Source organism: Rhinoraja longicauda, chromosome 40 (genome assembly GCF_053455715.1).
Source record: "Rhinoraja longicauda isolate Sanriku21f chromosome 40, sRhiLon1.1, whole genome shotgun sequence".
NCBI classification, from domain to species: Eukaryota; Metazoa; Chordata; class Chondrichthyes; order Rajiformes; family Arhynchobatidae; genus Rhinoraja; species Rhinoraja longicauda.
Genome location: NC_135992.1, coordinates 3,154,141 through 3,259,697, shown reverse-complemented (window position 1 = coordinate 3,259,697; position 105,557 = coordinate 3,154,141). Strand labels below are relative to the sequence as shown.

Below are 105,557 nucleotides of genomic sequence, written 5' to 3'. Positions count from 1 at the left end.
TGCATCTAGCTTGACCAGTCCTTTCATAATTTAATACGTCTCCATAAGATCTCCTCTCGTCCTTCTAAACTCCAGTTCCTCATCTGAACTGGAAAAGAACGTTTGAGGATGAAGACCTCAAACCTGGTATAAAGTACATGGCCCACTGGACAAATAGTGATGGACCTCTAACCTCTGGACTATCTGCAGCACCAGTTTCTTCCCAGCTGTTATCAGGCAACTGTATCATCCTACCACAAGCAGAGAGCAGTCCCACACTACTATCTGCCTCATTGGTGACCCCCGGACTATCTTTGATCAGACTTTACCTTGCACTAAACGTTATTCCCTTATCATGTATCAATACACTGTAAATGGCTCAATTGTAATCAAGTATTGTCTTTCCGCTGACTGGTTAGCATGCAACAAAAGCTTTTCACTGTACCTCAGTACACACGACAGTAAACTAACTCAAACTGCAACATGTGAGTTGCCACCAATCTTACTCCTGCAAGATTTTCCTGGAGATTACTATAACTAGAAACCGCAGGATAAGGGCTTAGGCATTACAATGGATTGGAGATCAGTCAACAGTCAAAACATACTATTTTCATTCTGGGAGACCATGACTACTGGGTGCAGGGATTGATGTTGGGCACTTGCCTATTCCCAATCTGCATCAATGATTTGGATGAAACGACCAAAAAATACACCGATCAGCCAAAACATTATGACCCGATGAGCCAAAACATTACGCCCACCTGCCTAATATGCTGTTGGTCCTCCGTGTGCAGCCCCATAAGCAGCAGGGTGCGATGCACTGTGTGTTGTGACACATTCCTCCCGTGACCACCGTTAAAATCTTCTGTGACTTGTGCCACAGTAGACCTTCTGTCGTTTCGGACCAGACGGGATAGCCTTCGTTGCCCTCGCACATCGATGAGCCTTGGGCACCCAACACCCTGTCTGTCGCCGGTTTGTGGTTTGTCCCTCCTCGGACCACTGTCGGTCGGTACTCACCACTGCTGACCGGGAGCACCCCACAAGCCTTGCCGTTTCAGAGATGCTCTGGCCCAGTCGTCTGGCCATAACAATTTGGCCCTTGTCAAAGTCGCTCAGGTCTTTACTCCTTTACTGCCCATTTCTCCTGCATCCAACACATCAACTACAAAAACTGACTGTTCACTTGCTGCCTAATATATCCCACCCCTTGACAGGTGCCATTGTAACAAGGTAATCAATGTTATTCACTTCACCTGTCAGTGGTCATAATGTTTTGGCTGATCGGGGTATATGCAAAGACAGACACAAATCAGGCAGCGTCTCCCACATGGAATATATTCACGTTTGATGATAACACACAGCTAGGTGGTGGTGAGTGGAACGGTGGAGAGAGAGCTTCTAAAGGATCTGAAGATAGAGACAAAGTGCTGGAGTAAGTCAGTGGGTCGGGCAGCATCTCTGGGGAAAAAAGGATGGATTTCTCAAGCTAAAATTCAGATAACTTGCTTTTCCTGTTCGTTTGAGTAGTGGGCGGCTCTACTGTAGATTATCCATCTGTAATATTACCTCAGCCTTTCTCTCCAAACACTGCCTGGTCTGCTAGACTGTTCCAACGTCTCCTCGCTGCCTCACCACGGACTTGTACCCTTCAGTCTTTACACATTCCTGTTTGCTGTCTCTCTCTTTAACTGTCCTCGTTAAAGTATCAAGTGAAGGGCTTTGTGGAATCACCTCACCTCGCCCTGTGGCACAGCGGGCAAAGCCGCTTCATCACAACACCAGAGACCCGGGTTCGGTCCGGACCTCGGGTGCTGTCTGTGTGGAGTTTGCACGTTGCATGTGATCGCGTGGGTTTTCTCCGGGTGATCCGGTTTCCTGCCACATCCGAAAGACGTGCGGGTTTGTAGGTTAATTGGCTTCTGTAAATTGCCCCTTGTTTCTCATTTCGACACAAGGAACTCCAGACGTTGATTTACAAAACAAAGTGCTGTAGTAACTCTGGGTCGGGCAGCACCCCTGAAGAATGTGTAAAGTGAGCCTTATCCATGTTTTCCAAAGATGCTGCCTAACCCACTGAGTTACTACAGCTCTTTGTGCCTTTTGCTCCCTCGTTTTTCCAGTTCGTCAAGCTGAAACAAAACTCCCTTTGTCTTTCCACAGAAGCATTGCAACCTTCTGAACATTATCAGCATTTTCTGCTCCTGTTTTATATTGATGGTTTCCAAATAAACTGGTGTGCCAAATGGAAATCTCTGACTCCATTACAATCTTCCACCATTTTAAAGATTTATATTAAGTGACCACTTAGACTTCTTGAGAAAAGAGAACCAGTCTATTTATTTCCCATTTCCTGGAAGGTACACCCTTTATTCACTCTAATTCTATTTCCTGTTTTTCTGACGAGCAGATAATCCTCATTCTGTGTGGGAAGGAACTGCAGATGCTGGTTTAAACCGAAGACAAGACACAAAATGCTGGAGTAACTCGGCGGGTCAAACAGCATCTCCGGAGAAAAGGAATAGGTAACGTATCTACGGGTCCCTTCAGTTTTGAAGAAGGGTCTCGACCCGAAACGTCACCTATGTCAGAATGTTAACATAACTCCCAACATCTAGCCTCTTTTCACCTTAAAAGTAAAACCTGCTCGTTGCATTCCGTATGGCATTGCTAACAATGGCACTAGCTCGCAGTGGTTCGTCTATTTTATGGTTTGAAATCTCCCAAGTCTGTCCAGGCACTAAGACCAACCATATAACCAACAGGTTGGCCCAGTAATTCAGCGTGGCAGAGTCCCACAGTTCACGTAGAGCCACAGGGGTTAGGACCGAAGGTACAGTGGTAACATGGAGTTTCACGACTGCAACACACACACACACACATTCTGTTACAGTCTGAAGAAGTGGGTTTCAACCCAAAACGCCTCCCATTCCTTCTCTCGAGATGCTGTCTGTCCTCACACTCCAGCATCTTGTGTCCATCTTCTGTTACAGTCACCTCTCCAGAGGATTTGAGGGGATTTATTTTTACACACACACACACACAGAGTGCCTGGTATTTGAAACACTGTCAGAATAGGCAGGGGTCAGACACAATCGCTATCTTTAAGAACCATTTAGACAGGCATGTGAACGATAGGCACGGAACGGTGGGCCGAAGAGCCTGTTTCCACGCTGTATCTTTCCATGAAACAACGAGGGTGGGGGTTGCATTGAAACTTGTTTCAGGGATGACGTACTCCAAAGACGTACGGGTATGTAGGTTAATTTGACTGGGTAAATGTAAACAATTGTCCCTAGTGTGTGTAGGATAGTGTTAATGTGCGGGGATCGCTGGGCGGCGCGGACTTGGTGGGCCGAAAAGGCCTGTTTCCGCGCTGTGTATATATATATATGATATGATGAAGAAGCAGGCTGGAGGGAGAACATCATCCCCTCATTGCCCCAGAGGAGCGAGACATTTACGATAGAGAGGAGAAATGAGCTCCTGTAGATTTGGGATGGCAGAGTGTTGCAGAAGTAGAGTTGCTGCCTTACAGCGCCAGAGACGCACCCGAATGGAATAGGTAACGTTTCGGCTCCCTTCAGTTTTGAAGAAGGGTCTCCACCCGAAACGTCACCTATGTCAGAATGTTAACATAACTCAAGAGATGTTCCCGATGTTGGGGAAGTCCAGAACAAGGGGTCACAGTTTAAGGATAAGGGGAGGAAGTCTTTTAGGACCGAGATGAGAACTTTTTTTTCACAGAGTGGTGAATCTGTGGAATTCTCTGCCACAGAGGGTAGTTGAGGCCAGTTCATTGGCTATATTTAAGAGGGAGTTAGATGTGGCCCTTGTGGCTAAAGGGATCAGGGGGTATGGAGAGAAGGCCGGTACAGGATACTGAGTTGCATGATCAGCCATGATCATATTGAATGGCGGTGCGGGCTCGAAGGGCCGAATGGCCTACTCCTGCACCTATTTTCTATGAGACCTGGGTTCAATCTTGACCGCCCCCTCCCCTGACATCAGTCTGAAGAATGGTCTCGACCCGAGAAGTCACCCATTCCTTCTCTCCCTAGATGCTGCCTGACCCGTTGAGTTACTCCAGCATTGTGTGTCTGCCCTTGATGAAGGGTGGGCAGGTGAGAAGGGCTGAATGGCCTCACCCCGAGGGGTGACACCTGCGCCCCTTCACCTCCCCTCTCTCCATCCGGAGACATATCTGCGACAAATAAAAGTGGGACACGCCATTCATTACATACAATTTAAATTTAATGTTCTGGGTAAGTACTGAACGCAAACGTTGTTCCCAGAGGTCGCGTTGGCGAGGGGCCCCTTGAGTAGCGGGGGAGCCCGCAGGCCCTTGCTGACAGAGGGGGGTGGGGGCGCTGGACGGGGGCTGTGTGGGGCAGGGTGGCCTTTTGGCTTCACACCCTCCGGCCCAGTCCCACCCCGGCTGCCCCCACACCAAGTCCCAGCAGCGATGGCCAGTCGCCCTTCCCGGGGGTCACATGTAACAAACTCCGACCGAGGAATGAGATGGATCACTCCCCTGAGCCACCAGTGCCGCCTCTCCCTCCTCCCGACGACCCCCCAGCAGCCACACAACCTGCCGGCGTCCAGTGGGCATTGTGGTGGGAGATGAAGGGGGGTCGGGGCAGGGCCGGTGTTGGGTGGAGGGGGGAGCGAGTAGGGCAGCGTGAGGGGAGTTTGTGCCAGGCAGCCGGTCGTGAGGGTGGGTGGGCAGGTCCACCCTTGGGCGGGCAGGGCCACCCTTGGGGCAAGTTGTGCCACCAGGGGCGAGCAGGTAGGTTCACCTGTGGCAGGCAATGGCACCTGGGGCGAGTAATGCCACCATGTGCTGCCTCCTGACCGTCACTCTCCGCCTCAGTGCTTGGCAGTGGCAGTGTCCATGTCCGTGTCCGCCGGAGGGGAGAGCCCAGGCTATTGCCCGGCTCCGGCTTGGTCAGTGGTTTGGCCCTTCAGTGCAAGCCCACCACGGCGGCAGCCACCCAGGGGCTCCAGGATCTACCGCCTCACCCTCACCCCCACCCCAACACAGTTTCACAGAAACCTCAGGCTGGAAGACATCTCACGGGCAAAAACAGACGCGCACAGCCAGAAACATTTTCAAGTAGTCCTTCAACGATCAGTGTCCAGTGTGTGCAGCAGGCAGGCAGGACGAGAGGCCGGGGGCACCAGATCCTCGTTAGTTCATCTCGGTTTACCTGGACCAAGGCCCGGGGTTTGTGCAGCCCGGCGATGCTCTGTGACCCAGACATCACCACCAGCAGCAGAGTCCCGGCCCAGTGGCGAGTGTGTCCGTGCTGCCTGTCCCCAGTCCACCACTCCCCCTACATGCAAGCGTCTCCTCTCCCCACACACACAACTCCCCACCTCTCCCAAAACGCCCCACCTCTTCTCTCCTCGCGTCTCCGCCACCTATCCTCTCCCCATTCATCTCCATCATCTCTCCCAGGTCTTCTCCACCTCTCTCTTCTCCTCTCCCCTCCCGCAACTCCTACCTCTCTCCCCACATATAACCCCCCCTCTACCCTCAGGCCGCCACTCCACGGTACAGACGAGGCTGAGACCGTTGAAAGGTCTAAGTTGGAGTGGAGTTCCAACGTCCAGTTGGAGTGAGTGAACCGAGGCAAGCTGCCTGACTGATGCCCAGTTGCTCCAGGGACGGCTGGACGGGGGTGGCCGCAGCGGGCCGGGGGTGGGACTGCTCTGCTGGGTGAAGGGGGTCCCAGGGTTAGGCCACATGCCGCGGGCATGCCAGGCTCACACTCGCACCCTCTCGTTGTGCCCGAGGTGGGCACACAATGATGGAGTAACTCAGCGGGCCAGGCAGCGTCTCAGGAGAGAAGGAATGGGTGGCGTTTCGGGTCGAGACCCTTCTCCAGACTGATTCAACAGACATCATTCCCTGACATCAGTCTGAAGAAGGGTCTCGACCCGAAACGTCACCCATTCCTTCTCTCCAGAGATGCTGCCTGACCCGCTGAGTTACTCCAGCATTTTGTGGCCGCAGCGGGCCGGGGGTGGGACTGCTCTGCTGGGTGAAGGGGGGTGACCTCCACTCTCTTATTGTGCTCAATCACACCCACTTCCCACACTTCTCCCCCCCCCCCCCAGAATTCCCACCTCGTCCCATGCACTCCTTGTCTCTCCCCGCTCTCACGACCCCCAACACCTGCCTCTGCATGCCCCTCGACCACTCGGCAGCGGGAAGGAGCAGCGTTCAAGTGTGGACGTTCATCGTACCTGTCCCTGAGTTGCTGACCCAAACCCATCTCCTGCCCCCGCCCCCCCCCCCTATCTTCTACCATCCTCACCGCCCACTGGCCTTAAGGACGACCTTGGCTGAATCACATTTTGTACAGAAAGTGCTTGGGCCAAAGAATGCTACATTCAGACTGGGTCCGAGTTCCCTGCATCTCCCCCCCCTCCTCTCCCTCCCCACCGCTCTCCAGTAGAGACCCCCTCACTGACAACGCGGAGGGAACCACACACACACACACACCTCACTCACAGGACCATGTGGACGAAGAATGAACTTCGAACGTGGAAGTCAACCTGAAGCGGAACCGAGAGAGATGGAGGGAGAGAGAGAGACAGAGGGAGGGAGGGAGGGGAGAGAAGGGGAGAGAGATAAAGAGAGAGGGGAGAGAAGGAGCGAAAGGGAGAGAGAGAGAAAGAGGGAGAGAGTGAGGGCGAGGGAGTGGGAGAGAGGGATATATATATATATAGAGAGAGGGGGAGAGAGGGATATATATATATAGAGAGAGGGAGGGGGAGAGAGAGGGCGAGGGAGACAGAAGGAGGGGGAGAGAGAGGGATATATATATAGAGATAGAGAAAGAGAGAGGGAGGGGGAGAGAGGGATATATATATATATATATATATAGAGAGAGAGAGAGGAGAGACAGAGGGAGGGGGAGAGAGAGGGATATATATATAGAGATAGAGAAAGAGAGAGGGAGGGGGAGAGAGGGATATATATATATATATATATATATAGAGAGAGAGAGAGAGAGAGAGGAGAGACAGAGGGAGGGGGAGAGAGAGAGGGAAAAAACAAGAGAGAAAACAGCTTGGCCCAAACGGGAGGCCGGGAATGTGAAGGTTGGTGAGAAAGTGCGGGTGCAGGGTGCCCTACAGGGTACAGGGGAGCAGGTGGAAGTGCCCAGCCTCCCCAGGCCCCAGGTAGTGGCGAGGTGCGGGCCAGTAGACGATGCACAGTGGCCCTGAGGCTGAGCCTGCAGTGTTGCGTTGGCTGGTGGCGGCTCTATGTGATGCCGCCGGTCTGGTTGTACGTGTCCACAGCCTCCAGCCCCAGCCCTTCCTTGCCCTCCAGGTAGGGGTTCTCCAGCAGGTACCTGTACCTGTCGTAGTTCTGCAGCAGGTACCTGGGGGCGTACATGTGCTCCTTGGGGTCTGCGGGGGGGTACTCCTGCTCCGTGCCGTCGAACCAGCCCCCAGTCTGGATCAGCTGTCGGATGTAGCGGAGGTCCCTCTTCTCCTGGTAGTTGCCCCAGCGGGGGAAGTCCCCGTTCTGTGCGGACAGCAGCTTGAAGCGGATGCCCTCTGGTTGGAAACACCAGGAGCAGTGCCAGCCGGCCAGGTGTAGTGGGCTGCCCAGGGACCAGGGCACTAGGATGTGCCCAGTGGTGTTCTCGTACTGTCTGAAGTTGGGCATCAGGTAGTACTCTCTACGCCTGAGCTTGATGCCGTCCCCACGGTACACAGCGAACAGCATGGCCACTGTGCAGCCCGACACCACCTCCAGGCTGCCCGGCTGCTTCCAGAAGAAGCCGTACAGGGACTTGCGGAGGTGGAAGGCGAGGGGCTCGGTCCAGCCGTCGAACAGCTTGAGGAACAGCACCCCGTCCCGGGCCGGGATCTCGTCGGCGTCGCCGATCAGGAAGACGTCGTCGTCCCTCAGGTTGGAGATGCGGCCCATGCCGTCCCGGGTCAGGAAGGTGCGGAGGTAGTCGTCGGCGATCCATCCGTCCTGCCTCCCCCCGCTGGGGAAGTGGTCGAGGAAGACGTACAGCACGGTGGAGGCCAGGCGGCGGTCGAACGTCCCGTTCAGCAACATCTCGGCGAACAGCAGAGGCTTGGGGTCCCCATAGGCGGTGAAGTTGGACTCGCACACGATGAACACGTCCACCACCCCTCGCAGCTCGGCGAAGCGGACCGACAGCAGGTCGAACTCGTGGTTGACGTTGATGGCGTTGATCACACGGCGGGGCACGGCCCGGGGACTCAGGCGCTCCTTGGTCGGCAGGTTGGAGTGCTGCACCATGGCGGGCACCCCACAGTGTGGGCCGTGCCAACCCGGTAGGCATGGACAACCAACCCACCTGCGCCTCTGCCGCCCCTCCCCACCTGCACCCATCCCTACCCCTACACCTGCACCCATCCCCATACCCCCACCCACAACCTCACCCACCCTGTGTGTCAGCGGCTTATCCCGGCCGCCTCGCACCCCCCCCTCCACCCCCCCCGCACCCACCCCCCTGGTCCCCTGCTTGAAGCAGACTGCCCCGGCCTTGGTGCGGATGAAGTACTCCGTCTCGTCGTCCTTCAGCTCGAACTGTGCCCGGTGCAGGTGGGGCCAGCCCCCGGCTTGGTGGCCGCCCGGAGACGCCCGGCCGGCGCTCGCACCATCGTCCCCATCCTGCTCCTCCTGCCCCGGCTTCCAGAAGAGGTGCGAGTCGACGAAGATGGACCTGAGCGACGGGCTGAAGGCCGACAGCTCCCGGGAGAAGGTGATGTACGACAGCGCCTTGAGGAAGTGCAGGAAGGAGATCAGGCACAGTCCCGCCATGCACAACATCAGGACCACACGGTGTCTCCGCATCTTCATCCTGCAGGGAGGCAAGCACAAAACAGCAGTGAATTCACCAGGTTAATTCCCAGAATGGCAGGACTGACATATGTTGAAAGACTGGAGCGACTAGGCTTGTATACACTGGAATTTAGAAGGATGAGAGGGGATCTTATCGAAACGTATAAGATAATTAAGGGGTTGGACACGTTAGAGGCAGGAAACATGTTCCCAATGTTGGGGGAGTCCAGAACCAGGGGCCACAGTTGAAGAATAAGTGGTAGGCCATTTAGGACTGAGATGAGGAAAAACTTTTTCAGCCAGAGAGTTGTGAATCTGTGGAATTCTCTGCCTCAGAAGGCAGTGGAGGCCAATTCTCTGAATGCATTCAAGAGAGAGCTAGATAGAGCTCTTAAGGATAGCGGAGTCAGGGGGTATGGGGAGAAGGTAGGAACGGGGTACTGATTGAGAATGATCAGCCATGATCACATTGAATGGCGGTGCTGGCTCGAAGGGCCGAATGGCCTCCTCCTGCACCTATTGTCTCTTGCCTATTGAAATCAATACACGCCTCAAGATACACGTCTACCTACGCGGTGTACTTCACAAGGCCCTGTGCCATCTACTAACTTCCAACAGTACGAGAGTCTAGGACTAGAGGCCACAGCCTCAGAATTAAAGGACATCCTCTTAGGAAGGAGATGAGGTGACATTTCTTTAGTCAGTGTAAGAAAACAACTGCAGATGCTGGTACAAATCGAAGGTATTTGTTTCACAAAATGCTGGAGTAACTCAGCGGGTCAGGTAGCATCTCAGGAGAGAAGGAATGGGTGATGTTACGGGTCTTCAGTCTGAAGAAGGGTCTCGACCCGAAACGTCACCCATTCCTTCTCTCCTGAGATGCTGCCTGACCCGCTGAGTTACTCCAGCATTTTGTGAAATAAAAGGCATAAATAGAATTGCAGAGCATGGAGGAGTGGGCCCCACGAGGGCGATGCAAACTTTTAAAACATGGAAGGGTACTTAGGAAAAATACAAAGTGATGGAGGAACACAAAGTGCAGATAAGGCAGCATCTCTGGAAGAGATGGGTAGGTCATGTTTTGGGTTGGGACCCTTCTTTAGAAATCAAACCATTCTGTAGATGGGTCCTGACCCAAAACATCACCCGTCACTCCTTCACTGGGAGTCACTCCTCATGTTTAGTGGCTGGCCCGTCGCTCAACTGAAACTGAAACGGAACTGAACTGAAACTTCCACGGATGCTGCCAGATCTGCTGGGTTCCTCCAACACTGTGTTTTCACTCAAGATTTCGGTGTCTGCTGTTCTTTGTTCCTCCAGAGCACTTAAGAAAGTGGTTGCGATTGCTCACATTATTCTGGGCTTTATCAACAGAGGACTAGAAAGGAGGGGAGTCATTCTGAACGCACTGATCTCACCTCCACGCTTAATTCAGGTCACCACATTGCAGGCAAAATGTGCAGGGAGGATAGGGTTGCCAACTTCCTCACTCCCAAATACGGGACAAGGTGACGTCACCGCCCCCGCGCCCCACGTGACCTCACTCAGCCAGCGGCCACGTGCTCCCGCTCCACCAATGGTGGCCGCCATTGGTGGAGCGGGAGCACGTGGCCGCTGGCTGGGTGAGGTCACGTGGGGCGGTGACGTCACCCTTTGTCCCTTATTTGGGAGCGAGGAAGTTGGCAACCCTACTAATACGGGCCAAGGGGGGGGGCGGTCCCGTACGGGACAACCCAATTTAGCCCAAAATACGGGATGTCACGGCTGATACGGGACAGCTGGCAATCCTAAGGAAGGACCTGCAGATGCCGGTTTATAGTAGTAGCTCAGCGGGTCGGGCAGCATCTCTGGAGAAAGGGAATAGGTGATGTTATGGGTCTTCAGACTGAAAGATAGAGAAGGCCAGAACAATACAGGGCCGACAACAGATGTCCTCAGGAAGGGAGTTCACAATGGCCCACTCGTTAGCTGGGGGATATGTGCTAAAGACAGAGTCACAAGGATGGGACTCTACCCTTCCTGAGGTCAGCTGCTGCCAGACCAGCATACCCTCGCCCCTGCCCCATCACTGCTGGGGTCTTGAAGAAGCACGCGGACAAGACCGCCGTGTCCCAGCAACATGGAGCGTTTACCAGTCAGAGAGGTGTGAATCTGTGGAATTCTCTGCCTCAGAAGGCAGTGGAGGCCAATTCTCTGAATGCATTCAAGAGAGAGCTAGATAGAGCTCTTAAGGATAGCGGAGTCAGGGGGGTATGGGGAGAAGGCAGGAACGGGGTACTGATTGAGAATGATCAGCCATGATCACATTGAATGGCGGTGCTGGCTCGAAGGGCCGAATGGCTTCTTCCTGCACCTATTGTCTATTGTGAATGGAGTGATGGAATTGTAGTGTGCAGAAAGTTTAATGGGGCTCTGCAGGGCAACCCCAAGGTCTTCCACCCATCAGTATTCCTTGGCACCATCCCAATCTCTGTTTACGCCCGTACCTCCGTTTGCCTTCCCAAAACGCATGGAAGGAGAACTGAAACGTTGGGGAGATGTTGGAGATGGGTCCAAGTGAATTTGAGTGCAGGATGGAAATTAGTCGTGAAGTTAATGAAGTCCCTGAGTTCTGCACGGGTGCAAGACTGCCTCGATGCAGTCGTCAATGCAGCAGGGATAGAGTTTGGGGACAGGGCCAGTATACGCCGGGAACAGGGATTGTTCGACGTACCCTACAAAGAGGCAGGCATAGCTGGGGCCCATTGAAATGCTGGGGAGATGTTCCAAGTGAAGAGGTCTGAAGAAGGGTCTCGACCCGAAACGTCACCCATTCCTTCTCTCCCGAGATGCTGCCTGACCCGCTGAGTGACTACAGCATTTTGCGTCTGTGGTCCAAGTAAATTTGAGTGCAGGATGGAAATTAGTAGTGAATTTAATGAAGTTAATTCATCTCAAAATCAATCACCTTGCAATTGTCAGGATTAAATTCCTCATCCTCCCAATACTCTTCCCAAGTTTCCACTTGATGTATATCGTGCTTAACCTCAGACAGCTTTCCTTGCCTTCTAGTTTAAAGATACAGTTTAGAGATACAGCGCGGAAACACGCCCTTCGGCCCACCGGGTCCGCGCCGACCAGCGATCCCCGCATATTAACACTATCCTACACCCTCTAGGGACAATTTTTACATTTACCAAGCCAATTTACCTACAAACCTGCACGTCTTTGGAGTGTGGGAGGAAACCGAAGATCTCGGAGAAAACCCACGCAGGTCACGGGGAGAACGTACAAACTCCGTACAGACGGCGCCCGTAGTCAGGATCAAACCTGAGTGTCCGGCGCTGCATTCGCTGCAAGGCAGCAACTCTACCGCTGCGCCACCGTGATCTACAACACAGCCAACTTTCATATCACCAAAAGACTTACTAGTCATGCCTTCTATGTTCACATCCAAGTTATTAATATACATCACAAGTTAAACTTTGAAATTTAATCCTGGTAAATGGAAAGTAAATACAATTCAAAGCTGTGAAGTGCAAGGTGAAGAAGCACTTTTGAGAACTAACAAGGGAAGGACACACACAATCAGTGATAGGGTTCTGGATAGAATTGAGGAGACTCAGTGTACACATCCATTGATCTCCAAAGGATAAGATGATGATGGCAGTATTTAAAATATTAGTTCAGTTTACAGCGTGCAAACAGGCCCTTCGGCCCACCGAGGCCGCGCCGACCAGCGATCCCCGCACACTAACACTATCCAACACACACTAGGAGCAATGTACAAGTACACCAAGCCAATTAGGCTACAATAGATAGACACAAAATGCTGGAGAAACTCAGCGGGACAATCAGCATCTATGGAGAGAAGGAATGGGTGACGTTTCAGGTCAAGATTCTCCTTTGAAGAACTGAAACGTCACCCATTCCTTCTCTCCAGAGATGCTGCCTGTCCGGTTGAGTTACTCCAGCATTTTGTGTCCAACTTCGGGCATAGGTGGTGGTAGAAGTACAACTAATAAAGGAGGAGATCAGTGCAATGATGAGGAACAATCTTCGTGTTGAAATCTAAGGCACAATGGGAATCACGGGTTGAGTTTACTGCAGTTCCTTCCTACACAATTCGCCTTTACCTGTACGCCTTTGAAGTGTAGGAGGAAACCCATGTAGGTCATGGGGAGAACATATAAACTCCATACAGACAAGCACCCACTGTAGGTAGGATCAAACTCGGGTCTCTGGCACAGCAACTTAGTTTAGTTTAGATTAATTTAGTTTAGAGATACAGCGCAGAAACAGGCCCTTCGGCCCACCGGGTCCACGCCGACCAGCGATTCCCACACATTAACACTATCCTACACACACTAGGGACAATTTTTTTACATTTATACCAAGCCATTTAACCTACAAACCCTGTACGTTTTTGGAGTGTGGGAGGAAACCGAAGATCTCGGAGAAAACCCACGCAGGTCACGGGGAGAACGTACAAACTCCGTACAGACGGCACCCGTAGTCGGGATGGAACCCGGGTCTCCGGCGCTGCATTCGCTGTAAGGCAGCAACTCTACCGCTGCACCACCGTGCCGCCAACTTACTTACTACTTCCATAAACAGCGCCATCGAATATAAAAGTACAACTTCTTAAATACTTCAACTAACCATTTCATGATAATGAACATGTTTTGAGTGACATTCTCTTGAACTTCCCCATTTCATGAAGAACGATCCCAGTTTATCTGTTTCACAAAATGCTGGAGTAACTCAGCAGGTTAGGCAGCATCTCAGGAAGGAATGGGTGACTTTCAGGTCGAGACCCTTCTTCAGACTGTTTATCTGTTGATACCTTTCACATAATTCTATTCCGTAACCTCTCTAAAGGGAAGTAGTCTGAACGCTGAAATCTACCTGGAGCTGAGCTTCTATTAAATAAAGCGCAGAGGAAGGGCTGGAGAATAACCCATGGAAAGTAAACTTGCACATAACTTGTCTATCCTGACTCTGGTTTCTGCTATTTCACCAATCCTCTATCCATACCAATACATAATTTCAATACATGTTGAAAGGAACAAGGTGGTGCAGTGATAGAGCAACTGCCTCACAGCGCCAGAGACCCAGAGACCCAGATTCGATCCAGACTACGGGTGGTGTCTATACAGAGTTCGTAAGTTCTCACTGTGACCTACGTGGGTTTTCTCCGAGATATTCAGTTTCCTCACATACTCCAAAGATGTGCAGGTTTGTAGGCTGATTGACTTGGTATAAATGTAAAATTGTCCCTAGTGTGTGTAGGATAGTGTTAATATAAGAAAATAACTGCAGATGCTGGTACAAATCGATTTATTCACAAAATGCTGGAGTAACTCAGCAGGTTAGAACGGAGATGAGGAAGAACTTTTTCAGTCAGAGAGTGGTGAAGGTGTGGAATTCTCTGCCTCAGAAGGCAGTGGAGGCCAGTTCGTTGGATGCTTTCAAGAGAGAGCTGGATAGAGCTCTTAAGGATAGCAGAGTGAGGGGGTATGGGGAGAAGGCAGGAACGGGGTACTGATTGAGAGTGATCAGCCATGGTCGCATTGAATGGCGGGTGCTGGCTCGAAGGGCTGAATGGCCTACTCCTGCACCTATTGTCTATTGTCTATTGTCAGGCAGCATCTCAGGAGAGAAGGAATGGGTGAAGAAGGGTCTCGACCCGAAACGTCACCCATTCCTTCTCTCCCGAGATGCTGCCTGACCTGCTAGGGCGGCACGGTAGCGCAGCGGTAGAGTTGCTGCTTTACAGCGAATTGCAGCGCCGGAGACTCAGGTTCGATCCTGACTACGGGCGCTGTACTGTAAGGAGTTTGTACGTTCTCCCCGTGACCTGCGTGGGTTTTCTCCGAGATCTTTGGTTTCCTCCCACACTCCAAAGACGTACAGGTATGTAGGTAAATTGGCTGGGTAAATGTAAAAATTGTCCCTAGTGGGTGTAGGATAGTGTTAATGTGCGGGGATCACTGGGCGGCACGGACTTGGTGGGCCGAAAAGGCCTGTTTCCGGCTGTATATATATGATATGATATGATATGATAGTGTTAATGTGCGGGGATCGCTGGTTGGTTCGGACTCGGTGGGCCGAAGGGCCTGTTTCCGCGCTGTATCTCTAAACTAGATTAAACTAAACTGCAGATGCTGGTTTACACCAAAGATGGACACAAAACGCTGGAGTTACTCTAAGGGGTCAGGCAGCATCTCTGGAGAAAAGGAATAGGTGACGTTTCGGGTCGAAACCCTTCTTCAGACTGAGAGTCAGGGGAGAGGGAAACTTTCTGTCCTGGGTCTCCCACTGTCAGTGTGAGGCCACACGCAAATTGGAGGAACAGCACCTCATAATTCACTTTGGCAGCTTACAACGCAGCGGTATAAATAGACTCACTCTGACAGTGGAGGAGGCCCACTCACGCACTCACTCACTCCACCCACTGACACACAGGGGCACCATCAGCTACAACAACTCATCGTCACCTTAGATGGCACCTTCCAAACCCCTTGACCTTTAACAGCCAGAAGGACAAGGACGACGACTGCTTGGGAACACTACCACTTGGAAGATGCCCTCTGGAGATACATTGCCGTTCCTTCACCATCACAGGGTCAAAGTCCTGGCTGTCCCTCCCTAACAGCATTGCGGATGTCAGAGACTGCAGCCGTTAATAATCCACTTCATTGTTGCCTTCTCAAGAGCAATTAGAGACGGCGTATTAAATATTGGCGCGACCTGCAAAGCCGTTCCACTTGAACGACCAGTAGAAAAAGGGCAATCTTTAATACCATTTCCTTGTTCCTTTTAAACACTCCACCTCCATTCACAGCCTCTTGCACTTGTGCGATTAACACCATAAGACACGGGCACAGAATTAGGCCATTTGGCCCATCAACCCTGCTCCACCATTCAATCATGGCTGATCTATTTTCCCTCGACCCCATTCCCCTGCCTCTTCCCTTAACATTCGACGCCCTTACTAACCACGAACTTAACAATATCTACTTTAAAAATAACAAATGGCAGCCTCCACAGCTGTCTGTGGCAATGAATTCCAGATTCACCACCCTTTAGCTAACGAAATTCCTCTTCATCCTCATTCTAAATGTATTCCTTTTATTCTGAGGCTGTGCCCTCTGGTTCTAGACTTTCACATGACTGGAAGCATTCTCTCCACAACCACTATATCTTGGCTTTTCATTGTTTCTGTAAGTTTCAATGAGGTCCCCTTCATCTTTCTAAACTCCAGGCCCAGAGCCATCAGGCATTCTCATACTTTAAAGAAGATAGTCATAAAAAGATGGAGTAACTCAGAGGGTCAGCCAGCATCTCTGGAGAAAAGCAATAGGTGACGTTTGAAGGGTCTCGACCCGAAACGTCACCCATTCCTTCTATCCAGAGATGTTGCCTGTCCCACTGAGTTACTCCAACATTTTGTGTCTATCTTCGGTGTAAATCAGCATCTGAAGTTCCTTGGCAGACACAAAATGCTGGAGTAACTCAGCGGGACAGGCAGCATCTCTGGAGAGAGGAATGGGTGACGTTTCGGGTCGAGACCCTTCTTCAGAATGAAGTGTTTGAAGGCTATCACGCGAAGCTTAGCACAATGCCTGTGGTTGACCAAGCAACAGTAAACCATGTCTTCCTGTATGCATCTGAGACAAGGACCGCTGTCAGACCCACACTGTCCCTACGAGATGCACCGTAGAAAGCATTCTATCAGAATGCAGCACAGCCTGGAACAGCAACTTCCCTGCCCAGGAACACAAGAAATTGCAGTGAGCTGTGACTGGAGCCCAGTTCATCATGCACATCAGCCTGCACCCAATCAAAAGGGCGGCACGGTGGCGCAGCGGTAGAGTTGCTGCCTTACAGCGATTGCAGCGCCGGAGACCCAGGTTCGATCCCGGCTACGGGTGCTATCTGTATGGAGTTTGTACGTTCTCCCCGTGACCTGCGTGGGTTTTCTCCGAGATCTACGGTTTCCTCCCACACTCCAAAGACGTACTGATTTGTAGGTTAATTGGCTTGGTGTACGTGTAAATTGTCCGTAGTGTGTGTGGGATAGTGGTAATGTGTGGGGATCGCTGGTCGGTGCGGACTCTGTGGGCCAAAGGGCCTGTTTCCGCGCTGTATCTCAGTGGGCAGGCAACTTCTCTGGAGAAAGGGTCGAGACCCTTCTTCCGCACTACCTGTCGTGCTCAGCTCTGGTAAGACTTGCCTAGGCAGCTCTAGGTAAAACAGTTTTTCATTGTTTCAAGTCAAGAGTGTTTAATTGTTACAAGCTCAAGTGTCCCAACCCGAAACGTCGCCTGTCCATTCCTTCCCCACAGATGCTGCCTGGCCTGCCGAGTTCTTCCAGCACTTTGTGTTGTGCTCAGGGTTCCAGCATCTGCAGTTCCTTGTATCTCCATCTACACTTCATGCTGTCTCCGGCAAACATCTGAGAACAAAGGAAGGGGGGACCCAGCATGGGGGGGCCACCGAGAACTAAGGGGGACCTGGGTCGAGAACTAAGGGGGAAGAGGGGGGGGGGGGGACCATTGGGGATGAAAAGGGGGTACCTTGTAACTTTGTGGGCGCCCTTTCTGTGGCGACTCATTGTATGCCTCGCTATGTAAAACAAAGTACAGATAGATAGTCATAGAGTGATACAGTGTGGAAACAGGCCCTTCACAGAGTGATACCATGTGGAAACAGGCCCTTCATAGAGTGATACAGTGTGGAAACAGGCCCTTCAGCCCAACGCCCACACCGGCCAACAATTTCCCAGCCACGCTAGTCCCACTTGCCTGCGCTTGGTCCATATTCCTCCAAACCTGTCCTATCCATGTACCTGTCCAACTGTTTCTTAAACGATGGGATAGTCCCAGCCTTAACTACCTCCTCTGGCTGCATGTTCCATACACCCACCACCCTCTGTGTGAAAAAGTTACCCCTCCGATTTCTATTAAATCTTTTCCCCTTCACCTTGAACCTATGGTCCTCGATTCACCTACTCTGGGTAAAAGACTCTGTGCATCTACCCGATCTATTCCTCTCATGATTTTGTACACCTCTATAAGATCTCCCCTCATCTTCCTGCGCTCCATGGAATAGAGACCCAGCCTACTCAACCTCTCCCTGTAGCTTACACCCTCTAGTCCTGGTAATATCCTCGTAAATCTTTTCTAAACCCTTTCAAGCTTGACAATATCTTTCCTATAACATGGTGCCCCAGAACTGAACACAATATTCTAAATGCAGTCTCACCAATCAATGTCTTGTACAACTGCAACATGACCTCCCAACGTCTACACTCAATACTCTGACTGAATACACCGCATCTCACTGTGACTTGTAACACGTGACGATAAAAGTAGCTCATTTAATCTCAATAGACAATAGACAATAGGTGCAGGAGGATTCCACAGATTCACAACTCTCTGACTGAAAAAGTTTTTCCTCATCTCAGTTCTAAATGGCCTACCCCTTATTCTTAAACTGTGGCCCCTTGTTCTGGACTCCCCCAACATTGGGAACATGTTTCCTGCCTCTAAAGTGTCCAACCCCTTAATAATCTTATACGTTTCGATAAGATCTCCTCTCATTCTTCTAAATTCCAGTGTATACAAGCCTAGTCGCTCCAGTCCTTCAACATATGACAGTCCCGCTATTCCGGGAATTAACCTAGTAAACCTACGCTGCTCGCCCTCAATAGCAAGAATATCCTTCCTCAAATTTGGAGACCGAAACTGCACACAGTACTCCAGGTGCGGTCTCACTGGGGCCCTGTACAACTGCAGAAAATCTCATCTAGTTTTGTTCTTTCTTTTTGACAGCATTCTTTCTTTTCCCCTCTCCTGTCGGGAGGAAGATTCAAGAGCTTGAAAGTGCACAACACCAGACTCAGGAACAGCTTCTCCCCGCAGTTATCAGTCTTTTGACTGATCTCTCACAAGCTCGGGACGAATCTCTACTTTAACCTGCATTTTCTCTGCAGCGGAAACACTAATATTATGTGTAGGTAGGAACAGCAGAAGCTGGTTCACACCAAAGATAGACACAAAATGCCGGAGTAACTCAGCGGGTCAGGCAGCATCTCCGGAGAAAAGGAACAGGCGACGTTTCGGGTCGAGACCCTTCTTCAGTCTGAGACCCAGGGGAGAGGAAAATGAGAGATATGAAAAGGTACAGGTCAAAGAGCCGGCAGCGATGACCAAGGAATAAGATGTGATCGTAGAGCTGGAGGGCAGGACGAACCACAGTGGAGAAGCAGTGAGAGAGGGTGTCGCAGAACACCTGTCGGAGAGAGGAGGAGAACCGGTGGCGCAGCGATAGAGTTACTGCCTCACAGCCCCAGAGACCCGGGTTCGATCCTGACCATGGGTGACATACAATAGACAATGGGTGCAGGAGGAGGCCATTCAGCCCTTCGAGCCACCACCACCGTTCAATGTGATCATGGCTGATCATTCTCAATCAGTACCCCGTTCCTGCCTTCTCCCCATACCCTGACTCCGCTATCCTTAAGAGCTCTATCTCGCTCTCTCTTGAATGCATTCAGAGAATTGGCCTCCACTGCCTTCTGAGGCAGAGAATTCCACAGATCTGCTGTCAGTCTGTACGGAGTTTGTACGTTCTCCCCGTGACCTGCGAGGATTTTCTCCGAGATCTTCGGTTTCCTCCCACAATCTAAAGACATACGGGTTTGTAGGTTAATCGGCTTGGTATATTAATTATATTGGTATAAATGCAAATTGTCCCTGGTGTGTGTAGGATCGTGTTCATGTGGGGGGATCGCTGGTCGGTGCGGACTCGAAGGGCCTGTTTCCGTGCTGTATCTCTAACCAAAAAACGAAACTTCTTCATGCAGGAAGAATCTATACTGCTTATTCAGTACTGTTTATTTTTCTATTTTGCACTACCTGCTGTACTCATTGGTGATACAACTTCCCTGGATTGCACAAAAAATAAAAGTGTTTTACTGCATCAAAAGTGTTTAATTGTCAACATTAGACGCAAAAAATGCTGGAGAAACTCAGCGGGGCAGGCAGCATCTCGGGAGAGAAGGATTTCTGCATCCAGCATTTTGCGTCTACCTTGGATTTAAACCGGCATCCGCAGTTCCTCCCTGCACATGTGGTTAATTGTCATATGTACCAACGAGGAAACAGCGTGCAGCTGTGCTTAATAACAGGCCCGTAAACGCAAAACACAAAGATAACATAATCATTGAAACATGACAATAATAAGCCATGACCAATATTAAACCCACTTACAGGATAAGCAATCCAACCCAACATCCTTTTCCTGATCAATATCCCCTACAAACGCACTGGTTCCACCCAATGGAGTGACCGGCCACATTTGCATGCGTATGTATACCACATTCACAATACAAACAGAAGGTAGACACAAAATGCTGGAGTAACTCAGCGGGTCGGGCAGCATCGCGGGAGAGAAGGAATTGGGACGTTTCGGGTCTCGCATCCCTTCTCTCCAGAGATGCTGCCTGACCCGCTGAGTTACCCCAGCATTTTGTGTCTACCTTCAATTGTAAACCAGCATCTGCAGTTTTTTCCCTTCACAATATAAACACACTGGTCTATTTTGGGAGTCGGATTTCTGCCACGCAAATTACGTGGCCAGCATACACACGGAAAGTGTTTTTTAGAGACTCTTCCCCCCGACTTTTGGGAGAAAGCGGCATTGAGGATGATCCTCTGCTTCAGAAGCACACAAAAGCCTGCAGTAAACGTTGGAAGGAGTGGAGCAGCTGGTGTGCCACCCGCTGTGGTAGCAACTGCAGGTCCCACACTGCCCTGATCAACCAGCTCAGGGGACAGACACAAAATGCTGGAGCAACTCAGCGTCTCAGGGCAGCGTCTCTGTAGAGAAGGAACGGGTGACTTTTCGGGTCGAGACCCTTCTTCTGTCTCAACCTGAAACGTCGCCCATTCCTTCTCTCCAGAGATGTTGCCCGTCCCACTGAGTTACTCCAGCATTTTGTCTCTATCTTCGGGGTAAACCAGCATCTGCAGTTTCTTCTGACTCAACCACCATAGAATAGCTCTGTGTTTAGTTTAGTTTAGAGATACAGGGTGGAGAGAGGCTCTTCGGCACACCGAGTCCGCGCCGACCACCAATCCCCGTACATAAACACTACCCTGGGGTCAATACGAGAGACAATTTTATATTTATACCAAGCTAATTAACCTCTTTGGAGTGTGGGAGGAAACCGAAGATCGCGGGGGGAAAACCCACTCCGGTCACGGGGAGAACAAACTCACAAACTCCGTACAGACAGCACCCGTAGTCAGGATCAAACCCGGGTCTCTGGCGCTGTGAGGCAGTAGCTCTACCGCTGCGCCACTGTGCCGCCCAAGTTTCTATGCCTCTGTCGTGCAGAGCATTTGAACGAATGGGCACAGGAACAGGCCTTCAAGCCACGATGCCTGTGCCACACATGGTGCCAAGCTAAACTAATCTCCTCTACCCATACAAGATCCATGCCCTTGTAGAGGTAGCCACATGCCTATCTAAAAGTCTCTAAAACACCACCACTCCTGGCAGCACATTCCAGGCACCCACCACTTTCGGTGTAAAAATCTTACCCCACAAATCTCCTTTAGACTTTGCCCCTTTCACCTTAAGACTATGCCCTCTAGTCTTCGACATTTCCATCCTGGGAAGCTTCTGACTGTTTACCCCATTTACGACTCTCATAATTTTATGCACTTCTATCACATGTCCCGTCAACCTCCAGCATTCCAGTGAAAACATGCCGAGCCTGTCCAGTTCATTTTAATTTATTGTCAGGTTTACCGAGGTACAGTGAAATGTAGGAAAATAAACTGCAGATGCTGGTACAAATCGAGGGTATTTATTTCACAAAATGCTGGAGTAACTCAGCAGGTCAGACTGAAGAAGGGTCTCGAACCGAAACGTCACCCATTCCTTCTCTCCTGAGATGCTGCCTGACCTGCTGAGTTACTCCAGCATTTTGTGAGGTACAATGAAAAGCGTTTGTACAGGAAGAAGGGTCTCGAACCGAAACGTCACCCATTCCTTCTCTCCCGAGATGCTGCCTGACCTGCTGAGTTACCCCCAGCATTTTGTGTCTGTCTTCAGTAAAAAAAAGCTTCTGTTGCGTGCTATCCAGCCAGCGGAAAGACAATAAGTAATCACAATCCAGCCATTGGCAGTGTGCAGATACATGATAAGGGAATAACGCGCAACTTCTCGGTGTATCTGACACCCTCTCATCCAGGCATCTGGTAAACCTTCTCTGCACCTTCCTGGAATGTCACAACCAGGATGGCACACAACACTCCAATTGCAGCCAAACCCAAAGTCCAATAAAGCCGCAACATGATGTCCTTATTCTTGTACTCAATGCCCCACCAATGAAGGCAAGCACACCACGTGCCTACTTTCGCACTCCATCTACCGGTGTTGCCACTTTTAACGAGCTGCAGACTTGGAGCCCAACATCCATCTGTACATTAACGTTGTTAAGGGTCTTGCCATAAACCTCATACTTCCCCCTTCGACTAGCACCCTAGTTTTACGCCCCGCTGAGGGCGGTCACGGTGGCGCAGCGGTAGAATTGCTGCCTTACAGCGAATGCAGCGCCGGAGACTCAGGTTCGATCCTGACTACGAGCGCTGTACTGTACGGAGTTTGTACGTTCTCCCCGTGACCCGCGTGGGTTTTCTCCGAGATCTTCGGTTTCCTCCCACACTCCAAAGACGTGCAGGTTTGTAGGTTAATTGGCTGGGCAAATGTAAAAATTGTCCCTAGTGGGTGTAGGATAGTGTTGATGTGCGGGGATCGCTGGGCGGCATGGACCCGGTGGGCCGAAGGGCCTGTTTCTGCGCTGTATCTCTAAAACTAAATGTCTTTCACAGCACAAAGCCTCCCCTCAAACTATGCTTCAATACGATCTCATTTTTCTAACCTTCAACATGTATAATCTTTTAGAAAGCACAGGACTCGAGTGGAATCAGAGCACCCATATCAGCAGAGACCTTTTAGTGGGAATAGTTTGGCATGGGTGTGCTGTTTGATCGCATTGCAGTAGACACAAGTTTCAACATTCGATGGGGTGGGCACTGGAGTCCGTTACTGCTGATTATTCACTATAACTGAGTAAGGTATTAGAAACATAGAAAGTAGGTGCAGGAGGAGGCCATTTGGCCCTTCGACCCAGCACCACCATTCATTGTGATCATGGCTGATCATACACAATCAGTAACCCGTGCCTGCCTTCTCCCCATATCCCTTGATTCCCCTAGCCCCTAGAGCTCTATCTAACTACATATTATCATGGTATGTGGTAGAAAAAGGACTGCAGATGCTGGTTAACACACAAAAGGACACAAAATGCTGGGGTAATTCAGCGGGTCAGGTAGCATCTCTGGAGAACATGGATAGGTGACGTTTCAGGTCAGGATCCTCCATCAGACTGATTCGGACTGCTGAGTTGCCCCAGCTCTTTGCGTGGTTTCACCTTATAGACAACAGACAATAGATGCAGGAGGAGGCCATTCGGCCCTTCGAGCCAGCACCGCCATTCAATGTGATCAGTTATTTTCTTATATCCAGCATTTTATGAATAAATACCTTCGATTTGTACCAGCATCTGCAGTTATTTTCTTATACTACCTGTTGCTCCACTTTGAAGTTCTCCTCCTCTCCACCTATATCCTTCCTTTGTCCCGCCCCCCTGACATCAGTCTGAAGAAGGGTCTCGACCCGAAACGTCACCCATTCCTTCTCTCCTGAGATGCTGCCTGACCTGCTGAGTTACAGCAGCATTTTGTGAATAAATACCTTCGATTTGTACCAGCATCTGCAGTTATTTTCTTATACTACAATGTGATCATGGCTGATCATTCTCAAAACTGGGGGCTGATGCTGTTGGCCTGCGCCAGAGAAATCTTCCTCCCCAGCTGCCTCAATGTGCCGTTGACGTGGCCATTGTTGTGGCTCACGTTGTAGCCCCGACAAGATGCGCTTTCTTCAGGTCGCCGCCACCGACAGGACGCGCTCGGTCACCGTGGAGCCCGCTCACTGGTCCGCCACCTCCTCCTCCTCACGTCAAAGGTGGAGTATGTCGGCGACACCAGGGGAGGAGGAGGAGGCGGTGGTGGTGGAGAGGGGGTGAGGAGAGGCCGAGTGGACAAAGCAGGAGGCTGGGCGGAGAGACCAAGTAGACAAACGGAGAGCTGTCAAGAAGAAGCGGCAACCGGCGAGTGGGGAGGGAGCTCCACTGTGACCGAGCGGGCTTTGTTTAGTTTAGATACAGCGCGGAAACAGGCCCTTCGGCCCATCGGGTCCGCACCGACCAGCGATCCCCGCACACTAACGCTATCCTACACACACTAAGGACAATGGGGCGGGGCCCTATCCCCTGACATCAGGCTGAAGAAGGGTCTCGACCCGAAACGTCGCCCATTCCTTCTCTCCAGAGATGCTGCCTGACCCGCTGAGTTACTCCAGCATTTTGTGTCTGCCTAAAAATTAGAACTGTTTCTCCGGCAGATGGAACTTGTTTGGGGGAAAAATAAACCATTGGTTAGTTTGTACCTCAGCAGGGCCAGGAACTAATGCCCTGCGGGGATTTGCTGGTGATATTGGGAACGTTTAAACGAGCTTGGCAGAGGGATGGAAACAGTAAGGAAACTAAGAAAGGAGAGAAAAGCAGTGAGCAAAACAGCAGACGGCAAAAACAGAGTCGAGCAGCAGGGGAGGTTAACATACAGAAAAAGGTTAAACTGGTAAGATTACCAGTCGTATGTCCCACTGCGTTTGCAAGTAAGTTAATCTCACAAGCAGAAGTGAACGGATATGGTGTAACTATGTTGGTCGGGTGAGCAAAGTTGGGAAGTGAAGGCTCCAGGGTATTCGACATTTAGAAAGGACCGGCGTACTGTAGGTGGGATGTGTCGGAAGGAACAGCAGATGCACGTTTGCAACTTTCTTCAGAAGATGAGTCTCAACCCGAAATGTCACCCATTCCTTCTCTCCAGAGATGCTGCCTGTCCCCGCTGAGTTACTGTGGCAATTTGTGTCTATCTTCAGGCATTAGGTGGTGGGTTGAAGAAGTATAACTAATAAAGGGGGAGCGATTGGGCTTGTATACACTGGAATTTAGAAGGATGAGGGGGGATCTTATTGAAACATATAAGATAATTAGGGGATTGGACACATTAGAGGCAGATAACATGTTCCCAATGTTGGGGGAGTCCAGAACAAGGGGCCACAGTTTAAGAATAAGGGGTAGGCCATTTAGAACGGAGATGAGGAAGAACTTTTTCAGTCAGAGGGTGGTGAAGGTGTGGAATTCTCTGCCTCAGAAGGCAGTGGAGGCCAGTTCGTTGGATGCTTTCAAGAGAGAGCTGGATAGAGCTCTTAAGGATAGCGGAGTGAGGGGGTATGGGGAGAAGGCAGGAACGGGGTACTGATTGAGAGTGATCAGCCATGATCGCATTGAATGGCGGTGCTGGCTCGAAGGGCTGAATGGCCTACTCCTGCACCTATTGTCTATTGTCTATCAGTGCAATGATGAGGAACAATCTTCGTGCTGAAATCCAAGGCACAATGGGAATCACGGGGTTGAGTTTACAAATAGCAAAGAGGCAGAAAACATTGGCGGTTGTAAAATGTAATATTGGCCAAGCATAAATCAGGAAAGGAAGGAGATAGTGACATGAGTGTCATCATGGGTGCAAACGAAGACTGGATAAATCAAGATTACTCTAATAAAATTAATGACTGAAATTTATACTAATCTTTAATGTCTTTTATTCCAGATTCCAGAATCTGCAGTTTTGCATCTGCACTGAAATTGAATTCAAAAATCATATTTAATATAGTCCTATTTAAGTGGGTATGTGCCAACTCACATTTCGGAGGATCTAACATGGTCCAATAACACCGCTGCGCTGGTCAAGAAGGCACAGCAACGACTGTTCTACCTAAGAACGCTGAAAAAGTCTGGTCTACCCCAACAGCTGCTGACGACATTCTACCGCTGCACCATAGAGAGCATCCTAACACATGGCATCCCTGTGTGGTACCTCAGCTGCACGGAGGCAGAAAGGAAAGCTCTTCAGCGGGAAGTCCATAGAGCTCAGAGGACCATCGGAACACAGCTACCAGACTTGGAGGGCATCTACAACACACGATGCCTCAGAAAAGCCACCAGCATCCACAAAGACTCTTCACACCCCTGCAACAGTCTGTTCGAACTCCTTCCATCGGGCAGACGATACAAGGCCTTCTACGCCCGCACATCCAGACTCAGGAACAGCTTCATCCCCAGGGCCATAGCTGCTATGAACCGGTCCTGCTAAGCCGGATGGTCACATCGCACAGTGATCCGGCACAGATCTACTTGCAATTTATTTTGTCTTAAAACTGTTACAATTTGTTTCGTTGGGTTGCTGTTGTTTAAATTAACTAATTTATTGCATCGTATGGGAGGCGCATTCCCAATCTCGTTGCACCCCTGTACAATGACAATAAAGATATATTGTATTGTATTGATTTGTATTGTATGCACAATGTGAAAATATACAGGTCTACCACCGATTTTCCGTTATCCTTGGTTCCAGACCCTTTCTGGATTAAAGGTAGACACAAAATGCCGGAGTAACTCAGCGGGTCAGGCAGCATCTCGGGAGAGAAAGAATGGGTGATGTTTCGGGTCGAGACCCTTCTTCAGGCTGTATAAGAAAATAACTGCAGATGCTGGTACAAATCGAAGGCATTTATTCACAAAATGCTGGAGTAACTCAGCAGGTCAGGCAGCATCTCAGGAGCGAAGGAATGGGTGACGTTTCGGGTCGAGACCCTTCTTCAGGCTGATGCACGTGCTTCCCTTTCTGGATTATCCATATTGCCGGAACAACTGAGGCCACGGCCTCTGATAGGAGTCTGACGGTACGGGAACGGTCCGCCTAGGCAGCCGAGGGGCGGAGATACCAGCCCACAGAGTCGGCCTCGGAACGTCGGCGTGGGAAGGGATCTGCCATCCCCGGCTGGAGTTCCAGAACACTGGCTGCAGGAGGCCGATTTGACCCACTGGTCAGCACGGAAATCCTAATGAGGTAGAGGTGTCCCGCCTCACCCGGCCTAGGTGCAATAATTTCGCTGGGGCCCAGTGGATTTCAAGTGCGCTCTGGTGATTTTGTCTGGATTACAGGCGGTGCTGCACCACCTGTTGCCAGAAAATCGGTGGTGGACCTGTAATTTATTTCAATATTGAAGTGCCTCATAAAAGATTATATTTATTTCTTTTGAAACAGTGCCAAAAAAGCAGAGATTATTTCTTTTTCCTCCAACATATATACAGCTGATCAAAAGTTTCAAGATTAAAGCCAACAACTTTTGGTGGTTGTACTTCTGCCTTGGTGATACATGTAGTAAAAATAAAAGAACTGAAGTACCACCGCGTTTTGTGTTCCATGCACGATTCCAGCATCTGTAGTTCCTTGTGTCTACAGGGAACCAAAGTCACCAGAATTGGACAAAAGGTGGGTCAGTGAGCGTTTGTCGGCACTGGGCCTGTGCTCGCTGGAGTTTAGAAGGATGAGGGGGGACCTCATTGAAACTTACCAAATAGTGAATGGTCTGGATAGAGTGGAATGTGGAGAGGATGTTTCCACTAGTGGGAGAGTCTAGGACCAGAGGACACAGCCTCAGAATGAAAGGACGTCCCTTTAGAAAGATGAGGAGGAATTTCTTTAGTCAGAGGGTAGTGAGTCTGTGTAATTCATAGCCACTGATGGCTGCAGAGGACAAGTCAATGGATATTTTTAAGGCGGAGATTGACAGATTCACAGAAGATTGGCAGAAGGCAAGAGAAAGGGGTTGAGAGGGAAAGACAGATCAGCCATGATTGAATGGTGGACTAGTCTTGATGGGCTGAATGGCCCAATTCTGCTCCTAGAACTTATGAACTATGAAGAAGAGATAACTGGTATCCAAGGGATGAAAACGCTTCCCACAACAGCATTACTAGTTATTACTGCGAGCTCGATAACATATGGTAGTAAATTTTCTAACTGATAATTTTGAGCTGTTATGAAATATTGGTGGGTCCAAATTCCTGAGTCGCCTGAGTGGAACCATAAAAGGTTTAAGATAATGTGATGGCGGGGAGTGTTTAAAACTTCAACAGGCGCATATCTGAATAAAAACACAAAATGCTGGAATAACTCAGCAGGTCAGGCAACATGTCTAGAGAAAATGGATCGGCAATATTTTGGGTCGGGACCCTTCTTCAAACTGAAGAAGAGTCCCGATCCGAAGCATCTTCTCTCCATATCCTCGATAGATGATGCCTGACCTGCTGAGTTACTCCAACACTTTGTGTTTCTCCCCGGTAAGCCAGCATTTGCAGTTCCTTGTCACCAGGAAGTGCACCTGTCTGAAATATCTGTCGCATGGTCGATAGACGTACATGGTACAGGTTGTACACAAAAGATTTTGCAGATGTCATTAATCATAACCTGCGCGGTGAATTTTTGGCACCTAAAATTACTTTAGCACGCAACCTTTGGCCATTCAAAGAGCATTGAGTGACATTTGGGTAAACAGCTTGCCTGAAGTGTTGTTAACAATTTGGCCCAGGTCTTTGTCAACATCATTCTTGTTCTGCCTCAGAAGGCAGTGGAGGCCAATTCTCTGAATGCATTCAAGAGAGAGCTGGATAGAGCTCTTAAGGATAGCGGAGTCAGGGGGTATGGGGAGAAGGCAGGAATGGGGTACTAATTGAGAATGATCAGCCATGATCACATTGAATGGCGGTGCTGGCTCGAAGGGCCGAATGGCCTCCTCCTGCACCTATTGTCTATTGTTGAGCCATCTCATTTAATTTTCTCATTTCCGAATTTGAACAAATTCAAAGCAAACCCTCCTGCAGATGGATTGCCGATCAAATGCACTTGTAAAGTGGTTTTCAAGCGCGATTGCGTAACATTTTCCTAAATATATGATGCTTTCATACAGGCATTCATATCATCTGAATTCCCGGCAGAGTTTGAGGAAAATCTCCAGCTAGCACTAAAGTAAGACCTATAGTTTCCCTCTCCCCCGACCCTCGATCTGAAGATCTCGACCCAAAACATCACCTATCTCTTTTTTTCCAGAGATGCTGCCTGAACGGCTGAGTTTGTATCTATCTTTGGTGTAAACAAGCAAAGATTAGAGGATTGGGAAGCTTTTAAAGAACAAAAGGTAACTGAAAAGGCCAAATGGGGAGAAAAGATGAAATATGAAGGTAAACTAGCCAATAATATAAAAGAGGATGGCAAGAGTTTGTATCTGTGGAATTCTCTGCCTCAGAAGGCAGTGGAGGCCAATTCTCTGAATGCATTCAAGAGAGAGCTAGATAGAGCTCTTAAGGAGTATCAGGGGGTATGGGGAGAAGGCAGGAACGGGGTACTGATTGAGAATGATCAGCCATGATCACATTGAATGGCGGTGCTGGCTCGAAGGGCCGAATGGCCTCCTCCTGCACCTATTGTCTATTGCCTATTGTTTCTTCAGTTATATAAAGAGTAAGAAAGAGGTAAGAGTGGACGTTGGACCGTTGGAGAATGATGCATCAGTCTTCACTGTAAGGGGTTAAACATTCTAGCATTTGGCCATATGGGTTTTATTGCAGGGGTGTAAAAAAGGTGTAAAAGCTCCAGCTCGATTATGTTGTCAGGACATCCTGTTGACAGCACAGAGGCACGGTTTATGGCTAAGTGCATCCTTTGATATGGGCAACTGGCTTTAAGGCTTTGATGGTTGACCATCCTTTGATGGTTAAGGGGAACATTTGGTCATATCGACTGTTCTTTGGTCCTGGGAATACCGAGGACATGTAGGTCACACAGGACACGGAGGACATGGGGGGTCCTAAAGGGGACATAAAGATTTATAGGACATTGTAAAACTTGCCATATATGGTAGCAACAGGAAATGTATTTTGGGTATAAATATGTGTAATTGTTAGCATTCGGGGAGAGAGACAACACTAGCTTCCTGAGTGTTTCTAAACGCTCCGGTTTCTAGACTCTCTCCCACCTGGGTGAGTAGAATAAAGAGGTTATACGAATTCGGTTGTCTGACTATTCTGTTCATAGGGCACGAACTACAACATCACAGTGGAAGACACCAGCTACGTGCCTGAAATTCAACAGAGTAAGGGGTTGGAAGTTAGTGGAGTGGCGATCACTAGGGAGAAGGGGCCTGGGAAGCTGAAAGGGCTGACGGTGAATAAGTCACCTGGACCGGATGGACTGCACCCTAGGGTTCTGAAAGAGGGAGCTTTAGAGCTTGTGGAGGCATTGATAGTGATATTTCAGAAATCACTAGAGACACGAGTGGTCCCAGATGATTGGAAAATTGCCAATATTACCTCACTGCACAAGAAGGGAACAAAGCAGAATGGTGAGAACTACAGGCCGGTCAGGCTAACTTCAGGTGGTTGGTAAGATTTTAGAGTCCTTTATAAAAAGGATGAAGTTAGGGTGTACTTAGAGGTTTACGATAAAATAGGCCGAAGTCAGCATTGGCTTTGTGAAGGGTAGGGCTTGTTTGACAAATTTGCCAGAATTCTTTGAAGAAGTAAATAGCAGGACAGACAAAGGAGAGCCAGTAGATGTTGTTTACTTAGGTTTTCAGAAGGCCTTTCATAAGGTGCCGCACGTGAGGCTGCTAAGGAAGATGGGAGCCCATGGTATCAAAGGGCAGATACTAGCATGAATAGTCTGAAGAAGGGTCTCGACCTGAAACGTCACCCATTCCTTCTCTCCTGAGATGCTGCCTGACATGCTGAGTTACTCCAGCATTTTGTGAAATAAATACCTTCGATTTGTACCAGCATCTGCAGTTATTTTCTTACACTTGCATGGATAGCAGTTGGCTAGATGACAGAAGGCAAAGAGTGGCAATAAAGGGGGCTTTTTTTGGTCGGCTGCCAGTGACTAGCGGAGTTCCGCAGGGCTCGGTGCTGGGGCCGCAACTCTTCACGGTGTATACTGATGATTTGGACGAGGGGATTGAAGGCTCTTTGGCCAGTTTGCGAATGATACGGAAATAGATGGAGGGGCAGGTAGTGCAGGGAAAGCAAGGGACTCTGCAGAAGGACTTGGACAGGTTGGGAGAGTGGGCAGAGAAGTGGCAGATGGAAAAAGGTGTAGCAAAGTGTGGAGTCATGCATTTTGGTAGTAGGAATAAAGGCGCAGACTATTTTCTAAATGGAGAGAGAATCCAGAAATCGGAGGTGCAAAGGGACTTGGGAGTGCTGGTGCAGGATTCCCAAAAAGTTAATTTGCAAGTTGAATTGGTCATAAAGAAAGCAAACTCAATGCTAACATTTATTTCAAGAGGGCTTGTATACAAAAACGGGGATGTAATTCTGAGGCTCTAGAAGGCGTTGGTAAGGCCACATTTTGAATATTGTGAGCAATTCTGGGCCCCATATCTGAGGAAAGATGTGCTGGCTCTGGAGAGGATCCAGAGGAGGTTTACAAGAATGATCCCAGGAATGAGTAGGTAAACCTATGATAAGCATTTGTCAGCACTGGGCCTGTACTCGCTGGAGTTTAGAGGAATGAGGGGGGACCTCATTGAAACATACAGAATAGTGAAAGGCTTGGATAGAGTGGATGTGGAGTGGATGTTTCCACTAGTGGGAGAGTCTAGGACTAGAGGTCATAGCCTCAGAATGAAAGGATGTTCTTTTAGGAAGGAGATGAGAAGAAATTTCTTTAGTCAGAGAGTGGTGAATCTGTGGAATTCTTTGCCACAGAAGGCTGTGGAGGCCAAGTCAGTGGATATTTTTAAGGCAGAGATAGATAGATTCTTGATTAATACAGGTGTCAGAGGTTAGGGGGAGAAGGCAGGAGAATGGGGTTAGGAGGGAGAGATAGATCAGCCATGATTGAATGGCGGAGTGGACTTGATGGGTCGAATGGCCTAATCGACTACTATTACTTATAACCTTCTGAGCATCTGCATTTCCTTCCTACACATCCCCCCCCCCATGGATTGTTGTGTTCAAGATCTTGCCTCGCTCAATCGAATGCTTCAATGGCTGCATTGTGAGCCTTTGTACATTCATCCTCGACAATAAGAAATTATAATTTCACAAGCTTTTTCCCTTTTCAGTCCCCCCGGCCAATATTACATGTTGCAGTCTCCACGTTTGTTAAATTTAAAGGGAAGTTTGAAAGGCAAATCTGCAGTTCCCCTACCCCGTCCCCCACCCCCATCAATGGTTTTGAAACAATACAACATTTTTTCTCTTTGAACTCCTGCCAAATGTAGATTAATAAGGACATTTATTTCCAGTTTCACCAGAAGCATCCAAAGAAAACAAAAATCCCTCTGTCACTCTAACCAAACTTTGTAATAGCATCCAAGGCATTGTTTGATACTTCGCTAAGATTAGTTCTTACACTCTGATATATTTGTCTAACTGATCCTGCAGAAACTCAGTGCACAAATCTCCAGTTTTCCATTACGGTTCATATAGATTAAAAAGGCCCACTCAAATACTTAATACCCCATAAACATATCTGAAAAAAGAAATTCAAGTGGGAAAATTTAGAAATTTAGACTCAGAAACAAGGTGGCGCCAGAGTTGCTGCCTTATAGCGCCAGAGACCCGGGTTCGATCCCGACTACGGGTGCTGTCTGTACGGAGTTTGTACGTTCTCCCCGTGACCTGCGGGGGTTTTCTCCGAGATCTTCGGTTTCCTCCCACACTCCGAAGACGTGCAGGTTTGTAGGTTAATTGGCTTGGTATAAATGTAAATTGTCCCTAGTGTGCGGGGATCGCTGGTCGGAGCAGACTTGGTGGCCCGAAGAACCTGTTCCTGCCCTGTATCTCTAAATGAAACAAAAAATAAAAACACTTTTGGCAATGGGGGCCCTTCTAAGGGGGTTTTTAGAAAAAATAAAGGGTAGTGCATATCCACATCCAAGCATATCCTTGTGCTAAATCCCATTTCTATTGCTGCTTCACCTCTGTTATTAGGCTTCTGAACGGCCCTTCCAGAAGTTCGGGTACTGTCTAATGCACCTCCACTGCATTGTGGACATTGGACTTTGTCTCTGGAACTGGTGCGCTATAATGCTGAGAACTTGATTCTGCACTGCATCTTTCCCTTTGCTCTATCTACTGTACTTGAGTGCAGCTGGAGCTAGTAATAGTAAGGTCGACACAAAATGCTGGAGTAATTCAGCGGGTCAGGCAGCATCTCTGGAGAGAAGGAATGGGGGACATTTCGGGTCGAGACCCATCTTCAGACTGGAGTCAGGGGAAAGGGAGACGAGAGGTATAGACGGTGATGAAGAGAGGTATAGAACAAATGAATGAAAGATATATAATGATAAAGGAAACAGGCTATTGTTAGATGTTTGCTAGGTGAGAACAAGAAGCTGGTGCGATTTGGGTGAGGGAGGGATGGAGGGAGAGGGAATGCACGGATTATTTGAAGTTAGAGAAATCAATATTCATATCTTGATTGTATAGACATATATATCTGTGTGTATATATATGTAATTGTGAGTATGTGTATTTATACACACACTGAACTTTTTTTCTCGTTTATGATATTGTTTACAGTGTACTATGTTTACATAGACAATAGGTGCAGGAGGAGGCCATTTGGCCCTACGAACCAGCACCACCATTCAATGTGATCATGGCTGATCATTCTCAATCAGTACCCCATTCCTGCCTTCTCCCCATAACCCCTGACTCCGCTATCATTAAGAGCTCTATCTAGCTCTCTCTTGAAAGCATTCAGAGAACTGGCCTCCACTGCCTTCTGAGGCAGTGAATTCCACAGATTTACAACTCTCTCACTGAAAAAGTTTTTCCTCATCTCTGTTCTAAATGGCCTACCCCTTATTCTTAAACTGTGGCCCTTGGTTCTGGACTCCCCCAACATTGGGAACATGTTTCCTGCCTCTAACGTGTCCAACTCCTTAATAATCTTATATGTTTCAATAAAATCCCCTCTCATCCTTCTAAATTCCAGTGGAAACAAGCCTAGTCGCTCCAGTCTGGTCGCATATTGTGTTGTGCTGCTGCAAGTGAGAATTTCATTTTTCTATCTGGGACATGTGACAATAAGACACGCTTTACTTCAGGTTAGCTCTCATTATACCCTTCAAAATGCATGCTCTTTCTCTGCGTTAAACCTCACCTGCCACACCAGGAGGTAACGATGATCCACTGGGACGATGATGAATCTTTGCAGCTTCCGAGCCCAGGGAGCCGCAGAGTCTCAATCACCAAATCCATTCAAAACATCCGCCAGGCACGAAGATCTGTCTCCACCGCTCCCCCGGCCACTGCATTCCAGATTTAAACTACCCTCTGAAAAAAATTTCCTCAGATTCCTTCTATAAACCTCACCCTAACCCGGTCACTTCTGCTTTTAGACAGACACAAAGCGCTGGACTCTACTTTTAGACTATCGCCATGGGGAACTTTCCCACTAAACATCCTCTCTGTGCATCACACAGCTGTACAGCATAGAAGCAGGCCCTTCAGCCCAGCTTTTCCATGCCAACCATGAGGTTGGTCTATACAAACCCCATTTGCCCACATTAGGTCCATATCTCTCAGTTCCTTTCCATTCCAAGTTGCTGTAAATGCCTATTAAACTTTGTAATTTAACAGCCTCTGAGATGCCTCTCATAATTTTGATAATCTCTACCTTGTCCCCGTTCAGTTTCCTCCAGTTTTATAAAGTTGCACCACATACATCCCCCTGCTCATATTCTGGACCCCAGCTGCCAGATGTGTCTCCTTTGTGCCTTAAGTGTTGCCAGCTTCCAGAATCCCAGGTCTTGTACATGCCAACGTCTCTCTGTCCCACGATACTCCCGAGGTCCCAACTATTCATTGTGCTCATGCTAACCTTATCAATTCTCCGAATGCATCTTGCACTTGTCAGGATTCAATTCAATCAGTTGTCGCCCTGTCCATTTTACCAACTGATCAATATCATCTTGGAGTCCATACCCATCCTCCTCACTATGAATGCAAAGATGGGGAGGAATGCAAAAATGGTGCCCAAGGGCGGCACGGTGGCGCAGCGGTAGAGATGCTGCATTACAGCGAATGCAGCGCCGGAGACTCAGGTTCGATCCTGACTATGGGCGCCGTCTGTACGGAGTTTGTACGTTCTCCCCGTGACCTGTGTCGGGGTTTTCTCCGAGATCTTCGGTTTCCAAAGACGTACAGGTTTGTCTGTTAATTGAATGGGTAAAATGTAAAAATTGTCCCTATTGCGTGTAGGATAGTGTTAATGTGCGGGGATCGCTGGGCGGCGTGGACTCGGTGGGCTGAAGGGCCTGTTTCCGCGCTGTATCTCTAATTTTAAAATCTAAATCTAAAAAGCCAGGCGTTTCAGTTCCAGAAGCAGATCTGCCATCACTCATTCCAATCACTCCTCTTTTTTAAGCCTTTACTTCCAACAGCAGCATTTGTGCTGTATTTCCTTTACCCTGTGTCTATACAGAATCGACAGCTCGATTGTAAATCTCTAATGCTCCCGCTCACAGGATAGCACACAATAAAATGTTTTTCACTGTACCTCGGTACACGTGACAATAAATTAAATTAACTACCAGTTTTTTGTGTGATCTTACCAATCATGCTGCCCCACATTGATATCCAAATCATTAATATATACTACAAACACCAAGAGTCCAAGAACTTGTTGGCACGATAGAGCTACTGCCTTATCGTGCCAGAGACCCGGGTTCAATCCCAACTACGGGTGCTGTCTGTATGGAGTTTGTACGTTCTCCCCGTGACCTGCATGGATTTTCTCCGAGATCTTCAGTTTCCTCTCACACTCCAAAGATGTATAGGTTTGTAGGTTAATTGGCTTGGTATAAATGTAAAAATGTAGCTAGTGTGTGGGTAGGGTAGTGTTTATGTGCGGGGATCGTTGGTCGGTAAGGATTTGGTGGGCCGAAGGGCCTATTTCCGCGCTGTATCTCTAAACTAAACTAAACTGCTCCCCCTGGTACGTCACTGGACATAAGCATCCAATCGTAAAACCATCCCTCCACCGCCTACCCTCTTTCTCCTAAAAGCCACCCAATTTGGAAAGCTAAAGGGTCTGAACATCTAGGGCAAGCCTCCGAGCGAGATCTTACAATAGACAATAGGTGCAGGAGTAGGCCATTCGGCCCTTCGAGCCAGCACCGCCATTCAATGTGATCATGGCTGATCATTCTCAATCAGTACCCCGTTCCTGCCTTCTCCCCATAGCCCCTGACTCCGCTATCCTTAAGAGCTCTATCTAGCTCTCTCTTGAATGCATTCAGAGAATTGGCCTCCACTGCCCTCTGAGGCAGAGAATTCCACAGATTCAAAACTCTCTGACTGAAAAGGTTTTTCCTCATCTCCGTTCTAAATGGCCTACCCCTTATTCTTAAACTGTGGCCCCTGGTTCTGGACTCCCCCAACATTGGGTACATGTTTCCTGCCTCTAATGTGTCCAACCCCTTAATAATCGTATATGTTTCGGTAAGATCCCCTCTCATCCTTCTAAATTCCAGTGTATATAAGCCTATTCGCTCCAGTCTTTCAACATACGACAGTCCCGCCATTCCAGGAATTAACCTAGTAAACCTACGCTGCACGCCCTCAATAGCAAGAATATCCTTCCTCAAATTTGGAGACCAAAACTGCACACAGTACTCCAGGTGCGGTTTCACTAGGGCCCTGTACAACTGACTCCAGGTGCGGTCTCACTAGGGCCCTGTATAATCTTGTCAATGACCCTTACTGGTGCATGTAGACCATGTGAACCACACTGAATTCAACAAAACATTCTGTCACCACTTCAATGGTACTTTATTGTCACATATATCTAGGTACAGTGACATTCCTAAGAGAGACACAAAATGTTGGGATAACTCAGTGGAACTGGCAGCTTCTCTGGAGTAACATGGATTGGTGACATTTCTGGTTGAGATCCTTCATCAGACTGATTGCAGGGGGAGCAGGAGAAGAGGAAGGGCAGGACAGAGCATGGCCGGTGATAGGTGAACACTGGCGAGGGTTTTTTTTCCCCCAGAGGCAAATTATTGGACAAAGACCAGAGGTGAAAAGAGAGGTGTGAGCCCAGAAAGGACAAAGAGTTGAGAATTAGTGTAGGAAAATAACTGCAGATGCCGGTACAAATCGAAGGTATCACAAAATGCTGGAGTAACTAAGCGGGTCAGGCAGCATCTCAGGAGAGAAGGAATGGGTGACATTTCGGGTCTCGAACCGAAACGTCACCTGTTCCTTCTCTCCTGAGATGCTGCCTGACCCGCTGAGTTACTCCAGCATTTTGTGATACCTACAAGAGTTGAGAATTGGTTAGCTCAGGGATAGAAAAGTTGCATTGAAAGGGACATTGAAAGGGATGCAGGTGGAGGGGGGGGAGGAGAGATAACCAATACAAGGTCAATCAGAGTTCAGGGGAGGGGAGTAGGGGGAAAGAAAGGAGGGGGTCTTGGGGGAAGAAAGTGGAGGAGGAAGTGAGTTAGTTTGTGGGTTACTTCCCTAAGATTGGAGACTTCAAAGTTCACACCGTTGGGTTGTAGGCTACCCAAGCGGAATATGAGGCGCTGTTCCTCCAGTTTGCCCGTGGCCTCACTGGCGATGGAGGAGGCCAAGGAAAGAAAGTTCAGTATGGGAATGGGAGGGGGAGCTAAAATGGTTGGCAACCGGGAAATCCAGTAGGCCTTTGCAGACCAAGCGCAAGTGTTCGACAAAGCGGTAAATTTGTTCTTCAACTATATTGGCTGGAAAGGGTTTTTGCCTTGCAAAGGCCATACTGACCATCTTTGATTAATCCCTTCCTTTCCAAATATCGAACATTCCTGCCCCTCAGACTTTTTCCCCCCCAATAACCAACGGCCAAGAAAGCACACCAACGCTTCACTTCCTTGGAAGACTTAGGAAGTTCGGCATGTCCCAACAACGTACACAAACTTCTTCAGATGTGCCGCGGAGAGCATATTGTTGGGATGCATCACAGCATAGTTTTGGCAACAGCTCCAACCACAATCGCAAGAAATTGCAGAGAGTCGTGGACACAGCCCAGAACATCACACAAACCAACCTCCCTTCCATTGACTCCATTTATACCTTGTGCTGCCTTGGCAAGGCCAGCAGCAAAATCAAAGAGGAGTCACACACAAAACACTCCCCTCTTCTCCCCTCTCCCAGAAGGGAAGAAGTACAGAAATGTACTGATATCGCACAGCTCCAGATTCAGTTTCTACCCAGCTGTAATCAGGCAACTGAACCATCTTACCAACAACTAGAGATCTGCCTCATTGGAGACCCTTGGACTATGTTTGAACTGACTTTATTGGACTTTATTTTGCACTAAACGTTATTCCCTTTATCATGTATCTGCACACTGTGGACGGCTCGATTGTAATCACGTCTTTCCGCTGACTGGTTAGCATGCAACAAGAGCTTTTCACTGTAACCCTGTATTTGTGAGAATAAACTAAACTCAAGTCAGATGCCTGTAATTATCTTGCTTATCCCTACTGCTTTTATGAAGGAAAAGTGCTGCTACACAGGATGAGGTACCTCTGTGTGGACCACAAGCCACCTCCTCCCTCGTGTCCCGTGCCTTCCCTTTGCCCTCCTAATTCCGATAACCACCCTTTGTACTGATTTTTACATCGTGCATAGTTTTAGTTTCGGAGATCCAGCACGGAAACATGTCCTTTGGCCCAGCGAGTCAGCACCGACAAACAATCACCCCATACTCTAGCACTATCCTATGCACGCGGGACAATTGTACAATTTTTACTGAAGCAAACTAGCCCGCACAGGCTCGCACGTCTTTGGAGTGTGGGAGGAAACCGGGACACCCGGGGAAACCCTACGCGGGTCACGGGGAGCACGCACAAACTCCGTACAGACAGCACCCGTAGTCAGGATTGAACCCGTGTCTCTAGTGCCGCAAGGCAACAACTCTACCACTGCGCCACCGTGTCGTTTCATGATTTGGAATGCCCCGCCTAAGAGGGCGGCAGTTAGAAATTCACTTGCAATCTTCCAAAGCAAACAGGACGCTGGGGCGGTCACGGTGGCGCAGCGGTAGAGTTGCTGCCTTTCAGCGAATGCAGTGCCGGAGACCCGGGTTCCATCCCGACTACGGCTGCTGTCTGTACGTTCTCCCCGTGGGTTTTCTCCGAGATCGCCGGTTTCCTCCCGCACTCCAAAGACGTGCAGGTTTATAGGTTAATTGGCTTGGTTAAATGTAAACATTTCCCCGAGTGGGTGCAAGATAGTGTTAAATATGCAGGGATCGCTGGTCGGTGCTGACCTGGTGGCCCTGTTTCTGCGCTATATCTCTAAACAAAACTAAACTAAACTAAACTAAATGTGAATACAAAATGGAAAAGATTTAGGAATAAAGAGCAAGGATGTGATATCTAGAAAGGGTTTAGGCGGGCTTGAGGAACTTAATGGTTTGCTGTGCTACAAAGCACTGGCCGATGAAAGACTATGAAGGCTTCCGTACTCTTGAGTTGCTGTAAATCTATTCATGGGCTCATGGATTTCACCAGCACCTTGGTTTACCCTGATAGTTTAAGTTCACCTCTGGAATTTAGAAGGATGAGAGGAGATCTTATCGAAACGTATAAGATTATTAAGGGGTTGGATACGTTAGAGGCAGAAAACATGTTCCCAATGTTGGGGGAGTCCAGAACGAGGGGCCACAATTTAAGAATAAGGGGTAGGCCATTTAGAACTGAGATGAGGAAAAACTTTTTCAGTCAGAGAGTTGTGAATCTGTGGAATTCTCTGCCTCAGAAGGCAGTGGAGGCCAATTCTCTGAATGCATTCAAGAGAGCTAGATAGAGCTCTTAAGGATAGCCGAGTCAGGGGGTATGGGGAGAAGGCAGGAACGGGGTACTGATTGAGAATGATCAGCCATGATCACATTGAATGGCGGTGCTGGCTCGAAGGTCCGAATGGCCTCCTCCTGCACCTATTGTCTATTGTCTATAAATACATCCTACTGAGCAACCAAGCACATTTAATCCCTGCTTCCTAAACAATGCTCTCCATTACAAAAAGCACCCTGCCAATGCCGGTATAAGAAAATAACTGCAGATGCTGGTACAAATCGACGGTATTTATTTCACAAAATGCTGGAGTAACTCAACAGGTCAGGCAGCATCTCAGGAGAGAAGGAATGGGAACCCAGCCAATGTGAACAACTCGTTGGGCAATGAATTGGAAGATTACCAGAGAACCTCAGTTAGGGTTGCCAACTTCCTCACTCCCCAAATACGGAACAGAGGGTGACGTCACCGCCCCACGCCCCACGTGACCTCACCCAGCCAGCGGCCACGAGCTCCCGCTCCGCCAATGGCGGCCGCCATTGGTGGAGCGGGAGCACATGGCCGCTGGCTGGGAGAGGTCACGTGGGGCGCGGGGCGGTGACGTCACCCGTTGTCCCTTATTTGGGGAGTGAGGAAGTTGGCAACCCTACTAATACGGGACAAGGGTGGTCCTGTACGGGACAAACTAATTTAGCCCAAAATACAGGATGTCCTGACTAATACGGGACAGTTGGCACTCCATCCCTCTTATCCTCCCTCCTCCCCCTCCTTCCCTCCCCACCCCTCCCCCCTCCCTCCCTGCCTAGGAGACAGATTTAAACTTTAAAATGTGAATAACTTAAAAAATATAACACCGATTTCAATGAAACCTCTTCCATTAGCACCAAAGGGATGACGGTGAGTTGGGTGGGCCTAAAATTGTCGCGCTATCGTGTACCATTTTGGCTGTAGTTCAGGAACAAACAAACAAACAAATGAGAGTTTTAGTGTATAGATGGTTCAAGTAGATGAGTTTATCAGAGCCCGTCATTCCCCAGAACTGCAAAAGGAAATTCACATTTTGTGCTATCTTATTTAAGATCGGTGTGATAGCGTGATCGAACTGCAGTCTACAATGGCTTGGTTTCAGCCCTTATCCATGTCAACATCAACAATGAGCAGCTACCCAGTTTAAATCAACAGAAACCATTTAATCAAACAACGAACAAAGATCTCAGTGATTTCTAACGTACAATCATCCCACTTCATCTTGCGTCAATAAACAAACAGCAAGCAGGCCTATTATACTATTATGGGCTACATTTACTTGCAAGGTAGACGCATAGAAAAATGGAAAGCACTTGCACTCTTAAAGCATTGACAGCAAGGTCCACATGAGAGTCAGTGTCCGAGAATCATAGGTCAGAGAAACAGGCCTTTCGGCCCACCACATCAGTGCAATCGTGCAGCACGGTGGCGCAGTGGTAGAGTTGCTGCCTTACAGCGAATGCAGCGCCGGAGACTCGGGTTCGATCCTGACTACGGGTGCTGTACTGTACGGAGTTTGTACGTTCTCCCCGTGACCTGCGTGGGTTTTCTCCGAGAACTTCGATCTCCTCCCACACTCCAAAGACGTACAGGTTTGTAGGTTAATTGGCTGGGCAAATGTAAAAATTGTCCTTAGTGGGTGTAGGATAGTGTTAATGTGTGTGGGGATCGCTGGGCGGCACGGACCCGGCGGGCCGAAGGGCCTATTTCTGCGCTGTATCTCTAAATCTAAAAAAATCTACCCATCCATGTCCATACAAGGAACTGCAGACGCTAGTCGCTAAATGCACACAAATTGCTGGTGTAAATCAAGTGGGTCAGACAGGATCTTCGGAGGACATGGAAAGGTGATGTTTGGGGTTGGGATCTTTCTTGTTCTGACGGATTGTGGGAGTTCACAGGTTGAAGAGGGGTTTTGATGGGCAGATGGTGGAAATAAAAAGCCAGAGATGAAAAGGCAGAAGGTTTGAGTCAAAAGGATTGAAGAGATGCAAATCCCCCCCACCCCCACCCACCTCGACAATCTTTTTCAATTTCCTCAGTGCCACTATGCCGTAAGTAAGTGAGCTCTAACATTTTGCAACGCTTTACAGAGATCTACTCAGTTTTTCCGAAGTCAAGATCACCATCCCTGTAAAGTGTCTCGTGAACTTCTGCTACACTCCCTCTTTCTGTCGAAGGGTCTCGACCCGAAATGTCACCCGACAATCCTTCGCTCCGGAGATGCTGCCTGTCCCACTGAGTTACTCCAGCTTTTTGTGTCTATCTTCGGTTTGAGATCTGCGCATCTGCAGTTCCTTCCTACACTCTTGGCATTTTTATTCCTGGTTTACGGAAACCAACATTGTATACAGCACTCTAGTGCAGGCTGGCCAAGGTCCCATGCATTTGCAGCAAGACATCTTTACTTCTGTGCTCAAATCCTTTCATCTCAAAGGCCAGTGTTCCTGCAGGCTCCATAGGCCAACTTTAGGTTGTCAACCAGCGATCTCCCGACCACAAAACATTTACAGAATAATCTGTTCTTAAAATAAACTTGTCCACAGCCCAAATATCAAGTGAAAAGCCACAAAACCACCTGAACAATGCCACTGAAGAAACTGAAGACGGTAGCAGCAGAGGTTGCCCAGTGCCACATCGACAATGGGCGAGTGATAGAGTTGCTGCCTCACAGCGCCAGAGACCCGGGTTCAATCCTGTCTTCGGGTGCTTGTCTGGACGGAGTTTGTACGTTCTCCCCGTGACCTGCGTGGGTTTTCTCCGAGATCTTTGGTTGCCTCCCACACTTCACAGACGCACAGGTTACTTGTCTTGGTATAAAGTGTAAATTATCCCTAGTTTAGTTTCCATTCACAAAATACTGGAGTAACTCAGCAGGTCAGGCAGCATCTCGGGAGAGAAGGAATGGGCGACGTTTCGGGTCGAGACCCTTCTTCAGACTGACGTCAGGGGGGCGGGACAAAGGAAGGATATAGGTGAAGACAGGAAGATAGAGGGAGATCTGGGAAGGGGGAGGGGAAGAGAGGGACAGAGGAACTATCTAAAGTTGGAGAAGTCGATGTTCATACCGCTGGGCTGCAAGCTGCCCAGGCGAAATATGAGGTGCTGTTCCTCCAATTTCCGGTGGGCTTCACTATGGCACTGGAGGAGGCCCATGACAGAAAAGTCAGACTAGGAATGGGAGGGGGAGTTAAAGTGCTCGGCCACCGGGAGATCAGATTGGTTAACAAGGACCGAGCGCAGGTGTTGAGTGAAGTGATCGCCGAGCCTGCGTTTGGTTTCACCGATGTAAGTAAGTTGACATCTAGTTTAGTTTAGTTTAGAGATACAGCGCGGACACAGGCCCTTCGGCCCACCGGGTCCGCGCCGACCAGCGATCCCCGCACATTAACACTATCCTACACCCACTAGGGACAGTTTTCTGTTTACATTTACCAAGCCAATTAACCTACAAACCTGTACGTCTGTGGAGTGTGGGAGGAAACTGAAGATCTCGGAGAAAACACGCGCAGATCACGGGGAGAACGTACAAACGCCGTACAGGCACCACCCGTAGTCGGGATGGAACCCGGGTCTCTGGCGCAGCATTCGCTGTAAGGCAGCAACTCTACCGCTGCGCCACCGTGCTGCCCTAGATTGTGTAGGATAGTGTTAAAGTGCGGGGATCGCTGGTCGATGCGGACTCGATGGGCCAAGTGGCCTGTTTCCGCGCTGTATCTCTAAACTAAATGAAACTAAAGACAATATGGCTCGGCCATTTCATAGCGCAATTAAAACTCTGACCTCCCTCTGAAGGACATTAGTAAACCAGACAGCTTCTTACAAAAATCTGCAGCTCAGGGCCACCAATATAATGTTAATGCAAACAAAATCCATATAAACAGAATTTGCATAGCTGTCGTTGTAGGATTTGAATGTGTAGCTGTGGAATGTTAGCTCCAGTCTCCACCGCCCCACAACTTAACCACTTCTCCATCAGTGTTTCTCCTGCTTGCTTGTGCAGTTTCAATTTGTATGCAATATCTGTTTTCCTTGCAAACCGACGATAGTCATCCTGGTTGAGTTTAGAGATGCAGCGTGGAAACAGGCCCTTCGGCCTACTGAGTCAATGCCTACCAGAAGACTCGTTCTATCCTACACACTCAGGACAATTTACAATGAACCTACAAACCTGCACGTCTTCGACATGTGGGAGGAACACCCGGGGAAAACCCACGCGGTCACGGGGAGAACGCACAAACTCCACACAGGCAGCACCCGCAGGCAGGATGGAACCCGGGTCCCTGGCACTGTGAGGCAGCAACTCTACCGCTGCGCCACCGTGCCGCACTGTTCCGTCCGTACCATTCATGAATATTTTTTAAATAATTCACTCAGAATGTGTGCATTATTGGCACACCATACCTTTATTTGCCCCACGGTGATACCTTCAGCTTCTTAGTGTGCAGTTTTTTTTTAATTAAAAAAAAAATTTTTTTTAGAGATACAGTGCGGAAACAGGCCGTTCGGCCCACCGAGTCCGCGCCGACCAGCGATCCCCGCACACTAACACTATCCTACACCCACTAGGGACAATTTTTTAATTTTTTTTACATTTACCCAGTCAATTAACCTACATACCTGTACGTCTTTGGAGTGTGGGATGAAACCGAAGATCTCGGAGTAAACCCATGCAGGTCACGGGGAGAACGTACAAACTCCGTACAGACGGCGCCCATAGTCAGGATCGAACCTGAGTCTCCGGCGCTGCATTCGCTGTAAGGCAGCAACTCTACCGCTGCGCCACCGTGCCGCCTTACTCATGTTAAGAGTAAACATGTAGGTTAAATCAAGTAGAGAAGATAATTTGTTTTTTTAAGGGGGGGGGGGGGAGAAGAGGGCAGGAAAACATATTTTAGCTTAGATTAGCAAATGTGACTTAATTTTGAAAATTACAAAAGTGAATTTGAGCTCAAAACCTTCTTCATTTTTAGCCAACTATCAATCATTACGGTAGGCACAAGGAACTGCAGATGCTGGAATCTTGGGCGGAACACAAAGTGCTGGCGTAACTCAGCAGGTGAGGCAGTATCTCTGGAGGTCATGGATGGGCAATATTTTTGGTCAGGAGACTTCTACAAACTCAAACAAAAAAGTCTCAGAGTCTGAAGAAGTGCCCCAACCTGAAACGTTGCCTCTTCATGTCCTCCAGAGATGTTGCCTGATTTGCTGAGTTACTCCAGCGCCTTGCGTTCTAAACAAGGCACCAATTCAAGAAGGCGAGGTGGTGTGGAAAGAGCTGTCCCTCAATCCTGGATAACTACTCAGCCAATATGAGTAACTTTGATTAACTGGTCTTTCATCTCCATGTTGTTTCTGGGACCTGACGTTGTACAACTGCATTATAGACAATAGACAATAGGTGCAGGAGTAGGCCAGTCGGCCCTTCGAGCCCTTCACCGTGATCATGGCTGATTATTCTCAATCAGTACCCCGTTCCTGCCTTCTCCCCATACCCCCTGACTCCGCTACCATTAAGAGCTCTATCTAACTCTCTCTTGAAAGCATCCAGAGAATTGGCCTCCACTGCCTTCCAAGGCAGAGAATTCTACAGCTTCACAACTCTCTGAGTGAAAAAGTTCTTCCTCATCTCCGTTCTAAATGGCCTACCCCTTATTCTTAAACTGTGGCCCCTGGTTCGGGACTCCCCCAACATTGGGAACATGTTACCTGCCTCTAGCGTGTCCAATCCCTTAATAATTTTATATGTTTCTATAAGATCCCCTCTCATCCTTCTAAATTCCAGTGTATACAATCTACTACGTTCTGCCTTCTACTACAAGAGAAGATGGAGTAACTCAGAGGGTCAGGCAGCATCTCTGGAGAAAAGGAATTGGTGACGTTTCAGGCAGAGCCCCTTCTTCAGACCCTACCACATGCACCTACCTCACTACTTGCTTCTTATTACAGTTCCACACTCTATGGGCAATGGCGATGGAATTCACCGTCTACAACTCCAGGCCGCTGCAAGCGCCTGCCAGATGGTTGGAAGAGTTTAAAGTTCCCATTTTGGCCTCAGAAGCCACCTCAAAGCCTAGGTACTGATATTGTGCATGATCAGCCATGATCACGGTGAATGGCGGTGCTGGCTCAAAGGGCCGAATGGCCTACTCCTGCTCCTATTGTCTACAAAACTGGAATGGGTGCAAGTCAGCCTTGATCCTGACGGACTGCGTAAGAAGCTGTCACTGTGGAGCGAGAGATGGACTGGACTGCTTTTCGCTCATCAGTCTGAAGAAGGGTCTCGACCCGAAACGTCACCCATTCCTTCTCTCCTGAGATGCTGCCTGACCCGCTGAGTTACTCCAGCATTTTGTGAAATAAATACTTTAGCTCACAGTCTGTCCATCGTCCATAGCTCAACCTGTAACCGAGCTTTCTGACATTTAATGGGTCAATAAGGATCCCAGTAAATGAGCAGGCAATGAATAATTAAGTAGCTGAGCACAGGAAGCTTTCATTTTCAAGCAAAACAAAATGACCATTGTTTCTTCACAGCCTCCAATGACTATTGGCTTTCCAACCGTACCCAGTGCCTCCGCGTGCACAATGCCCTCTTTCACATGGTCTCTCTCACCATCCTTGAGTTACACCTCTCGCCGCTGCTCCAATTCATTCAGTGCGACCAGACACCCCGGGGAAAGTCAACCCCAAACAAGAGCACAGTGTGCATGGAGTGACTCACTCACTCACTCGCTCACTCACACAAGAGACTGTGGCTGAATGGAAGGGGAGCGATGTCTCCGAATGGAGGGCGTGCACAGCAGGAGGGGCAGGCCCTGGCCCACGGCTGGCAGCCGCCATTTGAGTGAGGAAAATTATTCTTCTCGGGCGCCGGCAAAACACAAGTTAAAGTCGTGTTAAGATTTGAGGGGCTACAAGTGAAGAAACACCGGCAGAAAGAAACTTGCTTTTAAACGAAAAACGAGCAGATAAAAGATGGAAATTGCAGAGTCCAGATGCCGTGAAGTAAATTGCCTTTAAATCCTTCTTGTCCAGTTACAGACCTTGCTAGTGCAACTGAATTGATGCCGGTATAAGAAAATAACTGCAGATGCTGGTACAAATTGATTTATTCACAACATGCTGGAGTAACTCAGCGGGTCAGGCAGCATCTCGGGAGAGAAGGAATGGGTGACATTTCGGGTCGAGACCCTTCCTCAGACTGAATTGATGCCGGGCTGTGATGCTGGTCTCGACAGGGCATGGCCTGAGAGCCAGCTCCACATCGCACAGCCCCTGTTGACAGCTGTCCATGCTGCCTCCCTCGGAGCTCCTTTATAGTTCAGCGGCCCCACCTGTTGCAGCCTGCTTCACGGCGAGCTTCAGCCTGTTCCTCCTCCAGCCTCCGTTATCACATCGGCCGCCCCGCACTCCTCAGCACCTGCACCCGCGCACCTGCCGGCACGACAGAAAGAGCTTCAAACTGCACCTCCACCATACCTGTGCTCCAATCCAACACGCTATTCAAACTCACTTGCTGCTCCCGTGATCCGCGCACATTTCCTGGATCCCCCCTCGCTCTCCACAAGGCACTGGACGGTGTAGAGACTTGGCGACCTCTAAACAAACCGCAGTTTTTCAAAAGAAATCGATTTCTTTCCACACCAAGGGAATCACGCTTAACTCCTCCACTGTGGCTTCCCCGTCCCTGTTCAGAACCATAATCAGTCTCTACCGAGCTCTGCCACACCCACTGTATGCAGCCACACAATTCCTCTCCAGTTCTGCTCTCCTACACACAGTTGGCAGCTGTCATGAACCAGCCTCTAATCACATTGCTCCTTCCTCCCCGCTTCTCGACGCTTCACACAGCCGACCCCAGCTGCCCTGGTGCCTCGTCCACTGCAGCTCTGCAGGGTGCATTGGGTTAGTGGAGCATTAGATCTGTGGCAGGTCGGACTCGTGCGTTTCGACCTGCACGAGTCCGACCTGCCATGGATGTAATGCTTCACTGGAGATGCAATAACTGGAGTAGTGCCACTGGAGATGCAATAACTGGAATAGTGCCACTGGAGATGCAATAACTGGCGAGCAAACTACCGACAAGGAGAATAAGAAAATAACTGCAGATGGTGGTACAAATCGAAGGTATTTATTCACAAAATGCTGGAGTAACTCAGCAGGTCAGGCAGCATCTCAGGAGAGAAGGAATGGGTGACGTTTCGGGTCAAGACCCTTCTTCAGACAAGTAGGACAGTCCGCTTTCACGAGGTTGACTGCAGAACAGACAGATTATGAAGAATCCAAGTCTGAGAAATTGGCCCCAGATGTTAATCGTAGCGGAAGAAACAGCTTTGCATATTAATAAAACCCCTATGTTGCATCTTATTTTCCCATCGGCAAATGACAGGCAGAAAGCATGAAAAACAGCACAAGAAACAAAAGATTGAGAGGGAAGGCACATGGATATTACGGCCAAATTCAAACCATATAGGCAAGCTGTAAAAATACTAAATATAGCAAGAGTGTTTGTTCGACACAGCAGACTTGGCAGCTCAACGAGGGGGTCATTGAAACAAATCCTGTATCAGGCAAACGCTACCCTCCTAGAATAAGAATGGGTCTAACAATAAGACAAATCATCCTTCCACCTCTCTCAAGAACCTGCTGCACACAAAAGCTTCAGTCCCATGAAGCCAGGCGCTAATGCTTTGGACTCTCCCAACAGCAGGGTGGTGCAGCGGTAGAGTTGCTGCCTTACAGCGAATGCAGCGCCGGAGACCCGGGTTCCATCCCGACTATGGGTGCTGTCTGTACGGGGTTTGCACCTTCTCCCCGTGACCTGCGTGGGTTTTCTCCGAGATCTTCGGTTTCCTCCCACACTCCAAAGACGTATGTAGGTTAATTGGCTTGGTAAATGTACAAATTGTCTCTAGTGGGTGTAGGATAGTGTTAATGTGCGGGGATCGCTGATCGGCGCGGACCCGGTGGGCGAAAGGGCCTGTTTCCGCGCCGTATCTCTAAACTAAACTAAACAGCCCAGCTCCCTCTCCTGCCTCCAACACCAGAGTTTTCTCTACTCTAATCGTTCTTCTCACTATCTTGAAATCTTTAAATCTTCTTCTGTGGGATAGCTTTTGTAATAGAAACTATTTATCCCTGTTTAACAGAAGCTGCAGGGGGCTTTGAACAGACCTTGGAGTGCCAGCAGTCTGGAATGGGATTTGGTGAACGAGGGGTCTTCAGTGACGAGGATCTGTAAAATCTGCTTAACATAGCCATTTGGTTGGACAATCTATATACTAAAACTAAAGTTTGTTTGTTTGTTTGTTCCGGAAGGGGGGGGGGGAAGGGGAAAGGGGGAGGGGAAGGGGGGAGGGGAAGGGGGGAGGGGAAGGAGGGAGGGGAAGGGGGGAGGGGAAGGGGGGAGGGGAAGGGGGGAGGGGAAGGGGGGAGGGGAAGGGGGGAGGGGAAGGGGGGAGGGGAAGGGGGGAGGGGAAGGGGGGAGGGGAAGGGGGGAGGGGAAGGGGGGAGGGGAAGGGGGGAGGGGAAGGGGGGAGGGGAAGGGGGGAGGGAAGGGGGGAAGGGAAGGGGGAAGGGAAGGGGGGAAGGGAAGGGGGGAGGGGAGGGGGAAGGGGGAGGGGGAGGGGAAGGGGAGGGATTTAAAGTTTAAATCTATCTCCTAGGGAGGGAGGGGGAAGGGAGGGAGGGGGGAGGATAAGGGAGGGGGGATAAGGGGGTTGAGGGAGATGTAGTGGGGGAGGGGGAGGGGATGGGAGGAGGGGGAAGGGGGGATGGGAAGGGGGAGGGGAAGGGGGGAGGGGAAGGGGGGAGGGGAAGGGGGGAGGGGAAGGGGAAGGGAAGGGGGAGGGAAGGGGAAGGGGGGAGGGAAAGGGAAGGGGAAGGGAGAGGGGAAGGGAAGGGGAAGGGGAAGGGGGAGGGGAAGGGGGAGGGGAAGGGGGAGGGGAAGGGGGAGGGGAAGGAGGGGAAGGAGGAGGGGAAGGGGAGGGGAAGGGGGAGGGGAAGGGGGAGGGGAAGGGGGAGGGGAAGGGGAAGGGGAAGGGGGGAGGGGAAGGGGGGAGGGGAAGGGGGGAGGGGAAGGGGGGAGGGGAAGGGGGGAGGGGAAGGGGGAGGGGAAGGGGGGAGGGGAAGGGGAGGGGAAGGGGGAGGGGAAGGGGGAGGGGAAGGGGGGAGGGGAAGGGAGGAGGGGAAGGGGAAGGGAAGAGGGGAAGGGAAGGGGGGAGGGGAAGGGGAGGGGGAGGGGAAGGGGGAGGGGGAGGAGAAGGGGAAGGGGAGGGGGAGGGGAAGGGGAAGGGGGAGGGGGAGGGGAAGGGGGAAAGGGAAGGGGAGGGGATTTAAAGCTTAAATCTATCTCCTAGGGAGGGAGGGGGAAGGGAGGGAGGGGGGAGGATAAGGGAGGGAGGGGGGATAAGGGGGTTGAGGGAGATGTAGTGGGGGGGAGGGGGAGGGGAGGGGAAGGGGGAGGGGAAGGGGAAGGGGGGAGGGGAAGGGGGAGGGGAAGGGGGAGGGGAAGGGGGAGGGGAAGGGGGGAGGGGAGGGGGGAGGGGAGGGGGGAGGGGAAGGGGGAGGGAGGAAGGGGGAGGGGAAGAGGGGAAGGGAAGGGGGGAGTGGAAGGGGGAGGGGAAGGGGGGAGGGGAAGGGGGAGGGGAAGGGGGGAGGGGAAGGGGGGAGGGGAAGGGGGGAGGGGAAGGGGGGAGGGGAAGGGGGAGGGGAAGGGGAGGGGGGAGGGGAAGGGGGAGGGGAAGGGGAGGGGGGAGGGGAAGGGGGAGGGGGAGGGGAGGGGAAGGGGGAGGGGGAGGGGAAGGGGGAGGGGGGGAGGGGAAGGGGGAAAGGGAAGGGGAGGGGATTTAAAGTTTAAATCTATCTCCTAGGGAGGGAGGGGAAGGGAGGGAGGGGGGAGGATAAGGGAGGGAGGGGGGATAAGGGGGTTGAGGGAGATGTAGTGGGGGGGAGGGGATGGGAGGAGGGGGATGGGAGGAGGGGGAAGGGGGAGGGGAAGGGGAGGGGGGAGGGGAAGGGGGGAGGGGAAAGGGGGAGGGGAAAGGGGGAGGGGAAGGGGAAGGGAAGGTGAAGGGGGAGGGGGAAGGGAGGGAGGGGAAGGGAAGGGGGGGAAGGGGTGGAAGAGGGTGCTGCACCAATGCAGGAGAGGTTTGGGCCCAACGGGTCCACTTGGTCTAGTATGGTATAAATGTGAAGGAAGGTTGGTTGGCGAGTTTTTATTTGTCCCACATTTTATAGCCTCCATAAATTGGGAACAGATTGGATTACATTAATCTAGAAAGAGTCCCTTCGAAAGAATGGGAGGCGAGCTCAATAAGAGTGAAACACGACTTGCAAGTCGACGAAATGTGTAGGAAGGAACTGCAGATACTGGATTAAACCGAAGGTAGACACAAAATGCTGGAGTAACTCAGCGGGACAGGCAGCATCTCTGGAGGAAAGGAACGGGTGACATTTCGGGTCGAGACCCTTCTTCAGACTGAAAGTCACGGGAAAGGGAAACGCGAGATATAGACGTTGATGCAGAGAGTTGCATCTCACAAGCCCACACAAAATACGAAATGCTGTTCCTCCTAGTTGCTGCAAGCAGAAGTGGACGACTACATCTGTGAGAGATGCCTCCAGTTTGCCGGCTTTAGGTAGACACAAAGTACTGGAGCAACCGAGTGGGTCAGGCAGCAAAGGAATAGGTGAAGTCTCGGGTCAGGACCTTTCTACCGGCTCTGGCCCTGGTTTCAGAACTTGGAGGCACGATGATGTATCTGCATACATCGGGAACAATACCTGAATAGCACCCTGCATTTCAATAAACGACAGCGAGAGTCACTACCAGGCTGAGGGGAAGAAGGCAGGGGAAACAGAGAGCGTCTCACTCCGAAACTGATTCTCCATGTTGGAAAATGGCAAGAGTGAATACTTCTGGTGCAAGAAATTCTGGAAATCATATGCAAAATGCACAAGTTTACAATACTTAACATGCAAAAGGGTGATGGGGACTTTGGGCCAACACACTTTGGGCCAACTGGTTACTCTCTCTTCGAATTTGACTGGGAAATTAAAAGTTACTTAAAAGTCAAATTAGAAGAGAGAGTAACCAGTTTAGCTTAGTCTAGCTTAAAGAAATAGCGTGGAAACAGGCTCTTCGGCCCATCGAGTCCGCGCCGACCAGTGATTACCGCGTACACTTGCACGATCCTACACACTGGGGACATTTTTATCTTTGGAGTGTGGGAGGAAACCGGAGCACCTGGAGAAAACCCACGCAGAGATTGTACAAAAGCTGTACAGACAGCACCCAAAGTCAGGATCGAATCCGGGTCTCGGACGCTGTAAGGTAGTAACTTTACCGCTGCGCCACCGTGCCGCCCCAGATTAGGGGAACTTTTAGATTGCAAGGCAAAGGCAGCTGAAGCAAAAAAAAACAACGGTGTTTGTAAACACCAGGCTGAGTACAGCAACATTAATTTAATGAGTGATGTTATCACAGCCATTTACAAAGCAAATGAAGAAATGGATGACATGCAAAAGTAGACACGTCATCAGCAGTCAGGCGGAGAGCGGCAACTCCGGCAGAGAGACATCAAGCAAAGATTTCAAAGGAAAGTGGGTTACTGGCGAGTTACTGTAAAAATGAAAAATCCAAATATAACCATTGTAACATGAACAGTATAAATCGTTGCAGGTGTTATGAAGCAGTGGAGTACTTTGAGCCCTCTCTCAAAGTACAGTCCAGGTAATACCCCAATTACTGGGGGAAGCAGACGCACATAGGGGGACCAATATCCTGGCGGGGAGGTTTGCTAGCACTGTTGGGGAAGGTTTAAACTAATTTGGCAGGGGGTTGGGATACAGCATGGAGCTAGTATAGGGGGTGAGGAGAAGGTAAATATAGAGGAAAAAAATGGTCAGATTGGGAGGCAGAACAAGAATGCCCCAGCACAATGGGGTAGGGCAAGTCTGAACGGCATTTATTTTAATGCAAGGAGTATTGGAAGCAAGGGGGATGAATTGAAGGTGTTACTGAACACATGGGAGTACGACATTGTTGCCATTACGGAAACATGGTTGAAGGAAGGGCAGGACTGGCAGCTCAATATTCCAGGATATAGAATCCTCAGGAGAGACAGAGAGCAGGGAAAAAGGGGAGGGGGTGTTGCAGTATTAATCAAAGAATCTATTTCTGCTGTAAGAAGGGATGACATATTAGCGGGTTCCTCAAATGAGGCTATTTGGGTGGAATTGAGAAATAAAAAAGGGGCATGCACCTTACTGGGTGTATACTACAGACCCCCAAACAGTCAGACGGAAATAGAAGAACATATTTGTAGGCAAATCTCGGGGGTGTGTGAAAACAACAGGGTAGTAATAGTAGGGGATTTTAACTTCCCGAATATTGATTGGGATAGCCAAAGTGTCAAGGGCCCAGAGGGTGCAGAGTTCCTAAGGGTCATTCAGGAGGGCTTTTTGAGCCAATATGTTGAAAGTCCAACAAGGGAGGGGGCGGTATTGGACTTAATCTTGGGAAATGAGGCCGGACAGGTGGCTGAAGTGTCAGTAGCAGAGCACTTTGGTGACAGTGATCTCAATTCAGTGATATTTAAGGTGGTAATGGAAAAGGATAAAGAGGGACCAGAGGGAAAATTTCTAAATTGGGGCAAGGCCGATTTTAATCTGATAAGGCAGAAGTTGGCCCTGGTGGACTGGGATCAGCTTCTCGTGGGGAGGACCGCATCAGAACAGTGGGAGTTATTCAAAGGAATAATTGTAAAAGTACAGAGGAAGCATGTTCCCCTAAAGTTCAAGGGTGGGACAAACAAGTCCAAAGAACCTTGGATGTCGAACGATATAGTAGGATTGATTCGAATAAAAAGGGGGGCTTTTGGAAGGCATAAAGAACTTAAGGCACAGGCATCATTAGAGGAATACAGAAGGTGTAGGGCGGTTCTTAAAAAAGAAATTAGGAGAGCAAAAGGGGGCCATGAGATAGCACTAGCGGGCAAAATAAAAGAAAATCCCAAAGTGTTCTATAAGTATATCAAGGGTAAGAGGATAACGAGGGAAAGAGTGGGGCCCATCAGGGACCATAGTGGAAAGCTGTGTGTGGAGCCAGAGGATGTAGGAGATGTTTTAAATGAATTTTTTGCATCTGTTTTTACGAGGGAGGAGGGCGATGCGGACTTAGAAATGGAGCAGGAGGGTTGTGATGTTCTTGAGCATATTGCTATTGACAGGGATGCGGTGCTAGAGGCTCTGGCAGGCTTAAAAGTGGATAAGTCTCCGGGCCCTGACGAGATGTATCCCAGGATGCTGAGAGAGGCAAGGGAGGAGATTGCGGGGGCTCTGGCACAAAATTTCAGAGCCTCTCTTGCAACAGGGGATGTACCAGAGGACTGGAGGATAGCTAATGTGGTGCCATTATTTAAAAAGGGCAGTAGGGATAAACCTGGGAACTACAGACCGGTGAGTCTGACATCGGTGGTGGGGAAGCTGCTAGAAAAGATTCTGAGGGACAGAATCAGTCTTCACTTGGAGGATCGAGGGTTAATTAAGGATAGTCAACATGGCTTTGTTAATCGAAGGTCGTGTCTGACTAACTTGATTGAATTTTTTGAAGGGGTGACCAAGGAGGTAGATGGGGGTAGTGCAGTGGATGTGGTATACATGGATTTCAGTAAGGCTTTTGACAAGGTCCCACAAAGGAGACTAGTCAAGAAGGTAAGAGCCCATGGGATCCAGGGCACCTTAGCAAAATGGATAAAAAACTGGCTTAGTGACAGAAAGCAGAGGGTGATGGTAGAAGGTTGCTTCTGTGACTGGAGCTGCAGGAAGATATAGATGAGATGGTCAGATGGGCGGAGCAGTGGCAGATGGAATTTAATCCTGAAAAGTGCGAGGTGTTGCACTTTGGCAGAAATAACTTGGAGAGGGAGTACACCATGAATGGAAGGATCCTAGGGAAGATAGGGGTACAGAGGGACCTTGGAGTACAGGTACACAAGTCCTTGAAGGCAGCAGGACAGGTGGACAGGGTGGTCAAAAAGGCATATGGGTTACTGGCCTTCATTAACCGGGGCATCGAATATAAAAGTAGGGGGGTAATGATGGAATTGTACAGAACACTGGTGAGGCCGCAGCTGGAGTATTGTGTACAGTTCTGGTCACCACATTATAGAAAGGATGTGATAGCTTTGGGAGGGTGCAGAGGAGATTCACCAGGATGCTGCCAGGGATGAAGGGCCTCGGCTATGAGGAGAGACTGAGCAGACTGGGGTTGTTTTCCCTGGAGCAGAGAAGGCTGAGAGGGGACATGATCGAGGTGTACAAGATTGTGTTTGGTAACGGGCGGCGCGGACACGATGGGCCGAAGGGCCTCTTTCTGTGCTGTAGGACTCTATGACATAGGTGGAGGGGAGGGGGAAGCAGACGCAGTGGTGGGGGTGGGTGGGAAGAGGGAACCAGACGCACAGAGGTGGAGGGGAGGGGGAAGTAGATGCACAGTGGTGGGGGAGGGGAAGAGGGAAGCAGACGCACAGTGGTGGTGGGGGGGTGGGAAGAGGGAACCAGAAGCACAGAGGTGGAGGGGAGGGGGAAGCAGACGCACAGTGGTGGGGGGGAAGGGGGAAGCAGACGCACAGTGGTGGTGGGGAGGGGGAAGCAGACGCACATAGGTGGAGGGGAGGGGGAAGCAGACACACAGTGGTGGGGGGGAGGGGGAAACAGACGCACAGTGGTGGTGGGGGGGGGGGAGGGGGAAGCAGACGCACAGTGGTGGTGTGGGGGGGGAAGAGGGAACCAGACGCACAGAGGTGTGGGGGGGGGACACCAGATACGCAGAGGTGGGGGGATCTAGACGCACAGAGGTGGGAGGGGGGAACCAGATGCACAGAGTTGGGGGGGGGGACCAGATACACAGAGGTGGAGGGGAGGGGGAAGCAGACGCACAGTGGTAGGGGGGAGGGGGATCCAGACGCACAGAGGTGGGGGAAACCAGATGCAGAGAGGTTTAATGTTAAGTTTTAGTTTAGAGATAAACTGTGGGAACAGGTCCTTCACCACACCGGGTCCGCGCTGCCCATCGACCACCCATTCACACTCCAGTTCTACGTTATCCCACTTTCTCATCCACCACTTACACACTTGTGGCAATTTTTACAGAGGCCAATTAACCACCAAAACAGTACGTCTTTGGAAAGCGGAGAGTGAGCGGAGGTAACCCACGCGGTCACAGACAGCACCCGAGGTCAGGATTGAACCGGGGTATTTGGTGCTGAGGCTGCAGCTCTATCAGCTGTGCCAATTGTACCGCCCTAGGTGAGGGGGGGGGGGGGGGAGAGGAGTGGGGGCAGGGGTGTTAGGGAGAGAAAACCGGGGATGGAGAGGATATTGACTGCAGAAATCTCGAAGAAACATATAGATTTGAACATAATAAGGATTACAAGCCATCTCTCTCCATGGATGAGGATGCATCCCAGAGGCCCGATTAAGACAGCAATAAAGACAATGGGGAGATCAGGCTACACATACAGAATATCAGCCTTAAGAGAAGCAGATGATTGTAAATGAATTGGCTGCCTTAAAGAGGAATGAAGGCTATCACACATTTTGGAACATGTTGGCAGAGCCAAGGAAGCTCACAGGTTTAAACGACGATAATGTTCACTTAAAGGTGAAGGTTAAATCGACACCCATGGTACGCACGACACTGCTGCTTAATCGCAGAGAGAGAACACGGGTTGAACAACAAGGACTACTAATTGTTGTGTTCTTTAAAAAGATACAGTGAGTCCGACTGTGTTTTTACGTGAGTGTTTATTCAACCGCACATCTGCTCCCGCCGGGCTTCTCCCTCTCTGTCGCCCTCTGATGACCCCTCTACCAAAAGACCTGTGTAGTCTTAAAGGCACATTGCAATAACACCACACTAATGACCAAAGATAGACACAAAAAGCTATAGCAACACTGCGGGTCAGGCAGCATCTCTGGAGAGAAGGAAACGGTGACGTTTCGGGTCGAGACCCTTCCTCAGACCCGAAACGTCACCCATTCCCTTTCTCCAGAGATGCTGTCTGTCCCGCTGAGTTACTCCAGCTTTTTGTGTCTATCTTCGGTTTAAACCAGCATCTGCAGTTCCTTCCAACTACTAATGACCGAACGTTTAATGGTTTTCAGAGTTACAAAAAACAAAATGGGCTTGGGAGGAGAAAAAGCGATTACTTTCGACGTGCCTGCCTGTGGCTGAATGTTGAGGGAAAGTTCAGCGTCACCAGCAAGTGGGGGAGGGGGGGTGGGGGGGGAGTACATTTGATGAGTTGAAGGTAGAGCTCGTGAGAAAAGGGAGAGAGATCCAGTGGGAACCCTAACAAAGGGCTGGCAGGAACCAAAAGGACGTCCAGATACTCAGTCAAACAGGTTGTGGATGTATAGGAAGGAACTGCAGATGCTGGTTTATACCAAAGATAGACACAAAATGTTGGAGTAACTCAGCGGGTCAGACAGCATCTCCGGAGACAAGGAATGGGTGACGTTTTGGGTCAAGACCCTTCTTCGGACTGAGAGTCAGGGGAGAGGGAGACATATTGATATGGAAGGGTAAGATGTGAAAACACAGATCAAAGCAGACGATGATCAGGGAAAATGTAGAATGGTTCATTGTTAGCCCAGGGGAAGGAGACAACAAGGCACCCAATCAGTAAAATTTAAACCAGGAGGACAGTGAAACTAGTCGGAGACCTAAGATGAGGGAGGGACGAAACTAAAATGATCTCGGGGATGAGTAGGTTAACATATTGAGGAGAGTTTGAAGGGGCTGGGCCAGTACTCGCTGAAACTTAGAAGGAGAGAGACCTCATTGAAACCTACCGGATATTGAAGGACATAGGTAGAGTGGACGTGGAGAGGATGTTTCCAGTAGTTTCAATTCTGAAGGAAGTAAATGGAAATAAAATAAACTTGAAAGATGTGGGGGTAAAACAAAATGCCATGCTGGTACTTCTCGTCCTTCGCAACCTTTGCAAATAACTGAAAAACTAAGAATGCACTGTTAATTCCCACAGTGAAAACTCTATTGCATAATCCAAAGAATAGAAAAGATGGGTGGGTGGGATTCCCACACGACTTGTTGGAGACGCTTCTTGGCAAGGCACGAGGGGCCCTGCAAGTTTATCACATTCTATACGTGTGAAAGATAGGATTCATATTTAAGCCCTTTCCAATAAACAAGTAGCAGCTCTTTACTCACTTGCTCAAGAGTCGACACGCTTCATGTTAAAACTTGTCGACCACGAGAGAAGACGATTTTCACAGGCAAATCCAAAAGGAGCGTGAGGTTGCCCTGCAGTTCGCAAGGAGATCGCTCAAATTCTGAAGCGTTTGACGCGCAAAAGACATCGCTTAAACACACCTTTAATCATATTCCAATTTCCATTGGCATTTAAAAATGATGAGGCTTCCTGGTGGGTGACGGAGTGATCTACATTCCCTGCCAATGTACCTGGCTTCCCCTCCCACTTTAAATACCTCACGTCTCTGTAAGAAGGAACCGCAGATGCTGGTTTAAACCGGAGACTGACACAAAAAGCTGGAGACGGGTCTCGACCAGAAACGTCATCCATTCCTTCTCTCCAGAGATGCTGCCTGACCCGCTGAATTACTCCAGCATTTTGAGTCTACCTTCGATTTAAACCAGCACCTGCAGTTTTCTTTCCTACACCCGGAGGACACCCACGCGGTCACAAGGGGAACGTGCAAACTGCACTCAAGCAGCACCTGAGGTCAGGATCGATCTACCAGCTGCGTCACTGTGCTGCCTTGTTTGTTGACCAAATGTATAGTATGTTGGATTTGTTGGGTGGTGGCCAGGCCAACACCCAACACTGCTTAAAGGAACAAATAAACACGCATTGGGTGCATTTGGTGGAATGTGAAGTGCTATCAAGTGAATGAAACTTGGGCTCATGGGGGAGATCAAAAGAGGAGAGAAAGAGAGAGTGCAAGCTTGTGCCTGATTGTTAGCACCAGCCTAGTGTTTGACAAAATACAAACCGGCCAAGACATCCCTACGTCAGAGAGCTCATTCCACAGGAGACACGTGAAGCATGGCCAGCCAAGATCAGGAAATATCTGTGACCTTGAAGTAATTGGGAACAGGTGTTGTCACAATCAGTAAGTTGGTTTGACCTGACTTTAAGCTCTTGATTATTTAAAAACATTTATTTGGGGAATTTGTTGCAGTAATTGATGCAGTAATGAAAGGTGTCACATTTTGAGGAAGTCTAACATGGGCAGGAGCCACACAGTGAATGGTAGGGCTCTGGGGAGTGTTGTAGAGAACGCAGGTGCATAGTTCCCTGAAGGGGGAGTCGCAGGGAGTTTGGGTGCTCAAAAAGGCTTTTGGCACATTGCCGTTTTTGAGTCAGAGTAAAGAGTATAGAGGTTGGGAGGTCATGTCGTTGTTGTGTAAGACGTTGGTGGGGCCACCTTTAGAGTATTGTGTTCCACTCTGGGCACTGTGTTATAGGAAATGTCTTGTCAAGCTGGAAAGGGTAGAGAAAAGATTTACGAAGATGTTGCCAGGACTAGAGGGTCTGAGCTATAGGCTAAGGTGTTGAGTAGGCTGGGGCTCTATTCCCTGGAGTGCAGGAGGACGAGGGGTGATCTTATAGAGGTGTATAAGATCATGAGAGGAATAGATTGGGTAAATGCAGAGTTTCTTGCCCAGAGTAGATGAAACGAGGAGCAGAGGACACAGGTTTAAGGTGGGGAAAAGATTTAATAGGAATGAGGGGTAATGTTTTCACATGTGTATGGAACAAGCTGCCAGAGGAGGTAGTTGAGGCAGGGACTATCCCAACATTTAAGAAGCAGATAGACAGGCACATGGATAGGACAGGTTTGGAGGGATATGAACCAAATGTTGGCAGGTGGGACTAGTGTAGCTGGGACATGTTGGCCAGTGTGGGCAAGTTGGGCCGAAGGGCCTGTTTCCGCGCTGTATCATACTATGACTATGACTCTAATTAGCACTCACTGCAGGACTCAGCTAAAGAATTTTATGAAAAATACAAATGGTTGAGTTTAGTTTAGCTCAGTTTAGAGATACAGCGCGGAATCTGACCCTTCGGCCCACCGAGTTCGTGTCGACCAGCGATCAGCGATCCCCGCACATCCCTCTACTCGATCCCTCTAGTTGAACTAAAGAGCGTCAGATTCATGGCATTTGTGGAATCGCCCCTAAACTAGAAACGGAAACAGAGTGGGTTACTATCAGTCTTTTTCCCAGGTAAAACCGGAGGACCTACGTTTTAGGTGAGAGGGGAGAGATTTAAGAGGGAACTCAGGAGCGACTATTTCCACTCAGAGGGTAGTCTTTATCAAGAATAAGATGCCAGAGGACGCTGTAAAAATGGATACAAGTACCGGTTTCAAAAGAAATTGGACGCATGTCTGGATAGGACGGGTTCAGAGGGATGTGGGATAAAAGCAGGAAAATGGGACTAGCCCTTTATGTCAACTTGGACAAGGTGGGCCGAAGGGCCTAATTTCCACGCTGTACAGCTTTACGACTCTAAACGTCAAGTGTTTAATTGCCATATATACCAAAACGGAACAATGTAATTTGTACTTTGTACTTGCAGCTGCATAACAGCTCCGTAAACACCTTGTTTACAGACGTGTGCACACTCAGGAAGAGAATGGCCTTCCAAAGCGCGGTGCAGAAGTGCCTAGGAAAATGGGACTCGCTGTAATTCTCCTTTGGGAAGCCGAGTACACATTCCTGAGCGAGCTCATGGTTAAAAACCTGAAAGGTAAACAGCATCCTGCAGTGGTAATATTCATAGTAACTGAAGAGCAGCAAACTAATTTGAGGAAGGACGTCCTTGCTATTGAGGCGGTGCAGCCTAGGTTCACGAGGTTAATCCCCGGGATGGCGGGACTGTCATACGAGGAAAGATTGGAAAGACTGGGCTTGTATTCACTGGAGTTTAGAAGGATGAGAGGGGATCTTATAGAGACGTATACAATTACGAAAGGACTGGACAAGCTAGATGTAGGAAAAATGTTCCCAATGTTGGGCGAGTCCAGAACCAGGGGCCAGACAGTCTAAGAATAACGGGGAGGCCATTTAAAACTGTGGTGAGAAGGAACTTTTTCACCCAGAGAGTTGTGAATTTGTGGAATTCTCTGCCACAGAGGGCAGTGGAGGCCAATTCACCGGATGAATTTAAAAGAGAGTTAGATAGAGCTCTAGGGGCTAGCAGAATCAAGGGATATGGGGAGAAGGCAGGCATAGGTTACTGATTGTGGATGATCAGCCATGATCACAACGAATGGCGGTGCTGGCTCGAAGGGCCAAATGGCCTCCTCCTGCACCTATTTTCTATGTTTCTAAACTATATTCAAGGAGAGCGAGAAACTAAAGACTTGCACGAAGGAATGATGGGGATAATTGAACGATAGATATGAGGAATTAAGAAAAGAATTGATGAATTCGATAAAGAGACGGAAGAGTGTAAATAAAGAGAGATATTGGTGGTAGATCAGAGAGAGGATGATAAAGGAAATATAGAGCAGCAGTGGTCTAATCAATAGTTACTATTGCCAGTCCCCTGCCTGGGGATTTGATAGTGAGGAGAATAGTCTCTGTAAGTGGTTAACTCTTCGTGGGCCATGGATGTCTGCGTTTTAACTGTACATTGCTCCCCGGTTCTGGAGCTGTTGACCATTAAAGCTGGACCTTTCTACCTCCCCAGAGAGTTCAGTTCAGTCCTCCTTACATCCCCCCAACGGCTGATAAATCTCTAGCCCTGGACCAACTGTACGGGATTGTAAGTGAGCTGGAGAACTCCCATCCTGGGGCTGCGTTCGTTGTTCTGGGAGACGTCAACAGGGCCAATATGAAGAAGGTTCTCCCAAAATACTTCCAAAATTCTCCCAAAATACTTCTAGTACTTTTCGCTCTAGGGGAGAGCAGACCCGGGACCATTGTTACGCCCCATTCAGAGACTGTTGTAAGCCCGTCCCTCGCCCTGCTTTTGGTAACACTGCTCCATTCTCCTGCTGCCTGCATACAGGCAGAAACTAAAACTGGAAAAAACGGTTTCCAGGGTTATATATAAATGGAACAATGAGGTTGACGAGGCCTTACAGGACTGCTTTGATACAACTGACTGGCAAAAAGGTCAACGACCGCAAAGCTCCAGGGCCGGATGGTATTCCAGGGTGTGTGCTGATCAACTGGCAGAGGTGTTCACCAACATCGTCAACCTCTCTCTGAGTCAGTCTGTGGTTCCCACCTCCTTCAAAGCATCCATCATCGCTCCTGTTCCACAGAAACCAGTAACATCCTGTTTAAATGACTGCCGTCCTGTCACACTGACATCAGTCGTCATGAAGTGCTTCGAGCGACTAGTCAAAACTCACATCTGCTCCTCTCTCCCTGACACCTTGGACCCTCTTCAGTTTGCATATAGACCAAACAGGGCCATGGACGATGCCATCACCATGGCAATACATACTGCGCTCACCCACCTGGACAAAGGAAATACATATGTGAGAATGCTCTTTATTGGCTACAGCTCGGCATTCAACACTATTATTCCCTCAAACCTCGTCCCCAAGCTCCTCGATCTTGGACTGGAGACCTCCATCTGCGGATGGATATTCGATTTCCTGACGGGCAGGCCCCAGGTGGTGAGAATTGGCAGCCACACTGCTTCCTCACTGATCCTAAACACAGGCACACCACAGGGCTGTGTGCTCAGTCCTCTCCTGTACTCCCTGTTCACGCACGACTGTACTGCTAAGCACAGCTCAAACAGCATCCTAAAGTTTTCTGACGACACGACCATCTTGGACCTCATCACAGACAACAATGAGACGGCCTACAGAGAGGAGGTAAAGGCACTAAACAGCTGGTGCCAGGAAAATAACCTCTCTCTCAATGTCAGCAAAACTAAAGAGATGATCGTGGACTACAGGAGACAGCAGGGGAGTGGACACCTCCCCATCCACATCGGTGATGCTGAGGCTGAAAGGGTCAGCAGCTTTAAGTTCCTCGGTGTGCACATCACTGAGGACCTTTCCTGGACACTGCACACGGACACAATAACAAAGAAGGCCCGCCAGCGGCTCTTTTTCCTGAGAAGACTGAGGAAGTTTGGCATGAACGCCAGCATCCTCACAAACTTCTACAGATGCACCATCGAGAGCCTGCTGACGGGCTGCATTACAGTCTTGTACGGGAACTGTTCTGCCCACAGCCACAAATCACCGCAGAGAGTGGTGAAGACGGCACAGCACATCACTGGCAACTGTCTCCCGGCCACTCAGGATATTTTCTACCGGCGGTGCCTGCAGAAGGCACGCAGCATCATCAAGGACCACAGCCACCCAGCACGCAAGCTGTTCTCCTTGTTACCGTCAGGCAGACGATACAGGAGTATGGCTGCGCGTACCACCAGACTTAAGAACAGTTTCTACCATCAGGCCATCAGGCTTCTGAACTCATAAACACATTTCACATCATATATGTTGATTATTTTTAATATTGTCGTTTCACCTATTTTAAATATTGTCTTTTTACCTTACTAATGACATTTTTTAAATCTTATTTATCCTTGGAATATTACTGCTGAGGTGACCCGTTGTCTTGTCAAATACATTTCATTGTACCGTTGATCCTGTGCCAACCTACACATGACAAATAAAATGTATTATTAAGTGTTCCTGCAGTTGTAGACTTAAAACATGGATGGGGTATTGCCAGAGTCCAACAGTGAAAGGGTTCCAAGCTTGAAAGGGTTCAGAAAAGATTTACGAGGATGTCGCCAGTACTAGAGGGTGTGAGCTACAGGGTGAGGTTGAGCAGGCTGGGTCTCTATTCCATGGAGCGCAGGAGGATGAGGGGAGATCTTATAGAGGTGTACAAAATCATGAGAGGAATAGATTGGGTAGATGCACAGAGTCTTTTACCCAGAGTAGGGGAATCAAGGACCAGAGACAGAGATTCAAGGTGAAGGGGGAAAAGATTTGATAGGAATCTGAGGGGTAACATTTTCACACAGAGGGTGGTGGGTGTATGGAACAAGCTGCCAGAGGAGGTAGTTGAGGCTGGGACTATCCCATCGTTTAAGAAACAGTTGGACAGGTACATGGATAGGACAGGTTTGGAGGGATATGGACCAAGTGCAGGCAAGTGGGACTAGGGTAGCTGGGACATTGTTGTGGGCGAGTTGGGCCGAAGGGCCTGTTTCCACACTGTATCACTCTATGACTCTATGATTAGTTCTCATCTTTACTCACTGAGAGGGACATTAAAGTCGAAGAATTCAGGAATGGAGATGTTGAGGTTCTGGAGCGCAATATCATTACAAAGTAATAATAGCGAAGCCTAAAAAGATGGATAAATCCTCGGGATCTGATGGGAAGGACCCTCGGCTGCTGCAGAAAGCAAAGGAGAACGCCGGGGGTGCTGACAGATTTCCACATCTTCGCCGGCACCAGGCGGGATATCAGGTGTCTGAAGGCCAATTTTCTGAATGCATTCAAGAGAGAGCTAGATAGAGCTCTTAAGGATAGCGGAGTCAGGGGGTATGGGGAGAAGGCAGGAACGGGGTACTGATTGAGAATGATCAGCCATGATCACATTGAATGGCGGTGTGTACAGGCTCGAAGGGCCGAATGGCCTCCTCCATGCACCTATTGTCTATTGTCTTGACAGCAAATTATACAAGGAGGGAAGCAGAGATGAATCAGGTAATCATAGGCCTGGTAGACACAAAATGCTGGAGTTACTCAGCGGGACAGGCAGCATCTCTGGAGAGAAGGAATGGGTGATGTTTCGGGTCGAGACCCTTCTTCAAAGTGTCTCGACCCGAAACGTCACCCATTCCTTCGAAGAAGGGTCCCGACCCGAAATGTCACCCATCCCTTCTCTCCGGAGGTGCTGCCTGCCCCGCTGAGTTACTCCAACGTTTTGTGCCTACCTTCGATTCAAACCAGCATCTGCATTTCTTTCCTAATCATACGCCTGCCCGTCTGTCATCAGCGGCTGGGAACATATTGGGAAAAGTTCAACGTGGCATTAAAGTGCACTCGGAAAAGCAGGGATTAATTGAAGGTGTTTGGTACGGTTCTATCGGGGCCGATTGTATCGAAGTTTTCACAGATGAGAAAATCTACTTTGGTTGATGTCGTCTGCACCGACTTCTCCAAGGCTTGTGACACGGTCCCACGCGGGAGGACGGTTTAAAAGATTAAAGCCCGTGGGATCCGAGGCAAGTTGATGGTGGAGGGTTGTTTTGGCAATTGGAAATTTGTGACCAGTTGTGTGCCTCAGGGATCAGTGCTTGGATACCTAATGTTTATTTTACTTCAACAATTCGTGCAATTCCGGCCTCTACATCATGGGAAGGTTGCAATTATGCTCGAGAGATTGTAGAGAAGGTTCACAAGGCTGTTGCTGGGACTGGAAAGCTTTAGTAACGAGAGCGTGGACAAGTTAGAACAGGGGTCGACCTTGCAGAAGTTTATAAAAATCATGAGATAAGGTGACAGCCTCGTTACCAGGGTTGGAGACTCTAAACCTAGAGGGAAAATGACCCACTAATTCCAACTCTGGAGCCAACTCTATGTCCTCTGGTTCTTGATTCCCCTACTCTGGGTAAACAACTGTGCATTTACCTCCTTGCATTTACCTTTGTCCAGCCTTCTTGGTTATTTTCTGTGCAGTTGCATGATGCTTAAAAAGATGCAAAGCAATCCTGGAACAAATGCAAATCCTCTTTACACCATTTAAAATGCACTTTTCTTTCCAAAGATTTAGATTCAAGGTTTGCACTGTTTTTCAATTATTATGTGCTTGTAATTTAATGCTTCCTCCTGTGGTGCTTAAAATACAGTCCATCTTCAACAACGGCAAATTTAGGCACAACTTTCTGAATCATCCAAGTCAATTATTAATGCAGCAAAGAGCCGTCGCTGCAACACAAATCTCCACTGATCACAGTAGTCACATCCTGCCAATTTTAAAACATACCATTATCCACACTCAGAAGGCAGCAACAAAACCAATTTCTTGGATCAATGATTCATTTTTCTCAAATCCAAGAGTTTCTACTACAGTGAAAAATTTCATCACAGATAATCAAATACCTTCTGTGGGCCCACAAATAATAGCTATAGATATTTCTCCTTTTATTACTTTATAGAGTACCGCTTTAGAAAAATCACACGTTTGAAAAGGACAAACACTGGATAAAGTGCTCTGGATACAAACAAAGGTCTGGACCCCAACAACACGCAATTGGTAGAACGACAATACCGCGGGAAGCCATTCCACCGATCAAGTATAAACAAGTCCCTTTTCCTCAGTCACTCAAATCATTTGCAAATGCTTGTCCAAATATCAATTTGAAAATCAGGATTTTCTTTCCACAATCCCGATCACAGCAAGTTTTAAAAGACAACTCGAGGGAGGTGCAATGCCGCAGCTGCTACCTCACAGCGACGCAGGTTCGATCGTGACCTCGGGTGCTGTCCGTGTGGAGTTTGCACATTCTAACTGTGGCCACGTCGGTGCTCTGGTTTCCTCCCAGGTCCCAAAGACGTGCGGGTTTGTAGGTTAACTGGCCACTGTAACAATTGCCCCCTGTGCGTGGGGAGTGGACGAGAAAGTGGGATAACGCAGGCGATTGATAGATGCAGGAAAAATGTTCCCAATGTTGGAGAAGTCCAGAACCAGGGGCCACACAGTTTAAGAATAAAGGGGAGGCCATTTAAACTGTGGTGAGAAGAAACTTTTTCACCCAGAGTTGTGAATTTGTGGAATTCTCTGCCACAGAAGGCAGTGGAGGCCGATTCACTGGATGGATTTAAAAATAAAGTTAGATAGAGCTCTTGGGACTAGTGGAATCAAGGGATATGGGGAGAAGGCAGGCACAGGTTACTGATTGTGGATGATCAGCCATGATCACAATGAATGGCGGCGCTGGCTCGAAGGGCCAAATGGCCTCCTCCTGCACCTATTTTCTATGTTTCTATGACATGAACTCGGTGAGCCAAAGAATCTGTTGTCACGATGTATCTTTCAATCAATGAAAAACAAAACAACTACTTGCGCATGATGATTTTTGACTCATATCCTCTTAATCTTTTGCACAACATATTGTAACTAACCGGTTTACTTTAAATCATCCACTTCCAAGAATTGTGTAAGAAGGAACTGCAGATGCTGGTTTACACCGCAGATAGACACATTCCAACAGAAGCAGATGACTTGTTTACTTCAAGCACAGACACAGAAACTTGTCCATTTGTCCTATAAGCTGACTGAACAATGCCCTTGTTTGGGGCGGTACCTTCGTGATCTGCACAATTATCCTGAACAAAGTAGACACAAAATCTAGAGTAACTCAGCAGGTCAGACAACATCTGGAGAAAAGGAATAGGTGATGTTTCGGGTCGAGACCCTTCTTCAGACTGAGAGTCGGTGGGGGAAGGGAAACGAGAGATATAGATGGTGATATAGAGAGAGATATAGATCAAATTCAAAGGTTCGAAGGTCAGTTTATTGTCACGTGTGCCAATTAAGGTACGGTGAAACTCGAATTACATTAAATTAATGAAAGATATGCAACAAAAGTAACGATGATAAAGGAAACAGGCCGTTGTTAGCTGGGGCCTGGGTGATGTCTCTGTGCTCTGTACTCCAACATTGCTCTGATTAATTTTAGGATCATTGAAACCTCTCAAAGCCACCACTCTACATACCACAACGGTACAGTTGTCGAGTTCTGCAATTCCTATCCTCTATCATTCGCACATGATGTGGCAGACGTTCCTCGCAACACCAGGTCAGACACGGGGATGATTCTCTTCATTCTACCGTATTCGGTTCCATTTGCACCATCGCGGGTTACGTGGCTGCTCGTTCCTCCAGAGAGCAACATGAACACCGGACACACTCCTGCTAAATGGTAACATTCAGCATCAGCACATCCAAAACCGGAAAGTCCAGCCACCTCCTCTTGACTTGTTACAACATCGCCAATGCCACCAGCCCCAAGCTGCTGTTTATTTGACTGGAAATTTACTGGAGCGATCACTGCACAGCGGTTAAGAAAAAACGATGAAGCATTTTAATTTTTTAATTAATGTTGTGTAACTTGGGTTTCTGGAACTACAGACACGGAGGTAGAGGCACAGCATCCCACCAAAGTGCTGATAAATGCAACTTACAAACTTTTCCTGCTGCATTTATCAGCACTTTGGTGGGATGCTGTTCCTCTGCTTGGGTGTCTGTAGTTCCAGAAGCCCAAGTTACAGAACATTAATCAAAAAAATAAAAATTGGATACTCAACAGGTCACTCAGCATTCCATAGAGAAAGAAATATTGTCATTATCTCTAGCAGTTGTCCAACCATCTTCCAGTTGAAATAGTCCCTCACCTGTATCCACCTATCACTTGCCATGCTTGCCCACCTCTCTTCCAGCTTTTACCTCCCCCCCAACACCCAATGTCTGAAAAAGGGTCTTCACCCAAAATGTCACCTATCCATGTTCTCCAGAGATGCTGCCTGACCCACTGAATTACTCAAGCACTCTGCCTTTTTTTTTGTTGTAAACCAGCATCTGCAGTTCCTTGCAGTGTTTTTTATGTCAGTGACCACCAATACTGTAAACAAGACCCAGGAAGCAAATATTTGCAGCTGGAGGTGGGGAAGGAGAGAGAAAACAGACCAGGCAATTGTGACAAGATTGCGGGTAAAGGTTGTCCTGGTTACACAATACTTTAGTGCGAGTATTTGTGGGAGAGCCGTTATCACAAAGAATGCAGAAGCACAAGTTTCATCACCTCACGAACAAGTCAGAAGGGCCTCTAACTTTCAGATATTCCAACCCTAGTCTTTCCTGTGTCAGGAGGCACATATTGTAGGTGCTTGAAACAAGAGCTATAATCTGGTTGAGGAACTCAGCAGGTCGGGCAGCCTCTGTGGGGGCGGAAATGAAGTGTCATAATTTGGTCTAAATCATTTCATAAGCTATCGGAGCAGAATTAGGCCATTCGGCCCCTCAAGTTTACTCTGCCATTTAATCATCTTTCCATCTCAAACCCTTTCCAAAGGCTGGCAGCATGGTGTTCAGTGAACAATCTGGTCCTGAACTCCTCCAAAACAAAGGAACTTATAATTGACTTTAGAAAAACCAGTGGAGATTACGACCCACTCTACATCAATGGGGTCTGTGTGGAAAGGGTACCAGCTTTCAGGTTCCTGGGTACGCACATCGCAGAGGATCTTACCTGGTCTACCAACACCATCACCACAGTAAAGAAGGCACAGCAGAGACTCCACTTCCTGAGGATCCTCAGGAAAACCAACCTGCAGGAGAAGCTCATGTTGTCCTTCTATCGCTGCTCCATCGAGAGTGTGCTGGCATACTGTATAACCACATGGTATGCCAGCTGCTCAGAAAAGGACAGGAAGGCCCTTCAGAGGGTCATCACGACGGCCCAGAAGATCATCGGCTGCTCACTGCCCTCCCTGGAGCACCTGTTCAGACTACGCTGCCTCAGTAGAGCAGGCAAAATAATAAAAGATCCATCCCACCCCGGCCACCGTCTGTTTGTTCATCTGCCCTCTGGTCGACGTTTCAGGTCGATCAAATCCCGAACAAACAGACTTAAGAACAGTTTTTACCCCAGGGCCATACGAGAACTGAACACTACCTTTGCACTAGGCAACACCGTTAAAAAATCTTGTACTTAATATAATTGTATTTAATTGTATTTATGTATTTATTTGTTTTTGCATTTATTGCATATATGTTTGTACGCACCGTCAGGATTGGCTATTTTTTAATTTCGTTGTACTCGTTGCAATGACAATAAATGAATATTATTATTATTATTATTATATTATTATTATTATTTCGATTTGGGGAGGAGGCTGGTTTGTGTGAGGGATGCACCGTTCTCCCCGTAATGGGGCAGATGGGATCCTGGTGTGGTGCGGCAACAGTTCTGCAGCTGACAAGAAGGCTCTGCAGGGAGTCACCAACACAGCCCAGAAGATCACCAACACACGTCCGCCTGCCCTGGAAGACATCCATAGCTCCCGTTGCCTGCGGAAGGCATCCTGCATCCTAAAGGACCCTGCTCACCCCGCCCATCACTTGCTTGCCCTTCTGCCCTCAGTTGGGCACAGGTTACTGATTGTGGATGATCAGCCACGATCACAATGAATGGCGGTGCTGGCTCGAGAGCTGAATGGCCTCCTCCTGCACCTATTTTCTATGTTTCTATGAAAGCGCTGCAGGTCCATCAGAGCACACACCACAAGACCAACAAACAGTTTCTACCCTAAGGCCATCACCACACTGAACTCTGCACTGAAAGCACACCCCGCATAGACAAGATTTATACTGTACAATGCCTACCTTTGTGCAATACTGATATATTATTTATTTTCATAATACTATTCTGTACAATATCTTATATTCTGACAAGATGCAATATCTTATATTCTGATATGGGTGCATACGTAGGCATAATGTGTATGCGTGTGTGAATCTGTGGGGATGTGTCACAGTGTGCCCACGTGAGTGTAAGAACAAATTTTATTTTCCTCACTCTTTTACTGTTATTTTATTGTTATTTTTAAAATCTTGTACATTTGAGTTCCGCTCCGCCTGAATTTCGTTGTAAGTACCATTACAATGACAGTAAAGAAATTTGATTTGATTTAACCAACCTGATCTCCCGGTGGCTGAGCACTTCAACTCCCCCTCCCACTCCCAGTCTGACCTTTCTGTCATGGGCCTCCTCCAGTGCCATAGTGAGGCCCACCAGAAATTGGAGGAACAGCACCTCATATTTCGCCTGGGCAGCTTGCAGCCCAGCGGTATTGACTTCTCCAACTTTAGATAGTTCCTCTGTCCCTCTCTTCCCCTCCCCCTTCTCCCTCTATCTTCCTGTTTCCACCTATATTCTTCCTTTGTCCCGCCCCCGACATCATTGTGAAGAAGGGTCTCGACCCAAAACGTCACCCATTCCTTCTCTCCTGAGATGCTGCCTGACCTGCTGAGTTACTCCAGCATTTTGTGAATAAATACCTTTGATTTGATTTGATTTGATTATCCATCGCAGCCTTACTCATTAACAGGTATAACAGAGCTTTATTTGTCGTTCGGTACCGAAGTACCGAACGAAACTACATAGCAGTCATAGAAGAAAAAAAAGAACACAAGACACATAACCCCAACACAAACGTCCATCACAGTGACTCCAAACACCCCCTCACTGTGATGGAGGCAACAAAACTTCCCCTCTCTTCCCCACGCCCACGGACAGACAGCTCGTCCCCGACCGACCCGCACAGTCCCCGCACCGGGCGCTGAAACGTCTCGCGGCCGAACCGGGCGATGAAAGGCCCGCGACCAAGCCTTGCGCAGCTAAGTCCCGCAGCCGAGCTGGGTGCATCATGACAGTGTGTGAAGAGGGGAGCCACCACTGAGAGCCACCACTCTCCCTCTCTTCTACACACTGGCTATCTCCCCTCTCCATGCACTGTCCTGATGCACCCTTAGATGTGATGGGAGGACCCAGGAACGGTGAACAACATGCACACGGAATCAGGTAGTCGAACGCAAGGGATGGAGATGGCAGGTGAAGCACTTGGACGATCGATAGAGGCAAGCTGAGAAAAAGAGGTGGCAGACCGTGGAAAAGATGCGGAAACCGAATGCGGGAAGAGGGCGAAGGTGGAGAAGGGTGAAAAACAGGAACTCAAAGGCCACCCCCTCCAGCGTCAGATAAGGCAGGGATAATGGGAACGACTGGAGAGAGCGTGAAGGCAGATGGGATCAGAACATCATGTGGGGGGGGAATAAGACAGTGGGTGAATTGTGTGCACAGCAAGTGGATCAAATGGAAAGATCTGAACGGGAGTGGTCGGAGGGGAGGAAGACACACACTGGAAGGGAGGCTTTAGACTTTACCTTCGAGAGATGGCGCATAAACAGGCCTTTCAGCCCGCAGACCAGAGATCACCCCGTACACTAACACTATCCTACACATACTAACACGATCCTACACACACTAACACTATCCTACACACACTAACACTATCCTACACACACTAACACTATCCTACACACACTAACACTATCCTACACACACTAACACTATCCTACACACACTAACACTATCCTACACACACCAACACTATCCTACACACACTAACGCCATCCTACACACACTAACACCATCCTACACACACTAACACCATCCTACACACACTAACACTATCCTACACACACTAACACTATCCTACACACTAACACCATCCTACACACACCAACACTATCCTACACATACTAACACTATCCTACAAACACTAACACTATCCTACACACACTAACACTAACCTACACACACTAACACTATCCTACACACACTAACACTATCCTACACACACTAACACTATCCTACACACACTAACACTATCCTACACACACTAAACTATCCTACACACACTAACACTATCCTACACACACCAACACCATCCTACACACACTAACACTATCCTACACACTAGGGACAATTTTACAACTTATCAACTCAATTAACCGATAAATCTATACATCTTTGGAATATGGGAGAAATCGGAGCACCTGGAGAAAACCCATGCCGAGAACTTCATAGGAGAACGTACAAACTCCATACAGACAGCACCCGTAGTCAAGATCGAACTCGGGTCTCTGGCGCAGTAAGGGAGCAACTCTACTACTGCGCCACCCTGAAAGTGACCTAAAATTGGAAAATGCAATGTTCATAGCAATGGATCACAGACCACTAGTGCAAAATACAAGGTGTACATCCTGGACAGTGTATAAGTGTATCCTCCTGTAATATTAACTATTACTTCCTCTCTCAACAGATGCGAGCTAACCTGAGAGACTTTGAATAGAGATTTAAAAGACCAGAAGGATTGCAACAGATTTGTGTAGGCATCTAAGGATTGGTGAAATGCTGAATCCATAAAGGGCCTGTCCCACATCCGCGATTGTTAAGGCGACTGGCAAAGTCGTAGCAGATCGCAGAAAAACATTCGATTTTTTTAACCCTACGACAATGTCTACGAATCTCCCTACGACAAACTACAACAACCCACCACCTAGGTGACGGCAAGCTGCCGACAACCGGCGACCCAGTCGTCGCGACCTAGGACGTCCACCTACGACAGCGACTACGACAAGCTACAACAACCGGAGTCAACCTACCTCCACCCTCGACAAGCTACGACCCTGTCAGGTCACTACTGATGACAACGGGGTAGCCATTTCACGTACTTTTGGCGCAGAAATGGGTTTGGGTAGGGTCTCCGATGCTATGAGGTTGCAGGGTGACTTGGACAGGTTGTGTGAGTGGGCAGATGCATGGCAGATGCAGTTTAATGTGGATAAGTGTGAGGTTATCCACTTTGGTGGTAAGAATAGGAAGGCAGAGTATTATCTGAATGGTGTCAAGTTTGGAAAAGGGGACATACAACGAGATCTGGGTGTCCTAGTGCATCAGTCACTGAAAGGAAGCATGCAGGTACAGCAGGCAGTGAAGAAAGCCAATGGAATGTTGGCCTTCATAACAAGAGGAGTTGAGTATAGGAGCAAAGAGGTCCTTCTGCAGTTGTACAGGGCCCTAGTGAGACCGCACCTAGAGTACTGTGTGCAGTTTTGGTCTCCAAATTTGAGGATGGATATTCTTGCTATTGAGGGTGTGCAGCGTAGGTTTACTAGGTTAATTCCCGGAATGGCGGGACTGTCATATGTTGAAAGACTGGAGCGACTAGGCTTGTATACACTGGAATTTAGAAGGATGAGAGGGGATCTTATCGAAACGTATAAGATTATTAAGGGGTTGGACACGTTCGAGGCAGGAAACATGTTCCCAATGTTGGGGGAGTCCAGAACAAGGGGCCACAGTTTAAGAATAAGGGGTAGGTCATTTAGAACTGAGATGAGGAAAAACGTTTTCAGTCAGAGAGTTGTGAATCTGTGGAATTCTCTGCCTCAGAAGGCAGTGGAGGCCAATTCTCTGAATGCATTCAAAAGAGAGCTAGATAGAGCTCTTAAGGATAGCGGCGTCAGGGGGCATGGGGAGAAGGCAGGAACGGGGTACTGATTGAGAATGATCAGCCATGATCACATTGAGTGGCGGTGCTGGCTCAGAGGGCCGAATGGCCTCCTCCTGCACCTATTGTCTATTGCCTATTCAGCATCATGGCTGCCAGGAAGCAACATATGATGGCATTGCTCTTACATCAAATGCAAGCCCTGCTGCTTGCAGCGGCCCTCATGCTTAAAATTCTGCAAGGCAGCAGGACAAGAAGAATGGGGAAGAAGAAGCCCAAAAAGAGGTCTGTGTAGTTAAAGCCCTTGTCCCTGAAGAGACCCAATGTAGTGCAATGTCAAAATAAATGAAAAGGGTTTGCCTTTCAATGCCGTGCAATGCTTGTGTTTGTTTTATTGGTGAAAATAAATGAAATTAAAATATTTGAAAGAGATACCATGAGAAACTACTCTGAAATACAATAACTTCAAACATCAATCTTTGGTCAAAATGTCCAAAATTTACTTGATTCAAACAAACAAAATTCTTATTAAATTATTCACAAAATGCTGGAGTAACTCAGCAGGTCAGGCAGCATCTCAGGAGAGAAGGGTCTCGACCCGAGACGTCACCCATTCCTTCTCTGCTGAGATGCTGCCTGACCTGCTGAGTTACTCCAGCATTTTGTGAATAAATACCTTCGATTTGTACCAGCATCTGCAGGTATTTTCTTACAAATTCTTATAAAAGGTGGATCAGAACCGGCGACAACCAAAGTCACCTGGAGACAACCTACGACAGCGCCCACGACAGGATACGCCAAGCTACGATCATTGGCATCAAGCCAGCTGTCGCCAAAAATTTTCGAGCAGAGAGAAATTTCCACAACGACCCGAGAACAGGTACGACTCATTGGAGACGACTCACGGCCGTGCCCGCGACAGCCCGCAAAAGCCTAGTCGCCGGCAGTCGCCTTAAAAACCGCCGAAGTGGGACAGGCACTTAATGCATCCTTCACATAAACCAGCCTCCTCCCCCAATCCACTCTACCTTGCACTGTTCCAGGAAAGCTTCCGCCGCTGTCATCTTCTTGAACAGACCTACTCTAAGCTACTAACATGCTCAGCATGTCTTGCCAATCGTCCAATCTCCTGCACCGTTCTATCTGCACGGTCTCAGTCGCTGCAACATGATATGTTGCACTGTTTATTTCCTCTTTTGCACAACCTGTTGTACCCGTGTACGATGCGATTTCACTCACTTGCAGTGCGTACGGCCTTTCTGGTTAGCATAAGCCGCTTCTCACTGTCTCTCCGTACACCTGACCATAAGAAAATCAATACCAGACCTGCTGATGTTCTTTTTTGTTTCATTTTGCCATGCTCTGCCCGGCATTATATTTATTTAAATATCTCCAATTTCCCTCAGTCATGCATTAACTCGTCAGCACTGTTATCACCCTTCAGCCCCACCCTGTCAACTGCCATTTTCTTTACAGTATTCTCTTTGCTGCCTATCATTCCCCACAACGTCGAGCGCACCTGCTTATACACCCCTCCAGCGCTGATGATTCATTGGGCTGGAATATTAACTGTGTTCTTTCTCTCTCCATGGAACTCCGCCCAACCTCCAAAGCACTTCCAGCATTTTCTTTTTAATTTGGCAACAAAATTGGCACAACGTTCAGCACACTTTTATTCACCCTTTTCCACAGCACACTGTCGTGTGCAGGACACTGGTTACGTGGGAATGCCTTCATCACAAGGGCTGCAGTAAAGGCCCTGTCCCAGTTCGGCGATTTTTAAGGCAACTAGGCTGTCGCGGGCATAGTCGTGAGCAGTCTCCAAAAAGTCGCAGCGTTTTTCTGGTCATTGCTGAAGTTTGACAAGGCGTAAAAAAAATTGGCGGCTGCTGGTTTGACGCCAATGAGCGTAGCTTGTCGTCTCCTGACGTGGGCGCTGTCGTAGGTTGTCGCCAGATAACGTAGGTTGCAGCCGGTGCTGTTTTTGTCGGGTTTTCTCCAGGAGAGGGCCCACCCGTGGCTTCAGTTTCTGAAACAGCTCAGGGGGTGGCCTGGTGATGCTTCTGAAGGCAGCCTCATAATCTTGCTGGAGTTCAGTCATCAGGTTGTCGGAATGGCCCAACCTGGGTCTCTTCAGGGACAAGGGCTTCAACCACACAGACCTCTTCTTGGGCTTCTTCTTCCCCATTCTTCTTGTCCTTCTGTCTTGCAGAATTTTAAGCATGAGGGCCGCTGCAAGCAGCAGGGCTTGTTCTTCTTGGAAGGGCAATGCCATCGTGTGTTGCATCCTCGGCAGTCATGATGCAGAATGATTGGAAAGCCTACCCTACCCACACCCCCTTGGCGCCAAAATTACGGGAAACCAGTTGTCATCAGTTGTGACCGACAGGGTGGTAGCTTGTCGAGGTAGGTTGACTTCGGTTGTCGTAGCTTGTCGTAGGTGCGGTCGTAGGTGGACGTCCTAAGTCTCGACGACTGGGTCGCCTGTTGTCGGTAGCTTGCCGTCGACTAGGTGGTGGGTTGTTGTAGCTTGTCGTAGACATTGTCGTAGGGGGGGTCCAGTCGCCGTTTCTTCGGCAACCTGCTACGACTATGACAGTCGCCGGCAGTCGCCTTAAAATCGCCGAACTGGGACAGGGCCTTTACTCAAGGCTGAAGATCACTATCATCTTCTCAAGAGTCATTAGGGATAGGTACTAATTTTTGTTATAAGCCCTAAATTACTTTTTAAAATCTATAATCGAGTGCCAACAGGATTGTCACAAAATGCTGGAGTACCTCAGCGGGACAGACAGCATCTCTGGAGAGAATCGAAGAGGACAGGTGACGTTTCAGACTGAAGAAGGGTCTCGATCCAAAACATCACCCATTCCTTCTCTCCAGAGATGCTGCCTGTCCCGCTGAGTCACCAACATTTTGGGTCTATCTTCGGTGTAAACCAGCATCTGCAGTTCCTTCCCACGCTAAGAGGATAATGTCGCACACGAGCCCAAACGTCCATAGACAAAGTTTACTTTGAAGAACTCGAGAACTAGGTAAGGTGCAAGATACATTTGAATTCACCTCAAGTGGCAATGTGACCAAAAATTTCAAACATCTCTTCAAACAGTTTCTAATTTCCCCATTAGAAGTCGAGCAATATATCATACAGGTCTGAGCAGGGTGGATGTCTATCCTCGCCATTCTTCACTCAAGCAGCCCCCACTGATCAGCTTGCTTCAGTTCTGTGCAAGCCCAGACATTGCACACAAATCTCAGATTGCACAGAAAATACACATTACTTAAAAACCAGAGATTAGCACAAAGCACAGGGATACTGGGAGACAATCATTCCAAGTTATAACAATGTTGGAAGAGGGAGCAGAAAGAAAGTGCGATGGACCTTTCCCGATGAGAGAAAGACAAGAGAGTGTTCCAGTGCAGAAACAGACCATTGATGGAGATCTCCATTCCACCACCTCCTGCCTCACTTCACGATTGCACTTCTATTTCCCAGTTCTCATAGTTATGGAGCATTCCTTCATTTGCTTCATGAGAAAAGTACCTTTTGACCTTTCTGTCCTGGGCCTCCTCCACTGTCAGAGTGCGGCCAAACACAAATTGGAGGAACATCACCTCATATTTCGCTTGGGCAGCTCACGGCGGCACGGTGGCGCAGCGTTAGAGTTGCTGCATTACAGCGAATGCAGCGCCAGAGACTCAGGTTCGATCCTGACTACGGGTGCTGTACTGTACGGAGTTTGTACGTTCTCCCCGTGACCTGCGTGAGTTTTCTCCGAGATCTTCGGTTTCCTCCCACACTCCAAAGACGTACAGGTTTGTAGGTTAATTGGCTGGGCAAATGTAAAAATTGTCCCTAGTGGGTGTAGGATAGTGTTAATGTGCGGGGATAGCTGGACGGCGCGGATCCGGTGGGCCGAAGGGCCTGTTTCTGCGCTGTATCTCTAAATCTAAAAAAAAATCTAAACGCAGCGGTAAGAGTATTGATTTCTCTAATTTCAAGTAACCCGTGCATTCCCTCTCTCTCCGTCCCTCACCCACCTTAGTTGTCCTTCTAGTTACACTGCCATCCTGCTTGGTTTCACTGTACGTATCCACTCGTTATCACCTTTTCCACAGCCAACAATGGACCATTGTGGGCTCCTCCTTTCCTTGATCATCATTGCTGGCTTTGATTTATTCTTTTCATACATTTGTTCTTTGTACATTTTCATACCTCTATTTTTCTCTCCCTAACTCTGTCTGAAGATGGGTCTCGACCCGAAATCTCACATATTCCTTCTCTCCAGAGATGCTGCCTGACCTGCTGAGTTACTCCAGCATTTCTTGTCTATCATAGAAAAGTACAGCACAGGAACGGCCCCGCCTGCCCACAATGTCCGTGTACAAGATAAACTAATCTTATCTGTCTGCACGTGATCCACGTCTCTCCATTACCTGCACAACCATGTACATATCTAAAAGCTTCTCAAACACCAGTATCGTACCTGCCTCCACCACCACCACCACGGGCAGCTCGTTCCAGGCACCCACCCTAACTAAACATCCTCCCTCTTGAATTCCTAGCTACAATTATCAGCAACAGCTACTTTCACATGCACGAGCTTTAGTTTCGCCCATATGTAAAGATCAAACTTAAATAGCCTCCCTGGAGTCACCCTTCAGTTTTCACCTTATGGGAATAAACTGTCCCAACCTCAATATTTCCACATTTATTTTCTGTTCTGGTATCATCCTCAGAGATATATTGCCCTCTCACGCGTGGGGGCCTCCACATACTGTTTAAGAAAACTCTCCTGAACACTTTTGAGGAATTGCATCCCATTTACACCCTGCACACTATGATTTTCCCCAGTCTTTATTAGGAAAGTTGAAATCCCCTACTACAACAAACTTATTTGACCTGCAGCTGTCTGCAATCTCCCAGCACATTTACTCTTCTAATTCCGGTTGACTATTTGGGGGTCTGTAGTACACCCCCAACAAGGTGACCATCCCTTTCTTGTTCCTCAGCTCCACCCATATGCCTCACCAGACGAACCGTCCGTAATGTCACCTCTGATCACTGCCATGACATCCTCCTTAACCAACAATGCAACCCCCTCTCCTCTTTGTCCCTCACCCCTGTCTCCCCTGAAGCTCCTGCACCCCGGGACATTGAGCTGCCAGTCCTGCCCCTCTCTTAACCCGGTTTCAGTCATGGCTACAACGTCCCAGTCGCTCGTACCTACCCACGCCCTGAGCTCATCTGCCTTACCCGTCAGACCCCTTGCATTAAAATACCTGCAGTTTAAACCAACCCTCCTTTCTCGCTCTCCGGTTTTTTGCCTACTCTGTCCATTAAGGATGAGAGGGGATCTTATCGAAACGTATAAGATTATTAAGGGGTTGGACACGTTAGAGGCAGGAAACATGTTCCCAATGTTGGGGGAGTCCAGAACAAGGGGCCACAGTTTAAGATTAAGGGGTAGGCCATTTAGAACTGAGATGAGGAAAAACTTTTTCAGTCAGAGAGTTGTGAATCTGTGGAATTCTCTGCCTCAGAAGGCAGTGGAGCCCAATTCTCTGAAAGCATTCAAGAGAGAGCTAGATAGAGCTCTTAAGGATAGCAGAGTCAGGGGGTATGGGGAGAAGGCAGGAACGGGGTACTGATTGAGAATGATCAGCCATGATCACATTGAATGGCGGTGCTGGCTCGAAGGGCCGAATGGCCTCCTCCTGCACCTATTGTCTATTAACCTTTTCCACACCACCCTCCATACCAACTTCTAGCCTCTCCTGACAATGGAGTCTCCCACCACTACAGCTCTGCCTGACGTCACTCTTCCCTGTTGAGCCTCGGCACCAGGGTTGGAGTCATAGCCCTGGCTACCACTCAATCTTGTCAAAGGTATTTATTCACAAAATGCTGGAGTAACTCAGCAGGTCAGGCAACATCTCAGGAGAGAAGGAATGAGCGACGTTTCGGGCCGAGACCCTTCTTCAGTCTGATGTCAGGGGGGCAGGACAAAGGAAGGATATAGGATATATACAAAGGATATAGGTGGAGACAGGAAGACAGTGGGAGATCTTATTTACATCGGCGAAACCAAACGCAGGCTCGGCAATCCCTTCGCTCAACACCTGCGCTCAGTCCGCATTAACCAATCTGCTCTCCCGGTGGCTGAGCACTTCAACTCCCCCTCCCACTCCCAGTCTAACCTTTCTGTCATGGGCCTCCTCCAGTGCCATAGTGAGGCCCACCGGAAAGTGGAGAAACAGCACCTCATATTTCGCCTGGGCAGCTTGCAGCCCAGCGGTATGAACATTGACTTCTCCAACTTTAGATAGTTCCTCGCACTTTACTCACCAAGGCAATTCACCTCAGCAAGGCCGCACCCAACAAGGCCGCTCTACTACAGCTGCACTTGTTTTTAATCTCCTACCTAATAACTGCTTTAGGGCTAATTATTAAATTACCTGAACTTCGGTGTTGGTGCTCTTTTTAAGCTGTCTTTCCCTGTGACTCACCTTCTTTCTCACGGACTTTCAAGCCAATAGTCTCTTCTCTCTGCTTTTGTTGCATGAGCTCCATGTTAGTGGGGAGGACGTGCTGGTATCCCTTCTCCTTGGATGTTTCGTGGCCCGGGGGGGGGGGGGGGGGGGGAGGAAGGTCGGCTTTTTTACTCCAGTCCCAATCGCTCGTGAGAACCCTCCCAATGGCTGAACCTTCCTCCGAGAACCTGAACTGCACCTGAGGAACCTGAACTGCACCAGAAAAGGAAAGAGAATTGATAGTGACACGAAGAGAAACCTCTGGGCGAAGCATGTAGTTAGAGTCAGGATGGTCACGCCTACAGATTGGTGAGGGCAGAGTCAATTGGGGTTTAAAAGGGAAACAATCTAAATGTGGAGTGCAGAAAAAAATAGCCAGACTACTGAGAATAGCCTGGGGGAAGGGGGCGGGTGTGGGACAAGAGAAACAGCACAGACACCATGGACCAGATGGTCTACCTCCCTGTTGTGACCATGATATGATTCGAAGGTTGCAGAATAAAGTGGTCAAAGGCAGAATCACAGTGGTGCCGCGGCGGAGATCCGAGATGAAGAAACAAGACTGGAGGAGATTTCTGGGGTTCATCATTCTGGAGCAGGACGAGGGGCAACTAGATTGCTTTGACAATAGATAGGAACGGAGTCCGAGTGCAGAACCACTGAGATGACAGCAAAGAGGAGGGCGATGTCAATTATGTCAAAGGGTACGGGCAGGTCAACGGCCCTGCTCTACTGTCACGGTACAGCGGAGAAACCCGACCCTCACACAAAGTCTCCAAATTTGTGTGAGGACATTCTTGCTCTTGCGGGAGTGCAGCGTAGGTTTACTAGGTTAATTCCCGGAATGGCAGGACTGTCATATGTTGAAAGACTGGAGCGACTGGGCTTGTATACACTGGAATTTAGCAGGATGAGAGGGGATCGTAGTGAAACATATAAGATAATTAAGGGATTGGACATGCTAGAGGCAGGAAACATGTTCCCAATGTTGGGGGAGTCCAGAACCAGTGGCCACAGTTTAAGAATAAGGGGTAGGCCATTTAGAACGGAGACGAGGAAAAGCTCTTTCACTCAGATTTGTAAATCTGTGGAATTCTCTGCCTCACAAGGCAGTGGAGGCCAATTCTCTGGATGCTTTCAAGAGAGAGTTAGATAGTTAGATAGAGCTCTTAAGGATAGCCGAGTCAGGGGGTATGGGGAGAGGGCAGGAACGGGGTACTGATTGAGAATGTTCAGCCATGATCACATTGAATGGCGGTGCTGGCTCGAAGGGCCGAATGGCCTCCTCCTGCACCTATTGTCTATTGTCTAAGTCAAGGCCCGCAGCAAGGATAAGCAGAGCTAGGAGGTGACTACACAGATTGTCAAAATTTGCAGCAGAATCTGGATCAGTTGGGCCACAATGTTTAAAAAACATTTGGACAGGTACATGGATGAGAAAGGTTTAGAAGTGTATGGGCCAAACGCAGGCAGGTGGGATTAGTGTAGATGGGGCATCTTGGTTGATGTGGGCAAGTTGGGCCAAAGAGCCCGTTTCCACGCTGTGTCACTCCATGGATAAACGTCTTGGATTTTAAAAAAAAGGAAAGCTAGGAATTGGAAGATTGTTTGCTTTTGGACCCTGCCAAAGACCTACATACCTTAGCCAATGACTGCAACCTCCATATGCCTGACAATCATCTCAGGTTATATAGGACCATTAGTATCTCAGGTCACTTTGCTCCATTTCCCCCTCCATTAACAAGGCATTACATTTCCAAAATCACTTTACTGAGCTTGTCTGCTGCCAAGAGGCCTGGTCAAGCCTCTCTTACCTCAAATGTAATTAATCTACTGCTTCCACTCTGAGCTGTGTGCAGAATCGCCAAACAGTTGCTTGTAGTCTCACTGGCACCAAGCCCCATTCACCGATTGCCTCTGAGTTCACTGACCTGTACTGCTTTCTGGTCCATTGAAGTCCCTCGATTTTAAATTCTCATCTTTGTTTTCCAAAACCCTCTGCCAACTCCTTCAGATTCCCATCACCCCACATTTGGCTCCCAGTGCCACAAGATTGGAAATCCTTCCCGAAAAAAAACTCAATTTTATTCACCTCAGTTTTTCTTTAGAATTCACCTTAATTCCTACCTCTTCAGCTCAGGAATCATCGGCCCTAATTCGACGGTATCACAAAATGCTGGAGTAACTCAGCTGGTCAGGCAGCATCTCAGGAGAGAAGGAATGGGTGACGTTTCGGGTCGAGACCCTTCTTCGGACTCTAATTCGACGATACACTGCACTGCATCAAACCTTGCAAACACATTCCAATGATGCATTAAGCAGATAACGAAGACATAATTTTTGGTCTCCATTAAATATCCCCTTTATATTTTCCATTTGTAGATATTTTCACTTTTTCCAACTTGCTATGTACTTATATTTCATCACACTAGACAGCTTCCGATTGAATTTTCAGAACATTCACTATTTTTTCATCATCCTTCCAATGGTTCAAAGCTGCTGTAATATCAAAATGCTTTATGGTGATTCGCAGTTATATCTGTTATATTCTATGCCTCTGGCCTCAAACAGCACCTTCACTTTAAAATAAAATAGTCTGTCAAACCAAGTTGTGTATTTAATGTTTGTCAAACTGCTCTGTCACCGAAACCTCCCCTATTTATTGCTTTTCATGAGTGGAAATGTGCCTCTCGCAATTGTTGACGAATTCTAGCTGCAACCTTTATCCGATCCACCAGCTTATCACATCTCCTTACATGTTCCTCTCATCCTCGAGTTTACTTTAACACTGAACATACTCAAGGCAGAAACACATTTGAGGCAGAGATCAATAGATTAAAAAATATATATATTAAGGGAATCGATATTAAGGGATTAGTACAGGAAAGTAGTGCTGAGGTAAAAGATAACCGTGATTCTTCCTGAATGGCAGAGCAGACACGAGGAGCTGAAGGCCAACAGACTACAATCGCAACTGTTTTTATACTTATACAACACAGAAACAGGCCCTTCGGCCCAACACATCCATGTGGTTCTGGCTTGTATACACTGGAATTTAGAAGGATGAGAGGGGATCTTATCGAAACATATAAGATTATTAAGGGGTTGGACACGTTAGAGGCAGGAAACATGTTCCCAATGTTGGGGGAGTCCAGAACCAGGGGCCACAGTTTAAGAATTTGGAACAGAGATGAGGAAAAACTTTTTCAGTCATTCTCTGCCTCAGAAGGCAGTGGAGGCCAATTCTCTGAATGCATTCAAGAGAGAGCTAGATGGAGCTCTTAAGGATAGCGGAGTCAGGGGGTATGGGGAGAAGGCAGAAACGTGGTACTGATTGAGAATGATCAGCCATGATCACATTGAATGGTGGTGCTGGCTCGAAGGGCCTACTCCTGCACCTATTGTCTATTGTCAACCAAGATGCCCCATCTAAGCTAGTCCCATCTGACCGCTTTTGGCCCATATCTCTCTAAAGCTTTCCTATCTAGATTTAGATTTAGAGATACAGCACAGAAACAGGTCCTTCGGCCGACCGGGTCCGCGCCGCCCAGCGATCCCCGCACATTAACACTATCCTACACCCACTAGGGACAATTTTAAAAAAAACATTTGCCCAGCCAATTAACCTACAAACCTGTACGTCTTTGGAGTGTGGGAGGAAACCGAAGATCTCGGAGAAAACCCACGCAGGTCAGAGAAGGAATGGGTGATGTATCGGGTCGAGACCCTTCTTCAGACTGATGGGAACCGCCCCCTCCCCTGACATCAGTCTGAAGAAGGGTCCCAACCCGAAACGTCACCCATTCCTTCTCTCCCGAGATGCTGCCTGACCCGCTGAGTTACTCCAGTATTTTGTGTCTACCTTAAAATTGGTTTCGGCAGATATTCTAACTATTCCTTTCCAAGCGGAACCGACCTCCTCCCAGTTACACAGACAATTTTACCTCAGAACATATACCGAAAATGGTTTCACTTGACTTTTCGTGTAAGAAGTAGCGTAATCCAGCGATTGATGGTCAACATGAACGCGGTGTCGCGATTTGGTATCTTTCAATCAATCAAAAACAAAGCAACTACCCCTGGTGCAAAATGATTTTTTTGCCTCGTTTCTTCTTAAATCTTTTGCACAACATTTTGAACCTGTCCCTCTGGTCTTTGAGTCATCCACTTCCAAGAACAGTGGGGGAAGGAACTGCAAGTTGCTGGTTTACAGAAAAAAATGCTGGAGCAACTCAGCGGGACGGGAGCGAAGGAATGGGTGGTGTTTCGGGTCGACACCCATCTTCGGAGAGTTCAGACACTTTTGACCATTTTTCCATCGGACACAAGGCTTCCGTGGAGTGCAGATACAATGCACCACGCAGACTTTAAGGCTGCGTACATGTAAAAAGGACACCCGGTTGTTCAACGAGCACATGGAAAATGCTAAAACCTCAGAGAGCAATTAGTTGACCCACGGCTGCCTTAGAGTCTGTGTGGAGTCTAATTTAACGCAGAGCACTTGTCACAACCTCTCAGCGGCACAAGGAAAATGGAATTGCAACAAAACGTACACGATACAAGGCAACTGATAGACAGCATTCACCCTCCACTGAAGGAGAGCATCCAGACTTTGGCAGCTCTTTCAAGGACTGATCTCACTCTCAGACACTATCCACGTAACCTTACAAATTTCTCTCCTCTCCACCCCCCCCTCCCTCCCTCTCCACCCCGACCACCACCAAGTATTTCCTACAACAATTTTGCTGAACTTAATTCCAAACTTTTTACATACACATTCCAAGATATGCAACTTGCTGCGTCGACAAACGACATCACCTTCTTGTGCTTTTGTCAATTACCTTTAAATCTCTGTCCTCGGGTTACCAATACTTCTGCCACTGGATATCAAAACGCTCCAGGACTTTGAACGCCTCTGTTAAAATTTCCTCTCCACTGCCTGCCGCTTGCAGGAACAGTCCTGGCTCACTTCCATTGTTGTAGGACAACTACTCCTCATCCTTGGAATGAAAGTGACCCACCTGCTCCACAAGCAGATGGAGCGCTTGGAGCAAGACTGCAGCCCAGTGTGCTTTTCTGAGGCTCTTGTACCTCCCTGAGTCCAGGACGTGCCCTTTCTGTGGTAAGCCATTGGAGGATCTGCCCCCTAAGGCCTTGGCAACATTCCAGACACAAACATAAATCAAGTCTTGATCTTGTCAATGGTTTCACAAAAAAGCATGCACGGAATTTTTTGTTTCATAAAGAAAATGAAAGCACGGCCTCTTTTACGTACCCAAGGTATACTTTGATAATCGCTGCACCTCCAAGAATGCATCCATTCATTCTTTATCCGGTATTAAGTCGCACCCAACATTTCATCGGATCCATTTCATCGGATCTTGCACTTCCAGAATCATTTCGCAATCACCTTCCCGATAACGTGGCCAAACATGGCTTACATTAATAAAATTTACCCCCCCCCAACTAGTTTCCTTTCAGCTGGGAAATGGTTACCAAGAGTCGGCTTTGAATAGAGAGAATGTGTCACATGCTACACTATGAATGTAGTTTACTATTGGGAGTGGCAAGGGCAGAGGTTAGAACCACCTTGTTTCAGCCCGACATCTGAGAATTCAGCATTCCTCTTGTTCACAGAGTAGGCAGAGTGCGCTGATGCCAGGGGCCATTACACTGGCAGTGGTCCACTCAGCCAGTAGACACACCAGGTATGGGAACAGCTTCAGCACATGGCCAAGTTTAGGGCAGTGGGTGTCGAGGGATGTGTAGGAAGGAACTGCAGATGCGGGTTTAAATCGAAGATAGACACAAAAAGCTGGGGTAACTCAACGGGACAGGCAGCATCTCTGGAGAGAAGGAAAGGGTGACATTTCGGGTCGAGACCCTTCAGGTACTGCAAGATGGGTGTGGTATTGAGACTGGCTGCGATAGTAAAGGGAGTGTCTCTGGGGGACTCAAGGGAGGAACGTGCGGGAGGGTTGAAGAGGAGTTGGGGGGGGGGGTCTCAGTTGATCATTGTGTGGGGAGTGGGGTGAAAGCAGTTAGCAGTCACAGTCTGGGTGGAGGGGGGCAGGCGGCAGGGTAAACGGACTGCATTCTGGCCAGAGGATGGGACGAAGAGGTGAGGAAGGGGAGGGATAGGGAAGGAAGAAGTAAAGTTAGGGATGACATCGGTCGAGGTTGGAGCTCTGGGCAAGAGATAAGCTGCACGGGCGGGCGACGGGTTGGGGCGGGGAATAGGGGCGAGAGTGGTGACAAGCGACAGTGCTAGGGGTGCAGGTCAGAGTGTGGGATCAGGCGGAGGTTGACAACGGGGCAGACGACTGTCGTTGAGGTGATTGGAGTTGCTGTGGGGGGTTGAGGGTGGGGACGGGTGACAGGTTGGGGTGCAAATTGGGGTGGGGCGAGGTTGCTGCCCCGGGCGAGGCTGAGGGCGCTGGGGCTGGACGTTTGGGTTGTGGGCAAAGGCCGAAGGTTAGGGACGCAGGGGTGAGGGTGGCAGATGTGTGGATCAGGGGGAGATGGGGTGTATGTTGGCCGTTGCGTGTGGAGGGAAGATGAGGATGTTGTGATGGGGGGGAGGGGGAGGAGAGAATCTGTTGTGGGAGGAGGATAGAGGGGGTCCTGTGAGGTGTGAGGGGCGGGACCTGTGTGGGTGGGGGTAAGCGTGAGGGACATGGGCAAAATGGTCAGAGGGGTGGCTGCTTTAGGGGTGGGAGGGGAAGAATGTAGGGGGGAGAGGGGGGAGGAGTGGCCCTGTGAGGGTGGGAGGATGGCCATCAAAGGGTTGTGGGGGGGCTGCCTTGAGGGGTGGGAGGGAGGACGGGGAGGAAGTGAGGGGGGGGGGGGAGAATGGCTCCTTGGGTGGGGAGGAGGGTGACAGCGGCTGCTAACAGGGGTGAGGAGTGTGGAGGGGGAATTTGCAGTAGTGGGGTGATGAGTGTGGGATGGGGTGTGTGGGCAAAGATGGGGGTGAGGGGGAGATCGTTGTGTTTGAGGGGGGAGGAGGCCGTTTGTGGTCGTGGGTATGCGGGGAGGGGAGGGGACAGATGTGGGGGGAGAGGGAGACCATTATGAGAGGTGGGACACAGCGTCCTGAGGGGGGAAGACAGTCATGAGAGGAGGGGGGAGCTGGGGTGGGGAAGCAGATGGTGAGGGGAGAGGGGGAGACGGTGAGGGGAGGGGAGTGTAAGGGGGGAGATGGTGAGGGAGAGAGATGGGGGGAAGTCGTGAGGAGGGGGGAAGATGGTGGGGAGGGGGGAGATGGTGAGGGGGAGATGGAAGGGAGAGGAGGAGGGAGATGGAGGGGGGGAAGATGGTGGGTGGGGGGTGAAATGGTGGGGGGCAAGGGGAGAGATGATGAGAGGAGTTCGTCATGAGGGGAGGTGGGAGATGATGAGGGGGGAGATTGTAAGGAGAGGGGGAGTGGAAGGGGAGATGGTGGGTGGGGAAAAGGGGGGAGATGGGGGGGGGGAGATGGGGGGGGGGGAGATGATGGGGGGGGGTCCGTCATGAGGGGAGGCGGGAAGATGGTGGGGGGGAAGGGGGTAAGTTGTGAGGAGAGGGGGAGATGGTGAGGGGGGAGTGGAAGGGGGAGGAGATGGTGAGGGGGAGACAGTCGTGAGAAGAGGGGGAAGACAGGGAAAGATTGTGAGGGGAGGGGGGGAGATGGTGTGGGGGGAGATGGGGGGAAGTTGTGAGGAGGGGGGGAGATGGTGGGTGGGGGGTTGAAATGGTGGGGGGGGGGAGAGATGATGAGAGGAGTCCGTCATGAGGGGAGGGGGGAGATGGGGGGGGGGGGGAGACAGTCGTGAGAGAAGGGGGGAGACAGGGAAAGATTGTGAGGGGAGGGGGGAAGATGGTGGGGGGGGGGAGACAGTCGTGAGAGGAGGGGGGAGACAGGGAAAGATTGTGAGGGGAGGGGGGAAGATGGTGGGGGGGGAAGTTGTGAGGAGAGGGGGAGATGGTGAGGGGGGAGTGGAAGGGGGGGGAGATGGTGGGGGGGGAGACAGTCATGAGAGGAGGGGGAGACAGGGAAAGATTGTGAGGGGAGGAGGGGGGGGGAGATGGTGGGGGGAGTCCATCATGAGGGGAGGGGGGAAGATGGTGGGGGGAGTCCGTCATGAGGGGAGGGGGGAAGATGGTGGGGGGAGTCCGTCATGAGGGGAGGGGGGGAGATGGTGAGGGGGGGGAGATGGTGGGGGGGGGGAGATGGTGGGGGGGGGGAGATGGTGGGGGGGGGAGATGGTGAGGGGGGGGAGATGGTGAGGGGGGGAGATGGTGAGGGGGGGGGAGATGGTGAGGGGGGGGGAGATGGTGAGGGGGGGGGAGATGGTGAGGGGGGGGGAGATGGTGAGGGGGGGGGAGATGGTGAGGGGGGGGGAGATGGTGAGGGGGGGGGAGATGGTGAGGGGGGGAGATGGTGAGGGGGGGGAGATGGTGAGGGGGGGGAGATGGTGAGGGGGGGGAGATGGTGAGGGGGGGAGATGGTGAGGGGGGGGAGATGGTGAGGGGGGGGAGATGGTGGGGGGGAAGTTGTGAGGAGAGGGGGAGATGGTGAGGGGGGGGAGATGGTGAGGGGGGGGGAGATGGTGAGGGGGGGGAGATGGTGAGGGGGGGGAGATGGTGAGGGGGGGGGGAGATGGTGAGGGGGGGGGAGATGGTGAGGGGGGGGGAGATGGTGAGGGGGGGGAGATGGTGAGGGGGGGGGAGATGGTGAGGGGGAGATGGAAGGGAGAGGAGGAGGGAGATGGAGGGGGGGAAGATGGTGGGTGGGGGGTGAAATGGTGGGGGGGCAAGGGGAGAGATGATGAGAGGAGTTCGTCATGAGGGGAGGTGGGAGATGATGAGGGGGGAGATTGTAAGGAGAGGGGGAGTGGAAGGGGAGATGGTGGGTGGGGAAAAGGGGGGAGATGGGGGGGGGGAGATGATGGGGGGGGGGTCCGTCATGAGGGGAGGCGGGAAGATGGTGGGGGGGAAGGGGGTAAGTTGTGAGGAGAGGGGGAGATGGTGAGGGGGGAGTGGAAGGGGGAGGAGATGGTGAGGGGGAGACAGTCGTGAGAAGAGGGGGAAGACAGGGAAAGATTGTGAGGGGAGGGGGGGAGATGGTGTGGGGGAGATGGGGGGAAGTTGTGAGGAGGGGGGGAGATGGTGGGTGGGGGGTTGAAATGGTGGGGGGGGGGGAGAGATGATGAGAGGAGTCCGTCATGAGGGGAGGGGGGAGATGGGGGGGGGAGACAGTCGTGAGAGAAGGGGGGAGACAGGGAAAGATTGTGAGGGGAGGGGGGAAGATGGTGGGGGGGGGGGGAGACAGTCGTGAGAGGAGGGGGGAGACAGGGAAAGATTGTGAGGGGAGGGGGGAAGATGGTGGGGGGGGGAAGTTGTGAGGAGAGGGGGAGATGGTGAGGGGGGAGTGGAAGGGGGGGAGATGGTGGGGGGAGACAGTCATGAGAGGAGGGGGAGACAGGGAAAGATTGTGAGGGGAGGGGGGGGGGAGATGGTGGGGGGAGTCCGTCATGAGGGAGGGGGGAAGATGGTGGGGGGAGTCCGTCATGAGGGGAGGGGGGGAGATGGTGAGGGGGGGGAGATGGTGGGGGGGGAGATGTTGAGGGGGGAGATGGTGAGGGGGAGGAGATGGTGAGGGGGAGGAGATGGTGAGGGGGGGGGAGATGGTGAGGGGGGGAGATGGTGAGGGGGAGGAGATGGTGAGGGGGGGGGAGATGGTGAGGGGGGGGGAGATGGTGAGGGGGGGGAGATGGTGAGGGGGGGGAGATGGTGAGGGGGGGGAGATGGTGAGGGGGGGGAGATGGTGAGGGGGGGAGAGATGGTGAGGGGGGGGGAGATGGTGAGGGGGGGGGAGATGGTGAGGGGGGGGAGATGGTGAGGGGGGGGAGATGGTGAGGGGGGGGAGATGGTGAGGGGGGGGAGATGGTGGGGGGGGGGGAGATGGTGAGGGGGGGAGATGGTGAGGGGGGGGAGATGGTGAGGGGGGGAGATGGTGAGGGGGGGGTGGAAGGGGGGGGTGGAAGGGGGGGGAGATGGTGAGGGGGGGGAGATGGTGAGGGGGGGAGATGGTGAGGGGGGGGAGATGGTGAGGGGGGGAGATGGTGAGGGGGGGGTGGAAGGGGGGGGTGGAAGGGGGGGGAGATGGTGAGGGGGGGGAGATGGTGAGGGGGGGGAGATGGTGAGGGGGGGAGATGGTGAGGGGGGGGAGATGGTGAGGGGGGGGAGATGGTGAGGGGGGGGAGATGGTGAGGGGGGGGAGACAGTCATGAGGGGAGGGGGGGGGAGATGGTGAGGGGGGGGGAGATGGTGAGGGGGGGGAGATGGTGAGGGGGGGGAGATGGTGAGGGGGGGGAGATGGTGAGGGGGGGGAGATGGTGAGGGGGGGGAGATGGTGAGGGGGGGGAGATGGTGAGGGGGGGGAGATGGTGAGGGGGGGGAGATTGTGAGGAGATGGTGGGGGAGATGGTGAGGGGGGGGAGATGGTGAGGGGGGGGGAGATGGTGAGGGGGGGGAGATGGTGAGGGGGGGGAGATGGTGAGGGGGGGGAGATGGTGAGGGGGGGGAGATTGTGAGGAGATGGTGGGGGAGATGGTGAGGGGGGGGAGATGGTGAGGGGGGGGAGACAGTCATGAGGGGAGGGGGGGGGAAGGAGACCTTGCTTTGTGAGGGGAGGGGAGGTTGGTTGGCGGGGCGGGCGGGGGGGGGGGGGTCGATGCCGGGGCCCGGTGCTGGAGCCGGGAGAGGCCGGGGGGGGGGGGGGGGGGGGGCTGCGGTTAGGCCCGGGGCCCGGTGATGGAGGAGGAGGAGGATGATGATGATGATGATGATGTCGGTGGGTGGGCGGCCCGGTACCCACCCGCCTTCCCGCTCACCCTCCCTCACTCCCTCACTCACTCACCCATCGCCCGCAGCCGCCGGCCCGGCCCGGCCCGGCCGCGGTCCCGCTCGGCAAGCGCCGCCTCACCGCCTTCACCGCCTTCACCTCACGCTGACAACGGGCCGCGGATCTCCGGCCGAGGGAGAGAGAGACCGCCCCCCCCCCCCCCCCCTCCCTCCCTCTGGTCCACTGGGCTCTTAAAGGGGCCGCCGCCCGCCCGCCCACCCGCCCAGCAGCAGCAGCAGCACCTCAGACAGCTCTCCCGCTGCTGCACGCTCGCTCGCTCGCCCGTCAGCTCCAGTTGCAAGCTCTGCTGCTGCTGCTGCTGCAGGCTCTCTAGCTGCAGCCTTCTCCTGCTGCAGTCTCCTCTGTGCACCGTGCAGCTCTCCCGCTGCAAGATTTCCAGTTGCAAGCTCTGCTCTCCCGACTGCAAGCTCTCTAACTGCAGCCTTCTCCCGACTGCAAGCTCTCCGGCTGCAAGATTTCCAGTTGCAGGCTCTGCTCTCGGGCTGCAGCCTTCCTCCCGGCTGCAGGCTCTGCTCTCTGGCTGCAAGCACTCCCGCTGCAAGGCTCTCCCGCTGCAAGATTTCCCGTTGCAAGCTCTGCTCTCTAGCTGCAGCCTTCTCCCTGCCCCGTTGCAAGCTCTGCTCTCCCGGCTGCAAGGCTCTCCCACTGCAAGATTTCCCGTTGCAAGCTCTGCTCTCTAGCTGCAGCCTTCTCCCTGCCCCGTTGCAAGCTCTGCTCTCCCGGCTGCAAGGCTCTCCCACTGCAAGATTTCCCGTTGCAAGCTCTGCTTTCCCGTTGCAAGCTCTGCTTTCCCGTTGCAAGCTCTGCTCTCGGGCTGCAGCCTTCTCCCCACCCGCTGCAGCCTTCTCCCCTCCCGTTGCAAGCTCTGCTCTCTAGCTGCAGCTCCCACACCCGCAGCCGCGGCCACAGCCACAGCACTGCAGAGGCCGGAAATCGCAACGGAAAAGACAATGCCGGAGAGGTTCAGCAGGTCTGGAGGACGAGACGAGGCGAGGCAGCAGAGGGACCCCCACCCATCCCCTTGCACAATAAGGGACCCCCGACCACCCCCTTGCACAATATGCTGGAGCAAACCACACCAAGTGCCGGAGAACCCCAGTGGGTCAGGCAGCATCTGTGGGGGGGGGAAATGGTCAGACGAATGATTTTTGCTCAGGACCTTACTTCAAGTTGCAGCTTGCAACTGGATTGGACCGTGTGCCAACATAGAGTCTACATCAATAGCAAACGCGCTTCATTGGGTAATCGTAGAATTCAAGTCAGCTTCACTGTCAAATGCACAACGAAAATATTGTTTGCAGCCCAGGTACATGGACTCAGACAACATACACAAACCAATTGGTCATACACAGAACAGAATGGGCAATTCTGTCCACAATGTTTGTGGGAACATGTTAAACTGATCTCATATAAACATAGAAAATAGGCGCAGGAGGAGGCCACTTGGCCCTTCGAGCCAGCACCACCATTCATTGTGACAATAGACAACTGGAGGAGGTCATTTGGCCCTTCGAGCCAGCACCACCATTCAATGTGATCATGGCTGATCATCCACAATCAGTACCCCGTTCCTGCCTTCTCCCCATACCCCCTGACTCCGCTATCCTTAAGAGCTCTATCTAGCTCTCCCTTGAATGCATTCAGAGAATTGGCCTCCACTGTCTTCTGAGGCAGAGAATTCCACAGATTTACAACTCTCTGACTGAAAAAGTGTTTCCTCATCTCCGTTCTAAATGGCCTACCCCTTATTCTCAAACGGTGGCTGATCATCTACAATCAGTAACCCGTGCCTGCCTTCTCCCCATAATCCCTTGATTCCACTAGCCCCTAGAGCTCTATCTAACTCCTCTGCCTTAACATGATCCATATCCCTCTGTTCCCTGCATTTCCATAATGCCCATCCAAAAGACTTTTAAATGCCACTACGTTATCTGCCTCCACTACATCTTTCCTGCACATTCTACATTCTACAAGATGGTGAAAAAAAAGTCATAAAAAAACCAAGGCATTGGTACAAAAATACACAATTCAATGTTAATCCGTGAGGGCTGCAACGTCTATGATGCATGCCCTCGCTCAATCTGACTTTGGGCTTTGATGGAGCATCGCTGAAGACCAAAGGCAAAGTAGGATGGAGAATTACCATGATGAGCAACTGCAAGGTCAGGATACAGACAGAATGAAAGTCAATTGTCCGAGCGAAGCCCCATGCAAACTAGAGGAACAGCATCTCATATTCTGCTTGGGTTGCAACAGTATGAATATTGAATTCTCCAATTTCAAGTGACAATGATTGATTGACACTTTATGTAAGAAAATAACTGCAGATGCTGGTACAAATCGAAGGTATTTATTCACAAAATGCTGGAGTAACTCAGCAGGTCAGGCAGCATCTCAGGAGAGAAGGAATGAGCGACGTTTCCTTGGGTCTCGACCCGCAACGTCGCCCATTCCTTCGCTCCTGAGATGCTGCCTGACCTGCTGAGTTACTCCAGCATTTTGTGAATAAATACCTTCGATTGACACTTTATCCTCACATGTAGCTAGGTACAGTGAAATGCTGTGTTTTGCATACAAGCGGAAAAAAACGTACAGCAAACCTCACCCAGGCAGTACTAATCTGCAAGAGGATCAGAGCTGGGAACTGAATATTCAGAAGTATACGTCCTATCGAAAAGACAGACAGGTGGGGTGGCTCTGTTGGTAAGGAATGAAATTCAGTCCCTTGCGAGAGGTGACATAGAATCAGAAGATGTAGAGTCATTGTGGATAGAAATGAGAATTGTAAGGGTAAAAAGTCCCTAATGGGAGCTATCTGCAGGCCCCCAAACAGAAGCCTGGAGATAGGGTGCAAGTCGCTTCAGGAGTTAAAATTGACATGCAACAAAGGTAATGCTACGGTGGTTATGGGAGATTTCAACATGCGGGTAGACTGGGAAAATCAGGTTGGTACTGGACCCCAAGAAAGGGAGTTTGTAGATTGCCTCTGAGATGGATTCTTAGAGCAGCTTGTACTGGAGCTTACCAGGGAGAAAACATTTCCGGATTTAGTGTTGCGTAATGAATAAGGGAACTCAAGGTAAAGAAGCCATTAGGAGGTAGTGATACGTTTTAATCTGCAATTTGAGAGGGAGAAGGTAAAATCGGAAGTATTGCAGTTGAACAAAGGGGACAATGGAGGCATGAGGGAGGGGCTGGCCAAAGTTGACTGGAAAGGGACCTTAACAGGATGACGGAACGGCAATGGCAGGAATTTCTGGGAATAATCCAGAAGATGCAGGATCATTTCATTCCAAAGAGGAAGACAGATTCTAAGGGGAGTAAGAGGCGACCTGGGGGTGACAAGGGAAGTCAAGAACAGTATAAAAATAAAAGAGAAGACATATAACATAGCAAAGATGAGCGGGAAACCAGAGGATTGGGTAACTTTTAAAGAGAAGGTGACTAAAAATGCTATACGGGGAGAAAAGATGAAGTATCATATCATATCATATCATATATATACAGCCGGAAACAGGCCTTTTCGGCCCTCCAAGTCCGTGCCGCCCAGTGATCCCCGCACACTAACACTACCCTACACCCACTAGGGACAATTTTTTTTACATTTACCCAGCCAATTAACTTACGTCTTTGGAGTGTGGGAGGAAACCGAAGATCTCGGAGAAAACCCACGCAGGTCACGGGGAGAACGTACAAACTCCTTACAGTGCAGCACCCGTGGTCAGGATCGAACCTGAGTCTCCGGCGCTGCATTCGCTGTAAAGCAGCAACTCTACCGCTGCGCTACCGTGCCGCACGAAGGTAACCTCCCACACTCCAAAAACGTACATGTTTATAGGTTAATTGGCTTTGATAAAATGTCCCTAGTGCAAAGGATAGTGCTAATGTATGGGGCAATCGCTGGTCGGTGCGGACAAGGTTGGCCAAAGAGCTTGTTTCCACGCTGTATCTCTAAAGTAAGGTCTAAAGTCACCAATGTTCTCCTCCGACGCCCCTACATATCCACCTAGTTTTCTTCTCCCTCTCTTCACCTTTCCCATATCTTCCTCTAACTAGTTCCATCTGCACATCATCCCCTCACCAATCCGGTCCCAGCCTCGATCCCTCCACTCCCTCGTACTGCCATGCACGGCAATCTTTCTTCTCCCCTCATTCCTGATGTGGGGCCTTGATCCTAAGCATCAACCGAGTAGTCTCCTCTACATTGTATCTGGCACAGACACAAGGGACTACTTTGCCTCTACATTGTAACCGCTGTGGGACTCCGTGTAAGTGGCCAACGATCAATTTAGAAGTGAGCAGAGTTAAAGGAAAAAATAATTTAAAATAAGATTTTTAAGATAAAAATTGTGTTAACCCGCAAACTTGAGCTGCTGACAAGTCAGTGTGGGAAAGGGGCTGGTTTTAACAAGGGTCAATAAGTTACTTATAAATGTTTTTGTCCAACATCAATAATTTTACTAATTTAAGTGTTCAGTGCAGATATTCTGATCTAGTGGAGAATAAAAATATTAAAACAGTAAAATGCCATTTTGGTTTGGATTTATTATTTTGTTTCCTCATTTTGAATTCTACCAAATAATTTTAATTCACGAGCTATGTTCCTTCAATATCTGCATGATATTCTGGTCAATTAGTCCACTGATGCTGCTTGACCCAATGAGTTCTTCCAGTGTTCTGTTTACTGTAAGGAAATGAAAAACCATCTCAGAACCACTGTCCGTGAATCAGGCAGCAGCTGTGGAGGAAATAGACTGAAAACCTTTCCCATTTGTTTTGCTCAAAATTCCAGCATCTGCAGTCCCACAGAACCACTGGTGTTGAGTATCATCATCATCAGAACAGTTATAATCACAGAGCCACACTGCGCAGAGACAGGCCCTTTGGCCCATCTTGTCCTTGCCGACCAAGTAAGGCCGGCACGGTGGCACAGCGGTAGAGTTGCTGCCTTACAGCGAATGCAGCGCCGGAGACCCGGGTTCAATCCCGACTACGGGCGCCGTCTGTACGGAGTTTGTACGTTCTGCCCGTGACCTGCGTGGGTTTTCTCCGAGATCTTCGGTTTCCTCCCACACTCCAAAGACATACAGGTTTGCAGATTAATTGGCTTGGTAAATTTAAAAATTGTCCCTAGTGTGTGTAGGATAGTGTTAACATGCGGGGATCGCTGGTCGGCGTGGACCCGGTGAGCTGAAGGGCCTGTTTCCACGCTGTATCTCTAAACTAAAACTAAAAAGTAGGCAGACCGGGCTCGTCCCATTTCCCTGCACTTGGCCCATGGCTCTCAACCTTTCCTGTCCATATATCTAAACAAATGTCTTTTGATGTTGAGCTGGAGGGACTGGGAGAATGGAATGGGATGAAGTTCTTACAGGAAACAGGGTGGAAGGTGTGACAGTCAAACGGTGAAGGTCGAGGAGTTTTCAGCCTCTGGCCTTCTCATGTTCTCCCTGCCAATGTGAGAACACCCTCTGGGGTTTCGGTCTTGTCCCACGTTGCAAAGACAAAGTAGTTGGAAGGTTAATCTGCTACTCTAAACTCTCTCCCATTCTGGGGGGGGGGGGGGGGGGTTAGGAGGGAGTTAGGAAAATTGGAGGAAAGGGGATGGGCATGAGGGAGTAGGTAGGTTACGGGGAGATAACTGGGGAAATGGGACTGCCCTGAGAGCCAGCATCAGCTCGATGGGCTGAATTGCCTCCTTCTTCATCATGCAAAAAACAAAAGGATGACTTGGATATGAAGTTGGCTGAGTGTTGAACAGGGAAGAGAGACCCAAGTGCTGGAGTAGCTCAGTGGGACACGCAGCATCTCTGGAGAGAAGGAATGGGTGACGTTTTGGGTCAAGACCCAGAGAGGTATAAGGGGTTAAAAGACAGAGGAGAAGGCAGGAGAATGGGGTTAAGAGGGAAAGATAGATCAGCCATGATTAAATGGAAGAGTAGACTTGATGGGCCCGACAGCCTAATTCTGCTCCTATCACTATGAACAGAAAAAGGTGGAGAACGCATGGACAGGGAGAAGGGGCCAATGAGTCAAATTAGATAGTTGCTCTGTCAGAGACTGGCACAGACACAAGGGACTACATTGCCTTTACATTGTAACTGCTGTGGGACTCCATGAAAGTGGCCAACGATCAATTTAGAAGTGAGCAGAGTTAAAGGCAAAATTATTTAAAATAAGAACTTTAAGATAGCAATGTGTTAATCCGCAAACTTGAGCTGCTGACAAGTCAGTGTGGGAAAGGGGAAGAGGGAGACTGGCTGGCTTTAACAAGGGTCAATAAGTTACATATAAATGATTTTGTCCAACATCAACAATTTTACTAATTTAAGTGTTCAGTGCAGTTATTCTGATCTAATGGAGAATAAAAATATTAAAACAGTAAATTGCCATTTTGGTTTGGATTTATTATTTTGTTTCCTCCTTTTGAATTCTATCAAATAATTTTAATTCATGAGCTATGTTCCTTCAATAACTGCAATATATTCTGGTCAATGAGTCAGTGTTTGGATTTGAATTTGGGCTTCTGTACATTTGGCAAGGATCAGCATATTTCATCCTACTACTACATTCTCACAGGCTACTGCTATTCCAGCAACTTTGATATCAGTTTAGTGTAAGAAAATAACTGCAGATGCTGGTACAAATCGAAGGTATTTATTCACAAAATGCTGGAGTAACTCAGCGGGTCAGGCAGCATCTCAGGAGAGAAGGAATGGCATGACTTTTCGGGTCGAGACCCTTCTTCAGACTGAACCCGAAACGTCTCGACCCGAAACGTCACCCATTCCTTCTCTCCTGAGATGCTGCTTGATATCAGTTTAGTTTAGTTTAGAGATACAGCGCAGAAGCAGGCCCTTCGGCCCACCGAGTCCACAACGAACAGCGATCCCCGCACATTGACACTATCCTACACAAACTCGGGACAATTTACTCTTTTACCAAGCTAATTTACAAACATACCTGTACGTGTTTGGAGTGTGGGAGAAAAGCCGAAGATCTCGGAGAAAACCCACGCAGGTCACAGGGAGAACGTACAAACGCCATACAGACAGCACCCGTAGTCGGGATCGAACCCGGGTCTCCGGCGCTGCAAGGCAGCAACTCTACCGCTGCGCCACCATGCCGCCTCAGTTATTATCAGGCAACTGAATCATCCTACCATGTTGGTGACCCACAAATTATGTTTGATTGGACTTTACTGGCTTTACCTTGTTCCCTTATCATGTATCTACACTGTAAATGGCTCGATTGTAATCATGTATTGTCTTTCCACTGACTGGTTAGCATGCAACAAAAGCTTTTCACTGTACCTCGGTTCACGTGACAATAAACTGAACTGAACTTGTACGGCCACAGAACTAAAGTCACCAAGGTTGAATGTATTAGAACCTCATGCTGGGACTTTACCTGGAGAGAATTACATGAAGGCCAAGGGTTTGTAGGGTACAGATTAGGACATGTTTAGATACTGATTGCTTGTTCAATATAAAATTATAAAAGGACTGGACAAGGTAGGTGCAGGAAAAATGTTCCCAATTTTGGGGGGAGTCCAGAACCAGGGGCAATGGTCTCAGAATAAAGGGGAGGCCATTTAAAACTGAGGTGAGAAGGAACTTTTTCACCCAGAGAGTTGTGAATTTGTGGAATTCTCTGCCACAGAAGGCAGTGGAGGCCAAATCACTGGATGGATTTAAGAGAGAGTTAGATTTAGCTCTTAGGGCTAACGGAATCAAGGGATATGGGGAAAAAGCAGGAACGGGGTACTGATTTTGGATGATCAGCCATGATCATATTGAATGGCGGTGCTGGCTCGAAGGGCCGAACGGCCTACTCCTGCACCTATTTTCTGTCTCAATAACATTAAGACACATTAGTTAAGGACGGTACACAGAGAGCAGGAGTCAAAAGAGTCGACCAGGTTGATAGGTTGTTGTCAGTGTGGTGTGACAGGGATGTGTAACGGAGCCCTCAGCTGTTCACCCTTTACTTCAAAACAACTTGTACATTTGAGTAAACAAGATGGCATGCATTGGCGTTTAGTTCAGGGATACAGCGTGGAAACAGACCCTTCGGCCCAACAAGTCCAGGCCGACCATTGATCACCCGTACACTAGTTCCATGTTATCCCATTTTCATATACTACACACTAGGGGCAACTTAGAGGAAGGCGGGAGGAAACCAGAGCACCCGGAGAAAAGCCAAGGGTGAATGTGCAAACTCCGCATTCACAGCACTTGAGGTTAAGATCGAACCTGGGTCTCTGGCGCTGTGAGGCTGTGGCTCCACTGTGCTGGAGATAAGAGGTGGATGAGATAGCGAGCTGTGAAGAGAACACAACAAGGCACACAGGAAGGTATTCAGACGACAGGAGAGTTCAATGTAAGAAACTGTGAGATTGCACACTTTGGTAGGAACAAGAGAAAGGCATATTTTTAGTATGTGGATCTGGTAAATATCATCTGTAGAGAAATCTTGATGAGCTAGTTCTGGAAATGTTCGTTCAGTAAGCATGTATGTACAGTAGTACATCAGGAAGGCAAGCAAGGGGATGGGCACAAAATGCTGGAGTAACTCAACGGGACAGATAGAGCTCTTAAGGATAGGGGGTATGGGGAGAAGGCAGGAACGGGGTACTGATTGAGAATGTTTAGCCATGATCACATTGAATTGCGATGCTGGCTCGAAGTGCCGAATGGCCTACTCCTGCACCTATTGTCTATTGACAGGCAGCATCTCTAGAGAGAAGGGATGAAGGAACAGCATTTTCTGTCCAACGTCGGTGTAAACCACCATTCCCAGTTCCTTCCTACACACACGCAAAGGAGGTTGGGGTACAAAATGAGGAGTCTGGCTGGCAGGCGAGGATGCACCTGGATCACCGTGTGCGGTTTCGTTCTCTGCTCTTGATCAAGGACACACTGTCCTTGAGAGTTAACACGGGCATAGATTTACAAGATTCATCGCAGGGAGGCAAGCAATTTAAAGGACAATTTTACAGAACCGTAACCTTTACTTATAGAAATCGGGATTAGTAAGTATGTATAAGGCTGTGTTTCTTTATCTCAGGAGAAAGGAGTGAGCCAATTAGGACTGAGATGTGGCAACAGTTCTTTGCACAGAATCTTTCATCAGACCTCACTGGTCTTTATCTTTGCATTAAACGTAACACTGTCTTTATCTTGTAGACATTGTGAACGGCTCGATTGTAATCATGTACTGTCTTTCCGCTGACTGGTTAGCACGGAGCAAAAGCCTTTGGTTGTACCGCAGTACACACAACAATAAACTAAACGAGTAGGAAAAAAGCTGCAGATGGTGGTTAAAATTGAAGGTAGGCACACAATGCTGGAGTAACTCAGCGGGTCATGCAGCACGAGATGCAACACCTGTCCCTTTACCTCCCCCCTCAACTCCATCAAAGGACCCAAACATTCTTTCCAGGTGAGACAGAGGTTCACCTGCACCTCCTCCAACCTCATCTATTGCATCCGCTGCTCTAGATGTCAACTTATCTATATCGGCGAAACCAAGCGCAGGCTCGGCGATCGCTTCGCTGAACACCTGCGCTCGGTCCGCATTAACGCAACTGATCTCCCGGTGGCCCAGCACTTTAACTCCCCCTCCCATTCCCAGTCTGACCTCTCTGTCTTTCCGGTGGGCCTCACTATCGCACTGGAGGAGGCCCATGACAGAAAGGTTAGACTGGGAGTGGGAGGGGCAGTTGAAGTGCTCAGTCACCGGGAGATCAGATTGGTTAATGCGGACTGAGCACAGGTGTTGAGCGAAGCGATCGCCGAGCCTGCGTATGGTTTCGCCGATGTAAATAAGATCTCCCACTGTCTTCCTGTCTCCACCTTTATATCCTATATCCTTCCTTTGTCCTGCCCCCCTGACATCAGACTGAAGAAGGGTCTCGGCCCGAAACGTCGCTCATTCCTTCTCTCCTGAGATGCTGCCTAACCTGCTGAGTTACTCCAGCATTTTGTGAATAAATACCTTTGACAAGATTGAGTGGTAGCCAGGGCTATGACTCCAACCCTGGTGCCGAGGCTCAACAGGGAAGAGTGACGTCAGGCAGAGCTGTAGTGGTGGGAGACTCCATTGTCAGGAGAGGCTAGAAGTTGGTATGGAGGGTGGTGTGGAAAAGGTTAATAGACAATAGGTGCAGGAGGAGGCCATTCGGCCCTTCGAGCCAGCACCGCCATTCAATGTGATCATGGCTGATCATTCTCAATCAGTACCCCGTTCCTGCCTTCTCCCCATACCCCCTGACTCCGCTATCCTTAAGAGCTCTATCTAGCTCTCTCTTGAATGCATTCAGAGAATTGGCCTCCACTGCCTTCTGAGGCAGAGAATTCCACAGATTCACAACTCTCTGACTGAAAAAGTTTTTCCTCATCTCAGTTCTAAATGGCCTACCCCTTATTCTTAAACTGTGGCCCCTTGTTCTGGACTCCCCCAACATTGGGAACATGTTTCCTGCCTCTAACGTGTCCAACCCCTTAATAATCTTATACGTTTCGATAAGATCCCCTCTCATCCTTCTAAATTCCAGTGTATACCAGGGTTCTGGGGAGGGCAGGAAAATGGGGTTGAGAGGGAAAGATAAATCAGCCATGATTGAATGGAGGAATGGACTCGATGGGCTGAATGGCCTAATTCTACTAATGAATTATGAATACTTATGAACTTATGAATTTGAGTCTAGGACAGTCCCTGTTGTCATAGAATCCAAGAGTAGAATTAGCTGATCAGTTGGTCACAATCTTTTCTCATATCTCTATAACTTTCAAGTAATTCCCAATTCCTCTTTGTAAGTTATTGCAAAACACATTTTCACCAGCCTACTTGGCAGTGGACTTCAAATTTTAATACTTGATCCTGTGGCTAATAAGGTTCCTCCTGCCACCGTAAATAGTTGCTCTTTAACGGTTCTATAAAAATGATTTTGAACACACCTCTGCAATCTTCAATTAACCTTCGCAGCCCTGGTTCCTTCATGATTCAGGTTGCTCATTCCTCTACCCATTCTGCTCAATCCTCACTGTCCGCTTCAAAGTCTTGTCTGTTTTCTAAACTGCGCTGCCCAAGATTGGGCACAGAATGCACAACTTCCTTTCTTCGGCTTTCTGTTCTGTTCCTCTATTTATAGTTTCTTCTCGGCTTGTGCACTATTTTCAGGGTGTCTTTGCATAAACCCATTAGTTTCTGATATACAGCCTCTCTTAAAATTCGACCATTTAGTTTCCGTTGCCTCGCCCCCGTACCTTGCCTCAAAATGCATTGCTTCGATCTTCAATGTTGAGATGCTCTGCCCATTTCGCCAGTCTGTGGGATCTGTGTGCGCTTCAGAAGACTCAATAGACAATAGACAATAGGTGCAGGAGGAGGCCATTCGGCCCTTCAAGCCAGCACCGCCATTCAATGTGATCATGACTGATCATTCTCAATCAGTACCCCGTTCCTGCCTTCTCCCCATACCCCCTGACTCCGCTATCCTTGAGAGCTCTATCTAGCTCTCGCTTGACTCACTCAACTTACTACATTACGGAGCTAGCTGCACTCCATGTGGTACAGGTCCACCATTGATTATCTCCTTTAATCTGGACACAAGTACGAGAGAGCAGGGTGGCATGGTGGTACAGCGGTAGAGTTGCTGCCTTAAAGCAAATCCAGCGCCGGAGACCCGGGTTCGATCCCACACTTTGTACGGAGTTTGTACGTTCTCCCCGTGACCTGCGTGGGTTTTCTCCGAGATCCTCGGCCTCCTCCCAAACTCCAATGACGTGCAGGTTTGTAGGTTAATTGGCTAGTAAATGTAAAAATTGTTCCCAGTGGGTGTAGGATAGTGTTAGTGTGTGGGGATCGCTGGGCGGCGCGGACCCGGTGGGCCGAGAGGGGCTGTTTCCGCGCTGTATCTCTAAACTAAACTAAGCACTTGAACTCCCCTCGAGAAGTCGCCCAGAAGATGTGCCATGAAGGCCGGGTGAGGCAGCGATACCGATCCACCTCATTGGGATATCCGCGCCGATCGGCGGGCTGAATTTGCCCCCTGCAGCCGGGGCTCTGGAACTCTAGCCTGGCCGGAGCCGGTAGATCTGTTCCCGTAGCCGACGTCTGAGGCCGACTTTGCCGGCCGGTGTCTCGGCCCCCTAGCGGACCGTTCCCGTACCGTTGGATTCCTCTCGGACTCCGTGACCTCTGTTGGATCGACCAAAACGGATCGTCCAGAAAGGCTCTGGAACCAAGTGGTGGACCTGTAGTTGTACTCTACACCGATCAGCCAAAACATTATGACCCGATGAGCCAAAACATTATGCCCACCTGCCTAATATGCTGTTGGTCCTCCGTGTGCAGCCCCATACGCAGCAGGGTGCGATGCACTGTGTATTGTGACACATTCCTCCAGTGACCACCATTAACATTTTCTGTGACTTGTGCCACAGTCGACCTTCTGTCGGTTTGGACCAGACGGGATCGCCTTCGTTGCCCTCGCGCATCGATGAGCCTTGGGCGCCCAACACCTTGTCTGTCGCCGGTTTGTGGTTTGTCCCTCCTCGGACCACTGTCGGTCAGTACTCACCACTGCTGACCGGGAGCACCCCACAAGCCTTGCCGTTTCAGAGATGCTCTGACCCAGTTGTCTGGCCATAACAATTTGGCCCTCGTCAAAGTTGCTCAGGTCTTTACTCCTGCCCATTTCTCCTGCATCCAACACATCAACTTCAAGAACTGACTGTTCACTTGCTGCCTAGTATATCTCACCCATTGACAGGTGCCATTGTAACAAGATCATCAATGTTATTGACTTCTCCTGTCAGTGGTCATAATGTTTTGGCTGATCGGTGTATATAGCCAAACCATTCATATTGTTAAAAAAAGTACATGCCAACCAGGAATGTGCATCTCCCTCCAGCCCCAAACACAGCTATTCATCTTGTGCCTTTAACAACACTGTATCCTTTCAGCTATTGCCTCTTTAGTCCAAAGAGCCTTTATTGTATTGACATACATTATATAGTAATTTATCAAAGGCTTTCTGAAAATGATTGTCCACAACATCAATCACTTTACCATTATTAACCTTTAACCGTTTACTTAACGAACTGTATTAAGTTCACGAGCAAAGATCATGGAGAATCATGGATTCTGTTTAGTTTAGTTTAGCAAGGAAACAGGCCCTTTGGCCCACTGAGTCCACGCTGACCATAGATCTGTTCACACATTTCCATGTTATCCCACTTCTCCACCCACTCCATACCCAGGAGAGGTAATTCTGTAGAGTCTGAAGAAGGGTCTCAACCCGAAAGGTCACCTATTTATTTTCTCCAGAAATGAGGCCTGACCCGGTGAGTTACTCCAGCACTTTGTGTCTATCTCAGGGGTAATTTACAGCAGCCAATTAACCTACAAACCGCAGGTCTTCAGGGATGTGGGAGGAAACCGGAGCATCCGGAGGAAACCTAGTGAACCTACGCTGCACGCCCTCAATAGCAAGAATGCAATGTCCTTTGCGATCGATTGAAAGGTACAGTGTGGAAACAGGTCCTTCGTCTCACTAAGTGCACACCGACCGTTCATGCTAGTGCTGTGTTATCCCACTTTCTCATCCACTCCCTACACACGAGGGACAATTAACCTCCAAACCCGCACGTCTTCGGGATGTGGGAGGAAACCGGAGCAACTGGAGGAAACCGATGTGGTCACAGGGAGAACGTGCAAACTCCACACCAACAGCACCCGAGGTCAGGATCGAACCTGGGTCTCTGACGCCGAGAGGCAGCCACTGTGCCGCCATTTTAAAGTGCAACCCCACCTGGGCAAAGTAATTGTGTAGGAAGGAACTGCAGATGTTGGTTTACACCGAAGACAAGACACAAAATGCTGGAGTAACACAGAGGGACAGGCAGCATCTCTGGAGAAAAAAAATAGGTGACATTTTGGGTCGAGACCCTTCTTCAGACTGAGTGTGCAACACTGGCGTAATTGGTCTGTTGAACAGAAACATTGGCACGCTTGTCCGTAAGACAGGAGGTCAGTACATTAAGAAAAACAAAAGATGCCAAATATGATTGTGAAATAGGTCCTACTTTTACCTTTCTATTCCTCCTACCTGAATCTGCCTCAAACCCTTGAAGGTCAGAAGCTCATAAAGCTCCAGTAGCAGAATTAGGCCATTCGGCCCATCAAGTCTACTCCGCCATTCAATCGTGGCTGGTCTATCGCTCCCTTCTAACCCCATTCTCCTGC

General features: G+C 49.5%; 1 protein-coding gene across 5 annotated transcripts; it reads right to left on the bottom strand.

The window, feature by feature from the left end:
• Positions 1 to 5,898: 5,898 nt before the first annotated feature.
• LOC144611439 (beta-1,4-mannosyl-glycoprotein 4-beta-N-acetylglucosaminyltransferase-like) lies at positions 5,899 to 91,422 on the bottom strand. Of its 5 annotated transcripts, XM_078430526.1 has the most exons (3): positions 91,299 to 91,400; positions 11,535 to 11,688; positions 5,899 to 8,840 (listed from the first exon to the last, which is right to left on the bottom strand). In XM_078430526.1, exons 2-3 carry the CDS (start codon positions 11,564 to 11,566, stop codon positions 7,256 to 7,258), a joined length of 1,617 nt encoding a protein of 538 aa, XP_078286652.1. In that variant the 5' UTR covers positions 11,567 to 11,688; positions 91,299 to 91,400; the 3' UTR covers positions 5,899 to 7,255. The 5 variants fall into 5 exon arrangements, with proteins under 5 accessions (XP_078286652.1, XP_078286654.1, XP_078286655.1 ...); XM_078430528.1 differs by lacking the exon at positions 11,535 to 11,688 and having other exon boundaries at positions 91,299 to 91,422; XM_078430529.1 differs by lacking the exons at positions 11,535 to 11,688; positions 91,299 to 91,400 and adding an exon at positions 82,327 to 82,378.
• Between the last annotated feature and the right edge of the window lie 14,135 nt (positions 91,423 to 105,557).

Bases quoted from the DNA above. Each gene is read 5' to 3' on its own strand.
- LOC144611439 (XM_078430526.1), bottom strand. From the start codon at position 11,566: ATGGGCCCCAGCTATGCCTGCCTCTTTGTAGG. The intron at 8,841-11,534 runs GTACGTCGAACA...GCCTCCCTGCAG, and splicing joins TATGCCTGCCTCTTTGTAGG to GATGAAGATGCGGAGACACC.